The 110,494-nt window shown below is 43.2% G+C and overlaps 1 protein-coding gene across 1 annotated transcript; it reads left to right on the forward strand.

Moving 5' to 3' along the window:
* The first annotated feature begins 14,703 nt into the window (after positions 1-14,703).
* ABCA5 (ATP binding cassette subfamily A member 5) lies at positions 14,704-105,870 on the forward strand. Its single transcript, XM_038757097.1, has 39 exons — positions 14,704-14,760; positions 34,180-34,296; positions 35,982-36,186; positions 45,546-45,707; positions 46,342-46,430; positions 50,147-50,376; positions 51,561-51,702; positions 53,285-53,473; positions 55,691-55,838; positions 56,367-56,535; positions 59,194-59,252; positions 61,670-61,780; positions 64,296-64,471; positions 65,075-65,194; positions 66,322-66,460; positions 67,178-67,268; positions 67,415-67,554; positions 68,760-68,879; positions 70,349-70,550; positions 73,920-74,089; positions 76,058-76,185; positions 76,796-76,933; positions 77,594-77,707; positions 78,901-79,071; positions 79,890-80,003; positions 80,313-80,450; positions 82,010-82,084; positions 84,371-84,462; positions 84,571-84,697; positions 91,922-92,036; positions 92,391-92,482; positions 93,195-93,370; positions 93,678-93,753; positions 93,868-93,962; positions 95,509-95,628; positions 96,076-96,225; positions 96,745-96,824; positions 99,518-99,573; positions 100,857-105,870. The coding sequence occupies exons 2-39, from the start codon at positions 34,195-34,197 to the stop codon at positions 100,962-100,964; spliced, it is 4,929 nt and encodes a 1,642-aa protein (XP_038613025.1). The 5' UTR covers positions 14,704-14,760; positions 34,180-34,194; the 3' UTR covers positions 100,965-105,870.
* Positions 105,871-110,494: the final 4,624 nt, after the last annotated feature.

A 110,494-nucleotide genomic window follows, 5' to 3' on the forward strand; every position in this document is an offset into this window, starting at 1 on the left:
TGTCAGTGCCTTCAGGAATCCATTTTCAAGAGAGTCTTTAAAACAGGTTTGTGTATTGAGTTGTGTGAGACCCTAGGACTCTGGAAATATTCTGCCTTTTAACTTTGATGGGAAATAGGGAATAACTTTTTTGACTCCATTAACAGCCTTCCAAGAGGCTGACAGCCAGGTGATATTTCCTTTAACATCTGATTGGGGAAGTCTTGGTCTGAAATATTGCTTGATTTGAACGAGTAGCAAAGGAAAGGTTTCAGAAGCCTCTGGCGTGATTTTTGGATCAAAGATTTGTATTGTTTTGGGTACTGAGTCTTGAGAAAAGCAAAATGATGCAATAACCATAATGATATTTAATTTTCCCAAAAGGTCAAATAACTTGAATGAAATAACTAGTTACGGGCATATATTTGTTCTCTCTATGTATCTTTCCAGTCGCTTAGTATGACCGCCACATAATCTAGTAAAAGCAGAGGCCTGAGAGCCAGTTGACTTGGGTTCTAGTCCCATCTTTGCCACTTGGCTGCTGTGTGACCTTCAGTATATCGCAACTTCTCTGAGCTTCAGTTAGCTCAACTGAAAAATGGAGATAAAGTCCTTGGAAAGCAGTGTGGCCTACTGGATAGAACACAGGCCTGGGATTCAGAAGGACCTGGATTCTAACCCAGTCTCTGCCACTTGTCTGCTGTAGGATCTTGGGCAAGTCACTTCTCTGTGCTGCGGTTCCCTCATCTGGAAAATGGGTATTAAGGCTGTGAGCCTGATGTGGAACAGAGACTGTGTCCAACCTGATTATCTTGTATCTACCCCATCACTTAGAGTGTTGGCCAGCACCGAGTAAACACTTAACAAACACCATTATTATTATTATCATTATTATTGTTGTTTGTTCTCCAATACGATTGAATGAATGAATATATATGTTTGTACGTATTTATTACTCTACTTATTTTATTTGTACATATTTCTATTCATTTTATTTTGTTAATATGTTCTCTGTCTCCCCCTTCTAGACTGTGAGCCCACTGTTGGGTAGGGACCGTCTCTATATGTTGCCAACTTGTACTTCCCAAGCGCTCAGTACAGTGCTCTGCACACAGTAAGCGCTCAATAAATACGATTGAATGAATTGAATGAATGAATGAATCTTTGACTGAAGGACTGCCTGATCTGATTATTTTGCATCCATCTCAGTGCTTGACACGTAGCAACCATTTAATAAATGCCGTGGTTATGATTAGCAGAGACACGGAACCCAGAAGACGCTCAATCGATCTCATTGCCTCCTACATAGGAGAAGGGGAAGCTTAGGGGAAGCAGCGTGGCTCAGTGGAAAGAGCACGGGCTTTGGAGTCAGAGGTTGTGGGTTCAAATCCCGGCTCCGCCACTTGTCAGCTGTGTGACATTGGGCAAGTCACTTCACTTCTCTGGGCCTCAGTTCCCTCATCTGTAAAATGGGGATGAAGACTGTGAGCCCCTCATGGGACAACCTGATTACCTTGTACCTACCCCAGTGCTTAGAACAGTGCTTTGCACATAGTAAGCGCTTAACAAATACCAACATTATTACATGAAAATAAACGAATTGAACGAGTACCGCCTAAAATGCAACCAGAACGCCTTTGAAAAAGGCAGCCGGAAAGAAACAGCTTTGCCAAAATATAGGGACAGTCTGGTCATCATGATTGTCATAATGATTAATTTATTCATTCGAATCTATCGAGCACTTACCGTGCACAGAACACTGTGCAGAGCGCTTGGGAGAGCACGGTATACCAAAGTTGGTTGAGACTTACCCTGCTCACAGTGAGCTCATTTCAGTGGCTGCATGGACAAGTCCCTCAGTCAATCAATCATGATTTACTGAGCACTTACTGCACGCAGGGCAATCTACTAAGTGCTTGGGAGAGTACAACAGAGCCATATAATAGATTCCCAGTCCACAATGAGCTTGCAGTCTAGTGGGGGAGATGGACACGACTATAAATAAATTACAAGGGTTTATGACGTCTGCTCCAGAAGCAGCTGCTGCCCGTTCCTAGATGTGAGCCAACATTGTAAGCATTCCTGTTACCCATGATGTCCGAGAGCGGGAAAGTTGGGATAGGGTGTTCCTTGGCTCAAGTCACCATCCCATGTGGCTCCTTTGGCTAAGAGTTTCCTTGACCCGCTTTTGGATTGGCTGGCCGTTTACGTTCAAATTCGACGTCCCGTCCCCCGGCAGACCGTTTGAACAAGATTTTCTGAAACTCAGCCTAGCGCTGGGCGTTTCGTCAAGGCTGTTTATCACGGCAACGACGAAGAAAAGTCCACTGGCCGGCCAGGGAAGCCTCAGCAGGGAATTTAGTGGCCAACAACCCTTCTAATGTCCTTCAACTCTCCGGGTTTTCTTTGGGATGCCAGCTAGTCGCAGATCTTCCTCTAGAGCATTGATCGATCAATCAATCAGTGCTATTTATTGAGCACTTACTATGGGCAGAGCAACCGTACTAAGCACTGGGAGACCACCGCTAAGAAGTCCTTATCTAATAGGAGTAATAATGGAATTTATTAAGGCCCTACTAGGTGTTGAGCGCTGCTCTAAGTAAGCACTTAAGCAGATGCAATTTAGGCAGATTAGAAACAGCCCTTGTTTCACATATATGATGGCATTTGTTAAGCGCCTACTATGTGCAAAGCACCGTTCTAAGCGCTGGGCGGGATACAAGGAGATCAGGTTGTCCCACGTGGGGCTCACAGTCTTCATCCCCATTTTACAGATGAGGGAACTGAGGCTCAGAGAAGTTAAGTGACTCGCCCAAGGTCACACAGCTGACTTGTGGAGGAGTCGGGATTAGAACCCATGACCTCTGACTCCCAAGCCCGGGCTCTTTCCACTGAGCCACGCTGCTTCTCTGCTTGTGCTTCTAACATGGGGTTAGAACAGTGCTTGGCACATAGTAAGCGCTTAGCAAATACCATTATTATTATTATTATGGGGTTCATTGGCCAAGGGCTTGTTGTTAGTATCATTATGCTCAGCGCTTAGAACAGTGCTTGGTGCATAGTAAGCGCTTAGCAGATACTTGCTGCTTGAGAAGCAGAGTGGCTTAGCAGAAAGAGCACAGGCTTGGGAGTCACAGGTCATGGGTTCTAATCCAGGCTCCACCGCTTGTCAGCTGTGTGTCTTTGGGCAAGTCACTTAACTTCTCTGTGCCTCAGTGACCCCAACTGTACAATGGGGATTAAGACTGTGAGCCCCGCGTGGGACAACCTGATTACCTTGTATCTACCTGAGCACGTAGAACAGGGCTTGGCAGATAGTAAGCCCTTAACAAATACCATTGTTATTATTATTAACATTATTGCTAGTATTGAAAATAGTAATAATAATAATGACTGTAGTATTTAAGCGCTTACTCTGTGCCAGACACTGTACTAAACGCTGGGGGGAATATGAGTAAATCGGGTTGGTCACAGTCCCTGTCCCACGTGGGGCTCACAGTCTTAATCCCCATTTTACAGATGATGTAACTGAGGCCCAGAGAAGTGAGGTGACTTGCCCAAGGTCACACAGCAGACAAGTGGCGGAGCCGAGATTAGAACCCAGGTCCTTCTGATCCACTAGGCCATGCGGCTTCATTGTTTTATTGTTGAGCAGTGGGTCATAGTTCTCAAAATAACCAGGGATCCGACCAGTTAAGGGAGAGCACTAGGGCAGTATCAGAGGTGATTTCCACAGTCCCTTATCTCTTGTGACTTTATTGTCTCTGATCTCTGTATTGAGAGGAGGAGATTTGGGTTGCAGCCATGACAACTATCCCTAGTTACAAGGCTGAGGAAAAGAATGGTTTTTAGCACAGCGGCTGACTTACCAACAGGCGAGGCTAACTGGAAATGTAGGTCGAGCCGTGTCTGCTAAACTCTTAGCCTGCCCTAACGTTCAGAGAATCCACCCGGACGCATTGAAATCTGTTTGGAGAAACACTGGTTACCATGCTGCCTCTTCCGCTGCCTTCCACTGTGTTTTTAAAATCGCGCTGACCAACATTTCGTGAAGCTGAAATTGGAATCTCGCCTTTTCATCGCCAGGGCCTTCCTAGTTGAGTGGCGAGTTGTTGGAACGGGAAAAAAAAATAATTTATTGTTTCAACTGCATCTTATCACAAAGCAAATCCTCATTATTGAGTGAAATTTACCCTTTCCAATTTGTAAACGGTCGTGGTGCGGTCCGTGTGTATTCCCCTGCAAGGGCTCACAGATGTTGTTTTAGACATTTGCCTCGAGGAGTTGGGGTGGATCTTCGTTCATAGAATTCGTTACCCTTTAACCCTAAATTTATTTTAGTGTGTTTTTCAACTGCAGTGATTCATAGTCTGAGCATCTTATAAATCTGATATTAGTAGTATATCTTGGCCATAATGGGCACACCTTTCTAGGATTTTAAGGGAGAAAAGGTTAGCCACAGATAAATAGAAAAATGATGCGTTACCATCAGGCAGCATCAGTCGCAGTGCTTCTTGTGACCTTGGGCAAGTCACTTACCTTCTCTGAGCCTCAGTTACCTCATCTGTAAAATGGGGATTAAGACTGTGAGCCCCACGTGGGGCAACCTGATCACTTTGTATCCCCCCAAGCGCTTTGCACATAGTAAGCGCTTAACAAATGCCAACGTTATTATTATTATTATTATTCTTGAGCACTTACTGTGCAAGGAGCACTTCAGAAGGTGCTAGGGAGCATACAATGAAAATGGAAGACATAGTCCCTGCCCCGATTAATCATATTTGCATGTCTATGTGTGTGGTAGCACTTATTGCACCCTTAGGGGATTAAAATCGTTTTCAGACACCAGTTTGCAGATAGCTTCTTGTGTCCCTGAGCTTCGTGACATAAAATACATTGAATAAATCTGGACGTAGAATACAGCCCTGCGTGACCCTATTGGTAATGGAAAAAAGAATCAGTCAGAGCCCCATCATGTGGAATAGGGACTGTGTCTGACCTGATTTGCTTGTATAATAAGAACAATAATGATATTAATAACTGTGGTACTTGTTAAGCGCTTACTATGTACCAGACACCGTACTAAGCACTGGGGTAGATACAAGGTTACTGATTTGGCCACAGTCCTTGTCCCATGTGGGGCTCGCAGTCTCAATTCCCATTGTACAGATGAGGTAACTGAGGGACAGAGAAGTGAAGCAACTTGCCCAAGGGCACACAGCAGACAAGTGGCAGAGCTGGAATTAGAAACTAGGTCCTTCTGACTCTCAGACCTGTGTTCTATCCACTAGGCCCACCCCAGCAGTTCGAACAGTATGACACACAGGAAGTGCTTAACAAATACTATAATAGTATTTATTGCATGTCGGAGCATAGCCGTGGGTAACCTTAGGATCTTGATGAATTTCTCCGGGCAGCCAAACTTTTTTAGTAGTTCATTCATTCAGTCAATCATATTTATTGAGCACTTCCTGGCTGCAGAGCACTGTTCTAAGCGCTTGGAAAGTACAGTTCAGCAAGAGATAGAGACAGTCCCTCACGGGGCTCCCAATCATGTTGAAGCCTAGGGCGAGAGGTGATGCCATTTGCTTTTTAAGGCCCGTAAAGAAGAGAGACCTCTCCAGAAATAGGTGACTAGGTCTGTAAGCTGATTTGTATCCAATTATCTGATATAGACTGTGAGCCCACTGTTGGGTAGGGACTGTCTCTATATGTTGCCAACCTGTACTTCCCAAGTGCTTAGTACAGTGCTCTGCACACAGTAAGCGCTCAATAAATACGATTGATGATGATGATGATGATGATATTACTCAGTAGTTAAAGTTGTATCACTCAGTAGTTACAGTTCATGCGCTCTCTTGTGCCCGTGCTCTCTTACGCTTCAATCTCTCACTCATTTGGACTCTCATGCTCTCATGTAATAATAATAATAATAATTATGATATTTGTTAAGCGCTTACTATGTGCTAGGCACTGTTCTAAGCGCTGGGGTAGATACAAGGTAATCAGGTTGTCCCATGTAGGGCTCACAGTCTTAATCCCCATTTTACAGTTGAGGGAACTGAGGGACAAAGTGACTTGCCTAAAGTCACACAGCTGACAAGTGGCGGAGCCGGAATTTCATTCATTCATTCATTCATTCAATCGTATTTATTGAGCGCTTACTGTGTGCAAAGCGCCGTACTAAGCGCTTGGGAAGTACAAATCGGCAACATCTAGAGACGGTCCCTACCCAACAGTGGGCTCACAGTCTAGAAGGGGGAGACAGACAACAAAACAAAACAAGTAGACAAGCTGCAATACTACTAGAATAAATAGCTATATACGAGCTAGAATTAAATTAAATAGCTAGAATTATAGCTATATACACATCATTAATAAAATAAATATAGTAAGTATGTACAAATAAAATAGAGTAATAAATATGTAGAAATATATACAAGAGCTGTGGTGAGAGGAGGCTGTACAACCTGATCACCTTGTATCCTCCCCAGTGCTTAGAACAGTGCTTTCAACATAGTAAGCGCTTAACAAATGCCATTATTATTATTATTATTATTACTTCACTTCTCTGGGCCTCAGTTCCCTCATCTGTAAAATGGGGATGAAGACTGTGAGTCCCCCCGTGGGACAACCCGATCACCTTGTAACCTCCCCAGCGCTTAGAACGGTGCTCTGCACATAGTAGCATGGCTCAGTGGAAAGAGCCCGGGCTTTGGAGTCAGAGGCTGTACTCTACGGCCAGCTGTTGTAATAATCGGTCTGGATCCTATCTTCTAGACCAATTGATGTCTTCATATGAATACGTAATTTTTGCATTTCTAATAGGGCTAGAGAATCTCCTAGACAGATGAATTATTATTATCATTAAATGGGTTGGACACACTCCGGCCCCACGTGGGGCCCCCAGTCTTAATCGCCAATTTATAAATGAGTTAACTAGGGCACAGAGAATCAATCAATCAATCAATCATATTTATTGAGCGCTTACTGTGTGCAGAGCACTGTACTAAGCGCTTGGGAAGTACAAGTTGGCAACATATAGAGACAGTCCCTACCCAGCAGTGGGCTCACAGTCTAAAAGGGGGAGACGTGAAATGATTTGCCCAAGGTCCCACAGCAGACAAGTGGCAGAGCCACTTAATCTTGGTTGGCACACAGTGAGCTGAATCAAGTTATTTCTCCTGACTTATCCTGTTGAGTCATTTCCGACCTATAGCGATTTCAAGGACACATCTCTCCCGGAATACCACACTCTCCATCTGCGGTCGTTCTTAGACCTTTCTGCCTAGACTGCGAGCCTCATGCGGGACGGGGACTGTGTCCAGCCCGATGAAAGTATATCTACTCCAGCACTTGAGGTATATAACATTAAACTGGCTCCTCTATTTGGAATCCAATCTGCTTTTCAGTTTAAAGAGTCCCTCACTCCAAACACTAGATGCCTTACAAATGCTACTCGTGTCTTACACTTTTTATTGCCCCGACTCTGTAATTTATTTCAGTGTCAGGCTCCCCTGTTAAATGACAAGCTCTTGGGGTGAGCCAAGAGGAAAAACTGAATGTACAATTAAATATCTAGGTATGGAAGGCCTAGCGCTGAATGTGAGCCTAGGCCACTGGAAACTGAGACTGCATTGGTAATTAGCTTTTTCTAACAATCCAGGACAACCTACACAAATCGGTGCCAGCACTAACTGAACCAGAACATCTGTTTAGCCTCTTTTGGCAGAGCCAGATAGGCTGAGATGTGGTCAGTCAGTAAATTGTCTTAATTGAGTGCTTACTGTGTGCAGTTGGGAGAGTGTAGTCTGACAGTGTAACAGACACATTCCCTGCCCACAACAAGTTTACAATCTAAAGGGAGAGAGACATTAATATAAACAAATGACAGATATGGACATAAGTGCTGTGGGGCTGGAAGGCCGAATAAAGGGAGCAAGTCAGGGTGACACAGACAGGAGTAGGAGAAGCTTAATCAGGGAAGGCCTCTTGGAGGAGATGTAGCTTCAATAAAGCTTTGAAGAGGAGGTGAGTAATTGTTTGTCGGAAATGAGGAGGGAGGGCATTCCAGGCCAGAGGCGGGACGTGGGTGAGGGGTTGGACGGGAGATAGAGGAGATGGAGGTAAAGTGAGAAGGATAGCATAAGAGGAATGAAGTGTGTGGGCTGGGTTGTAGTAAGGGAGTAGTGAGGTGAGGTAGGATGAGGCCAGAAGATAGTGCTTTAAAGCTGAAACTAGTAAAACCCTTTTGTGGTGTGTTGTCGGTTTGGCTGCTGTGCACCATAGTATTGCTAAATTACCTTTTTTCTACATTCCAGATCATAATTATCCTTTGTAAATAAACTGGAGTTTCTGTACTGATCTCAGTTTTAAATGGTAGGACCAAGTCTTCATATTCTTGCAAATGATGATGATGATGATGGCATTTGTTAATCAATCAATCAGTCGTATTTATTGAGCACTTACTGTGTGCAGAGCACTGTACTAAGCGCTTGGGAAGTACAAGTTGGTAACATATAGAGACAGTCCCTACCCAACACTGTTCTAAGCGCTGGAACGCTGTTAAATCCTACCTAGTCTTCGTTAAGCCATGTAAAACAAACTCAAGCCGGAGGATTTTTTGGCTAAAAACAGGTGTGAAATACTACGCAGTTGAGTCCGTCTACCACAGGTACTTATTCCACAGATTCTGTTGCTGTTTTCACATTTAAATGAGCTGTTGGGGGGTTTTTTAAATTGTGGAATAATGTCTCGGCAGCAACCGGTTGGCTCACGCCCAAGCTTGAAGGGCATTCAGGGCTGGATGTCCCACCTTTTTTTAGCCAAAAAATCCTCAGGCTTGAGTTTGTTTTACATGGCTAACAAAGATTGGGCAGGATTTAACAGTGCTTCAGGGCTTAGAACAGTGCTTTGCACATAGTAAGCGCTTAACAAATGCCATCATTATTATTATTATTGCCTGAAGCAAGAGAGAAAGGGAGACGGGCGGCAGAAACAGACCAAGGGGCTCAGTACGAGCCAAGGACTGTGCCGAGTAAAGCATCAGGCGGTCCCTGGCCCACGCAGGCCTCACAACCTACATAGAAGGGAGTGCAAGTATTTAATCTTCCTTTTAATCAATCAATCAATCGTATTTATTGAGCGCTCACTGTATGCAGAGCACTGTACTAAGCGCTTGGGAAGTACAGGTTGGCAACATATAGAGACGGTCCCTATCCAACAGCGGGCTCACAGTCTAAAAGGGGGAGACAGAGAACAAAACCAAACATGCTAACAAAATAAAATAAATAGAATAGATATGTACAAGTAAAATAAATAAATCGAGTAATAAATACATACAAACATATATACATATATACAGGTGCTGTGGGGAAGGGAAGGAGGTAAGATTGGGGGGGATGGAGAGGGGGCCCTCCTCCTTTTAGTGATGAGGAAGTTGGGGCACAGTTGTTGCTTGCCCAGAGCCATCCAGCAGACGGGTGACAGAGGCAGGACTTGAACCCAGGCCCTCTGAGTGCTTTTTCCACTGTGCCTTGCTGCTTCCCTGCCAAAGGGGTCTGGGGGAGGGGGGGGAGTGTGGGCATGAGGGCAGTCCTAGTCTGGGGCTTATTAAGTGCCGAGCACTGTAGTTGTTAATGCAGGATAATTAGACAGACCCGGGAGTGAGGAGGACCTGCGTTCTAATCCTTCGCTGTCTGCTGTGTGACCTTGGGCAAGTCACTTCACTTCTCTGGGCCTCAGTTACCACATCTGTAAAAGGGGGATTGAGATTTCTAGCCCCACGTGGGGCAGGGCCTGTGCCCAACACGATTCGCTTGTATCCCCCCAGGGCTTAAAGTACAGTGCTTGACAAATATTATTGTTATTATTGTTATTGTTATTATTATTGTTAGTTTGGACCCAGGCCTTGCTTCCCAGGGGGCTCACAGTATGACAGGGAGGGAGTAGAGAAGCAGCGGGGCTTAGGGAAAGAGACCAAGTTTGGAAGTCAGAGGACATGGGTTTTAATCCCGCTTCCGCCACTTGTCTGCTGTGTGACCTTGGGCAAGTAAATTCACTTCTCTGGGCCTCAGTTACCTCATCTGTCAGAAGGGGATTGAGATTTATAGCCCCACGTGGGTGCCCAACACGATTTGCTTGTATTCCCCCCGCCCCCCCCCAGGGCTTGGTACAGTGCTTAACAAACATTATTATTATTATTAGTATTATTAGTATTAGTATTAGTTTGGACCCAGGCCTTGCTTCCCAGGAGGCTCACGGTGTGAGAGGGAGGGAGTAGAGAAGCCTCGTGGCTCAGTGAAAGAGCCCAGGCTTGGGAGTCAGAGGACATGGGTTCTAATTCCGCTTCCGCCACTTCATTCATTCATTCATTCAATCGTATTTATTGAGCGCTTACTGTGTGCAGAGCACTGTACTAAGCGCTTGGGAAGTACAAGTTGGCACCATATAGAGACGGTCCCTGCCCAACAGCGGGCTCACAGTCTGCTGTGTGACCCTGGGCAAGTCACTTCACTTCTCTGGGCCTCAGTTACCACATCTGTAAAATGGGGATTGAGATTTATGGCCCCACGCGGGGCAGGGCCTGCGCCCAACACGATTTGCTTGTATTCCCCCCACCCCCAGGGCTTGGTACAGTGCTTAACAAACATTACCATTATTATTATTATTATTATTATTATTATTATTATTATTATTATTATTATTATTATTATTATTATTATTGGTATTAGTTTGGACCCAGGCCTTGCTTTCCAGGAGGCTCACAATGTGAGAGGGAGGGAGTAGAGAAGCAGCGCGGCTTAGTGAAAGAGCCCAGGCTTGGGAGTCAGAGGACATGGGTTCTAATCCCGCTTCCGCCACTTGTCTGCTGTGTGACCTTGGGCCAGTCACTTCACTTCTCTGGACCTCAGCTACCTCATCTGTCAAATGGGGATGAAGACTGTAAGCCCCACGTGGGACAACCCGATTGCCTTGCATCTACCCCCACGCTTAGAACAATGCTTGGCACATAAGTGCTTAACAAATACCATCATTATTATTATTGTATATAGTAAGTGCTCAATAAATTGGACTGCCTTAGTTACCTCATCTGTAAAATGGGGAATAAGACTGTCAGCCCCACGTGGGACAACTCAATTACCCTGTATTTACCCCAGAGCTTAGAACAGTGAGTGGCACATAGTAAGCGCTTAACAAATATCATCATAATCACTATTATTATATATCTATAATAATTACCTGTATATATGTATATATGTTTGTACATATTTCTTACTCTATTTATTTATTTATTTTACTTGTACCTATCTATTCTATTTATTTTGTTTTGTTGGTATGTTTGGTTATGTTCTCTGTCTCCCCCTTTTAGACTGTTAGCCCACTGTTGGGTAGGGACTGTCTCTATGTGTTGCCAATTTGTATTTCCCAAGCGCTTAGTACAGTGCTCTGCACATAGTAAGCGCTCGATAAATACGATTGATGATGATGATGATCTATAATCCTATTAATTTAGATGGGTGCCTGTTGACTTGTACAGATGTCCGCCTCCCCCCCTTCTAGACGGTCAGTCCGTTGTGGGAGGGGAGGGTCTCTAGAGAAACGGCGTGGCTCAGTGGAAAGAGCCCGGGCTTTGGAGTCAGAGGTCATGGGTTCGAATTCCGGCTCTGCCAACGGTCGGCAGTGTGACCTTGGGCAAGTCACTTCACTTCTCTGAGCCTCAGTTACCTCATCTGTAAAACGGGGGATTGAGACTGTGAGCCCCCCATGGGACAACTTGATCACCTTGTAACCTCCCCAGTGCTTAGAACAGTGCTTTGCACATAGTAAGTGCTTAATAAATGCCATTATTATTATCGTTGTTGTATTGTCGTTTCCAAGTGCTTAGAAGCAGCGTGGCTCAGGGGAAAGAGCCCGGGCTCTGGAGTCAGAGGTCATGGGTTCAAATCCCAGCTCCGCCGCTTCTCAGATGCGTGACTTTGGGCAAGTCACTTAACTTCTCTGGGCCTCAGTTACCTCATCTGTAAAATGGGGATTAAGACCGTGAGCCCCAAGTGGGACAACTTGATCACCTTGTATCCCCCCCAGCGCTTAGAACAGTGCTCTGCACATAGTAAGCGCTTAACAAATGCCATCATTATTATTATTATTAAGTCACTTCACTTCTCTGGGCCTCAGTTACCTCATCTGTAAAATGGGGATTAAGACTGTGAGCCCCGAGTGGGACAACCTGATCACCTTCTATCCTCCCCAGCGCTTAGAGCAGTGCTTTCAGCATAGTAAGCGCTTAACAAATGCCATTATTATTATTATTATTATTATTATTATTATTATTATTACTACTTCACTTCTCTGGGCCTCAGTTCCCTCATCCGTAAAATGGGGATGAAGACCGTGAGCCCCCCGTGGGAAACCTGATCACCTTGTAACCTCCCCAGCGCTTAGAACGGTGCTCTGCACATAGTAGCGTGGCTCAGTGGAAAGAGCCTGGGCTTTGGAGTCAGAGGTCGTGGGTTCGAATCCAGCTCCGCCACCTGTCCGCTGTGTGACCTTGGCCAAGTCACTTCTCTTCTCTGGGCCTCAGTCACCTCATCAGTAAAATGGGGATTAAGACTGTGAGCCCCCCGTGGGACAATTTGATCACCTTCTATTCCCCCCCACAGCAGCGTTTAGAACAGTGCTCTGCACATAGTAAGCACTTAACAAATGCCATCATTATTTTATTATAGTAAGCGCTTAATAAATGCTATTATTATTGTTATTATTATTATTCTTAGGACAGTGCTCTGCGTCCAGGGGTCGGCCCCAGAAATGGGATGGATTGATTGATTGATTGATTGATTGATTGATTGATGGATGGATGAGCAGAGCGGGAGATGGACAGGGTGAGTCAGCCCCCTGCCCCCCCCCAGCCCCTCCGCCTTGGCCCCGCCCCCTCCTCGTCGGCCACGCCCCTCCACCCTTAGCCCCGCCCCTCCGATCGGGCTCCGCCCCCGTCTCGTTGGCCACGCCCCTCCACCCTAACCCCGCCCCTCCGCCTTGACCCCGCCCCGCCTCGTTGGCCACGCCCCTCCACCCTAACCCCGCCCATCCGCCTTGACCCCGCCCCCTCCTCGTTGGCCACGCCCCTCCACCGTAGCCCCGCCCCTCCGATCGGGGCCCGGCCCCTCTTCATTGGCCCCGCCCCCTCCACCCCAACCCCGCCCCCCGCCTTGGCCCCGCCCCCTCCTCGTTGGCCCCACCCCTCCAATCGGGCCCCGCCCCTCCCTATTGCCAACGCCCCTCCACCTTAGCCCCGCCCCTCCGATCGGGCCCCGCCCCCTCCTCGTTGGCCACGCCCCTTCACCCCGCCCCTCCGATCGGGGCCCGGCCCCTCTTCATTGGCCCCGCCCCCTCCACCCCAACCCCGCCCTCCGCCTTGGCCCCGCCCCCTCGTTGGCCCCGCCCCTCCCCATTGCCAACGCCCCTCCACCCTAGCCCCGCCCCTCCGATCGGGCCCCGCCCCCTCCTCGTTGGCCACGCCCCTTCACCCCGCCCCTCCGATCGGGTCCCTCCCCCTCCTCATTGGCCACGACCCCTCCGCCCCAGCCCCGCCCCTCCGATCGGGCCCCGCCCCCTCCTCATTGGCCCCGCCCCTCCTCCTTGGCCCCACCCCTCTTCGTTGGCCCCGCCCCTCCACCCTAGCCCCCGCCCCTCCGCTCTGGCCCCCGCCCACCATACTGGCCGCGCCCTCTTCTCCGGCCCCGCCCCCTCGCTCTGGCCCCGCCTCCCCCTCGCTGGCCCCGCCCCCTTTTCTGGCCCCCGCCCCCTCCGCTCGGCCCCCGCCCCCTCCGCTCTGGCCACGTGCCTCTCCTCTGCCCCCGCCTCCACCGTCCCCGCCCCGCCCACTTCTCTGGCCCCGGCCACGCCCCTCCGATCTGGCCCCGCCCACTTCTCTGACACCCCCCCCCCGCCCCCCGTGCTGCCCCCCCCCCGCCTCGCCGCTCTGGCCCCGCCCGCCGTCCTGGCCACTCCCCTCCGCTCTGGTCCCGCCCCTCCGCTCAGGCCCCGCCCCTTCGCTCTGGCCCCGCCCCTCCGCTCTGGCCCCGCCCACTCCTCTGGTCCCGCCCCATCGCTCTGGCCCCGCCTCCCCCTCGCTGGCCCCGCCCCCTTTTCTGGCCCCCGCCCCCTCCGCTCTGCCCCCGCCCCCTCCGCTCCGGCCACGTGCCTCTGCTCTGCCCCCGCCTCCACCGTCCCCGCCCCGCCCACTTCTCTGGCCCCGGCCACGCCCCTCCGATCTGGCCCCGCCCACTTCTCTGACCCCCCCCCCCCCCCCCCCCGTGCGGCCCCCCCCCCCGCCTCGCCGCTCTGGCCCCGCCCGCCGTCCTGGCCACTCCCCTCCGCTCTGGTCCCGCCCCTCCGCTCTGGCCCCGCCCCTCCGCTCAGGCCCCGCCCACTCCTCTGGTCCCGCCCCATCGCTCTGGCCCCGCCCCCACCGTTCTGGCCCCGCCCCCCCCTCCGCTCTGGCCCCGCCCCCGTTGCCCGGAGCCCGTTGCCCGGTGCCCGCTGTTGCCCGGTGACCGTTGCCCGGTGACCGTTGCCCGGTGACCGTTGCCCGGTGCCCGCCGTTGCCCGGTGCCCGCGGCCCGGCCGGATCCCGGGGCCACAGCGGCCCCGCCCTCCCTCCGTCCCTCCCTCCTCCCTCCTCCCTCCTCCCCGGGCCGAGCCGAGCCGAGCCGAGCCGAGCCGAGCCGCCGCAGCGGGGAGCGGAGCAGCCGCAGAGCGGAGCATCCGGCCCGGACGGTGAGGCCCCATCGGGGACGGGGGCATCGGGAGGGACCCGATCGGGGAAACTGAGGCAGCCGGGCGGGGGCCCAGGCCCCGGCGAAAAGCGCTCGGGGGAGCCCCCGCCCAACCACCTCACCCACTCATTCCAGCCTCTTCCTTTCGGGGGGGGCGGTTGGCAACCGCTCACTACGTGCCAACCACTGCTCTAAGCGCTGGGGGTACCCGCTGGGCTCCCCAACCGCCTAGCCCAGTGCCCTGCGCACAGTGGGCGCTCAATAAATACGACTGAATGGATGAGTGACAGTGCTCTGCACACAGTCAGCGCTCAATAAATGCGATCGGATGAATGAATGAATGAATCAGGCCGTCGTCCCCCCGTGGGCCTTCACCCCCGTTTGACAGATGAGGTCACTGAGGCCCAGAGAAGTTCACAGTAATAACGACGATGGTATTTGTGAAGCGTTTACTATGTGCCGAGCACTCAGCGCCGGGGGAGATACAAGGTCGTCAGATTATTATAATAATGGTATTTGTGAAGCGCTTACTATGTGCCGAGCACTAAGCGCCGGGGGAGATACCAGGTCGTCAGATTACTATAATGATGGTATTTGTTAAGCGCTTACTATGTGCCGAGCACTAAGCGCCGGGGGAGATGCAACGTCATCAGATTATTATAATAATGGTATTTGTTAAGCGCTTATTATGTGCCAAGCACTAAGTGCCAGGGGAGATACAAGGTCGTCAGATTATTATAAAAATGGTATTTGTTAAGCACTTACTATGTGCCGAGCACTAAGCACCAGCGGAGATACAAGGCCGTCAGATTATTATAATAATGGTATTTGTTAAGCGCTTACTATGTGCCGAGCACTAAGCGCCGGGGGAGATACAAGGTCGTCAGATTATTATAATAATGGTATTTGTGAAGCGCTTACTATGTGCCGAGCACTAAGCGCCGGGGGAGATACAAGGTCGTCAGATTATTATAATAATGGTATTTGTTAAGCACTTACTATGTGCCGAGCACTAAGCACCGGGGGAGATGCAACGTCATCAGATTATTATAATAATGGTATTTGTTAAGCGCTTATTATGTGCCAAGCACTAAGTGCCAGGGGAGATACAAGGTCGTCAGATTATTATAAAAATGGTATTTGTTAAGCACTTACTATGTGCCGAGCACTAAGCACCAGCGGAGATACAAGGCCGTCAGATTATTATAATAACGGTATTTGTTAAGCGCTTACTATGTGCCGAGCACTAAGCGCCGGGGGAGATACAAGGTTGTCAGATTATTATAATAATGGTATTTGTTAGGCACTTACTATGTGCCGAGCACTAAGGGCCAGGGGAGATACAAGGTCGTCAGATTATTATAAAAATGGTATTTGTTAAGCACTTACTATGTGCCGAGCACTAAGCACCAGCGGAGATACAAGGCCGTCAGATTATTATAATAACGGTATTTGTTAAGCGCTTACTATGTGCCGAGCACTAAGCACCGGGGGAGATACAAGGTCGTCAGATTATTATAATAATGGTATTTGTTAAGCGCTTACTATGTGCCGAGCACTAAGCGCCGGGGGAGATACAAGGTTGTCAGATTATTATAATAATGGTACTTATTAAGCGCTTACTATGTGCTGAGCACTAAGCACCGGGGGAGATACAACATCATCAGATTATTATAATAATGGTATATGTTAAGCGCTTACTATGTGCCGAGCACTAAGTGCCGGGGGAGATACAAGGCCGTCAGATTATTATAATAATGGTATTTGTTAAGCGCTTACTATGTGCCAAGCACTAAGCGCCTGGGGAGATACAAGGTCATCAGATTATTATAGTAATGGCATTTGTTAGGCGCTTACTATGTGCCGAGCACCGTTCTGAGCTCTGGGGGGGTTACAAAGGAATCAAGTTGGCCCACGTTGGGCACAGTCTTCATCCCCATTTGACAGATGAGGTCACTAAGACAGAGAGAAGTTAATAATAATGGTATTTGTTAAGCACTTACTATGTGCCTAGCCCTGTTCTAAGCGCTGGAGGGAGGATACAAGGTGATCAGGTTGTCCCCCGTGGGGCTCACGGTCTTCACCCTCATTTGACAGATGAGGTCACTGGGGCACAGAGAAGTTAATAATAATAATAATAATGGTATTTGTTAAGCGCTTACTATGTGCCAAGCACTGTCCTAAGTGCTGGAGGGAGGATACAAGATAATCAGGTTGTCCCACGTGGGGCTCACAGTCTTCACCCCCATTTGACAGATGAGGTCACTGAGGCCCAGAGAAGTTAATAATAATAATGACGATGGCATTTGTTAAGCATTTACTGTGTGCCAAGCACTGTTCTAAGCACTGGGGGAGATACAAGGTCATCAGGTTGTCCCACGTGGGGCTCACGGTCTTCATCCCCATTTGACAGATGAGGTCACTGAGGCAGAGAAAAGTTAATGATAATAATAATGGTATTTGTTAAGCGCTTACTATGTGCCAAGCACTGTCCTAAGCGCTGGAGGGAGGATACAAGATAATCAGGTTGTCCCACGTGGGGCTCACAGTCTTCACCCCCATTTGACAGATGAGGTCACTGAGGCTCAGAGAAGTTAATAATAATAATGATGATGGCATTTGTTAAGCATTTACTGTGTGCCAAGCACTGTTCTAAGCACTGGGGGAGATACAAGGTCATCAGGTTGTCCCACGTGGGGCTCACGGTCTTCATCCCCATTTGACAGATGAGGTCACTGAGGCACAGAGAAGTTAATAATAATAATAATGGTATTTGTTAAGCACTTACTATGTGCCAGGCACTGTTCTAAGCGCTGGAGGGAGGATACAAGGTAATCAGGTTATCCCCCGTGGGGCTCACGGTCTTCATCCCCATTTGACAGATGAGGTCACTGAGGCAGAAAAAAGTTAATGATAATAATAATGGTATTTGTTAAGCACTTACTATGTGCCAAGCACTGTTCTAAGCGCTGGAGAGGGGTGAGCCCATGTGGGGCTCACAGTCTTCACCCCCATTTGACAGATGAGGTCACTGAGGCAGAGAGAAGTCAATAATAATAATAATAATAATGGTATTTGTTAAGCGCTTAATATGTGCCAAGCACTGTCCTAAGTGCTGGAGGGAGGATACAAGGTAATCAGGTTGTCCCACGTGGGGCTCACAGTCTTCACCCCCATTTGACAGATGAGGTCACTGAGGCACAGAGAAGTTAAGAATAATAATAATAATAATAATGGTATTTGTTAAGCACTTACTATGTGCCAAGCACTGTTCTAAGCGCTGGAGGGAGGATACAAGGTAATCAGGTTATCCCATGTGGGGCTCACAGTCTTCACCCCCATTTGACAGATGACGTCACTGAGGCAGAGAGAAGTAAATAATAATAATAATAATAATAATAATAATAATAATAATAATGGTATTTGTTAAGCGCTTACTATGTGCCAAGCACTGTTCTAAGCGCTGGAGGGAGGATACAAGATAATCAGGTTGTCCCACGTGGGGCTCACAGTCTTCACCCCCATTTGACAGATGAGGTCACTGAGGCCCAGAGAAGTTAATAATAATAATGATGATGGCATTTGTTAAGCATTTACTGTGTGCCAAGCACTGTTCTAAGCGCTGGGGGAGATACAAAGTCATCAGGTTGTCCCACGTGGGGCTCACAGTCTTCACCCCCATTTGACAGATGAGGTCACTGAGGCACAGAGAAGTTAATAATAATAATAATAATAATAATGGTATTTGTTAAGCACTTACTATGTGCCAAGCACTGTCCTAAGTGCTGGAGGGAGGATACAAGATAATCAGGTTGTCCCACATGGGGCTCACAGTCTTCATCCCCATTTGACAGATGAGGTCACTGAGGCCCAGAGAAGTTAATAATAATAATGATGATGGCATTTGTTAAGCATTTACTGTGTGCCAAGCACTGTTCTAAGCGCTGGGGGAGATACAAAGTCATCAGGTTGTCCCACGTGGGGCTCACGGTCTTCACCCCCATTTGACAGATGAGGTCACTGAGGCAGAGAGAAGTTAATAATAATAATAATAATGGTATTTGCTAAGCGCTTACTATGTGCCAAGCACTGTTCTAAGTGCTGGAGGGAGGTTACAAGATAATCAGGTTGTCCCACGTGGGGCTCACAGTCTTCACCCCCATTTGACAGATGAGGTTACTGAGGCACAGAGAAGTTAATAATAATAATAATGGTGTTTGTTAAGCAGTTACTATGTGCCAAGCACTGTTCTGAGCTCTGGGGGGGTTACAAAGTAATCAAGTTGTCCCATGTTGAGCGCACAGTCTTCATCCCCATTTGACAGATGAGGTCACTGAGGCACAGCCAAGTTAATAATAATAATAATGGTATTTGTTAAGCGCTTACTATGTGCCAAGCACTGTTCTGAGCTCTGGGGGGTTGGTTACAAAGTAATCAAGTTGTCCCACATTGAGCACACAATCTTCTTCCCCATTTGACAGATGAGGGAACTGAGGCAGAGAGAAGGTAATAATAATAATAATAATAATAATAATAATAATAATAATAATAATAATAATGGTATTTGTTAAGTGCTTACTATGTGCCAAGTACTGTTCTAAACGCCGGGGGTGGGGGGATACAAGGTAATCAGATTGTCCCCCATGGGGCTCACAGTCTTCATTCCCATTTCATAGATGAGGTAGCTGAGGCACAGAGAAGTCAAGTGACTTGCCCAAAATCACACCGCTGACAAGTGGAGGAGCCGGGATTTGAACCCACGACCTCCGACTCCCAATCCCAGGCCCTTGCCACTGAGCCACACAGCGCTTACCGTGTGCAGAGCACTGGACTAAGTGCTTGGGGAGGACAATTCGGACTCGACTTCCCCCACCACGCCCCACGGTGCCCCCGCTTGTCTTCTATTTAGTGAGCGCCTTCGCTGTGCAATGCACTGTACTATGCGCCTGGGAGAGGGCAACCCAGCTGACTTGATTTCCCCCACCCCCAGGTTGATCATGGGCCTCTCCGGTGTCACTCGATCGTATTTAGTGAGCTCCCGCTGAGTGCACAGAGCTGTACTAAGCGCTTGGGAGACTACAGTATAAGCGTCCATACGAGAGTCCGGCTGATTCTGTTCTAAATGTGTTTTGGAGGTTTGTACGAATAGACCCATGGAGCAGATATTTTTAGCATTCTGGAAGGACCCTTATTTTGTCACACATCATAAAACCCTGTTTTTTGACTTCATTTCAGTGACTTCATTCATCCAGTCGTATTTATTGAGCGCTTACTGTGTGCAGAGCACTGTACTGTGCGCTTGGGAGAGGGCAACCTGGCTGACTTGATTTCCCCCACCCCCAGGTTGATCGTGGGCATCTCCAGTGTCATTTGATCGTATTTAGTGAGCTCCCACCGAGTGCACAGAGCTGTACTAAGCGCTTGGGAGACTACAGTATTCTCTGTCTTCCCCTTTTAGACTGTGAGCCCACTGTTGGGTAGGGACTGTCTCTATATGTTGCCAATTTGTACTTCCCAAGCGCTTAGTACAGTGCTCTGCACATAGTAAGCGCTCAATAAATACGATTGATGATGATACAGTATAAGCGTCCATACGAGAGTCCGGCTGATTTTGTTCTAAATGTGTTTTGGAGGTTTGTACAAATAGACCCATGAAGCATATATTTTTAGCATTCTGGAAGGACCCTTATTTTGTCACACATCATAAAACCCTGTTTTTTTACTTCATTTCAGTGACTTCATTCATCCAGTCGTATTTATTGAGCGCTTACTGTGTGCAGAGCACTGTACTGTGCACTTGGGAGAGGGCAACCCAGCTGACTTGATTTCCCCCACCCCCAGGTTGATCATGGGCCTCTCCGGTGTCACTCGATCGTATTTAGTGAGCTCCCGCCGAGTGCACAGAGCTGTACTAAGCGCTTGGGAGACTACAGTATAAGCGTCCATACGAGAGTCCGGATGATTCTGTTCTAAATGTGTTTTGGAGGTTTGTACGAATAGACCCATGGAGCAGATATTTTTAGCATTCTGGAAGGACCCTTATGTTGTCACCCATCATAAAACCCTGTTTTTTGACTTCATTTCAGTGACTTCATTCATCCAGTCGTATTTATTGAGCGCTTACTGTGTGCAGAGCACTGTACTGTGCGCTTGGGAGAGGGCAACCCGGCTGACTTGATTTCCCCCACCCCCAGGTTGATCGTGGGCATCTCCAGTGTCATTTGATCGTATTTAGTGAGCTCCCGCCGAGTGCACAGAGCTGTACTAAGCGCTTGGGAGACTACAGTATTCTCTGTCTTCCCCTTTTAGACTGTGAGCCCACTGTTGGGTAGGGACTGTCTCTATATGTTGCCAATTTGTACTTCCCAAGCGCTTAGTACAGTGCTCTGCATATAGTAAGCGCTCAATAAATACGACTGATGATGATACAATATAAGCATCCATACGAGAGTCCGGCTGATTCTGTTCTAAATGTGTTTTGGAGGTTTGTACAAATAGACCCGTGGAGCAGATATTTTTAGCATTCTGGAAGGACCCTTATGTTGTCACCCATCATAAAACCCTGTTTTTTGACTTCATTTCAGTGACTTCATTCATCCAGTCGTATTTATTGAGCGCTTACTGTGTGCAGAGCACTGTACTGTGCGCTTGGGAGAGGGCAACCCAGCTGACTTGATTTCCCCCACCCCCAGGTTGATCATGGGCCTCTCCAGTGTCACTCGATCGTATTTAGTGAGCTCCCACCATGTGCACAGAGCTGTACTAAGCGCTTGGGAGACTACAGTATAAGCGTCCATACGAGTGTCCGGCTGATTCTGTTCTAAATGTGTTTTGGAGGTTTGTACAAATAGACCCGTGGAGCATATATTTTTAGCATTCTGGAAGGACCCTTATTTTGTCACACAACATAAAACCCTGTTTTTTGACTTCATTCATTCAGTAGTATTTATTGAGCGCTCACTGTGTGCAGAGCACTGTACTAAGCGCTTGGAAAGTACAAATGGGCAACCTATAGAAGCAACGGGCTCACAGTCTAGTAAGGGGAGACAGAAAACAAAACAAGTAGACAGGTGAGATAGGGAGGGTATTTAATGATGGATATTCCCCCCTTCCCGATTGTGAGGTTTGAACGAACTCACGGCTCGAGGACTCAAAAGTAGCTTGAATGTTTACCTGAAAAATAAGGCCGGCCGTGTTTCCTGTTTTTGACAAGAGGCGGGTAACAAAAACTGCCACCTTGTTTTTTTGTTGGAGGGATTCCACTTCATCATCATCATCAATCGGATTTATTGAGCGCTTACTGTGTGCAGAGCACTGTACCAAGCGCTTGGGAAGTCCAAGTCGGCAACATATAGAGACCGGCCCTACCCAACAGTGGGCTCGCAGTCTAAAAGATTCCACTTGTTTATCAGCGCGGGTAAACATAGTTGAAAACCCACTTAAAAACAATAAGTAGCAGGGTTTATCCCAGAAAAGGGCGGTGATGCCAACTCTATTTTCTCGGAAAACAAGCGTTGGTCAAGTGAGTGACCAGGGAAGACACGTTCTGGACCGCGGTACGTAGTTTTGAGCGATTTTAAGCGAATGGCTTGGCAAGACAGGACCGAATGGCTCGTGCGTGTTTTTCGGAATGTGAAGTTAGGATTTTTAAAGGGTGCTGTCTGTTTATGTATTATATTCTGGAAGGAAGGGAAGAAGAAATCCCCGTGGAGTAATTGCTTATAAACAAGTCGGGCCTCTTGGGCACTATTGCTATTATCCTGAGGGCTCGTTAGTTAGCATCACGGACTGTTCAAATGCACTTTGTGCTAGTGTGGTGATTCGGGTTGGTTCTAGTGATTAATTGTGTATTAGGCAACTGGAAGTCGGTGGGGCATCCCTCCTATCTGCTTATATATATGTATATATGTTTGTACATATTTCTCTATTTATTTATTTTACTTGTACATATCTATTCTATTTATTTTATTTTGTTAGCGTGTTTGGTTTTGTTCTCTGTCTTCCCCTTTTAGACCGTGACTAACTGTATGTTGCCAACTTGTACTTCCCAAGCACTTAGTCCAGTGCTCCGCACACAGTAAGTGCTCAATAAATACGATTGATTGATTGTGAGCCCATTGTTGGGTAGGGACTGTCTCTATATGTTGCCAACTTGAACTTCCCAAGCGCTTAGTCCAGTGCTCCGCACACAGTAAGCGCTCAATAAATACGATTGATTGATTGTGAGCCCACTGTTGGGTAGGGACTGTCTCTATATGTTGCCAACTTGGACTTCCCAAGCGCTCAGTCCAGTGCTCCGCACACAGTAAGCGCTCAATAAATACGATTGATTGATTGTGAGCCCACTGTTGGGTAGGGACTGTCTCTATATGTTGCCAACTTGGACTTCCCAAGCGCTTAGTCCAGTGCTCTGCACACAGTAAGCGCTCAATAAATACGATTGATTGATTGATTGATTGTGAGCCCACTGTTGGGTAGGGACTGTCTCTATATGTTGCCAACTTGGACTTCCCAAGCGCTCAGTCCAGTGCTCTGCACACAGTAAGCGCTCAATAAATGCGATTGATTGATTGATTGGTTATACACAGATGGTTGTAGGAAGTCTTCAGCGCAGCAAAACATTCCCTCTCGGGGTGAAGCCCTGACAGTTCTGGGAAAAATCTTTGCTGGAGGATCGAGCCCTGCTGTGACTCCGTCCACGTACCAGACGGGGCCCAAAATAACTAAGAACATGAGCAAGACCAGAGGAAGAGTAAAATGGGGTTGCGGATAGTGGGAATGAGTCACGCTGTGGGTATATGATTAAGTTCCATGTAAATAGATAAATACATAGATGTATTTATGTATACATGGACGTATTCACATCTTTCTCCTTTGCTTCTGATGTGATGCTACTATACTTGCCTTTGGGTGTGACTCAGTTCATTCATTCAATCATATTTATTGAGCGCTTACTGTGTGGAGAGCACTGTACTAAGCACTTGGAAAGTACAATGCAGCAATAAAACCCTACACAACTCTAAAATCCTACGCAAGCCCCCAGGGCAATAATAATAATAATAATAATAATGACATTTATTAAGTGCTTACTATGTGCAAAGCACTGTTCTAAGCGCTGGGGAGTTGACAAGGTGATCAGGTTGTCCCACACGGGGCTCACAGTCTGAATCCCCATTTTACAGATGAGGTAACTGAGGCCCAGAGAAGTTAAGTGACTTGCCCAAAGTCACGCAGCCGACAAGAGCCCACTGTTGGGTAGGGACTGTCTCTGTATGTTGCCAATTTGTACTTCCCAAGCGCTTAGTACAGTGCTCTGCACACAGTAAGCGCTCAATAAATACGATTGATGATGATGATGATGAAGTGGCGGAGCCGGGATTTGAACCCATGACCTCTGACTCCAAAGCCCGGGCTCTTTCCACTGAGCCATGCTGCTTCCCTAATACCCAATACCCACTCTCCACCCAAGTGGCTACTTAGATGTTGTGGTATTTAAGTGCTTAATAACGATAAGCCTTTTAGACTGTGAGCCCACTGTTGGGTAGGGACTGTCTCTATATGTTGCCAATTTGTACTTCCCAAGCGCTTAGTACAGTGCTCTGCACATAGTAAGCGCTCAATAAATACGATTGATGATGATGATGATGATGATAATGATAATTACGGTATTTGTTAAGCACTTACTACGTGCCAAGCACTGTTCTAAGCCCTGGGGTGGATACAAGTTAATCAGTTTGGACCCAGTCCCCGTCCCTCATGGGGCTCACAGTCTCAATCCCCATTTTACAGATGAGGTAACTGGAGCCCAGAGGAGTGAAGTGACTTGCCCAAGGTCACACAGCGGACAAGTGGTTGAATGGTTAGAAGTTTGCGTTTTGTCATTTGCCGCATGGTCAGTTTTGCAAGGTGCAGCAAGTGGGACTTTTGCTAGTAATCCACCGGGATGTCGTCTAAATCCTCTACTGGGGGAGAAAAACCCCTCTCCTAAATTGCCTCTTGCCAAGGCAGCCCATCTCCCAGCGGCCTGCCTTTCCCCCTTTATTGCTTGAAATAATCCTTAACTAAGTCTTGAAAACGGTGCAGCAGCCTCAGTGCTGTTCAGATGCACTTGGTGCTAATCAATCAATCAATCAATCATATTTATTGAGCGCTTACTGTGTGCAGAGCACTGGACTCAGTGCTTGGGAAGTCCAAGTTGGCAACATATAGAGACAGTCCCTACCCAACAGTGGGCTCACAGTCTAAAAGGGGGAGGCAGAGAACAAAACCAAACATACTAACAAAATAAAATAAATCATCATCATCATCAATCGTATTTATTGAGCGCTTACTATGTGCAGAGCGCTGTACTAAGCTCTTGGGAAGTACAAATTGGCAACATATAGAGACAGTCCCTACCCAACAGTGGGGTCACAGTCTAAAAGGGGGAGGCAGAGAACAAAACCAAACATACTAACAAAATAAAATAAATCATCATCATCATCAATCGTATTTATTGAGCGCTTACTATGTGCAGAGCGCTGTACTAAGCGCTTGGGAAGTACAAATTGGCAACATATAGAGACAGTCCCTACCCAACAGTGGGCTCACAGTCTAAAAGGGGGAGACAGAGAACAAAACCAAACATGCTAACAAAATAAAATAAATATCATCTGGCCTCTTCCCCTACTGCCCTGGGTAATTGTGGAGCCCCAACCATCCAGCGATTATGAATACACTCCCAGCCCCATCACTTGCCCACTTGTTGTCAGTCCTACAGAATATTTTGCCCCTGGCTTTTAAAAGGTAAAATAACGAAGGCCCAGCCCTCTCGATTGATTTTTTTTTTTTTCCCTCAAGCCATGCTCTTAAGACCGGCTTCTGAGTGATCGCTGATACGCTCGACCCTGTCTGACCAGCCTCACGAGGTCGAGTTTCAATTTGAAACTGTGGGACAGAGGACGCGGTGCCTGTCTTTGGGTTTCTGCAGTTCAGGGGTCATTCGAGTTGGCTGTTGAAAGCTCGGGAAAAACAGGTCATTCAGGAGAGATCCGCTCTTTCCTCTCCATCCATACCACTACCCTGCTCATTCAAGCTCTCATCCTATCCCATCTGGACTACTGCATCAGCCTTCTCTCTGATCTCCCATCCTCCTGTCTCTCTCCACTTCAATCCATACTTCATGCTGCTGCCTGGATTGTCTTTGTCCAGAAACGCTCTGGGCATGTTACTCCCCTCCTCAAAAATCTCCAGTGGCTACCAATCAATCTGCGCATCAGGCAGAAACTCCTCACCCTGGGCTTCAAGGCTGTCCATCCCCTCGCCCCCTCCTACCTCACCTCCCTTCTCTCCTTCTCCAGCCCAGCCCGCACCCTCCGCTCCTCCGCCGCTAATCTCCTCACCGTACCTCGTTCTCGCCTGTCAGTCAATCAATCAATCAATCAATCAATCGTATTTATTGAGCGCTTACTGTGTGCAGAGCACTGTACTAAGCACTTGGGAAGTACAAGCTGGCAACATATAGAGACAGTCCCTACCCAAGAGTGGGCTCACAGTCTAGAAGGGGGAGACAGAGAACAAACCCAAACATACTAACAAAATAAAATAATGTCCCGCCATCAACCCCCGGCCCACGTCATCCCCCGGGCCTGGAATGCCCTCCCTCTGCCCATCCGCCAAGCTAGCTCTCTTCCTCCCTTCAAGGCCCTACTGAGAGCTCACCTCCTCCAGGAGGCCTTCCCAGACTGAGCCCCTTCCTTCCTCTCCCCCTCGTCCCCCTCTCCATCCCCCCCATCTTATCTCCTTCCCTTCCCCACAGCACCTGTATATAAATGGTTATCTACCTGAATACAGTACAGTGTTAGAAGGAAACAGGTGCCCAGTGTTGCCCGCTGTTGGGTAGGGACTGTCTCTATGTGTTGCCGACTTGTACTTCCCAAGCACTTAGTACAGTGCTCTGCACACAGTAAGCGCTCAATAAATACAATTGACTGATTGATTGACAGGGAGTGCTCCCATGTGAACTTTCTTTAACCTCTTGTCCTTCAAGAATGTAGGCTCGGTTTTGTTCTAAATATTCTTACACTCTTTCCCCTATCCTCAATGGCCTTTAATGTTTGTCTCTTCCTCTAGACCGTAAGCATCCCCCTCTCCCAGCTTCACATCACTTATGTCCATATCGGTACGGTATTGATTAGGGTCTCCCTCTCTAGACCCTAAGTTTGTGGGCAGGGATTATATCTGTTTATTGTTATATTGTGCTCTGCACCTATTAAGTGCTTAGTAAATGCGATTGGCTGACAGGGAAAATGTCTACTAGTGTGGCTCAGTGGAAAGAGCACGGGCTTTGGAGTCAGACATCATGGGTTCGAATCCCAGCTCCACCACACGTCTGCTGTGTGAACTTGGGCAAGTCACTTAACTTCTCTGAGCCTCAGTTCCCTCATCTGTAAAAATGGGGATTAAGACTGTGAGCCCCACGTGGGACAACTTGATCACATTGTATCCCCCCCAGCACTTAGAACAGTGCTTTGCACATAGTAAGCGCTTAACAAATGCCATCATTATTATTATTATTATTACTAAATCTCCAGTGTACTTTCCCGAATTCTTATGACAGGGCTCTGCACCCGGTAAGTGCTTAATAAATACCACTGATTGAAGGCATTTGGTAACTGAAAATTTTAGGTTTCAGTGCCCCGGCTATTGTTTTGGAGTCATTGTCATGTACTTATACTGATATACCTACATACTCATGTGTCCTGGGACAATATTTTGAGGAATTAGCAAATTTCAGCCGTAGTCACAGGTTAGCCAACACCTGAATCAATCGGTCAACTGTAATTATTGAGCACTTACTGTGTGCTGAGCACTGTACTAAGCCCTTGGGAGGGTACACTGTACCAGTATAACAGGCACATTCCCTGCCGTCAACGAGCTTACAGTCTAGGGGGGAAACACAAATCTCCGGTGCTACAGGGATTCCATATATAAGTGTGTATATGTGATGGAAAGGTGCATTCTTATTTAGTGTAGTAGCTTTTGTGTGGTTTTGAGAAATGAGTGGAAATGATGTCTCTTGCCCACTTAATGTTAAAGTTTTCTCAGTTGCTATTTTTTTTCAAGTCTACTGATTTCCTCTTACTAAGACAACTGATGCGCGGCTTGATTTTTCAAATGAATAAGGCATCAGCTTAAATATATAGCTGTATCCTTTCTATTCCACCAGGTAGTGAACATCACTCAAATAGGAAAAGTCAACTGAGAGCAAAGCCATTGTAGTAATTGGAAATAAATGCCTTTATTTTAGAATTAGCCAAATATTAGCTTTCTTATTCACGGATGCTACACTATCTATTTAGACTGTGAGCCCACTGTTGGGTAGGGACTGTCTGTATATGTTGCCAATTTGTACTTCCCAAGCACTTAGTACAGTGCTCTGCACACAGTAAGCGCTCAATAAATATGATTGATTGATTGATCTTCTCTCTCTTCTTTTCCTTTCTAGATTCACACATTTTTTTAGTGATCTGTCTTTTTTTTAATGTTATCTGTCAAGCGCTTACTATGTATCAAGCATTAATCTACGTTTTGGTGAAGATACAAAGTAACGATACAAAGTAACCAAGGTGGCACTCCCTGTCCTACCTGGAGCTCACAGTTTAAGTAGGAGGGAAAAGAGATATTGAATCCCCATTTTACAGATGAGGGAACTGAGGCACAAAGACGTTAAGTGATTTGTCCAAGATCCTTCAGTAGGAAAATGGTAGAATAATGATTAGAACCCAAGTCCTCCGGATCCTAGACCTGTGCTTTTTCCACTAGGCCTCACTGTTTTTCTCTTTGGTTAGACGTGTAGGAAAAATGATTAATCCAGGTGCTATAAAACTGTGGGCTTAAACCCTTTCTTGAGTTCCTGAGCACTGAAATTTAAATTAGAAATGGTATTTGATTTTCCCCAATGTTCCCCACAGTTCCTATTAAGGGAACTATTTTTAATCACCATTTCTAAACCCTATCATGTTGTACTGCAAAGATCATGAAGTTCTCTGTGAAATTCATTTCTGAAGTTTCTAAACATTTTGGCAATTGGAGAAGTAACGATGGGCTTGTTATTTTCAAGGAACTTGGAGAAGCGATGCAATTATTTTTGCAATCCTAAAACGCTGGTACAGCAGGCCTGGAGACAAAGACGTGGTTTAATTCAAGATGCCTTTTAAAGTGTCACTTTTCCTGTGTGAGATCCAGAAAGCCTCACAAGTACAGATTTTATTTTCCTTCTTAGGAAGGCATATATCATTCAGTCAGTGATGGAGTGCTTACTTTGTGCTGAGAACTGCACTAAGTGCTTGGGAGAGTAACAATAATAATGGCACTTAAGACTGTGAGCCCCCCGTGGGACAACCTGATCACCTTGTAACCTCCCCAGCGCTTAGAACAGTGCTTTGCACATAGTAAATGCTTAATAAATGCCATTATTATTATTATTATTATTATTATTATTTGTTAAGCGCTTACTATGTGCAAAGCACTGTTCTAAGTGCTAGGGGGATACAAGGTGATCAGGTTGTCATCATCATCATCAGTCATATTTATTGAGTGCTTACTATGTGCGGAGCACTGTACTAAGCACTTGGGAAGTACAAATTGGCAACATATAGAGACAGCCCCTACCCAACAGTGGGCTCACAGTCTAAAAGGGGGAGACAGAGAACAAAACCAAACATACTAACAAAATAAAATGTCCCACGCGGGGCTCACAGTCTTCATCCCCATTTTACAGATGAGGCAACTGAGGCTCAGAGAAGTGAAGTGACTCGCCCAAGGTCACACAGCAGACATGTGGCGGAGACAGGATTCGAACCCACGACCTCTGACTCCAAAGCCCGTGCTCTTTCCACGGAGCCACGCTGCTTCCAGTGCAGTAGGGTGGGTAGACACACCCCCTGCTCTCAAGGAGTTAAAAATCTAGTAGGGATGTTAGGTGGTATATTTTTAAAAAATAAAATTCTCTGTAGTAAAATCAGGCGTAGTTCAGAGACCAGTTAAACTCCTTTGCTAAACAGTTCTGAAACCCCAAAAATTTCAAGGAGGAAAAGAACCTTGTCCCTCACAAAATACCTTCTTTTCTTCCCCCATTTCCTGGGATCTTAACCTGGGAGAGCCTTGTTGCCTCCCTCACTCTATCATCTTTCCTACTTTAGATTTTTAGCCTATATGTCCTGCTCTTATAAACCTTTTCCTTTTGTGCTGCTCTTGTGTTCCCGCTGAACGAAAAGCATTCTTGAAAGAGATGCTATCAAGCAGCATGGCTTAGTGGAAATCCTAGACTGTGAGCCCGCTGTTGGGTAGGGACTGTCTCTGTGTGTTGCTGACTTGTACTTCCCAAGCGCTTAGTACAGTGCTCTGCACACAGTAAGCGCTCAATAAATACGATTGATTGATTGATTGATTGATTGGAAAGAGCACGGGCCTGAGAGACAGAGGACCGATTGCCAATCAATCCTATTTATCGAGGGCTTTCTCTGTGCACAGCCCTGTACTAAGCACTTAGGAGGGTACACTGCAACAACATATATAGTTGGTAGACACGATTCCTGCCCGCAGTGAACTTAAAATCTAGAGAGAGACATTAATATAAATACATACATTACGGATATGTATATTCTTTTAGACTGTAAGCCCACTCTTTTAGACTGTGAGCCCACTGTTGGGTAGGGACTGTCTCTAGATGTTGCCAGCTTGGACTTCCCAAGCGCTTAGTACAGTGCTGTGCACACAGTAAGCGCTCAATAAATACGATTGATTGATTGATGTATATGAGTGCTGTGGGGCTGACGGAGGGGAGAATGACGGGAGCAAATCCAAGACCTACTTCTAATCCTAGCTCTGCCAGTTGTCCGCTGTGTCACCTTGGGCAAGTCACCTACCTTCCCTGTTGCCTTAGTTTTTTCACCTGAAAAGTGACAATTAAATTAAATTAAATTACCCCCCCCCCCCCTTTTTTTAGAATAGTATTTGTTAAGCACTTCTTATATGTCAAGCACTGCTCTAAATGCCAGTTGGACACAGCCCCTGTCCCACATAGGGCTAGAGTCTCAACAGGAGGGAGTAAGATTTAATCCCCATTTTACAGTTGAGGAAACTGAAGTACAGGGAACTTTACAGGGAAGCAGCGTGGCTTAGTGAAAAGGGTGCGAGTTTGGGAGTCAGAGGTCATGGGTTCTAATCCCGCCTCCGCCACTTGTCAGCTGGGTGACTTTGGACAAGTCACTTAACTTCTCTGTGCCTCAGTTCCCTCGTAAAATGGGGATTAAGACTGTGAGCCCCACGTGGGACCACCTGATGATCTTGTACCTACCCCAGTGTTTAGAACAGTGCTTGGCACATAGTAAGCACTTAACAAGTGCCATTATTATTATTATTATTATTATTATTATTAAATGTCTTGCTCACACACCAAGTAATTGGCAGAGGTCGGATTAGAACCCAGATCCTCTGACTCAGAGACCCATGCTCCTTCTCCAGGGTCACTCAGCTTCCTTCCTACATAGACTGTGAGCTCCATATCAGTCAGGGACTGTGTTCATAAACTGATAACACAGTGCTCAGCAAATAGTAAGCACCTAACCATTACCATGATTACTACACTCTCCCACAGTTTTAAGTGTTGTAATATTCTCCTTCCCTTCCCTCCTCCTTCCCTTCTCCTTCCCTTCCCCACAGCACCTGTATATATGTGTATATGTTTGTACATATTTATTACTCTATTTATTTATTTTACTTGTACCTATCTATTCTATTTATTTTATTTTGTTAGTCTGCTTGGTTTTGTTCTCTGTCTCCCCCTTCTAGACTGTGAGCCCACTGTTGGGTAGGGACTGTCTCTATATGTTGCCAGCTTGTACTTCCCAAGCGCTTGGTACAGTGCTCTGCACACAGTAAGCGCTCAATAAATACGATTGATTGATTGATTGATTGTATCACCGTAGTGTTTTCAAGTCCTGACTAGATATATTATTGAAATTTAAAGCCATTTCAAACACAAATTAAGGTGACTTTTTTGTTGGCTCAAACAGGAAATTTTAATATTTTTGAAGGCAGTGACATTATGTGCTCTATGAATAACAATTTTAAGGTACTTTAGACTCTAATAGGAAAGTGCTGCCGCTGCTTTGAATGCACCAGGTATTTAGCCAACAAACATTCATTCGGCTACTCTTACAGTAATGTTTACCCTTGAGCAAGCAGTTTCCCGTGGATAAATAATTCAACCGTGTCATTAAAACTGCTCCCTAAAATCGATACTCGTATTTTGCCAAGTGAATTTGGGAGATGTTTATATGGTTGTGTTTAGACTTGTTTGGGGCCACAGAACATGCTGGTGTGAGTATGTTTTCCTGTTTAAAGAGGACGGCTTGGGCACCCAGGACTAGACTTCCCGTCTCGCTGCCAGTGGCATAGCCTTAGATGCCTGAGCTGGGCCCTGGCTAGATTTGTCAGCTTTGTTGCCCAGGCCAGAAACAAACTTTCTGTGGCTACCGGCCCAGGAGCCGATGACTTAGTACCGGGTGACGCTCCCGAGCATGTAAACCTCGCTTTTGTCTCATCCGACCCGGCCGGCTAGATCTGTGTTGCGCCTTTGAAGGAGCCCAAATGATGTGTCTTCCCTTTGTGACGTTTTTGTAAAGCCCTTGCATCGTGCGAAGCACTGCATTAGGACGAGGAAAAGGTAGAAGTCATTTATTTCTTTAATCTATTTCTATTAATGTCTCTCCCCGTCTAGACCGTGAGCTCGTTGTGGGAAGGAATGTTTGTTGTTATAGTGTATAGTTATCTGTTATAGTTGTCTGTTTGTTGTTATAGTGTACTCTCCTGAGTGCTTAGTATAGTGCTTTACACACAGTAAGTGATCAATAAATACGACTGAATGAATAGGTACAAAAAGTCAAATGAGGATCCTCTCATCCCCACCAGCCATGTTGCTTCTTAGGGAGGCAGGTCCATCCGGGGTCTCTATTTAAAAGGGGAAGTGGCAATATGGGGAAGCAGTGCGGCCCAGTGGATAGAGCACAGGCCTGAGAGGCCGAAGAATCTGGGTTCTAATCCCGGCTCTGCCGCTTGCCTGCAGCATGACCTTGGACGAGTCACTTAATTTCTCTGGGCCTCAGCCACATCATCTGTCAAAAGGGATTAAGACTCTGAGCCTTATGTGGGGCAGGGACTGCGCCCAACCTGATGAACTTGTTTCTACCCCAGGGCTTAGTACAGTGCTCGGCACATAGTAAGCACTTAAATACCATTAAAAAAAGTCGGGCTCCAACACCCAGGGAAATAATAATAATTGTGGCATCTGTTAAGCATTTACTATGTGTCAAGCACTGATTCAAGCGCCAGGGTCGAGCCCAATGGCTCTGAGTTCCTCCTGCCTCATCGGCTGGAGCGGGTGTCGAAGTCCTCAGTCTGATGGGCCCTGAGGTGCAGAGTCTCCGGTTTGTTATCGACATAAAGGGAGAACGTGTGGGTTCATTTAGTCGATGAAGAGACGGATGACTCCGAGAGAACGAGTCCTAGATCAGAGCAGTAGGAAAGCGGCGAGCAGCCCGTTCACCCCGATGGGGTACGAGCGACTGCAACGCCCCGAACCACCGGTGTAAATCGGCCGCAGGGTTCGAGAACCCAAGGTGGTGACGCAGATAGGGAAAATGACTCGGAGACATGAGTTCAGATAGAGCAGTAAAGGAGGAAGGTGGTTACCTGACCGTTCACCTCCCGAGAGAGGGACGAGCAGCCCCGATCCCATTCCCACTGTTTCTTTTGTTGAGTTACAGCAATACGGGAGCGAGCAATGGGAACTTTAGGGAACCAATTAGGACCAACAGAATGGTTGTAAATTCTCATTAGTCTCTGTTCTCACAGCCTTGTACAGACGGGAGTTACTTGTTATCTACCCTACGACCTTGCATAGACAGGTGTTACTTGTTACTGGCCTGAAGACATTCTGTTGTTGAGCCTTGCATAAAATACAAAAAAGGAGTTGTTCTCTCGGCCTGCACAAAATGGAGGGTTTACTGTCGGTATGCACAAAATGGAGTCAGTCATGCCAAGTCCGCTGGTGGGCAACAGGTTCCATCTTGAAAGCCCCATTTTGTTGAGGAGATGAGAGACCTTGGTGTCACCCCTGGGAGAAGTGGGTTCGAAGCCAAACGGCAACACTTGGTATCTGGGCTTTCTTCATTGAGAGCAAACAGGTCGCAATGATCGTAAAAACATTTGGTCTCTGGTTTATCTAATGAGAGATTATGGGGTCTGTGCCTGGTGGATTGGTAAAAATCGCCTGGTGCTGTGACTGTGTGTGTGTGTGTGTGTGTGTGAGTTACTGACTTGCAGGAGTGTAATATTGCTTATTATGCTATTTTAAGACTTGTTTGTTTGGAAATAGGTTCATCCTGGAAGCATGGCTACAGCAATAAGGGAAGTGGGAGTGTGGCGACAAACCAGAACACTCTTACTCAAGAATTACCTAATTAAATGTAGGACGAAAAAGAGCAGCGTTCAGGTAAGCCGGGAAGGTGGGAGCAGGTTTACGGTGAACCTTGAATGTAATTTTCCCCTGTCCTGTTTCCCTAAACCTTGCCAAAGTGTTCTGTTTGAGAAAAGTGATTGTCCATCTTTTGATCTGCCCGGATTCTAGGCAGTGAATTTTTGAGAGTACTAAATGGAAAAGTAGTGGGTCATTTAGAGAAACTCTGTAATAGTCGATCCGTAATAATTCTGTTCTTAATGATGTTTGTGAAGCAGTTACTATATGCCAAACACTGTATTAAGTGCTGGGGTAGATACAAGATAGGTTGGACCCAGTCCCTGTCCAATATGAGACTCCTATCAAAGTCAGGGGAAGACAGTGTGGACTACAAGTGTGGACGGAAGCAGCGTGGACTAATGGAAAGGGCACAAGGCTGGAAGTCCGAGGACCTGGGTTCTAATCCTGTTTCCACCGCTTGCTGTTTTGTGACCTTGGGCCAGTTACTTAACTTCTCTCTGCCTCAGTTCTCTCACCTGTAAAGTGGGAATTAAGACGGTGAGCCCCACAAGGGACATGGGCTGTGTCTGATAAGCTTGTATGTACCTTAGTGTTTAGTACGGTGCCTGGCCTATAGTAAGCACGTAACTAATTCCATTTTAAAAAGTAGAATTTGAATCTCCATTCTACAGATGAGGAAACTGAGGCACAGAGAAGTTAAAAGATATGCCCAAATTCACCCAGCAGGCAAGGGGGTGGAGTCAGGATAAGAACTCAGGTCCTTCTGACACTCAGTCTCGGGCTCTATCTACTTTGCCATACTGTTCCCCAAATGTGTGAAGCACTGTAGTAAATGCTGGGGAAAATGGATGAACTTTAATTCTGGTATTGTTCCGGCGTGGCTCAGTGGAAAGAGCACCAGCTTTGGAGTCAGAGGTCATGGGTTCAAATCCCGGCTCCGCCACTTGTCAGCTGTGTGACTTTGGGCCAGTCACTTCTCTTCTCTGTGCCTGTCACCTCATCTGTAAAATGGGGATTAAGACTGTGAGCCCCAAGTGGGACAACCTGATCACCTTGTAACCTCCCCAGCGCTTAGAACAGTGCTTTGCACGTAGTAAGCGCTTAATAAATGCCATTATAAGTAAAAACACATAGAGAGCTGATAATTCAAAGTCGGGAGGGCAGCCATGGGGAGAGAGATGGGTAGGAGGAGTGGGAGAGGGAGTGAAGGTTGGGGAAGAGGTAAAAATGAGCAAATGAATAAGGTGGTAGTTAAAGGTGAAACTTGATTCCTATTTAAATGAGTCAGTCTGACTCAAGGTCTCCCTAATCCCAAACTGCAGTAATAATAATAATAATAATGGCATTTATTAAGCACTTACTATGTGCAAAGCACTGTTCTAAGCACTGGGGGGATACAAGGTGATCAGGTTGTCCCACATGGGGCTCACAGTCTTAATCCCCATTTTCCAGATGAGGTAACTGAGGCACAGAGAAATTAAGTGACTTGCCCAAAGTCACACAGCGGACAAGTGGCGGAGCCGGGATTTGAACCAACGACCTCTGACTCCAAAGCCCGGGCTCTTTCCACTGAGCCACGCTGCTTCTCTCAAAGCTAGGAATCACGTATGGATCCGTGTAGCTTCTTTGTCTCTTTAGCACACCCTGGGTTCTTTTCCTATCCCCACTCCAGATTCTAAAAGCTTTTTCTTTTCCTGCAGGAGATTCTCTTTCCGCTATTTTTTTTATTTTGGCTGATATTAATAAGCATGATGCATCCAAACAAGAAATACGCAGAAATGCCCGATGCAGAACTTAACCCCATGGACAAATCCATCTTCTCCAAGTTCGAGCTTGGATACACTCCAGTGACTAACACCACAAGAGACATTATGCACCAAGTGGCTTCCGATTACCTCCCAGATGGTATGGTGAGCTTTTAGACGTATTCCTCCTATTACATGCAGCAGCCTCTTTAATTTTTGATCGGGAAGGTATCATTGTCTCGCACTCCCCTGGATGACTAACAAGAACTTTCAGCTTGATCTTCATCTGATCTCAATCGATGTAATATTTCCCCGACTAGCGTCGTCTCCCCCCGATTCTCCCGTCGAGTGTTCAGTCCACTCGATGGCCTGCGCTAACGGCTGGCGGTGAATTTCACAGGTCGGAAACGACGGCTGAGCCTTGGGGAGGACCCCGTGCCAAAGAATTGATGATAGTAATAATAATAATGATTATAGGATTTGTTAAGCTCTTACTATGTGCCAGGCACTGGGCTAAGCGCTCGACTGGATACAAGCTAATCGGGTTGGACACAGTTCCTGTCCCACACGGGGCTCTCAATCTCGATCCCCATTTTATAAATGAGGTAACTGAGGCACAGTGAAGTCATCATCAATCGTATTTATTGAGCGCTTACTGTGTGCAGAGCACTGTACTAAGCGCTTGGGAAGTACAAATTGGCAACATATTGGCACAGTGAAATGACGTGCCCGAGGTCACACAGCAGACAGGTGGTGGAGCCGGAATGAGACCCTTGACCCTCTGACTCCCAGCCCGTGTTTTATCCACAGTGAGAAGCAGCGTGGCTCAGTGGCAAGAGCCTGGGCTTGGGAGTCAGAGGTCATGGGTTCTAATCCCACTCCACCATTTGACAGCTGTGTGACTTTGGGCAAGTCACTTAGCTTCTCTGTGCCTCAGTTACCTCATCTGTAAATTGGGGATTAAAATTGTGAGCCCCACATGGGACAATCTGATCACCTTGTATTCGCCCAGTGCTTAGAACAGTGCTTTGCACATAGTAAGCGCTTAACAAATACCATCATCATTATTATTATTATTATTCTCCGCTACGCCATGCCGCATCTCCTAATAATGATGCTGTGTGTGGCTCCATTAGCATCCTGTCCTCCTTGCCCACCTTGTTTTCTGTGGGGCACCGAGTGCCCCAAATTTGTCGACAGCCTCAGCTGGGTGGAATTCCCTGGGTAGTCTGGGGGTCAAAATCTTCCCCACCAATGGCATAATTTAGACTGTGAGCCCACTCTTTTAGACTGTGAGCCCACTGTTGGGTAGGGACTGTCTCTATATGTTGCCAACTTGTACTTCCCAAGCGCTTAGTACAGTGCTCTGCACACAGTAAGTGCTCAATAAATACGATTGATTGATTAATTGATAATCCCAGCAGACACTCCCCTGCTTCTAACCTTCACTTCCCCTTCCCCTGCCATGGTGAGGTATGGATTGGACTTCTGATATCGGAGCTGATTGAGATCCACTTAGCAAGGGTGGAAATGTTTCATGTATTTTAATCAGTCGCCTCTCATTCTGTTCGAACGTCAGGGTCACAGAAAATGCATTAAATAATGAGGCATCCTTGTGTGGCCTGTAGAATGCCTGGGCCCGGCCAGTGAGTCTCTAAGCAGGGAGATGCATGCTTCGAGCAGCGAAGGCCTGACCTCGCCAACCTCACGCCACAACCCAGCCCTCACATTCGGCTCCCCTCTTGTTAACCTACTCTCTGTGCCCCAGTCTCATCCGTATCACCGCCAATCTTTTGCCACCTTCCCCTTTGATATCCAGCAGACCACCACTCTCCCCAACTTTAAAACCACACTATAATCACATCTCCAAGAGGCCTCCCATGACTCACCCCTCATTTCCTCACCTATTCGCCCTTATCACTGCATCATCTATGCTCTGGGGTTGGTCCCCCTTTAATACTCCGATGCTCCGCAGTACTTAGATACGTGTCCTTATTCGCTGCCATTTTCCGTATCCGCAATGTATTTTAACGTCTGTCTCCCCGTCTAGCCTGTAAGCTTCTTGTGGGCAAGAGATGGCATGTACCAACTCTCTCGTATGGTACTCTTCTAATGGCTGGCTTAGTATGGTGCTCTTGCCACAGGAAATGCTCAATAAATGCCATTTTAAAAAAATGTAACAGCATTTGTTAAGCGTTCACTATTTGCCCGGCACTATTCTAAGCACTGGGGTAGATACAAGGTTAATCAGGTCGGACACAGTCTATGTCTCATATGGGGCTCCCAGTCTTATCCCCATTTTACAGAGGAGGGAACTGAGGCCCAGGGAATAATGATAATAAAAATTATGGTACTTGTTAAGTGCTTACTATACGCCAGGCACTGTACTAAGGGCGGAGTTGAATACAAGCAAATCAGGTTGGACACAGTCCCTGTCACAGGTGGGGCTCACAATCTCAATCCCCATTTTTCAGATGAGGTAACTGAGGCACAGAGAAGTTAAGTAAGTGACTTGCCCAAAGCCACCCAGCAGAGCTGGCAATTAAAACCCGGGTTCTTCTGACTCTGAGGCCCGTGCTGTATCCACTCGGCCAAGCTGCTTCTCTGAACAGATTGAGAATAAGAGGGGCCTACAGCCTCCTGCGAGTGTATTTCATTTTGGGAAACTTCAGAAGAAGGAGCAATCAGTGAGAACAATAATGTTTTAAATTTGGTTAAAGCAAGGTGTGATGTTCCATGAGCCTCACAGGTTTTCTTTGGGGGTTCAAGATAGGTGTGATTGCCCTTAAAATCATTATGTATACATCGTAAAGGAAGCCTTAATTGATAGTAAATACCACTTAGGTTGCCGGTGGGAATCTTAAATGTGAAATAAGAGGCTTTACTACCTAAACTGGTAAGAATTACTCCGAGGCACAATGGTATTGCAGAGATTGGCCGTGAATAATTTAACCATTCCGTGCCAAGTTACTGAAATGATATATGTCCTATTATAAAATGGATATAAGGTGGATATAAAATGTACCGGAAAGGAGTTCTTGATTTGTGGAAGAATTGTGATAATAGATCAACAAATCCCAGCCCCTAGACTAAACATTTAACAAACAAAAGTTTGTTAAACTTTTGTTAAAGAAACCCAAAAAAACAGAAACAGTTGGTTTATTGATCCTGTCCCCTGAGCAGAAATATTTCAAGGATATGTGCAAAGAATGTAGAAGAGCTGAAGTGGAAAGAGCGTGGGCTTGGGAGTCAGAGGTTGTGGGTTCTAATCCCCGCTCCACCACTTAGGTGTATGACTTTGGGCAAGTCACTTAACTTCTCTGTGCTTCAGTTACCTCATCTGTAAAATTGGGATTAAGACTGTGAGCCCCACGTGGGACAACCTTATTACCTTGTATCTGCCCCAATGCTTAGAACAGTGCTTTGCAAATGCCATCGTCAGTATTATTATTATTTACACAAAGGTCAACCATTTATGAGCACAGGGATAGAAGTGACTTGTAACGGGCCAGAGAAACAGCAGAGAAAAAATGGTAGACATGATCTCTACCCTGGAGGAGTTTACAGTGTAGTCTTTAAATGAATGGGCCATAGGGCTGACCACTTAATGATGATGATGATGATCATCAATCGTATTTATTGAGCACTTACTGTGTGCAGAGCACTGTACTAAGCGCTTGGGAAGTACAAGTTGGCAACATATAGAGACAGTCCCTACCCAGTGATGGTCTGGCAAGCCTTCCTGGGTCATTCAGTAATGTGTTTCATATAGCTCTTTAGGATGGAGAGGAGAAGCAGGACTCCTCCATAATCCCGCTCCACTCATTGAGCACACCAGAACTTGCATGGTTTTTCAAATGAGCATAACTCTCTTCATGAGAAGCAACGTGGCCTAGTGGATAGCACACAGGCCTGTGAGTAAGAAGGACCCAAGTTCTAATTCTGGCCCCGCCACTTGTCTGCTGTGTGACCATGGGCAAGTCACTCCACTTGTCTCTGCCTCCATTACCTTCTCTATAAAATGGGGATTGACTGTGAGCCCCATCTAAGACAGAGACTGTGTCCAACCCATGTAGCTTGTATCGACCCCAGCCCTTAGTACTGTGCCTGGCACATAGTAAGTGCTTAACAAATACCATAAAAAATACAGCCTCCCACTATGCATCATTTTTTCTCTCTAATCTATGTATCCCCTCTCCTCCACCTTCTCAACTCCTTTCTGTCTCCATCCCAGCAAGACATAGTCTCTTCCGACACCATATGTTAAACTTTGTCTCGTTCTGTATTTGCCTCTTTCCTCCTCCTCCTTTCTCGGCTTTTGTCTTCCTCTCTCTCTGCCTGCTTTTCCCCATCCTCGATCCCTCCCCCCGCCCATCCCTGTGCTCATTTTTACCCGTGACCCTGCCCTTGGGCCTGTCCTCCGCTTGTGTGCTGTGTGGCCTTGGTCAAGTCACTTCACTTTTCTGTGCCTCAGTTACCTCATCTGTAAAATGAGCCCTTTGCGAGGCAGGGACTGTGCCCAACCCAATTTGCTTGTATCTACCCCAGCCCTTAGTACAGTGCCTGGCACAGAGTAAGTGCTTAACAGATACCGGAATTATGCATTATTATTCTGTCGGCAGTACTGCCATTAGCTGTTGGTAGAACTGCCTATCCCTTTCAGCTAATGGCTCTGGGCTGATACTGCCTCACACCCCTCTGAGGAATCTGCTCCAGCCAGACAGTGCATTAGGCCAACCAGATCTGGACACTTGTAAGGAAAGCCCAGGATGATTGAGCGTTCCTCCCGGGGTACACTTGAGTGCTTTGAGTAAGCTGGGGAAAGTGCACAGCCAAGGAGAGTGTGCTTTGAGCGAGATAAAGCAGACTCTTCAAGCCTGGAAACATAATAATAATAATAATAATGGCATTTATTAAGCACTTACTATGTGCAAAGCGCTGTTCTAAGCGCTGGGGAGGTTACAAAGTGATCAGGTTGTCCCACGGGGAGGTCATGGGTTCAAATCCCAGCTCCGCCAATTGTCAGCTGTGAGACTTTAACTTCTCTGTGCCTCAGTTACCTCATCTGTATGTGCCAAACACTGTATTAAGTCCTGGAGCAGATACAGAATAATAAAATTGGACACATTCCCTGCCCCACAAGGGGCTCACGGTCTAGAGGCGAGGGAGAACAGGTATTACATCCCCATTTTACAGATAAAATAAGGATAATAGTGATGGCATTTATTAAGCACTTAGTATGGGCAAAGCACTGTTCTAAGCGCCGGGGAGATTACAAGGTGATCAGGTTGTCCCACAGGGGCTCACAGCCTTCATCCCCATTTTACAAATGAGGTAACTGAGGCACAGAGAAGTTAAAGTCTCACAGCTGACAATTGGCGGAGCTGGGATTTGAACCCATGACCTCTGACTCCAAAGCCCGGGCTGTTTTCCACTGAGCCAGAGTGAGAAGCAGCGTCATACAGTGGATAGGGCCCGGGTCTGGGGAGGGAGAAAACCTAGGTCTCAGCTCTGCCACTTGTCTGCTGTGTGACCTTGGGCAAGTCACTTCACTTCTCTGGGCCTCAGTTGCCTCACTTGTAAAATGGAGTGTGAGCCCCATGTGGGACAGGGACTGTGCCTGACCTGAAGAATTTGTAATTACCCCAAACACATAAAACAGTGCCTGGCACATAAGTAAGCATTTAACAAATATCACTGGAAAAAAAATGTGTTGCACCCCGGATCTTCTGCATCCTTTGTGGTTTGCCTCAAAGGAGAAAATTTCAGCAACCTGCACAGTAAATTATTTCCTTGTCGAGAAATCACAGCTCCACTTAGTACTTCACTTCTGGAATATCGGGTAGGGATTACTTTCACAAGCTCAGAAATGATTAGTAGCTAAGAGAAGGAGCTTTTAGTAGGGATAAATCCTTGCTAACAAGCTTGGCAAGGGCAGTAGTGGGGAAAAGTAAACTGGGCTAGTACTACCAATACTAAGTGAGGAATGACTCACTCTACACAAGTTCAAGAGGACTCCACGAAACTGGAGTCATTTAAAGCTGCTAAAAAGGAAATGTGATCCTAGTGTACAAATATAGAATTCTGCCATGTAGAAACCATGTAGTAATCCTTTGCATAAGTATTATATATATCTTATGCAGTTATAGATGGAAGTTCATTCATTCATTCATTCAGTCGTATTTATTGAGCGCTTACTGTGTGCAGAGCACTGTACTAAGCGCTTGGGAAGTACAAGCTGGTGACATATAGAGATGGTCCCTACCCAACAGTGGGTTCACAGTCTAGAAGGATGCATGTCAGGATGCCTGTGATGTCTCCAGACTCTAAAGTCCTTGTTATATTGTACTAACTCTGTTATATTGCACGTTCCCAAGCACTCAGTACAGTGTTGCATAAACAGTACGTGCTCAATAAGATTGTTTGGTTAGGAAAATTTGAATTTCAGTAGTCGCACATCCAGTGCTGGGTCCTCATAATCGTAATTATGGTACTTATGAAGCACTTATTGTGTGCCCAGTATTTTACTAAGATCTGGGGTAGTTACAGCAGAATCAGATTGGAGACAGTCCTTGTCCCACCTGGGGTTTACAGTCTGAATAGGAGGGAGTATGATATAATCCCCATTTTACTGATGTGGAAACTGAGGCACAGAGAAGTTAAGTGATCCCAGCAGGCTAGTGTCTGGTTTCCAGAGTCATGCTCTTTTCTACAAGGCCACACTACTTCCCTGCACAAATGTATGGATGTGTCTTCCAACACCGTGCTGTGCTGTATCCAGACACCCGTTACTACGGTCCTGAATTCTGCAACCCTTCTATCCGAAATGCAAAGCCAAAAGATCTATGAGGACAGAACTGCTCAAATCGCCCCACCTCCCGCCTCCCCGATGAAGGGAGTGGATGACAGACCAATGCAAAGTTGATTGTTACCATACATAAATGGCCCGTGCTGCAGAGATGAACTTTCTGCTTGCAACCCCTGCTGTTTTGTAATCCATGTCTCGGTATCTGAATGTTTCCAAACCCTGTGCTCCGTGATTATCGCGTGCTTGTCGGCTGCTAGAATGCATCTTCCGAGTCTGTGCTTTTAGACTGTGAGCCCACTGTCGGGTAGGGACTTTCTCTATATGTTGCCAAATTGTACTTCCCAAGCGCTTAGTACAGTGCTCTGCACGCAGTAAGCACTCAATAAATATGATTGATGATGATGATGTGCTTTACCATGCCATTAAAATGTTGATTCCATCCTCCTTGCTGGTGTATGCTAGTTCAGTGGCAAGGTATTCTACTGTCTTCCATTCTTTTTCTTTTTTTGTGGCATTTCTTAAGCACTCGCTCTGTGCCCAGCATTGTACTGAGCGCTGGGTGCCTCCAAGTTAATCAGGTTGGAGTCTTAATCCCCATTTTACAGATGAGGAAACTGAGTCCTTCTGACTCCCAAACTCGTGCTCGAGCCACTAGGCCGTGCTGCTTCCCTTTTACATTTCTGCCCAGCAAAATCAATTGGAATACGCAGTGCCTTGATTATAGGAAACTTAGGACCCTGCTTGATGGTGATTCTGTCTTAATATTCAGTGATGAGTGGGATTTTTAGATGATGCTCGGAAGTGCTTTGGGTGTCAGGTCCACAGTTTGCAGCCATTTAGATGATTAGCCTTAAAAACTTGCACTGATGCCCTCTCATTGCCTTGTCAGTATTTCTGAAGATGCAGTGGCTTTCTTGATAAAATTGTCTGCTCTGTTTTTACAGTGTTGGGAAGTGTATTGCCTAGGTAGCAGAATTTGATAAAAAGCATTCTGGTCTGCATTGCTGTGTAAATACTGGGTTGTGTGTAGGATTCCCTCTGTTTTGGCTGGTACTTAATATATTATTTATAGTAACGTCTGTCTCCCGCCCCACACTGTTAGCTCATTGTGGGTCGGGAGCACGTCTACCAACTCTGTTCTGTTGTACCCTTCCAATGTCTTAGTACAGTGCACTGCACAAGGTAAGCATGCAATAAAAAATAATCGATGGATTATGCCTTTTCCGGGCATATTGTAAGTCTGTAGCACTCTGGTTAATAGTTTTATTGTTTATGGATCTCCAGAGCAGTCACCAGTTAGTCAGTCAGTGTTGATGATGGTGATGGTATTTAAGGGCTTACTTTGTGCCAAGCATTGTACCAAGCACTGGGGTAGATATAAGATAACCAGGTCCCAAGTGGAGCTCATTAAGTAGGAGAGAGAACAAATGTTGAATCCCTGTTTCGCAGATGAGGGAAATGAGACCCAGAGAAGAGAAGGAACTTGCCCAAGGTCACACAGCAAGCAAGTGGCAGAGCCAGGATTAGAGCCCAGGGCCTCCGGTCCATGCTCTTTCTACTAGATCATGCCACTCCTGGATCCCTTGGATTCCGAAATATCTAAAATATGTTGATGGGAGATGGGAGGGGGAAAGCAACTTTATTCTACTCACTTACTCCTACTGCAAGTTAATTTTTGCCCATTTATTCAGGGACAAATGACTTGATCCAAAGGCCGGCATTGCAGAAGGGGCCGGGGGCCTGTTCTCCAAAGAGCGCACAGTTCGATTTCACCTGTGGCCCCTTTCTGGCTCCGCGAGGGCAAGACGGGTGGGATGAAGCAGCATGGCATAGTCGATAGAGCACAGACCTGGGAGTTGGAAGGTCGTGGGTTTGGTCACTTCTCTGCTGCGTGACTTCGGGCAAGTCAGTTCACTTCTCTCGGCCTCAGTTACCTCATCTGTGGGGTGGGGATTGAGACTGTGAGTGAGCCCACACAGGACAGGGACTGTGTCCACCCCAATTTGTTTTCATCCACTTCAGTGCTTAGAACAGTGCCTGGCACACAGTAACTGCCTAACAAATGCCATTATTATTATTATTTTTCTTGCTGCTGAGAGCCCCCCTCCCTCTCCTTCCCCTGTTGTTCAGCTCTGTGTCTCCAAATCTGAGGGTGGAAATAGTTGGATTCCTTCTTGGCCCCCGTGGAAGGCCGTACCTCCCCAGTTATTTTCTCCCCCCTTACTCTGAAGGGTGAGGATTGGCTTCACGGTAGAAACTACCCAGATAATAATAATAATGATGGCATTTATTAAGCGCTTACTATGTGCAAATCACTGGTCTAAGTGCTGTAGCCCAGATTTTTGGGAGCAAGATGCTACCAAAAAAAAAAATCAAATAATTGTTTTGTGCTTTAACCACCACAGTTTGTCATGCCATCATACCTCTGTTTTTAGATTTTTTTTTCTGAATACCTTTTAGATTCAAGGCACAAGTTATTTGAGCAGCCAGTGGCTGAAGAGTACCTAAAAACCTCATTTCTCACGATGAGGGAATGGTCCTTGCCTTTTCGTATTCATTTTCTAGAAAGAATGCTCTAGTGTTTTGTTTTGTTTTCAAACAGCAGTGAAAGAAAACATTTTTGAAGGGTGGAATTCGTTTTCAGATGGTGCAGTTTTACTGAATTGTTCCAATACTTGAATGACAACTCTGGAAATTGTTATGTTTTGCAGTTGGAAATATGGAGGAATATGAAACCGAGAAGGCATTACAAGAGGCCAGCCTTTCTAAACCCACCAATTTTGTAGGTGTGGTCTTTAAAGACTCCGTGACCTATGAACTCCGTTTTTTCCCTGATTTGATCCCTGTAACGTCCGTCTACATGGATTCGAGAGGTAAAAGAAGTTACCAGGCTTATGAGATGGGATCTGAAAAATCTGACTTGCTTTTGACATATCGATGTCTTCAGTGAGGCATTTAAGCCCTCATCACCCTTGTGAACATAACTTTGAACTCTAGTACATCTTCCTTATCTGCAGCTTGGTGTCTTTCTTCCCTGCCAGATCATAAGCATCTGTCATAAACTCCTTGAAGGCTGGGATTACATGTCTGCTATTTGTAGTACACGCTCCCGGTTACTTATCAGTTCTTTACTCACTGTAGGTGATCAATAAATACTATTGATTGATGCCTTGTGACATGCATCTATAATCACAACATCTCTGTCCAACTTTGCAGCCTATAAGACAGAGGCAGACCTGTGTAACGTGCCGATTTGTTCCCTTTATTCATCCCCCCTCCCAGCCTTGCCGCACTTATGTACCTGTCTGTAATTTATTTATAGTAATATCCATCTCTCCCTCTAGCCTGTAAGCTCATTGTGGGCAGGGAGCTGTAGTCTCCCAAGCCCTTAGTACAGTGCTTTGCGTACTGTAAGCACTCGATAATTATGATTTGAATGAATGAATGGTTCTGCAAGCAGTGGCTATAAAATAGCTGATGCGTATACACTTTGGTTTATTTCTGTAGCTGGCTGTTCAAAGTCTTGCGAGGCTGCAGTGTACTGGCATTCGGGATTCACCGTTCTTCAAGCGTCTATTGATGCCGCCATTATTCAGGTAAATGTGAAAAACCATCACAAGTTTGGTTTCTGATGATTTAAAATGGCCCATTTTGAATTTTCTCCACTTTCCAAACTGTCCAGAATAGGGTTGGCCCAGTGATCAATCAGAAGCAGTGAATTGCATCCCCCAGAAAATTTTATCCTCTGTGCGAGAAGAGAAGCCCCTCAAGGGGCCTGGATCCTGGTTGTGCCACGGGGCAGGTGGGCAGAAGTAGCATGGGCAAACCCAGGTTTTTTTGTTTTATTTTTGAACCCGGCTAACTGGTTTGGGGTCGAGACGCCATACCTGGACTGGGGTAGCCAAGTCTTTGCCTCTTCCCCAGCGACCATACCCACCAACAAGGTGGGGGGCTTAGGACAGTGTTCTGCACACAGTAAGTGCTCAAGAAATACCCCGATTGATTGATCGATTCCCCACCCTGTAGCATAGAAGTCTCTGCCTCATTTCACCGCTTTCTCCACCACAATAATAATAATAATGGCATTTGTTAAGCACTTACTATGTGCAAAGCACTGTTCTAAGTACTGGGGGGGCTCAGGTTGTCCCACGTGGGGCTCACAGTCAATCCCCATTTTACAGATGAGAGAACTGAGGCTCAGAGAAGTTAAGTGATTTGCCCAAGGTCACACAGCAGATGTGGTGGATCTGGGATTCGAACCCATGACCTCTGACTCCAAAGCCCGTGCTCTTTCCACTGAGCCACACACCACAACACAGACCCATTCAGAAGACACACCCTCGGGAAGTCCCAAACACACACAAAGTTTCCCCAAATGCTGACACAAAAATGCCTGCATTTCCACAGACAGATGGAACACAACAATAATAATAATAATTATGGTATTTATTAAGCACTTGCTATGTGCCTGGCACTATACTAAGCGCTGGGGTGGATACAAGGTAATCGGGTTGGACAAAGTCCCTGTCCCACTTGGGGCTCACAGTCTCAATCCCCATTTTAAAGACGAGGTAACGGAGACCCAGAGACCCAGAGAAGTGAAGTGACTTTTCCAGTGTCACACAGCAGGCAAGTGTCTGCTCCCCCTGCTCCCCCTTCTCCCCCTTCTAGACTGTGAGCCCACTGTTGGGTAGGGACTGTCTCTATATGTTGCCGACTTGTACTTCCCAAGCGCTTAGTACAGTGCTCTGCACACAGTAAGCGCTCAATAAATATGATTGATTGATTACTCTATTTTACTTGTACATATCTATTCTATTTATTTTATTTTGTTAGTATGTTTGGTTTTGTTCTCTGTCTCCCCCTTTTAGACTGTGAGCCCACTGTTGGGTAAGGACTGTCTCTATATGTTGCCAATTTGTACTTCCCAAGCGCTTAGTACAGTGCTGTGCACATAGTAAGTGCTCAATAAATACGATTGATGATGATGATGATGATTGATTGATTGATTGAAGTGGCGGACCTGGGACGAGAACCCATAATAATAAGAGAATTAGAATAATTAGAGAAGCAGCGTGGCTCAGTGGAAAGAGCACGGGCTTGGGACTCAGAGGTCATGGGTTCGAATCCCGACTCTGCCACATGTCTGCTGTATGATCTTGGGCAAGTCACTTCACTTCTCTGAGCCTAAGTGACCTCATCTGTAAAATGGGGATTAAGACTGTGAGCCCCACGTGGGACAACCTGATCACCTTGTATCCCCCCCACCAGTGCTTAGAACAGTGCTCTGCACATAGTAAGTGCTTAATAAATGCCATCATTATTATTATTATTATTAACCCATGATCTTCTAACTCCTAGGCCTGTGTTCCCTCTCCCCCTCTATACAGTAAACTTGTTATGGACAGGGAATGTGCCTGTGATATTGTTATATTGTATTCTCCCAAGCACTTGGTAAGGTGCTCTGCACACAGTCTTATATTGTCTTAAGCTGTAGAGTCGTCTCTGACCCATAGCAACTCCACGGACGCATCATCATCATCATCAATCGTATTTATTGAGCGCTTACTATGTGCAGAGCACTGTACTAAGCGCTTGGGAAGTACAAATTGGCAACGTATAGAGACAGTCCCTACCCAACTGTGGGCTCACAGTCTAGACGCATCTCTCGCAGAACACGCCACTTCCATCCGCAAACGTTCTGGTAGTGTATCCATGGAGTTTTCTCGGTAAAAAAAATATGGAAGTGATTTACCGTGACCTTCTTCCACGCAGTAAACTTGAGTCTCCCCCTTCGACTCTCTCCCATGCCCCTGCCGCCCAGCACAGATGAGTTTTGACTTGTAGCCGATTGCCTTCCGATCGCTAGCCACTGCCCGAGCTAGGATTGGAATGGTTATATCTCTGCTTGCCTCTCCCTCCCATAGTCAGGAATGGTAGAGGACTGTACTGAACGTTAGGCGCTCAATAACTATGATCAACTGACTGACAAGGCAAAGACACAGAGCAGAGAGCACACTAGGAACCATACAGGGAGAGAGGAAGGGAAACCTAATAAAGAATTAGTTTTTCTGTTCTTTTCTGCAGTTGAATATTGTGGAGGCCCAAGTATTCAGCTTTTAGTCAATTTTTGAATGATAACTCCTCCAAGATTCACTGGCTCCATGGTAATAATAATGATGGCATTTATTAAGCGCTTACTATGTGCAAAGCACTGCTCTAAGCGCTGGGGAGGTTACAAGGTGATCAGGTTGTCCCACGGGGGGCTCACAGTCTCAATCCCCATTTTACAGATGAGGTAACTGAGGCACAGAGAAGTTAAGTGACTTGCCCAAAGTCACACAGCTGACAATTGGCGGAGCCGGGGTTTGAACCCATGACCTCTGACTCCAAAGCCCGGGCTCTTCTCCACTGAGCCACGCTGCTTCTCTAATGGTAGTCATCATTGTTGATTTTTCTTTGAATGGGTTGAATGATTTTTTATGTGTGCATGAGAGAAGATTCAATTGGAAAATATGTTTCAAATTGGTAAAGAGGCACTTTTTTTATCCCAGTCTTAATTTTTTTAGCCATAATTTCAAGGCAACAGTGATAAGTGTATCATTGCACAGTCCTCAGATTCCCAAAATTCCTGTCTATTGTTCTGTACTTTTCCATCCCCAGTTTTTCCTATCCTTCCACTTATAGCTGATCCATCCTACCTAGGAGGAAGTGGGCCAAAGCAAATCTAGGTCTTGAAGTCTGAGCACTATTCCATTTGATTGAGAAAAGGCCAGAGGCAAAATTATTATTCTTTGAGAGCTCCTTACTGTATTCTCCAGCCCTGATCCAGACTTAGGTGTTATCAAAGTTGTCCATAAATGATTTTCATATTTATTCAATCTTCTCTTGATCCTTTCTTTATGTACTTAATTAAACTGATGCTGCGATTCACTCTAGGGTGCGTCACCCAGTTAACAAGTACTTAAATTTAGTCGGTGAAATGAAAATATTGCGTCTCCCTTTGCGAAACATCGAGTTAAGTAATTTCCTTTGCTGTAAAGATTTTCTAAGGAAAACGTGTGTGACACAATACTTGATAAAGTCCCCAAGATTGTGCTTATAGAAATGGATGGAGAAAGCCCTCCATTTAGAACTTCAGATCAGCGCCGTAAATTTTGTTCTTTTCTTAGTGTGGTTTTCAAAGAGTATCCAAGTGCTCGATTGGAAGGTTTATCTCTATCTCATCACTTTGATGCCTTCAACCTGTATCTGTAGCATAAGAAAACTTCAAAATCAAAATGATTGAAAGCTATTTTCTTTTCTTTTGTAGTTGAAGACCAATCATTCAGTCTGGGAAGAGCTAGAGCTGACAAAAGCCGTGATAATGGGAGAATCTGCTGTTGTAGAAATAGATAACTTTCCCCGAGGAGTAATTCTAATTTACTTGGTAATAGCCTTTTCACCTTTTGGCTACTATTTGGCAATTCATATTGTGGCAGAAAAAGAGAAGAAATTAAAGGAATTTTTGAGGATAATGGGACTTCACGACACTGCCTTTTGGTATGTGAGTAAAAGAGAATACTTGTACATCACTGCTCAGCATATTAAATTATGTGTAAATTTGTTGAATCAGTGTGTTTTTTTAATTTATTCCATAGCTTCAAAATGCTGGCATCGGGCTAATGTTATTATGTTCCTGTAATGGATTTAATTTGGGTCCATTTGGAAAGTAAAGTGTGCCTCTGTTGATAATTTTAATATGAGGGTTAGCACCCTTTTCCTTCTTCATACATGGATTGTGACCAACCTGATTATCTTCTATCTATGCCAGTTCTTTTTACAGTGCCTGGCACATAGTAGACACTTAAATACAAAAAAAGAACAAAAAAGATAAGCCATTTGTGCATCCCAGGAGTCCTGGGGTCTACCTAGACATCAGAAACCCTCCGGATCGGGACATGGTAGGGGTAGGTGTTGGAAGGATAAAGCCATGTCCAACCCCAGCACTTAGAACAGTGCTTGACACATAGCAATTAATAAATACTATCATAAGAATAAAAGATGAAACTGTACAATATAACTTTGACAACCTACTTTATTATTAAGCAGAGACTTAATAATAGCATTGGGGTAAGTAAAACAGGTTTCAATTTATTGCTATGATGATGAGGAAGACTTATCTTTAAAGAACATCCAGACCTTTCAGATTTTGTAGATGAATGTCTGTAATAATTGTGGTATTTATTCAGTGTTTACTGTGTGCTAAGTATTGTACTGAATGCTGGGTTAGATATAAGATGGTCAGGTCAGACATAGGCCCTGGCCTATATGGGGCTCACAGTTTTTAAGTCTATAGCTTTATCTGAAGTATCTCTTTTACATCTAAAGTAGCTCTTCTAAAGTTTAAGAAAATCTAAAGCAGATCACAACTCTGGTGTCAGTTTATTTTAGTTAACCATCAAGTGCTGTTAACTTTAAAGTGGTCCAGTGACAACCATCCTAATTACCCCTTTCATTTGAATTACGGCTTTAATTATAAAGATGGCATTTTGGGTATAAATGAGCAATTCTTTTTCTACCACTTGTGAACTGAATTCTGGTTCTCTCTAACTGGCTTTTCTGAAGTTGCTCTGTGAATTGATAATCTAGATTTTTTAAGGAAGCTTATAACCTAATGACTAAATTTTACATTGTATGGACTGTACAAGTGGCCCTTGTTTCTAAATTTGTATTTTCTTTTGTAGGCTTTCTTGGGTGCTACTGTATACGAGTTTGATTTTTATCATGTCTCTTCTCATGGCAGTCATTGCAACAGCCTCATCACTGTTCCCCCAAAGTAGTTGCTTTGTGATATTCCTCCTTTTTTTCCTGTATGGCTTATCTTCGGTAAGTATTTAGTCTTGACGGTCAGGTGGAAAGTGGTTAGAAGGGGCTGAGAAATGTAGGTAGTGTCATTTTTCTCTGGTTAGAGGGGGCTGAGAAATGTAGATGGTGTCATTTTTCTCTGGTTGGCTTTTTTATTTTTATGGTATTTAAGTGCTTACTGTGTTTTAGGCACTATGCTAAGCACTGGGATAGATACAAGCTAATCAGGTTGGACACAGTCCATGTCCCACTTGGGGCTCACAGTCTTAATCTCCATTTACAGCTGAGGTAACTGAGGCACAGAGAAGTTGAGTGAGTGGCTCAAGGTCACACAGCAGACAAGTGGTAGAGCCGGAATTAGAACCCCGGTCCTTCCGACTCCCAGTCCTATGCTCTTTCCACTTTGTCATCCTGCTTCTTGGCTTAGAAATTAAACTATCATCAGGTGACTGATATGACTGTGTCCTCAAGTCTTCACAAATGGCAAGGTAAAATCTTAGCTTCAACTTTAGCCAGTGCTTTACTAAAGCTCCCCTAACACCAACTTGGCAGATGATACATAATCAGTGGCATTTATTGAGCGCATACTTTGTGCAGAGCACTGTACTGAGCTCTTGGGAGAAGACAAAAGAATTGGTAGACATGTGCCCTGCCCACAAGGAGCTCTCACGTCTGTTTGAGAAGACCGGCTGAGATTATTGCTGTCTTCATGGCCCTGGGTTCTTGCCATTCCCCTCCTCCTCAACCAGTCAGTAACAATAATAATAGTCATGGTATGTGTTAAGCATTTTCCATGTGCTAAGCACTAGGGTGCAAAAGGTATAATCAGATCAGAAAGTCCCTGCTCCCATAGATTTCGTTATCTAAGGGGTAAGGAGAATGGATATCTCTATCCCATTTTTACAGCTGAGGAAACTGAGGCCCAGAGAAGTCAAGAGACCCACCAAAGGTGTTAGAGCAGGCAAATGGTGATACTGGGGTTATACCCCGGTCCATGCTTAGTACTGATTGAATTTAGTACTGGTTCAATATAGGATAATCTGATAGCCCTTTCTCACTGTCATTGTTTGGCTTCTAAGATCGGCAGGGAATGACTACGTTCATCATCATCATCATCATCAATCGTATTTATTGAGCACTTACTGTGTGCAGAGCACTGTACTAAGCGCTTGGGAAGTACAAATTGGCAACATATAGAGACAGTCCCTACCCAACAGTGAGCTCACAGTCTAAAAGGGGGGAGACAGAGAACAAAACCAAACATACTAACAAAATAAAATAAATAGAATGGATATGTACAAATAAAATAAATAAATAAATAAATAAATAGAGTAATAAATATGTACAAACATATATACATATATACAGGTGCTGTGGGGAAGGGAAGGAGGCTTCACGTTATACATGAAGCCTCGTTTGATAAGGCTTCTGGGCAGTGGGTCTGAGACTAGGGTCAGGCTGACAAAGATTCCTCAGCGATAGTGGGTTCAAAGGCCAGAACTGGGAGCTATAATTGGACATTTTCGTCTACGTTTGAAATTAAATATCATTCTTACATTTCAAGAATGAGCCCTGTTCTAACGTTACTGTTCTGTCCTTTTAGGTGTTATTTGCTTTAATGCTGACGCCCCTTTTTAAAAAATCGAAGCATGTTGGAATAGTTGAATTTTTGGCCACAGTGGCCTTGGGATTTGTGGGTCTTTTGATTGTCTTGATGGAGGATTTCCCCAAATCTTTAGTATGGCTTTTAAGCCCATTCTGTCAATGCACATTTTTGATTGGCATCGCACAGGTGAGTAAAATATTTCTTGTAATTCCACCATGTCCTTTGTGGTTCCCTAAACTCTCCTGAATGTCTTAATTTTGTGTTTAAAAAAGATATAATATCTTTGAAAAAATACATTATATGCCATTTATATACTGTACATTTTTTAAAAAATGATCTTCTCCCATCTCCTCTGCTTTAGGTATAGTGTTTTCAGGTAGTAGGTAGCATTATCAATAGCTACTACTTCAAGCAAGTGCTACCACTTGAAGAATGGACTCTGTTTAATAACAGCTCTGTGCATACATCTCTGTAATATGTAGATCTAAGTAACTGGGGACTGTTCCCTCTCATGTAAACATATAAATAACTTTCACCGGTGTTGTTAAATGCTTGGTTCCTTTTGAAAAAAAATATAAATCAGATGAAGATTTTCCCTATTTCATTCTTCATAAAATGCTTTATTTGAGATGGTTAGTAATTTTATGGAAGTTTCCTATCGTGTGAAAGTCTTATAAATTTTGGGGTTGGTTATAATCAAAATCTGAAAGTAATTAGGTGATGAAGTTAGACCATATAAACCGTTGTATCATGTCTTATGTGTTTTGTTTGGCAAAGTATTAAATGTACATTTTAGGGTGTTGTATTATCCTAAATTGAGTTTATAATATAGGGTTTTCCAAAATTTTCAAGGAAAAATATTGGATTTATTTGTTGAATGATTATTATGATGGTATTTGTTGAGTGCTTACTATGTGCCAAGCACCATTCTAAGCACTGGGATAGATATAAGGTTATCAGATTGGACATAGTCCCTGTTCTGGCTGAGGCTCACAGTCTAGGTGGGAGGGACTAGGATTTAATCCCCAATTTACAGATGAGGAAACTGAGGCAGAGAGAAGTTAAATGACTTGCCTAAGGTCACACAACAGACCAGTAGCAGAGCCGGTCTTAGAACTCAGATCCTTTGATTTTCAGGCCCATGCTCTTTGCTCTAGGCCATGTTGCTTCTCAGTGAGATTAAGACTTCTACAGGTTCCACTAAAAACCCACTCAGTCATTCATTCAATCATAATTTTTGAGCACATACTATGTGCATAGCACTGTGCTAAGCATTTGGGACAGTACAGTATAACAACAAACAACACTCCTATTATGAGGTATACACTGAGTGTTAGGTGGGACCAAATCCTTAGTGTCAGATGACATTTTTATAGAATGATACTGGTTCTTTTCTTCTTCTATTTTTTAATTGTGTTTTTTAAGCGCTTACTATGTGCCACGTACTGGGGAAGGAACCAGCTGATCAGGTTGGATACGGTTCCTGTCCCACATGGGGCTCACAGTTTAAATAGAAGAGAGTAGGATTTAGTCCCATTTTACGTTTGAAGTATCAGGCACAGAGAAGTTAGGGGTCTTATCCACGGTCACACAGCAGAAAAGTAGCAGAGCCAGGATTAGAACCCAGGTCCTCTGGCTCCCAGACCTGAGCTCTTTCCAACTAGACCGTCGTGCTTCCTGCCCCTTTGATTTAATGGTCATTTTTTCAGTAGTTGAGCAGACATCTTTTTCTTTAGAATTGCAGAATTTGAATTCTCAGAGTTGGCAGTAGTTGATATTGGTAAGCGTATTTAGCAATACTTGCCTGCATTTATTTTTATGGTTTTCTGCCTATACACTTGATCTTAAATTAAGACCTTTCTCAAAGAACAGAGAAGCAGAGAAGCTGCATGGCCTAATGGATAGAGCATGGGTGTGGGAATCAGAAAGACCTGGGTTCTAATCCTGACTTTGCCACTTGTCAGCTGTGTGACCTTGGGCAGCTCACTTAATAATAATAAGCGCTGGGGAGAATACAAGGTGATCAGGTTGTCCCCCCGGGGGGCTCACAGTCTTAATCCCCATTTCACAGAAGAGGTAACTGAGGCACAGAGAAGGTAAGTGACTTGCCCAAAGTCACACAGGTGACAGTCAGCGGAGCTGGGATTTGAACCCATGACCTCTGACTCCAAAGCCCGTGCTTTTTCCACTGAGCCACACTGCTTCTTCACACTTCTCTGTGCCTCAGTTCTCACATCTGTGAAATGGGGATTAATGCTGTGGGCCCTATGTGCAACAGGGACTGAATTCCAACCTGATTAAATTGTAAATACCCCAGCACTTTAATACAGTGCCTGGCGTGTAAAAAAAAGAAAAGTGTTCTATGAATATGTTCCTACATCTTGAATTTTTTTTTTTTTTTAGGTAATGCACCTGGAAGACTTCGATGAAGGTGCCCTTTTTTCAAACCTAATTGAAGGCCCATATCCTCTACTCATTGCCATTATCATGCTGGCACTTAATAGCGTAATTTATGTCCTTTTAGCTGTTTATCTTGATCAGGTCATACCAGGTGTGTATATCTAGGGAGATAAGCGACAAGATTAATTCTGAGAATGTAGAAAGTTCTGAATCCAGGAATAAGTTGTTTTTGCAGTTGCCCTTGTCGATTCTCAAGTATAAAACATCAACATCAGAAAAAATGTTTGGACCTAGAGAACCTTAGTGGTGGCCATCAGTAGGGAAATGATTTTCAAAAGTCCCTCTGCATGAGTCATTTAAGAATTTGAGAGTCCAAGTGAGGCATTAATTCTGCTTTGTGACTTAAAGTTTATTTTTAAAGTGCGTTTTAGGTACTGTGTAACTAAGAAAATAACAAGCACCGTGTGCACGGAAATGCAATATAAAATATTCTTCTTAGCTCTTGGGGATCAGATGAATTTTGCCATGACACTGAATAAATAGCTCATCTGTTTGAGTTTGAGGGTACTGTGAATTATTGGATTTCCTATGCTATATTTTTCTTAAACTAGTTCCCATTTACAAGTTTTGAATGCTGCATGTGTTCACACGGGAAGACTTATCTTCTTCTTTGCTTCAGGCGAATTTGGGCTTCGACGTTCATCACTCTACTTTATGCAACCTTCATACTGGTCAAAGAACAAAAGAAATTATAAAGAGCTATCAGAGGGTAATATTAATGGCAGTATTAGTTTCAGTGAAATTATTGAACCAGTTTCTTCAGAATTTCAAGGAAAAGAAGCCGTCAGGTATGACATACTAACATTTACGGAAATATAGTTCTTTTTTTTGTGAAGCTCTAAAAGAAATATGCAATTCCGAATTCACTAATGCAAATAAATTATAGCATGCATTAAATCTCAAGGAGTGACTTAGCCATAAGAAACGCCGCATGGCCTTGAGGATAGAGCACGGGCCTTGAGTCAGAAGGGTCTGTTATAATCCCAGCTCCACCACTTGTCTGTTGTGTGACCTTGGGTAAGTCACTTTTCTTCTCTTAGCCTCAGTTGCTTCATCTGTAAAATGGAATTAAGACTGTGAACCCCGCGTAATGGACAGACCGCCCGTCTTGATTAACTTGTATCTTCCCCAGTGCTTAGTACAGTATCTGGCACATAGTTCATGCTTAACAAATACCATAAAAGACTCTTATTAAATATAGTTACCAAAGCTTTTAATTATCTGTTTCTTTTAAAACTATATCCCCAGTTGGCTTGATCCTTCCAAGCCAGCCAAGAATATTTGCAGGGAGAAAGATGCCTCCCAAAAGCTGGATTTATACAGTCTGGTTGCCTAACTGCAAACTCAAAATGGAATGAAATGCATGTCTCTTGCCCATAACTTCATTCATATTTGTGTTTTGGGCAAATCCTTCATTGTACATTCCCAAATTATAAGTTGAAAAGAGACATTTTTGAAATAATAAATTGTATTTACTTTCTCTGGTATGTCAGCCCCCCCCCCCCCCCCCCCCCACACACACACAGAAGGTTTTGTTTTAATATAAGAACAAGGTGTAGGATATTGAAGCACCTACTATGTGTTATTCACTGGGTAGATAACAAGGTTACGAGATAGTATAGAGGCCTGTCTCACACGGGATGGATAGTCTATTGGATGTCTATTTTCCTGCTGAGGAAACTGAATTTCAGAGAGGTCAAGTGGCTTGCCTTAGGTCACTCTGTCAGCTTGTGTGGGATGGGGACTCAAATTCAGGACTCCTGTCCCTCAGTTCCAGGCTCTTTCCACCAGGCCTCACTGCTTCTTTTGTGTAATGGTCTTAAAGTTCAGTAACTTGGAACTAAGATGAAAATTCCAACTATTTAAATCTTTTAAAAAAGAAAAGAAAATTGTCTTTCTCTTTCAGAAAGTGCAATATCTTGAAACGTATCATTATCTTTGCTGAAGGGATTGCTACAGGGCTTGGGAGACCAAAGTTGGCAGTGTACATTTGTTGAATAATGTGGCTTCATTCTCCCCAACAAAATGCAGAGCAGAAATTAAGTATTTGTACATTGTGTGAACTTTTTTGTATCATGATTTATTCTCCATGTATACCCCCTCCTTTGGAGAACTTGTTTGCTCCCGTGGCTTCAGCTATCTTCTCCTACGGATGATTCCCCAGTCTACATCTCTATCCCCGATCTCTCTGCCTCTCTACAATCCCGCATTTCCTCCGGCCTTTAAGACATCTCTATTTGGATGTCCCACTGATACCTCAAACTTAGCATGTCAAAAACGAAACTCCTCATCTTCCCAAACCTTGTCTTCCCCCTGATTTTCCCATCACTGTAGACAGCACCACCAGGTTTCCTCTCGCAAGCCATTATCGTTGATTCATCTTTCTCTTTCAAGCCACATATTAAATCTGTCACTAAATGCTGACAGTTAACCTTCGCAGCATCACTAAAGTCCACCCTTCCTTTCTCTTCAGACCGCTACCATGTTAATCCAAGCACTTATCCTATCTCGCTTCCATTACTGTATCAGCCTCCTTGCTGACCTCCCTGCCTCTTCTCTCTCCCCACTGAAGTCCGTACTTCACTGCCTGGATGATTTTTCTTCAGAAATGTTCAGCCCGTGTTTCCCCGCTCCTCGAGAACCTCCAGTGATTGCCCATTCACCTCCGCAGCAAATAGAAATGCCATACCATCAGCTTTGAAGCCCACAATCACCTTGTCCTCTCCTACTTCACCTCACTACACCTACTACAATCCAGCCCACACACTTTGCTCCTCTGTTGCCAACCTACTCAATGTACTTGGATCTCATCTATCACACCACTGACCACTTACCCATGTCCTGCCTCTGGCCTGGAATACCCTCCCTCTTCCCTTATTTTACAGATAATTATTCTCCCCACCTTCTAAGCCTCATCAAAGGCAAATCTCCTCTAATAGACCTTCCCTAACTAAGCCCTTGTTTCCTTTTCTCCCCCTCCCTTCTGGGTCACCCTGATTTGCTCCCTTTCATCCTGTCTTCAGTCCCACAGCACTGATGTACATAGCCATAATTTATATTTAATTATATTAATGTCAGTCTCCTCCTCTTTACTCTGAGCTCGTTGTGAGTAGGGGATGTGTCTGTTACACTGTATTCTCCCAAGGGCTTAGTACCGTGCTTTGCCCAAGGTAAGCACTCAGTAAATACAATTGATTGATTTGGAAGTGTCCTGTAGTTTTCAAATAGAATATTAGAGGAAGCCTTGAGAATGTGTGAAAAATGGCATTTCCCAAAATAGTTTTGCAACAGGTTCAAAAACTTGGTCACTTGTTTATCTCAATTTCCAATCATTTCAGCAATAAATTGTTGAAGCAAGTTTTCTGTAAATATTGCCAAGTGGCATGCGTTTGTTGCTACAAACCACTTTAAGATGAGCTTTAAAAGGGAAAATTGTCTTATTTCAGAATTAGTGGCGTTCAGAAAATATTCAGAAAAAAAGATGAAACTGTGGAGGCTCTGAGAAGTAAGTGATTTGGGGGGATTTGATCCATATATAACAGATGTGCATGAAAAAGTACCTTATCTTAATGAATTAAAGCTCTGGAATAAATGGAAGAAATTTTGTCTTCTATCTGAAATAACAGAGCTGTGTGTCTGGGACCTAATCTCTTTTAATAATAATAATGGCATTTTATTAAACGCTTACTATGTGCAAAGCACTGTTCTAAGTGCTGGGGAGGTTATAAGGTGATCAGGTTGTCCCACGGGGGGCTCACAGTCTTAATCCCCATTTTACAGATGAGGGAACTGAGGCCCAGAGAAGTTAAGTGACTTACCCAAAGTCACACAGCTGACAATTGGCGGAGCCGGGATTTGAACCCATGACCTCTGACTCCAGAGCCCCTGCTCTTTCTACTGAGCCATGCTGCTTCTCTTAATTTTAAGTAATTTGGGCTTCATTAATAGAGAATGTCCTGGCAATCAAATGAGCAGAATCGTCTCGCTTTACCAAGGGTTAGTGAAACGGAACCAGGAACAACGTGCTTCCTTTCCCCAGCCCCATATGCCCCAGGAGACATCTTCCTAGGATCATTCGGAGGGCATGGCCACTTGGGGAAATTGCCTCAAATCCAGGGGCCTTAGAGGACCTGGAACCGTATGGGAAAGGGAGTGGGCAATTAATCTTCCGCTCGAAGAAAGGTAAGAGCCATCTGGGATGGGCAGGAATAAGATTATTTCTGGTCCTGCCCAATCCACCCTGTACCGTCCACCCACAGGTCTGTGGAGGCATGGAGTGTGGGACAGCCCAGGATCCACCATGACAGGTGTCAGTCAAGGCCCCGGGGCAGATTTAACAGCCCAATTTCTGAATTTTAAACCACGTTCTGTAGGTGAATTGACCTGGGCCTTCTCAAGTCCCCTCTGGACCTTTCTGCTTTCACCACCACCCAGGATATTTAATACCCTCACATCCACAAAAACACAAGTAGACCCCCTCCGTGGACGGGAAAGAGTGTTGAGAGGCGATGTCCACAGCAGCAACTGGGAAAGAGCTGGCCAAGTGGTGGAGAGAGATGTGTTTGTGCTGCTGAACTCGGGGGAGAGGGACCTAAGATGGGGGTTGCTGAGGGAGGTGGGGATGGTCCAGGGAGAGAGACGCCCAGGCAGTGTGTGCAAAGGTTCAGGCATGCCAGGAACAAGGGATAGGAAGAGGAGTGGGATGCTCATTAAACCACATTAAGTACTAACCCTGGACTCCACTCTTTTGGATACTCCTACACTAGTAAATTCGCAACAAGAAAGAGAACAAAATAAAAAAAGATTTTAGACATTGTCTGCACAATCATGAATTTTGCCATAGCTCTTCATTGACTGCATTTCGGTAGACTACCAGTGCTTTAAATATGTACTATTTCCTAGTCCTTGTATTAGGACTATGTTGCAAAAAGGGAAGTGAGGAAAAAAAAGAACTCGGTGAACATTACGTTTGGAGGAAGAGTCAAAGCTTCAGGATATAGGTTATGTTCGGTCATATGGCATTAACCCCAAGTGGAATCTTAATTATTGATTGCTGGTGGATAGGCTATAACAAACAACTGCGGTTATTAAATATCCTAGGTGCCAAAATAGTATATTACTGCAAATGTTCTGGAATTTTGATTCCAATAACAAAGATTGAGAACATTTGAGAATATAATTACACTTTATGCCATTCAAATCAATTTTTACTTTCCTCCATTTATTCAAATGGCCAGCTGGCACTGTCAGCCAATGATTCATTCAAACAGAATCCCATCTACCGTTGACTGCACTCATGTGTGATTCTCCATTGTGAGCACCAGATATTTTCCTCCAGCTTCCCTTCTTTTGGAACTATCACTATAATTTCCCTCTTTCTATTTCCTCTTTCTCTCCATCTCTCTGTTGTAAACATATTATTATTATTATTATTGATAAAGAGTTGTTGAGTCATTTTCGATTCATAGCAAATTCATGTTCTCTGTTCTCTGCCATAATCCAAAACCTTTCTAATGTTTCTGCCATTATCATTGTTATGGTCTCTCTCCATCTTGCTCCTGGTCTGCCTCTTACTGATTTGTCTGCACATTTCCTGATTTGTGAACATTCATGCATTATCTTTAAATGGCCTTTTTTCCCTAATGCCGCCGGTTTAAGCCTGTAGTTGCTTTTGGTGAAGGTTCTCACACTTCTTCACCTGACAGATGGTGAAATCATTCTGTCTTCATTCATTGTTCAGTTGTTTGACAATAAGCATCTCAACCTGCAGCAGGACCTAATTTCAACTGAATATATGTATTTGAATTCACCCAAAATGCAAGTTTCCCCAAGTAACAGGAATCTAAAAATATTTAACATTTGACTTTGAGTTTCCACCCACCAAACTGGTGACATTGTCTGGTTTTCTGTTTTATGGATTAGATTTGTCTTTTGACATATATGAGGGTCAGATTACAGCCCTTCTTGGCCACAGTGGAACAGGAAAAAGCACCTTGATGAATATTCTTTGTGGTCTCTGCCCGCCTTCAGATGGTAAGTATCTTATGCTTTCTGAAGCAGAAGGCATTTGATTGGAAACATTGTGTCCTTGTGAGCTGTTCAAAGGATGTTCTCACTGTGATGCTTTATCACTTTTGTTCTGACAGTACTTAGACTGTGAGCCCCATGTGGGACAGGGACTGTATCCAACCTGATTAACTTGTATCTACCCCAACATGTAGAACAATGCTTAACCCATACTGTAAAAAAAAATACACCACACTGAATACTGACCTCCTACTTCTCTCCTTTGAAAATGCAGTGTTAGTATTTTCTTCATTTTTTTATATTATGGGCATTTTGGAACTAGCATCTGTTTCCAAAAAGACGTATTTCCCTCCCTCGCTTATCCATGCTGTTTTTTTGTTAATGCTAAACCAAGGAATTGTTGGGGGTTTTCGACGGGAAACACAGCTTTCTTAAATGTGCTTTAAAATTGGATGAACTTTGAAAATTAGTGCACAGTAATTTAACACCAGTGGTCTGAGCTAGCTGTCAGACTTACATTGCATTCTTGCCCATATACTGCATACATTACTTCTGTCTTTATTTTTGAAAGGAGTAGGTAGAAAAAAGTTGCTCATCTGTACCTTAGAAGAATAAAGGGTGAAGGAGCAATGTTGGAAGCGTCATGAAGCACTTCCCAATTATCTGCAAGTAGAATTTTCACAGAATATAACAGTACTCTTGGATCCTGGAGCTAAGCTAGTCCTTTTTTTCCAACCTATCCTATTTATTGAATGCCTCCTGAGGGCAGAACACTGTTCTAAGCACTTGGGCAAGTATGATGCCTGTGGGTTGGTAGATAGGTTCCCTGCCCACAAGTAGTTCACTGTCTAGAGTTGGAGATAGACATTAATATAAGTTACTGCTATCTGTGTATGGGTTGTGGTGCTGAGGAGCCCTTTGTAGCCACCCTATTGATTTTTATGATTAAGTTTCTTCTCCCCTATGCTCCATTTCCTTCTTAATCACTCTTTGCGGGAGCAACCCTTTGGAGCAGTTGACTTACTTTACCCTCACTTGATCATCTCAAAGTTTGGAGATGACCTCTGGCCCTAGTGGCCATAGCTCTGGGATGGAGATTCCGCAAAGTGGGACTTGCTTTCAGATCCAGGGAACTCTGTTTAGTTCAGGAAAAAAACAACCCAAGCCACCAAGGTAATTTAGTTGACAGCAGTTTAAACAGTTACTCCTACAAAAATTCCAAAGTATGATTTCCATGATGACTCTCTCCTATCTGTAAAATGGCAATTCTATATTTGCACAATATCTAGAGTAGTAATAGTAGCATTTATTGAGCCTCCCCTTGGTGCAGTGAACTACACTAGGCACTTGTGAAGTTCAGAATAATGAAATGGCCCGTTCCCTGCCCACAAAAGGAGGGAAGTGCCAAAGAGCCACAAAGAGCCAAAATTAGCTGTAGTGTTGATAAGGCTCAAGGTTCTGGGAAATTATTTGGGGAAAGCTTGTTAAGAGGAGGCATTTTAGGAGAGATTTGAACTTGCCGTATTTTATTTTATGTCTGTCTCCCCACACTAAACTTCTTGAGGGCAAGATTATGTTTACCAACTCTACTGTATTACAGTCTCCCAAGCACTTAGTACAATGCTCTGCCTACTGTAAGTGCTCAGTGAATTCCGTCGATTGGTCTCTGGTGGGAGGCAGGAGGGAGTCCCAGGCTGGGAGAAAAGTATGAATGATTCAGGGGGTGGGAACAAGGGAATCAAGAGCAGAATACAGCTAGAAGCTTGGCTTGGGAAGAATGAAGACAGCGAGTTGGGAGACAGCGTGGCGATAGAGTAGATGGGTAAGGTAGGGCCAGATGGCGGAGAGCCTTGAAACCGATTGTGAGGAGTTTGATCTGATTCAAAGAAACACAGGGAGTCATCAGATGCTTGAGAGGAGAGGTGTCACCTGAGCAGTGCTTCATGAAGATGATCCAAGAAGTGGTGGGTAGTGTCACTTGGAATGAGGAGAGGTTGTAGTCTGGCAGACAGGTGAGGAGGCTAATGCAAGTCTGGCTTTGGGAAGACCAGAAATTGTAACAGCAGGGTAGAAGTTAGGATAGAGGGGAAGAGGCCGACCTTGGAATTGTGCTGGAAAAAGTGGCAGGATATGGCAGGGAAAAGGATATGAGAGATGAAAGCACAGAGTCAAATTACTGTGCAGTACTTTACTTTTCGAATAAAGAATCTCTACTAGAATTAAATAGAACTGTAGCATGTTTTTCAAAATACTTTCTTTGCATTTCTCAGTCTTTGCTTTTGATTCTCTTTTTCTAAAAAAAAAAAAGTGTTTCTGGGTGCAGGGAGAGATCACTAGTTGTGAAGAATAAACCTTGAAGCAGAGAATGAATTCTAAGGAGTGTGTGCTTTCCGGTTCTTCCCATTTCCCAACTCTTTTAATAAGAGGTCCTATTTTCCCAGGGCAGTATTATAAAAGAAAAACTGGTTCATGACTAAATGTCTAGAGATTTAAACATTTTTATTTTACATTTCTTACATAGGGTTTGCATCAATCTATGGTCATAGAGTTTCAGAAATTGATGAAATGTTGGAAGCAAGAAAAATGACTGGTGTTTGTCCACAGTTAGACATACATTTTGATGTACTAACAGTGGAAGAGAATTTATCGATACTGGCTTCAATCAAAGGGATTCCAGCCAACAACGTAATACAAGAAGTAGGTTATTGAGAAGCATTCAGTTTCGCATCTTTTATATTTGGTATTAAAACTGAGGCAATGTCCAGTGCATTTCCTTCAAACAAACCAAGAATTAGGTTGAACTTTCTAGGGTAAGGTTTTATTTTACATAAATAAGTAGCATGGCCTAGTGGAAAGAGCCTGGGCCTCGGAATCAGAAGACCTGAATTCTAATCCTGCCTTGCCTGCTGTGTGACCTTGGGCAAGGTACTTAACATTTCTGGGCCTCAGTTTCCTCAGCTGTAAAATAGGCATTGAATATGGGTTCTCCTTCCTACTTACACTGTGAGCTTCATATAGGACAGGGACTCTGTACCGCCTGGTTGTCTTGTATCTGCTTTAGTGCTTAGTACAGCATTTGGCACATAGTAAGTGCTTAAATGTCATTATCATTAATAGTACTAGTTTCCTTTGTCTTGCATTACTTGTACAGTGCTTTACAGCTCCTTTTGTGTGCCAAAATTTTTCTGCAATTGGAAAAGTATTTAAAAAGAATCTTATGAAAAGAAAATGTTAAATTTGTGTCCGTAATCATGTTATCTGGCTCATTTTAATAACATTTGGCCCGTTTTTCTTTCAAAGGTGCAAAAGGTTTTACTTGATTTGGACATGCAATCCATCAAAGATAACCAAGCTAAAAAATTAAGTGGTGGTCAAAAAAGGAAGTTGTCATTAGGAATTGCTGTTCTTGGGAATCCCAAGGTAAATGAATATTCACACCTTTTTTACTACCTGAAATTATAGACACTCAGGTCTTGAAAGATTCCTTCCCTTATGCTATCAAATACAGTAGTCTTCCCTATCCACAGAAAGTCTTTTTTAGATCCTACTGCTCCCTCCAGACCCATCTGCCTTCTCTCATTCCTTCACATTGAAATGCTGCCTTCCTCTCTGGCGACTCTCTTCGTGTACCACTACAGTCAGGTTTTGACCCCTCCACTTCTGACCCAGCACGGTCTAAGGTCATCGGTGACCTCCTCGTAGCCAAATCCTATGGGCCGAACTCTCTCCGTTCTCCTTGACCTCTCTGCCACCCTAGGCATTTTTGACTTCTCCCTCCTAGAAACACTACCTGACTTGGGTTTGCACTGACATGATGTGTTCCTACACTTCTCCTCCTTCCTCTCTGACTACTCTTCTTCAGTCTGATCTGGTGGCTCTTTGACCCCTGAGACCTTGTTCTGGGTTTCCTTATTCTTTTTGCCCTACCCTCCCTCCCTTAAGGAGGTTCTCTACTCTCACGGTTTCATATGCTGTACATGGATGTCTCTCAAATTTACCTCTCCAGTTCCAAATTATCACATACTATGCAATTGTGCATTTCCTCTTGGCTCCAGGACATAGCCAGGTGAATGACTTCCCAGCTCGCTGTGGGCAGGGAATTTGTCTGTTTATTGTTGCATTGTACTCTCCCAAGTGTTGACTACAATGCTCTGTGCACAGTAAGCTCTCAATTGAATTAAATTAAATGCAACTGAATGAACAAATCCTAGAATTGAACATTTCTAAAATTGAACTTCCGTCTCTCCCCCTAAATCCATTTCTCCTAATGTTCCCAACTCTGTGGATAACCTCCCCACCCTTTCCAGAAGCCCACAACCTTGATGTCTTCGACTCCTCAGTGTCTTTAAGTTCTCAAATTTGATAAACTGCTAAATCATCAAGGGCAGATTTATTTCTCTAAGAAACTATACTTATTTCCTCATTTGAAATAGCTGAAATAGAAAATGCAACATTCCTGTTGAATGCCAATTTTATAATCAGTTTCTAGTTGGATTTTAAAGTATTTTTTGTTTGTTTTTTGTTATGACCCATTCATTTCCACTTAGGTTCTACTACTAGATGAACCAACTGCTGGAATGGACCCATGTTCACGTCATATTGTCTGGAATCTTCTGAAATACCACAAAGCCAATCGAGTGATAGTATTCAGTACTCATTTTATGGATGAAGCAGACATTCTTGCTGGTGAGTTCTGTGATTGATAAGGTGGATAGGAGTGTGGAATAGTAAAAAGAGCAGAGACACGGTGTTGGAGCTACGCTACATCTTTTCTGGTCTCTAAGAGCTGAAATGGCTCAAGGTGCCTAGAAACCAAGTAGTTTTTGAATGACACCACTTGCTTCAGTTAAGGAAACATCTCCAAACTAGGTATAAGGTATTTAGAGTTTTAAAACGAACCTGAAGTTGGAAAGTCTCCATCTTCTTAATGTTTTTCTACCAGTTTGCCCAGTTGTACTTATATTAGCATCTTTCTTTGTCCCCCCTCCCTGCTTTTTATGCTATTTGTTAAGCACTTACTATATGTCAGGCACTGTTCTAAGCGCTGGAGTAGATACAAGGTCATCAGCTTGGAAGCAGCTCCTATCCCACATGGGGCTCACAGTCTTAATTCGCATTTTACAGATGGGGTAACCCCTGTGAGCAAAGAACATGCCTACCAACTCTGCTGTGTTCTGTTCTCCCAAGCGCTTAGTACAGTGCTCCGCATACAGCAAGTGCTCAGTAATTACCACTGATTTGATCGTTTTGGGCCGGTCCCTTTCATCTGGGAATCGATTTCCTTGAATCTAGTGGAGCGGAACATTTATACTGTTTGACATGAAAAATTTATGTATTAGTACAAGGATTGTTTGGAAGGAATATGATGTCTCTCAAATTAAAGTACCAGGTTTTTGGTTCCAGATCGGAAAGCTGTGATATCACAAGGGACGCTGAAATGTGTTGGCTCTTCTCTCTTTCTCAAGAGTAAATGGGGAATTGGCTACCGCCTAAGGTATTATTTTAAGTATTAGCCTATTTAATAATCTTTTGATGTTTGACTTTACTTTTATCTATATTGTGTGATATTCATTTGCATCCAAAACAAATGTTTTAAAAAATTGTTTTTGATATGGAGTGCTGATCTGGATTTTTTTTTAGCATGCACATAGACCGGTATTGTATCGTGGAATCGCTGTCATCCTTGGTTAATCAACATATTCCTGGTGCCAGTTTATTACAACAAACGGAACAGCAGCTTGTTTACAGTTTGCCATTTAAAGACATGGACAAGTTTTCAGGTAACAGAAATATCACAGAACAAGGAAAATATGGGAAGCAATGTTTTGTATGAAAGAAATTCAGAATGCTGAGAAAGCTCAATAAATATGTTCTGTTTGAACAGCATATTTCAAGGGTCCAAGTCTTGGCAGTCGAATGACGTGAATATGAAAAATGGTATTTTTAATTTATCACTAGGGCTATAAGTCTGTCAGAAGTGGGATTTTCTTTTCCTCAAGATCTCGTGACTTTTAATGGAAAACCTATGCTCAAAGGAAGATGAACAAAAGAAAAATGCTGATCTATGGGATTCTTAGGCCCTCAAGTTTAAATTTATCCCTGATTAAGATAGTTCATGATGGAATTGCTATTTGAGAGCCATGGATGAGTCTTGGTGCTGTCTTGAACACTTAGAACCAAAAATCTGTGTGGAGGAATTGATCTTAGTCATAATGGCTTGGAGGAACCATCAGTCTTCCCTCAATCTGTGGCTCTGTTAGACCTGCCGAGGATAAGGCTGGAGATCAAAATCAGGATTGACCTTTTGCAGGATCCCATTCCTCTTCCCAGTTCCTAATAACTCCCAATCCTGTCCTTTGTTCCCCTGATCCCTGGCAGTGTTGGGGAGGAGGATGAAGGGTCAGGGGGATGAGGGTCTAGCAGTACAAGATTGGTGGGTTTCAGGAAAGCCCATCAGAACCTTCTCCTGCCTTCAACACGCAATGTTTCCGATCCACATGGATTTAGACTCGCTAACCCAACCTTCTTGGCTCCTTGGAAGTGAGTCCAGGTTTTTGGTAGTCCCAAGGCTACTGAGGTCCCAAGTCCCAAGGTTAGGAAATGGGCTCTGGCTTGCTACCTTGTAGCCTTGACATTGCCAGATTCTAGATCACTTTGTGATCTCTGATACTTCTGACCGCTCTTCCCAGTTGCTTAAAAAAAATATATGTAAAGAGGTCTTAAAAGATTTATTTTTTTTTGGACTGTAGATAAATGCCATCTCTCATGCCAGACTATAACTGACTAGCTATTGAATGTGACTTAACTTTTTGAGTCCCGTTGCCCTTCCACTCCCAAGTTTTGTGGAAGTTATCTTGTTGCCCAAAAGCATATGTGTTAAAGTGTCACTAGGGAAATGTGTTTGATCGTGAACACCTTCTGAAAAATATTGGGTGACAAAGCATGATTGTGTTAAAAAATTTACAGCATGCATTTCCATTTTTAGGTTTGTTTTCTGATCTGGACACTCATTCCAATTTGGGTGTTATTTCTTATGGGGTTTCCATGACAACTTTGGAAGATGTGTTCCTGAAGCTGGAAGTTGAAGCAGAAATTGATCAAGCAGGTAAAAAACAAATACTGTTGCTTTCAAAGTGGGAATTCAAAGAAATAAAATTGTATTTAAATATGTTAAAAAAATACCTGGTCTGTTTTCAAAATGAACACTGAGAGTGATATGAAAACACAGATTGCTCCATAGAGAACTTGTCTCATTTGGTTAGAAGAGAGAGGTCAAACTTCATGCTCCCTTTCCACTACTTTAACCTGTCCACATTACTTGCTATATGAATAAGGAATTGAATTTACTGTGTACCATTGTTTTTGTTTTGGTTTTTATTGTATTTGTTTAATCACTCAAGAAGCCACAACTCAATTAAAAATAAATGCAAAAAACCCAATAATTTCAAAAGTCAGACTTTTAGGTAGCAAGTTAAAAGAATAAGGTGACTCGGATACAGTTGGACCTCAGTTGACACAGTGATTTTAGAAACCTGTAAAATGAATGGTCTAGAGTTTAATTTCCAGATTTATAAGATGACTTTACTAATGTATCCTATGCAGGTATTATTTTTTAAAAAAATTTTAATTAAATTTAAAATAGTTCCCAGCTTTAACTGATGTTGAGTGTGAACAAGATCTGAGTCCTTGGCTACATTACAGAGATCTTGTTCTAAGAGATAGGGCTAGCTTTAGCTTTTTATCTTATCGTTGGCTCGACCAATAGAACCATTTTTTTCCTCTCATCCTGTAGTCTTTTGCCCAGATGTTCACTGCTCTTTTTTTTCTGTGATAGCATTTTAAACTCTAGTTGTACTCGCATTCATTGCTGCTTCCTTTTTCTTCACTGCGTGCACATTTAGTACAGTGCTCTGCACAAAGTCAGTGCCCAATAAATACCATTGATTAATTTGGTTCAAGCCATAAACTGTACCCACAGAGGTACATTTTCACTTTCTACATGAAAGGAAAGTCTGTTTTCTTCTGTTTCACTTTTCTTCTGTTTCACCTGTCAGTCAGCCAGTCATATTTATTGAGTGCTGATTATGTGCAGAGGAGTGTACTAAGCTGTTGGGAGAGTACAATATAACAGACATATTCCCTGCCCACAGCAAGCTTACAGTCTAGGGCTGGGTATCACTGTTGTCGTGTCTCTTAGAGCTAATGATAAAGGACTCAAATTTTTCAAGGCGAAAAAGTAGGGTCAAGGTAGGAGGGCCAGAGTGGTGCAAGTGGGGAGGAAAGTGACAAACTGCCCCATGCCCAAGTGAGTCTCTAGGGTGAACCGAAGTAGGCTCAGTTAATTTTGTGTAACTGAAACTATGACTGAAATACCATAGAAGTCAAGGTGAATCTCTTTTGTATTTTGGACCATTAGTCAGTAGGAATCATAGCAAAATTTTCTTGTCCTTTGAGCATCGAGGTATTCATAGGTGTGGACTTGGTCCTACCTCTGCAGTTTTTCCCAGATGAAAGCAGTGTGCCATTTGAGATGGTTCAGTGTCCCAATTCCCTGCCTCTCTTTTTCACCCTTAGATTATAGTGTGTTCAATCAGCAGCAACCCGAAGAAGAAATGGATTCCAAATCCTTTGATGATATGGAACAAAGTCTTCTTATACTCTCTGAAACGAAAGCATCTGCAGTGAGCACTATGGCTCTTTGGAAACAGCAAGTGTCCACCATAGCCAAGTTTCATTTCCTCAACTTAAAACGGGAAAGCAAATCCATAAGATCTGTGTAAGTATGATGATTTCTTCCTTCCTGACTTAATTATGAGAAACTGATTCATCAATCGGTGGCATTTATTGTGCGCTTAATGGGTGCAGAGCACTGTACTAAGGATTTGGGAGAGTGTAATACTCAGATTTGGTAGACACATTTCCCCCCAAACAACTAGCTCATAGTCTAGAGGGGGATATGGGCATTAATATAGACGCAGTAATTTATAGACATGTATGGGGCTTAGAGTGGGGTGAATACCAAATAGCCCAAGGGCCCAGATCTAAGAGTAGAGGATGCAGAAGGGAAAGGGAGCTGGGGAAAAAAGGGCTCAATTGGTCATTCTTCAATGCAAATTAGATTACTGTATTTAAATATTGTGTACATCAACATGTATAAAGGCTATTTGACACGTGTCAAGGTCTAAAATAGCTGTTATTGTAAAGAATGAAAAATAAGCAACCGCAGTAGATCCGTGCCAAGGATATTTCATAAAACTTAGATTAGGAGCTTTACCTTCGTCACCAAACAAATATTGAGTATACTTGGCCCTGTTTCAAATAGATGTCATCCTCTCCAGTTTGTATTCCAAACTTTATCATTCTTCTTTTTCAAGGCCTGATTTCATGCATGGTTCTTATCCAAAATTTTAATAGGAGATTTCACTATGCGCCGATGAGTTGTTTTTTTTTAATGGTACTTGTTAAATACTCACTATATATGCCAGGCTCTGTACTAAGCGCTGGGGTGGATCCAAGATAATTGGGTTGGACACGGTACTGGTCCCAGAAAGCACTCTAATTATTAATCTCCATTTTACAAGTGAAGTAACTGAGGCACAGAGAAGTTAAGTGACTTGCCCAAGGTCACACAGCAGACAAGTGGCAGAGTTGGAATTTAGAACCCAGGCCCTCTGACTCCCAAGCCACAGTAGTTTAGCATAGGGAAGTATATTTAAGAATGCCTTAAGAATTATGTTCCTTAGCCTTGGGGAAGGGCTAAATTTAAAAGAAATGCCCAGACGTTGTCTGTCAGAGGATATAATTTATTTTTTATTGTTCATTAATTCAAGGTGGAATACCTACTATCAGAGCTTATCTTAAAAGTGTCCAGATTGATTTGCTAAAAGTTTTGCCGTCATCATCATTGCGAAATGATCTACTTCATTAACGCAGCGTCACAATCATTTTCATTGAATAACCTACTTGATTAACATGGCAAAATGTTTGTCAGCCATTATACTTCTACACAGGGTTCAGCAGTTTACAACCCATTCGTACTAATCATTAAGCTGCTTAGAAAGAAATTCCAGAAGGATCAGATAGCCCAGCTCCTTTAGCTTCCCATCAGATAAACTTCCTATAGCCGGGTCTTTCCCTTTACCTCCTACCTCTCCTTCCCTAGGCCAGCTTAGCATTGGAAATCCACTGTGAAGATGGTGAGAAGGAAAGGTTCAATAATATACTGAAGGTTGACTTCAAAGTGTGCTCCTTAGACACTGTGCTTGGGAACTAAGCAGGACTAAAATAGCATCAGCTCTGCCATTTGGCTTTTCAGCCTTTTAAGGACAAAGAAAATAATAATAATGATGGCATTTGTTAAGCGCTTACTATGTGCAAAGCACTGTTCTAAGTGCTGGGGAGGATATAAGGTGATCGGTTTGTCCCACGTGGGGCTCACAGTTTTTTAATCCCCATTTTACAGATGAGGTAACTGAGGCACAGAGAAGTTAAGTGACTTGCCCAAAGTCACTTAGCAGACATGTGGCAGAGCCGGGATTTGAACCCATAACTTCTGACTCCCAAGCTCGTGCTAAGCAGCGTGGCTTAGTGGGAAGAGCCCGGGCTTGGGAGTCAGAGGTCATGGGTTCTAATCCTGTCTCTGCCACCGATCAGCTGTGTGACTTTGAGCAAGTCACTTGACTGCTCTGTACCTCCGTTCCCTCATCTGTAAAATGGGGATGAAGACTGTGGACAACCTGATTACATTGTATCTACCCCGGCGCTTAGAACAGTACTTGGCACATAGTAAGCACTTAACAAATGCCACCATTATTATTATTAAAGAGTTACTGCAGCCAAGTAGAAACATGCCAATCGAGAAGCGGCTTTTAGGCAGTGCAGCACAACCAGTATTTGCCGATTTAACCTAACGTGGGTAAACCTCTGAAATTATGTCCAATCAGTACAATCTCGTCCAAAACAAAAGGAAAGAAAACGTCCATTTAGGTGTATTGGCAAAGAGGGAGAAAGTACACTGTAGAGATTTGTTTTAAAGTTTCAGATGTGTATTTTGTTTTCATTCCTAGGCATGCTTACAAATTTAAGAAGATCGTAATATTCTGACTAAAGCTAACCTTTCAGACCTAGTAATGAGTCTTCTCTTTTCTTTCTGTTGGGTGAGATACTGAGGATACTAAAGCTATTAACTTTCATAATAATAATGTTGGTATTTAAGTTCTTATTAAGTGTCAAGCACTGTTCTAAACCCCGGGGTAGGTACAGGATCATCCAGTTGGACTCATTCCCTGACCCAAATGGGGCTCACACTCAAAGTAAAAAAGTATGCGCGACTTGGCAATACAGGATTTCTTCTAGCTTTGTCTGTAATTCGCTGTTAGTCTTTCAGAGTTCATTTTATGTATTTTGGAGAGAACAGCAATGTTGAAAGTACAGGACTGGGTAAACCTTCATTGGCTAAAGCTACTTCTGAATATTAACATCTCCATCTTTGAGAATGTCGAGAAGCAGTGTGGCCTAATGGATAGAGCATGGACCTGGGAACCAGAAGGACCTGGGTTCTAATCCCAGCTCTGCCACTTGTCTGCTCTGGGACCTTGGGCAACTCACTTAACTTCTCTGAGCCTCAGCTACCTCATCTGTAGAATGGGAATTAAGACTGTGAGATCTATGTGGGACAGAGACTGTGTCCAACCTGATTAACTTGGATCTATCCCAGTGTTAACACATAGGAAGTGTTTAACAAATGTCATAAAAAAAAAAAACACGAGATGTAGGTTGGAGTGTAGAAGATGGAGATACTCAGTAAATGCTGTGCTATATAGTAGAACCTAAAACAAAAATATCTTTATGTTCATTCACTCATTTATTCATTCCATTGTATTGAGTGCTTCCTGTGTGCAGAGCAGTGTACTAAGTGCTTGGGAGAGCACAAGATAACAATAAACAGACATGGCCCTTGCCCACAGTGTTTGACACATAGTAAGCGCTTAACAAAAACCACAATTAGGAAGGGTGCTTGAGGCTTTATCTTTTTTTCCCCCTCCATTGTGAATTTTAAAGTTCCTTCTCCAGCATTGTCTCCACAGAACTGCTGCCCTGGGGAAATTGAGCTAACAAGACACTTGATCTATTTTTCTCCTTTCAGACTGCTCCTGCTTTTAATTTTTCTTGCAGTTCAAGTTTTCATGTGTTTGGTACATCGTTACTTTAAGAATTCTGCTGCCCCAGTCAGACTTAGCCCCGATTTGTATTTTCTGAAGCCGGGAGAGAGAGCTCATAAGTACAAAACCAGCCTCCTTCTTCAAAACTCCACTGGTGAGAGCATTGCATTAAGAGGACACATTTTCTGGGGTGGTTTTAGAAATACTCGTGGGTGAAATCTTGATGTAAATATAAACAGCTTTAGTGTTGGATCAGTTTTCTTCCCGGGGTGAAGAAAATACATTCAGCGATGTAGCTTTGGCTGAGTAGCCAGTGACACTTGTGTACTCCCAGTTGCAATCAATCAAGACTATTTATTGAGCATGTTGTGTGTGCACAGCGCTGTCCTAAGCATTTGGAAGAGGACAACAAATTAGCAGACATGATCCTTGCCCCAGGGAGCTTTACAATCTAGCAGGGGAAACTGACAATATAAATAAATTACAGATAGGATCAAATATGTACATGATGCTATGGATTGTTAATGATAGCAATAATTATGGTGCTTGTTAAGCACTTACTCCGTGCCAAGCGCTGTTCTAAGCACCGCGATGGATGCAAGTTAACCAGGTTGGATACAATCCCTGTCTCACATGGGGGTCACACTCTTAAATCCCCATTTTCCATATGAGGTAACTGAGGCCCAGAGAAGTGCCCAGGCCTGTGCTTTATCCACTAAGCAATGTTGGTTGTGTGTACTTAAGTGCTTCTATTACTAGTATTCTGGAAACTTTCTCACTTTAGCTGATGTATATCTTTTTAATTATGTCTATGAGTAGGGATGCGGTGTAACCTAGTGGAAAGAGCATGGTACCTGGGGGTTGAGATCCATATTCTAGTTCCAGCTCTGCCACTGGCTTGCTGTGTGACCTTGGGCAAGTCATTTAACTTCCCTGTGCCTCGGTTTCCTCCTAGGTTAAATGGAGATAAAATACCTTTTCTCCCTCCTTCCTGGACTGTGAGGCCCATGAGGAACAGAGACCATCAGATCTGGTTATCATGCATCTGCCCCAGTGGTTTGAAGAGTACTTGACACATATTAACTGCTTATCAAATGCCAGATTATTTACCGATGCTTAAAATATGCTTGCAGAGAGTGAATATCGCTGCTATTGTTATTATTATGTTGATATTTGCTAAGCACTTACTATCAGTCAAGCAGTATTCTAAGCACTCGGACATGGGCTGGGTGTCAGAAGGGACCTGGGTTCTAATCTCTGCTCTGCCTTGTCAGCTTTGTGAACTTGAGCAAGTCACTTAACTTCTCTGTGCCTTAGTTACCTCATCTGTAAGTTGGGCATTAAGACTGAGCCCCATGTGGGACAGGGACTGTGTCCAATCTGATTTGCTTTTCTCTACCCCTATGCTTAGTACAGTGCCTGGCACATAGAAAGTGCTTAACAAATACCACAATTATTATTCTTGCAAGTTAATCACATTGGACACAGTCCCTGTCCCACATGGGGTTTATAGACTAAGTAGTAGGATGGGTGTTGAATGCCCAAGTCTTGCCAGATTCCATAAAGACTATCCTAGTAAAAAATTCCCAAGATATATTGCAGTTTTCGGAGCTTCTCTTACCCTGAAGTGATAGCTGAACATTCCTCAAACATTTTCCACATTGCTTCCTCTTTTCCCTTATGTTTCTTGTGCCTCATATTAAAAACTATTTCTGGTTCTTATGCAAACTCTTTCTTGTTTGACATTGAATTCTTGAATTTTAATAAGCACTTAAGTTTTGGGCAGTAGCAGAAATAAAATTATAATATCAGTGGTATTGATTGTGGGCTTATCTTGTGCAGTGCAGCAGAATTGCAGACACATACCCTGCCCACAAGGAGCTTATAGTGTAGAGGGGGAGATCATCGCTGAAATAAATTTTGGGTGTTACGTATGTAAGTGCTGTGGGGTGACTATCAAGTGCTTAAAGGGTACAGGTCTGAGTGCTTAGGTGCCACAGAAGGAAGAGGGAGTAAGGGAAATTGGGCTTACTCGGGGAATGTAAAGGTTTTCTGTGAGGTTTTTTAAATGTGTTAAGGAAGCTTTTTTTAACTTAAATTGATTCCTTTTCTTAATAACCAGATTCAGACATTGATGACCTTATTAGCTTCTTCACGAGCCAGAACATATCCATCAAGATGTTTAATGACAGTGACTATGTATCAGCTGCTCCTCATAGTGCTGCTTTAAATATAATGCATTCAGGAAAGGTAAGAACGATTTGTCCTTATTTTCAGTTAATTGTTAACCTAGTATCACAGTTTTGACCCATGAGCATTTTCCCGTAGAAACATCTAGTAATGCGAAATGACTTCCTCGAGAGAGTCAGCTTCTAGAGCCCTCGTCTGTGGGGTCCCAAGGCAGTATGGAACGAGGCCTGCAGAAGATGGAGAGAGAAATAAGTGGGAAGGGAAATGGAGAAAATTGGAATGAAAATACTGAATTTGTGTCCCGTTTAACTCCTCTCATTTCCTTCCATTTTTCTTCCAAATCTCCCTCTGCTTCGCTTCTCAGAAGAGAAAAGAGAGGAGTGGGAGTGAGGGGAAAATAAGGAAAAGTAGGAGCACGGAGAAGGAAATCCCATGAGCAGCTGGGGAGGTGGATTGCAGGGGAGTGAAAAGCTGGGGTGCAAGGGGAGAGAATGGCATTCACGGGAAGGAAGGAGAGGGGTTGATAACAGTTTTCATGGTGACTATTGAACATGTGGTTTTTTTGAACATTCCAATTGTTCAGCTACTCCAACGAAGGAATTCAAAATCTAAAAGTCACTGAACGGTACATAGCATGTCTTGAGTGCAGTGCTTTTTTTGTCTTGTATAGGACTACATCTTTACCACTATCGTCAATGGCACTATGATTTATTCTTTACCTGTTTTGATGAATATCATTAGCAATTCCATGCTCTATCATTTAAATGTGACTGAAGAAATTCATATCTGGAGCACCCCATTTTTTCAAGTAAGTAAATTCTCATCCCCAAAAGCAGATGTATTCTGCTTGGGAACAAATTTTAAATCAAAATTCAAAATGACTTCAAATTTGTTAAGGATAGAAGAAATGTAAATTGGAAAAGAGAAAGCTTTTATGCTGAGGGCTTTTTAATTATGTTCCTTGAGGTACTTGATTTAATTTCTGATACTATATCACCTCTTAAATAGGAATTTTCTTAGGCATTTGTCCTTATGAATGTATACCAATCATCTGGCAGAGAAATGATAGTTTTGTAGAAGGCTGATTTCTTTTTTTACAGGATATATATGAAAAAATGAAAGATGAGTAGAAATTGAATGTGTTTTCATTTTCAAATCTGGATTCTTGAGGTTAAGGGCATCCCTCACAAACCACTAAGTTTATTACCATCCTTTACAGTCATAAAACAATTTTTAAAATCCCCAGAAAAAGAAATTTCATGAACTCCTTTGATAAATTATTCTAGGGTCTCACAACACTGAGACTTTTCTTAATAAGTTAGTAGCCCCTACATGTCGTGATATGCTTCCGAAACAAAGTTACACTAATTTATTCTGGGTTTTGGGGCACTATTTTTATTATATTCAGGGCTAGTGTGGTCTCATGCAGTCCTTGGGTTTCATTCCTTTATTCTTGGTTATTTTTCAGGAAATTACTGACACAGTTTTCAAAATCGAGCTATATTTTGAAGCCGCTTTGCTCGGAATTATCGTCACTGCTATGCCACCGTATTTTGCCATGGAAAATGCTGAAAACCATAAGGTAACTCATAGATTAAGAAACAAGACCAATTTGTTTTGGCCTTTTCAAGATGGAAGTATTACTACTCGGTCTTTGCCTTTGGTAGATGAGATTATTGAGACTATCAGTGTCACAGTAGTGAAACTCCAATCCATGATACTTAATGAGTTTTTACTCTGTGCAAAACACTGTACTAAGTACCTGGGAAACAATGCAGCAACAGTTTGAAGGATTACCAAGGAGATGGTTAGTGTAAAAGCAGAGAAAATGTAAAAGCTATCAGCTCCTGGTGATGGTAAAGAAACGATTGTGTGGTAAGTAGTTTTCAGACAAAGTGGTATAACAGATTGGATGGGATTAAATTGATTGGATAATTTAGACCAACAAGCAGATGGATCAACCGAATGTAACACATCTGTGTCAGATAAAAGAGCTGGTTCTGGTTTGTTAGTGGAATTTGTCTCTGTTTCTGCTCAAGTCAGTTGTGAATAACATCCAGTAGGTAGAACTGTCACTACAGCTAGGAACTCTTGGTGTAGGAGAACTTCAAGAATCCCAAGAAAGATCATATCAGTAAATTGCACTGTGTGCAGAGCATGGTACTAAGCATTTGGGAGAGTGCAACAGAATTAGTCAACACATTGGTTGCCCGTGGCAAGATTACAGTTTAGAGGTGTGTCTACAATGTAGAGAACAGTCTATTAAGGAGTGTAACGCTGATGTTCTGTACCCATTTTACATCTCTTCCTTAAGGGCTCCTGCAAACATTTTAGCCCTCATTTTTACAGATGAGTTTTTAAATGTATGTACCTTACTCATGCATCTGGACAAGGCCCTCAGATTTTTTTTAATGAAGGCCTGTGTAAACTGCTTTTGGCGGACAAAACCAATTTTTTATACAAGTTGAGATTGTTCTAAACGTAGTTAATTATAGGTCAGGCGGTTTGATTTAGCTTTGACTTTTCTTGCTGTGAACTTAGAGCACCTCCGTACTTTGGCTCTTGTTGGAATTCTTCATGTTCACAGATACTGACTCTAAAAATCACTCTTCTGCACAGAGAAAAAGAGGCTCACATGATTTTCCTGGGGAAAAATTGTGTCCCAAAGTTGTTTGCTGATTCCAAGGACACGATGCGACCCATTTGTGTTTTATTATTGCAATAACGTATAAAATGTGTTTCACTAATTAAGGCTTTCTTTTTGTTTTTTCATAGATCAAATCATTTACACAGCTTAAGATTTCAGGTCTTTTTCCATCGGCTTATTGGACCGGACAAGCCGTTATTGACTTTCCTTTATTTTTTTTGGTTCTTGTTTTGATGATCGGAAGTCTGTTTGCGTTTCACTATGGGGTTTATTTTTATGCTCTAAAGTTCCTTTCTGTGGTAAGTTGATACTATGTTACCTCTCACCATTGTGTTTAATCACATTTTTAAAAATATATAATTTTAAGCTAACATAAGACTAGAGAATGCTTTTGCCTGAAGCATGTCTTGAGTAATTGAGCTTTTTTGTGATGCAATATTCATGATGAAATTGTCATTTTCTGGCAAGAAATATAGTGCTATAATTACTGGGGAATTGAGAAGTTGATACAGAGAAACTGTGTTCTGTAGTGGATAGAGCATGGGCTTGGAAGTCAGAAGGACCTGGGTTCTAATCCTCGCTCCACCATTTGCCCGCTGTGTGGTCTTGGGCAAGGCACTTAATTTCTCTGTGCCTCAGGTACCTCAGCAGTAAAATGGGGATTGAGAAGGTGAGCCCTTTGTGAGACATGGACTGTGTCCTGCCTGCTTAGTTTGTATTTACCCCAGTGTTTAGTACAGTGCCTGACACAGTAATAAACACTGAACAAATGCCATTAAAAAAATAATAATTTTACCCATTTTGTACATGTGCAGAGAACTATACCAAGGGCTTGGGAGAGCACAAGTGAGAGATAGGGTTATTAGAGCAAAATATTTTGTTAGATGCTGGCTAGTGTTTTATCAAGTAAATATTTTTGAGAATATTCACCAACACCAGCTTTATTCAGCCAAAGGCATTCTTCACAAAGCTGCACTCCAGTTTTGGAGTGGAGAATTAGAATGTGAGCTGTAGTTTATACGGCTGATTTTTAACTTGTGCCATTGTGCCTAAACTGTCACCCTTTTTTGGCATTGATATACGTGTCATGATTCGTCCATCTTGCCTTCTTTGGCAGGTTTTTTCCCTCATTGGCTATGTACCGTCAGTTATTCTGTTTACCTATGTGGCATCTTTCACCTTCAGAAAAGTTCATAATGCAAAGGAATTTTGGTCTTTCATCTACTCTATGGTAAGTCATACTTTGTTTTATTTTGAAAGCTGTATTTAAAGTAGCTTTTAGTGAAGCTGTTGCCGCCTTTGTGCTCCTTGAAAACTGTTTCATATTTTCCGCTTGTCTGATTGCAAAACCTCGAAGTGAATTGCCTTTTCCTTCATCATCCGTGAACATTTTCAATGAATGTATCTTGGATAACGTGAGAGCGTGACTCCCAGGGGGCATTCGATAAATAGGATTGCTACTACTTCTCGTTCAGCGTAATGTACAATTACGTTTATATTAATTGTTTAAATAGCCGTATATTTTCTCATTTTGTTTCAGACAGCTTTGGTTTGCATTGCTGTAACTGAAATAACCTTCTTCTTGGGATACCTCACTTTGACTACTGTACTTCATTATACCTTCTGCATAATTATCCCAATCTACCCGCTGTTAGGATGTCTGATTTGTTTCATAAAGGTATGTTTATCATGGGTTTGTAGTGAATGATCCTTGAAAGCTTTGTCTTCAGACAAAAATCCTCATTCAACCTCACTCTTACGTGTTTCAGAAACATGCAATTTGATAGAACAGGCAGCATGGCTCAGTGGAAAGAGCCTGGGCTTTGGAGTCAGATGTCAGGGAGTCAAATCCCGGCTCCGCCAATTGTCAGCTGTGTGACTTTGGGCAAGTCACTTAACTTCTCTGTGCCTCAGTTCCCTCATCTGGAAAATGGGGATTAAGACTGTGAGCCCCACGTGGGACAACCTGATCACCTTGTATCCCCCCAGCGCTTAGAACAGTGCTTTGCACATAGTAAGCGCTTAACAAATACCATCATTATTAGAGAAGCAGCATGGCTCAGTGGAAAGAACACGGGCTTTGGAGTCAGACGTCATGGGTTCAAATCCCGGCTCCGCCAATTGTCAGCTGGGTGACTTTGGGCAAGTCATTTCACTTCTCTGTGCCTCAGTTACCTCATCTGGAAAATGGTGGTGAAGACTGTGAGCCCCCCGTGGGACAACCTCATCACCTTGTAACCTCCCCAGTGCTAAGAACAGTGCTTTGCACATAGTAAGTGCTTAATAAATGCTATCATTATTATTATTATATGTGTGCTCAGCTCCTCAAGAGCATAGACATTCTCTGAGATACATCACTGTGTCCATTGGGAATACTTGGTATGGTAAAGATTTATCAAGGAAGATGGAGCAATTGGAGAAACAGTGTTGCCTAGTCAAAAGAGCATGGGCCCAGGAGTTAGAGGACCTGGGTTCAGATTCCCAGCTATGCCAATTGCTTGCTGTGTGACCTTGGGCAAGTCACCTAACCTCCCTGTGCCTTAGTATTCTCAACTGTAAAATGGGGATTAAATTCTGCTCCCTCCTGCTTGGACTGAGATTCATTCAATCATATTTATTGAGCTCTTACTGTGTGCAGAGCACTATACTAAGCGCTTGGGAAGTACAAGTCGGCAACATATAGAGACAGTCCCTACCCAACAACGGGCTCCCCATGTGGGACAGGGACTGTGTCCAACATCAGTGCATTGCATCTACCACAATGCGTAGCACACGGGTTGGCCCAGAGTAAACTCTAAACAAATAAAAAAAAATGACTCCATTGCTCCCCGAACTGAATATTCCAGTGACTGTAATTTTGTGTCAATGAGGTGCAAAAGAAGGATTGGTCTGTGAAATTTGATTAGATCTGAAGTTTCAAATGTTGGAAAAATGTAGAGCTGGAAGATTCATTTTCAGCTGGACCCCTATGATCTTTGGATAGGAACAAAGTGCTTCTTCAGTTCCCTGTGAAATGAAAAATGGGACACTTCCTTTCTTCTGCTACGACAAGATTTTGATAATTTAGTTAAAGTTTCAGAAGGATACTTAATTGCCAATCAGTATATTTTTAAGTATGAGCTTATCCTATTAACAGATTGTGATATGTTGCTGAAAAAAGGAAAGAAAAAATACTTCATTTACTATAGAAAGACATGTGATTTCTCAATAATATGTCCCATTTAAAATTTATATCAGATTTCCTGGAAAAATATACCAAGAAATGAAGGAAACTATGATCCGTGGGACAGGCTTTTAGTGGCAGTCATTTCGGTAAGTAACAACTAGGTTATTTTTCCCCGTCATTAACTAAAGAACATTTGTATTACAGAACATTGAGCATTTTCCTTTAGATTGAGGAAAAAAGTACTGGATTTGAGAGGGAGAGAATGAAAGAGATAGAGACAGCCAGCTGCGGTACGACTGCTGTCTCTAAAAGAAAGAAGGGACACTATAGGGGTAAACCAGTTCTATATTTAACCACTCCTGTCAACACCTGATGTTGTCTGACCTTCTTATCTGTTCATTTTTGATTGCAGAAGAGACAAATGGGGCTTGACAAACTAGGTTTAGCTGTTCATACTTTTCCGGATTTTGATTCTCTCTATCCGGCCACTCATTCTCAATCTCTTTTGATGGCTTCTCCTCTGCCTCCCACCCCCCAATTCTGATGGCCCTCAGAGTTCTGTTCTGGGTCCCCTTCTATTCTTCATCTCCGTCCCATCCCTTGGAAAACTCATTTTCTCCCATAGCTTCAACTACCTTCTCTATGCAGGTGATTCCCAAATCTCCATTTCCAGCCCTGGTTTTTCTCCTTCTCTGCAGTTTCATATTTCCTTGTCTCTTCAGAACATCTCTGCACAGATATCCAACTGACACCTCCAATTTAATCTATCCCAATCTAAACTCCTTAGCTTCCTGACCAAACCCTGCACTTCCCTTGACTTTCCCCCCACTGTAGATAGCAACAGCATCCTCCGTGTGTCACAAACCTGCCATCGCGGCATTATGTTCAACTCATCTCTCTAATCCAACCCACGTATTCAGCCTCTCCCCAAATCCTGTCGGTTCTCCTTTCATAACATCTCTAAAATCTTCCCTTTCCTCTCCATCCAAATTGCTACCACGATGATCCAAGCACTTATCCTATCCCTCCTGGACTATGGCATCAGCCTTTTAGCTGCCCTCCCTGTTTCTTGTCTCCAGTCCCAGTCCAAACTTGACTCTTACTCTCAGATCATTTTTCTTCAGAACTGTTCAGTCTACGTTTCTCCACTCCTTAAGAACCTCCAGTGTTTGCCCAATCAAATCTGTTTCAAACATAAATTCCTTATGTACAGATCTGTAATTTACTTATATTTATATTAATGTCTGTGTCCCCCTCTAGGCTGTAAGCTTGCTGTGGGCAGGGAACGTATCGATTATATTTTTAGGTTGCATGGCCTGGTGGATAGAGCATGAGTCTGGGAGTCAGAAGGACCTGAGTTCAAATCCCAGCTCTGCCACTTGTCTGCTGGGTGACCTTTGGCAGATCACTTCTCTGTGCCTCTGTTCCCTCATCTGTAGATGGGGATTAAGACTGTGAGCCCCCATGGGACATGGACTATGTCCAACCTGCTTAGCTGGTATCTACCCCAGCACTTAGAACAGTGCATAACACATAGTAAGTGCTTAACAGATAACCATCATTTATTGTACTCTCCCAAGCACTTACTACAGTGCACACAGTACGCTCTCAGAAGTATGAATGATTGATTTGTAGCACTCAGTCACCTCGCCCCCAATGTCTTAGCTCACTGACTTCCTTCTGTGATTAAGCACACTCACTTTGCCCCTTAAATGAAATCTACTCATTGTGCCTCAATTTCGTCTTATCTCTCTCCCCTCACTCAGGTCCTGCCTCTGGCTGGGCACTCCCCCTTCATATCCAATGGACCATCACTTTCCCTACTTATAACATCATCTCAAAATTACATTTCCTCTAAAAGGTCTTCCCCGACTAAGCCCCCATTTCCCTTATTCCCTCTGCATCGCCCAGGCACTTGGATTTGTGTCCTTTAAGCACTTGATAGTGACTCCACTCTGAGACTCTCTGCACTCTTGTACATATACTGAATTTATTTTAAAGTCGATCTCCCCGTCTAGAGAGTAAGCAGGGCAGGGAATATTGTCTACCAGCTCCGTTATGTTGGGCTCTCCTGAGCACTTAGTTCGGTGTTCTCCACATATTAGTTGCTTAATAAGTACAAGTGATTGTTTCATTTCTGTCTGGATTCCAAGGGACTTTGGTTCCTTGTAAAATACTGTATGGTCAAAAATCATCCCCAACTTTTCTAGCTGCTGTTGGTATGAACATTTCAGATGGGATAAAAACATATAAATATAGATACTGAATATACTTCAGATTGTTGATAGTCTCTTTGGAGAACATTTGATATAATCAGCAATGTTTTCAAATGCAACATCATGAACATTAATGAAAAATTTAATCGAAGTCTGTTTCATAGAATCAAAAACACGTGTCGAAACAAATGACTAGAACTTTTATTTTTGTTTTAGCCTTATTTGCAGTGTGTATTTTGGCTTTTCCTCCTGCAATACTTTGAGAAGAAATACGGAGGCAGAGCAGTAAGAAAAGACCCATTTTTCAGGTCCGTTTATTTTTTAACAAAAGGCATATCATTAGATGGTAACTTCGGGGAGTAAATTGGAGTGATTATAAAGAAAGCAGACTCAAACGTCCATATTTTCTCCTTTAGGACTTTTTCAACTAAGATCAGAAATCGGAAGCTTCCAGAAGTGCCCAACAATGAGGATGAAGATGATGACGTCCGAGCAGAAAGGCTGAAGGTCAAAGAGCTGATGACGTGTCAAAGCTGCGAAGAGGTAATTTAGCCTTTTCTTAATGAAACCCACCAAGTGACTAAAAATGATGCAGTTTCAGTGCAATAAATAGTACAAGAATGTGTTGAGAAGATTTATGGATAGCCATGAAGGTGATTGATATAGGCTTTGCTTTATAAAATGGCTATTTATTAGCAGCTTACAGTACCGTTAATTTACAAATGGTTCCTCTCAAAAATATGCATTTGCAGTGTTTGGAAATATCTCTTTTTCTCCCTTTCTTTTTAGCATGCTGCTAATCCTTGGTATTGTTTTTTAAATGCACTTAGAAAATCTAGATTCCCTTGCCTTGGAATAATTTGGTTTTCAACATTAACAAAAATAGCATGGCTATTTCATGGTGATTTATTAGGGTTGTGCTTTTTTACCCTGCAGTTGACATTGGAAGAGAAAATGCATATAAAATTACCTTAGCGATACTAAAAATGATTAACCCAAGGTTAAACAAAACCCCCAAAATGCCCCCAAACAGTTACCATGGCAAACTAAGAGTCAGAGCTAGGGTGAAAGCAAGCAACCAGGGACGCAGTAACTCAAATCATAAGTTCATTCATTCATTCAATCGTATTCATTGAGCGCTTACTGTGTGCAGAGCATTATACTAAGCGCTTGAAAAGTACAATTCGGCAACAGAGAGAGACAATCCCTACCTTACAACAGCTCACAGTCTAGAAGTTGGGGGGAGACAGACAACAAAACAACAGCCCCAAGGCTATTTGTTCTCTCATTTGTATTTGTTGAGACCTTACTCTGTGCTTCTCCTGTTCTGCCACTTGATGCTGGGTGACCTTGGACGAGTCACTCAACCTCTCTGGGCCCCAATTCCCTCCTATGTAAAATGGAGATAAAGTACCTCTTTTTCCTCTACCTCAGATTGTAAACCCTGTGGGAGGTCCCCCTCTCCATCCCCCACATCTTACCTCCTTCCCTTCCCCACAGCACCTGTATATATGTATATATGTTTGTACATATTTATTACTCTATTTATTTTACTTGTACATATCTATTCTACTTATTTTATTTTGTTAGTATGTTTGCTTTTGTTCTCTGTCTCCCCCTTTTAGACTGTGAGCCCACTGTTGGGTAGGGACTGTCTCTATATGTTGCCAACTTGTACTTCCCAAGCGCTTAGTACAGTGCTCTGCACACAGTAAGCGCTCAGTAAATACGATTGATTGATTGATTGATTTCCTCATGACTTGAAAGGCTCTACCTAGCACTTGGTGCACTGCATAAAATGTTTATTATTATTATTAATTATAATAATAATGGCATTTATTAAGCACTTACTGTGTGCAAAGCACTGTTCTAAGTGCTGGGGAGGTTACAGGGTTGTCCCATGGGGGGCTCACAGTCTTAATCCCCATTTTACAGATGAGGAAACTGAGGCACAGAGAGGTTAAGTGATTTGCCCAAAGTCACACAGCTGACAAGTGGCGGAGCCGAGATTTGAACCCCTGACCTCTGACTCCAAAGCCCGTGCTGTTTCCACTGAGCCACGCTGCTTCTCAGTATAATTCATTCAGTCGTATTTATTGAGCGCTTACTGTGTGCAGAGCACTGTACTAAGCGCTTGGGAAGTACAAGTCCGTAGCATATAGAGACGGTCCCTACCCAACAACGGGCTCACAGTCTAGAAGGGGGAGACAGACAGCAAAACAAAACATGTAGACAGGTGTCAAAATCGTCAGAACAAATAGAATTAAAGCTATATGCGCATTATTAGCAAAATAGAATAGTAAATATGTACAAGTAAAATAAATAGAGTAATAAATCTGTCCAAATATATACAAGTGCTGTGGGGAGGGGAAGGAGGTAGGACGGTGGGGCTGGGGAGGAGGAGAGGAAAAAGGGGGCTCAGTCTGGGAAGGCCTCCTGGAGGAGGTGAGCTCTCAGTAAGGCGTTGAAGGGAAGAAGAGAGCTAGCTTGGCGGATGTGTGGAGGGAGGGCATTCCAGGCCAGGGGAAGGATGTGGGCTGGGGGTCGATGGCGGGACAGACGAGAAAGAGGCACAGTGAGGAGGTTTAATCTAGACCAATATTATTGTTCTGGTGGGTGGGATTTGCAGAAAAGAATGTTTACCTGCAAAAACCTCAAACCAGCTCCTGCTGATGAAATTAAAGGCAGCAGCGTGGCCCAGTGGAAAGAGCACGGGCTTGGGAGTCAGAGGTCAATCAATCAATCAATCAATCGTATTTATTGAGCGCTTACTGTGTGCAGAGCATTGTACTAAGTGCTTGGGAAGTACAAGTTGGCAACATATAGAGACGGTCCCTACCCAGCAGTGGGCTCACAGTCTAAAAGGGGGAGACAGAGAACAAAACCAAACATACTAACAAAATAAAATAGAATAGATAGGTACAAGTAAAATAAATAAATAAATAAATAAATAAGAGTAATAAATAGGTACAAACATATACATATATACAGGTGGTGTGGGGAAGGGAAGGAGGTAAGATGGTGGGATGGAGAGGGGGACGAGGGGGAGAGGAAGGAAGGGGCTCAGTCTGGGAAGGTCGTGGGTTCCAATCCTGCCACCGCCGCCTGTCAGCCGTATGACCTTGGGCAAGTCACTCCACTTCTCCGTGCCTCAGCTACCTCCTCTGTAAAATGGGGATTAAGACTGTGAGCCCCAGGTGGGACAACCTGATTTCCCTGTATCCCCCCCCCCAGCGCTTAGAACAGTGCTTGGCACACAGTAAGCGCTTAACAAATACCATTATTATTATTATTATTATTATTATTCAACACAAGCTGAGAGGCAGTAATAAAATACTTCAGATGCAACACAGAATCTAATACTGTAAAAACTGTAGCTGTGGGTTTTGTGAGGCCACATGATCAGACAGATGGGTCAGTTGAGGAGCCACTGGAAGAGAAGTCCCTCTCCTTGAACAAAGGTTTGCCAAGGTTTGTGATACTAGGAGATAAGGTAAGCAGCAGACTAAAGCCCTTGACCACACCAAAGGATCAGCACTGTAAGGATATATTTCTATCAGCAAACAATGCCAAAGTGAGTGGTAGTCAGGGCAATAAATTAACAAATTAACAAACAAATAGATAAACAAATTATGGTATTTGTTAAGTGCTTAATGTTAAGTGCTAAGTACTGTACTGAGTTGCAGTAGATGGAAGATAATCAGGTCAGACACAATTGGGCTCCCCACCTAAGTAGGCAAGAAAACAGAGTTGAAGGCACTCTCAGGCATGGATAGGCTCTCACCATTCATTCATTCATTCAGTTGTATTTATTGAGCAATTACTGCATGCAGAGCACTGCACTAAGTGCTTGGGAAGTACCATCAATAGCCTCATCTTTGAAAAAGAAGAGCACCTTCATTTATGCTTCACTATACCTGAGTGATGCAGTGCACATTTATATAACAGGAAATAAGACTGGCAAGGCAGCCCCTTTGCCACTAGAAGGTTTTGTCTTTAGAGAAGCAGCATGGCTCAGTGGAAAGAGCACGGGCTTGAGAGTCAGAGGTCATGGTTTCTAATTCCGCCTCCGCCACTTGTCAGCTGTGTGACTTTGGGCAAGTCACTTAACTTCTCTGTGCCTCCATTTCCTCATCTGTAAAATGGGGATGAAGACCGTGAGCCCCACATGGGACAACCTTGATTACCTTGTATCCCCCCCACCCCCCCAGCGCTTAGAACAGTGCTTGGCCCATAGTAAGCTCTTAACAAATACCAACATTATTATTATTATTTTCCTTCCTGAAATTCATGAGCCAGCTTTCAAACACGTTTGCATAATGGTAAATCAAAATGCTTTAAATGGGATCAATAAACAGATTTTTTCAATACAGATGAGAGGCAGTTATCAAGTACAGAGCACTGTACTAAGAATTTGGGAGAGTACAATATTATGTAGACAAGAGGATTTGTGTCTGATCTGATAATAAATTATCTTTGTTGAAATTCAATTATCCTATTCCAAATATTATGTCTCTAGACTAGAAGCTTGTTGTGGGCAGGGAACGTGCCTACCAACTCAGTTATATTGCACTATGCCAAGCAGTTATTACAGTGCTGTGCACACAGTTCTTGCTCAGTAAATACGATTGACTGATTGATAGAGAACCTGCATAAAGCAAATACATATTTATTACTCCATTTTTTTATTTTACTTGTTCCTGTCTATTCTATTTATTTTATTTTGTTAGTATGTTTGGTTTTGTTCTCTGTCTCCCCCTTCTAGACTGTGAGCCCACTGTTGGGTAGGGACCGTCTCTATATGTTGCCAACTTGTACTTCCCAAGCGCTTAGTACAGTGCTCTGCACACAGTAAGCGCTCAATAAATACGATTGATTGATTGATTGATTGATTAAATAGGGCTAGTGGTTTGCATTCCACCACTCACACACTTTCATTCCGGCCAGTGGTTTTCCTGTTGTGGCTAGGAGGGCAACAGCTGGATAGGTGGCCAATCCCCAACAAACGCACTTACAAATGACGGCAGCACAGTGCCATGCTCCCTGAACCCTTTGGTACTCATGACAACCCCCCTCACACACATCCCATTTTGTATACAAATCTTTAAATTCTGTTGCTTCCTCCTACTTGTAACTTGATAATAATAAGAATAAGAACTGTGGTATTTGCCAAGTGCTTACTACAGACCAGCACTATACTAAGCACTGGGGTATTTAAAAGACAATCAGGTCCTACATGAAGCTCACAGAGTAAGGAGAAGGAATAATGGGTATTGAATCCCCATTTTGCAAATGAGGGAACTGAAGCACAAAGTTGTGACGTATCCAAGATATCACATTAGACAAATGGCCGAGCAAGGATTAGAACCCGGGTCTCCTGACCCCTAGACCTGTGCTCTATCCATTGAGCATGATGCCTGTGTTCCCAATAAATTGTATGCTCTTTGATGGTAGGGATCATGTCTGCTAATTCTACAGTAGAGAAGCAGCATGGCTCAGTGGAAAGAGCACAGGCTTTGGAGTCAGAGGTCATGGGTTCAAATCCTGGCTCTGCCAACTGTCAGCTGTGTGACTTTGAGTAAGTCACTTCACTTCTCTGGGCCTCAGTTACCTCAGCTGTAAAATAGGGATTAAAACTGTGACCGCCCCCCCGTGGGACAACCTGATCACCTTGTAACCTCCCCAGCACTTAGAACAGTGCTTGGTACATAGTAAGCGCTTAACAAATACCATTATTATTATTATTATAGTATTCTCCTAAGTGGTTAGTACAGTGCTCTGCGCACAGGAAGTGCTCAAATACAAGTGATTGATTTCACTTGAAAGTGATGTTGGATTTAAGGATTAAAATACATTTGGAGGGTGTTTTGCAGAAAATCTTTTCAAGTAAGACATGAGCATTTCCCTTTCTCTATCCCCTCTCCCTCGTCAAAAAATAATCGAGGCCTAGTGGTTAGAGGAAGGGCCTGTAAATTACAAGGATCTGGGTTCTAATCCAGCCTCTGCCCCTTGTCTGCTGTGTGTCCCTGGGCAAGTCACTGAAGTTCTCTTTACCTCTGTTTTCTCATCTGTGAACTGGGGATTAAGGCTGTCAGGCCCATGTGGGACACGGACTGTGCATAGAGCAGTATACGTGCTTAACAGATACCATAATAAAAATAATAAACTAACACCCCATCTGCATTTTCCCAGTTTAATGCTGCAGTGCAGTAGTTAACTCTTCTAACAACAGAAGTGGACAGCAATTACTGTATATCTCAGTCAAAGGGATATATGTTCTTTTAATTTTCCAATTGTGTGCACTCTAATAATAACAAAATTTCACAATTTATTATTTGCTGAAGAAATTTTAATAGATTTGTTTTTACTACTTTCTTAAAGGTGACTTGAGATGTCGAATCGTTGTTTTTCTCTTTCATTTCCCCTTGAAATAGAATATTCCAGTACTTAAAGAATATTACAGAAATAACATTCCTGATTACCTAAAGGAGTAACTTCCAAGTAAATCATTAAGCAGTGTTCAGTATGAAATTTCTAGAATTCTTAACTCATTCTGTGCCATGTGAAAGTGGTATTATGGCATTTCTGCAGGAGCAGTAACAGTTCCTACTTCTGTAATCAATGTCCAAAAATAGGCTATCTGGTAGCAGGAATATTTCCTTTAAATAGATCCTTTCTCCCCATTTAGTCTTCAGTCTCTATATGAAATATAGAGGACTCATTAACCTACAACTACACAAATTCTTCCTCAGATCACTGCTGATCCATGTTTATTGCTCTCATCCTGAGTACAAAAATTACCACCTGCTTTGGAATTATATTAATTTTGCACATATAAGCCTAGGCAGAAGTTAAACCAGTCCAGCGTTAAGGGGCATAAGAAAATTTAAAAACAAAACAAAATTTTGCCGTAAACCACTGCATTAATCAGAATTGAAGGTTTCCAGACAAAAACCTATCATTATTAGCTATCGATGAGACATAAATGATTCAAACCTGAGAGTTCGATACCAGGAACAGCAGAGTTTAAAAGAAGAGACCTCACCTCCACTCCATGTCTTTTCACAAACATTTTGGACAGGAAATGATAGCAAAAGTTCTTCTGACCGTGCGCACCTGTGTGGCTACAGAGCAGTACAGAGTTGGAAGAGATTCGTTTGCACATATTGTTGGATATGGGGCTAAATATTACCCATAAGTTTCCCAAAATTCAGTGTTCTGCAAGTACTTAACCCTAATCCTAACCATAAAGAAGTCGATCAGATCACAAATAACTATTTGTGCCAGCTCACTCTCTGTGTCCCCAATCTCGGCTCTCTCACCACCGACCCCTTTCCCACTTCCTTCCACTAGTCTGGAATTCCCTCCTGCTCCATATATTCCAGACCACCACTCTCCCCACCTTCAAAGCATAATTAAGAATCCTTCCCTAATTAAGCCCTCTTTTCCCTGGCCTGCTCTCCCTTCTGCAACATCTGTGCACTTGGATCTGTGACCTTTGGACTTTGGATGTTTGCCCTAAGGCCACAACACTTAGGTACATAATCTTTAAATAATATATTAGAAATAGCTTATATTAATACTTGTCATCCTCTCCAGACTCTAAACTTGTTACTGGTAGGGATTGTGTCCCTAATTCTGTTTTATCATATCCCAAGTGCCTGGAGTAGTGCTCTGTGCATAGTAAGTGTTCATTAAATGCCATTGACTGATTGATTCATTTATATATTATTGAATATTAAGGTCTAAATATCCTGTATTTATTAGAAACCGGCCATCTTGGTCAGCAATTTGCATAAAGAATATGATGAGAAGAAAGATTTCCTTGCAAGAAAAATAAAGAAAGTGGCAACTAAGCATGTCTCTTTCTGCGTGAAAAAAGGTAGGCATGAACATGTTCCCCATTCCATACTCTCCTCTCTCTCTCTCTTACCTATATTAGTGTCTGTCATTCATTCATTCATTCAGTTGTATTTATCGAGGGCTACTTTCTGCAAAGCACTGAGCACTTGGGAGAGTACAATACAACCACAAACAACACCCCACCCCCACCCCCCCGTAGACTGGAAGCTCCTTGTGGGCAGGGATCTCATATACAATCTCTGTTGTATTGTGCTCTCTGAAGCACTTCGTACGTTGTTCTGCACACAGCCCTCGGTAATTACCATTAATTGATTTTTTTTTTCCCCCTGGTAAAGTTCTTTCCTGTGCACTCATTTGATTCTTTCCTTCTTAGGAGAAATATTGGGATTGTTGGGACCAAATGGTGCAGGGAAAAGCACACTCATTAATATGCTCATTGGTGATGTCGAACCAACTTCAGGCCAGGTAGAGTGCCTATCATATATGCACAAGAGATTACCATTTAACCTTGATCAAAAACCCTCTTTTGCCTAACATAATCTAATAGAATGGGAACTTGGGGATCAGGCTTGTTTTCATTTCAAATCATAGTTCTAGTCCTCAAGAGCAGGGGACAAATCTCTGGTCATCTGTTTACTCCGGTTTAAAAAAAAAATTGAGGTCAAAGGCAATTTATTTGTAAGTCCCTTGAATTATGAATAATTCATCTACAAAACCAGAAAAGTGACTGGATGTTTATTACATAGTGACAAAAAAAACTGACTGCTCAACTCAGTTGGGAATTTGGGGTGATTTGCAATTAATCTCACCACTGTATCTTAATTTTCCATTGAGTTTAGAGAAAATAAAACTTGTTCATTGCTCACTAATTGGTCTGTTGGGAGACTAAACATGATGAGGTCTATGAAATAAAGGAGCTCATGAAAATAAAGCTGAATCTTCTGATTGTAGAGTTTCCTTCTCCTCCTGTCCAAAAAGTTAATGCTCTGTTAAACCTGTCCAAAAAGTTAATGCTCTGTTAAACCATGCCTGAAGGTATGAATTAGGTGACCTTGAACTCGCAACCAAACTTATAATTTTAATTCATTTTTTTGGTTTCCCATTAAAGGACAAAATTACGCTTATGTCTAAAATACACTACAGCAACCAATGTTGACTTACGGATTTGTTTCAATAGGTGCAGTTGGGTGAATTTTCTTCAGAAATGAATAAGGACGACGACTCTGATAAATGTGTGGGCTACTGTCCCCAGATCAATCCCCTTTGGCCAGATATTACATTGCAGGAGCATTTTGAAATTTATGGGGCTGTTAAAGGGATGAGTGCAAGTGACATGAAAGAAGTCATTAAACGGTAAAATCTTGATTTTGAGAATCTTTCGCTGTTGAGTGTGATGTAGTTTGTTCATTTCATGCTTTGATATCTATAGTAAGAAGTGGTGATTGTCTTGATTAAATTCAGTGCAGGCCAACAGACCCTTTTAGAATCAAGAGGAAAGTAAACTTTCATTGGGGACGGTACAGTAATCACTTTAGATTTTTAGTCTGCTTAAGCTTTCCAAATTAAATGGGTAGTGAATAAGTGAAGGGAATCTAGTAATCAAATGAAATGAATAGAATTTAATATAGATACTTATGGTAAAAATGTGCCCCCTTTGCAGAATCACAAATGCACTCGATTTAAAAGAACATCTTCAGAAAACAACAAAGAAATTGCCTACCGGAATAAAACGGAAGGTATTTTCATTCACCAAACCCTTTTTCTTGTTGTTGTTGTTCCTTAATTCCTATTTGTACCTTGTCACTGAATGAATGAAACCTTGGTGGTGGATCTTTTTTTGTTTTTTGTAGTTGTGTTTTGCATTGAGCATGCTGGGTAATCCTCAGATAACACTACTTGATGAACCATCTACGGGTATGGACCCTAAAGCCAAACAACATATGTGGTGAGCATAACATTTTATAACCTGTTCAATTCTGAATGCCCATCGATCCGTGGAAAAAAGTCCTTCTTATGGTATTTCTGAAGGGTTTACAATGTACCAGGTATTGTTTTAAGCACCAGAGTGGGTACAAGATAATTGGTTGGATACAGTCCCCATCCCACATAGGGCTCACATTTTACAGCTGAGATAACTGAGGCACAGAGAAGTTAAATGACTCTACTCCTTGAAACTAAGGAAATTTAGTGTTAATGTATGTATCGGGGAATCACGTAGATGTTTTAGTCATAAAATTTGTAAATTATACAGCTGCCAAATTAATGATTAAGTAATTACTAGAAAGATTAGACTCATAACTTAGAGAATCTTTCAGTTTCTAAAGCCCTCCAAGGCTCTATATCCTCTGAGGGGGAAAAGTTGCAGGAAAATTACAAAATTGCAAGTAAATTCCTGGGATCGGGCAATGGAGAGGGTTGGCATCAATCCACAAAAGATGCTTCTGTAATACAGTCTGATCAAACTCCCTTAAAATGTTTTTGCAGACCAAGTGGGGATGGGCCATGACTCTTGAGCCCCGTGCCAAGTCTGTTGTCATTTGCAGGCCACAGTTGTCAACCCCATAACACGTGACGTGGAAGAAGAAACATGACCCTCTCTGTCTGATCGAAGGCCCTGTCAGTGAATAGAGTCAGAGAGGGTTCATCCCTAAGCCCGCCTGCCTTTCCAGATAGGCTCATGTTTTCAGAGGAATAGTCCATAAACCTAACTTTATGTCCTAGCCAAAATACATAGTGAAGCCACACATTGTGGTAGAGCTGAATTTAGGGGGTACTTGACTCAAATGCTTACTAATAAAAATTCAGTTTTCTGAACTGAAATAAACTTCTTGCAGATGAGCTTTCTAGGGAAACATAAATTTGTTGGGTTTTTTTGATATTTGGCTCAGGGAATCTGTGTTCAAAAGGCAGTTTAGTGTAATAGTAATAATTATTATAGTATCTGTTAACATTTCCTCTGTGTTAACCACTGTTCTAAGCTCTGGGGATGATGCAAGTTAATTAAGTCGGGCACAGTCCCAGTCCCATGGGGGGCTCACGGTGTAAGTAGGAGGGAGAACAAGTACTGACTCCCCATTATACAGTTGATGACACCGAGGCCTGGAGAAGTTGTATCTTACCCAAGATCAAACAGCAGACAAGTGGTGAAGCCAGAATTAGAACCCAGTTCCTCTGATTCTCAGGCCCGTGCTCTTCCCACTCCATGGGGCACCGGTCCTTCCCAGAGCTTGAAATTTAATGACCTGTTTATTAAAGGAAAATGTTCTATCTATAATCCAAGGTTTGACCACTTTCCCTCTATTCTGTAAGCTTGAGAATAAAAAGGATCGGAGTCTGAAAGAGGGTAGTCAGAGGTGAGGAAAAATTGAATAGTTTGCGACGTGGAATTTGAGCCAAAACAAATGATCAGTCCATATTGTTGGAACCCAAAAAACTGAACTGGGAATCTGGATCATTGGAACCGTTTTTCTTTATACTGATTCATTTTGTAGGAGAGCAATTCGTGCTGCATTTAAAAATAAGAAGCGGGCAGCTATCCTGACAACCCATTACATGGAGGAGGCAGACGCCGTGTGTGATCGAGTAGCTATCCTCGTGTCTGGGCAGTTAAGGTAGGTTTCTTTAACCTTCGGGGCAAATGAGGGTGACTTTGGTAAATGAAGAAACATACCTCCATTTAAAGGCATTTTATAACACTTACACAAACACGTGCATGTATTTGCTCACATGTAAATCTGGGTTTCTTTTTATGTTTTAATCCATCAGTGGCATTTATCAAATGCTTGCAGTGTACAGAGCTCTGTACTAAGCACTTGGGAGAGTGCATTGCAACAGTCAATAGACACGTGTCACGCTTGCAAAGCAAACCTGCATATGCACAAAAATGAGTTAGCCTAATCTTATTGTCATGGTTAATTTATGTTTAAAATTGTGTAGCCTCTTTTTACACAAGGATTTGGTAATAGTTTTTGTTAGGTTAATTTTAAAGCGTGGAATATTTGAAGTCAGCCATTCTGTGTTTGCATAATTTGGCTCTACCTATTTCCTAACTACAATAGGTGTATTGGCACTGTACAGCATCTAAAGAGCAAATTTGGAAGAGGCTACTTCTTAGAAATTAAGTTGAAGGACTGCATAGAAAATCTGGAGGTGGATCATCTACAGAGAGAAATTCAATACATCTTCCCAAATGCAAGCCGTCAAGAAAGGTAAATATTAGGAAGTTCAGCAAGCCGACTCTTAACTATAAGTAGTCTTGGAAAATCTGTTCTGTATGCTTATCATAGGAAAGAGGTCATTTTCGTTCATATATATATATATATATATATATTTATATACCTATCTGTTAATAAATATCAGTATTATCAGAGCTGACGGCTTAAGCTAATTGGAGTTCAGTGATGTGAACTTTATCTCTGCTCTGTCACTGATTTACTATCTGCTCATGCTTGAGTTTAGAGGTCTGAGCTAATGTCTCTTTCCCCCTTAGGTCTTCTCCACTTCCCTTTAAAGCCTTTTTTGAAGACTTTGGAGGATAAGTGCATAGAAGTATTGGACATCTTACTAGATTTCCAGAACTTAAATTTCATCAAAAAAATCTTTAAAATTGTGGTTACTTAGAGTCTTAATGATTAAACACGATGAGCACACAGGAAACCTAGGAATAAAATTTCTCTAGGATCAATATATTGGGCCTCTGTAAAACTCTGCTAATTTATGCTTTGCAGTTTTTCTTCCATTTTGGCTTTTAAAATTCCCAAAGAAGATGTACACTCCCTTGCACAGTCTTTTTTGAAGATGGAAGAAGGTAAGAAATGTCTGCTCAGCAGTCAATCCATTCACAAATCAATCAATTGATGGTATTTATGGGGTGCTGATTGTGAGCAGAGCCCTGCACTAAGCACTTAAAGTGCTACTTGTCAGATACTGTTATTTCCCAAAGAGAAATTTTGAACCCTGCAGAATGGAGATATAGTTTACATAGGGTAAGTCGACCATCTGCCCATCCACATCCTGGAAGGAATCTCAGAAGATAGACCTTAGGGTTCTGATTACTCTGTTTTTGGACAAAATTAAATGGGTGGAATGGGGCGCAGTTTGTGAAATCTGGTTTGGGGCTAGGATGGAGAACAACAAATTCAAGGAAATACTTGAAGTATAGTGGCTGACGTGATATATTGTCAATTTTTTTTAACAAAAATTGAAATCGACAACTATAATCACGGAAAAGCTTTGTGAGAGCCACTGTTGACTAGCAAAGGCGGAAAGGCGGGGTCCATGGAGCTCTGAGAGAAGGTTTCTATGGCTTGTGGCTTCCCATGGGAGAAACCCCTACCCTCAGTGGGGGCAAAGAAAAGTCCCAGGTGGCCCTGGGACCTGGTAGGAGAGAGCAAAGGTGCTGAGGCAGGCCTCAAGCCAGGTAGAGTGCCAAAATCTCCAGTTGTCTCTGGAACCTGATGAGTGGCACTAAGAGTTTTCACATGGGTTCTGGAGAGGCACAAAGAGGTCACATCCCATCCTTTGTTGCCCAGATGCCAGGGCTATAGGACAGTCACTGAAGATGACCTTCCCCCACCCCACATATAATAATAAGATGGTATTTGTTAAGTGCTTACTATGTGCTAAGCACTGTTCCAAGTGCAAGGGGAAGATACAAGGTAATCAGGTTGTCCCACGTGAGGCTCACAGTCTGAATCCCATTTTACAGATGAGGTAACCGAGGCACAGAGAAGTTAAGTGACTTGCTCTAGGTCACATGGCTGACGAGTGGCAGAGGTGGAATTAGAACCCACGACCTCTGACTCCCAAGCCCGGGCTCTTTCCACTAAGCCACACTGCTCATTGGCAAACTCCCTGGTTGAGGAGCCTCTGTCTTATTCCCAGAGCCAGTCAGGGGAAGAAGAGGTCTTAGATTGTCCCTGAAGCTTGACCAAGCCTGACAGGCCCTGGAGACAAGAGGAGGCGGTCAGTCGTATTTATTGAGCGCTTACCGAGTGCCGGGCACTGAACTAAAACTTGGTAGAGTACAATATAACAATAAACAGACACATTCCCTGCCCACAATGAGCTTACAGTCTAGAGGAGGAGACGGACATTAATCTAGATAAATTACAGATAGGTGCATTAGTGCTGTGGGGCTGGGAGGGGTGATGAAGAAAGGGAACAAGTGAAAGCAACTCAGAAGGGAGTGGAAGAAGAGCCCATAGCCCAGCCCTCGATCTCACTGGGGAAAAGAGGAACTCCACTGGCTTCTTGGCTAGACTTTGGAATCACAAGCATGGCCAGGGAGGGGGGGTATGAGAAGCAGAGCGACTTATCACATCTCTGCCGATGTCCTTGCAGCTCTAGAGAGCAGGATGTCTGTCCAAGAAGAAGCTGCTATCCGCTTGTCCAAAGGACCTGTTCTAAGGAGGTTAGGGTCCCTGCTTGCATGGCTCACAGGGCTGATTATATATGTATATATGGTTGTACATATTTATTACTCTATTTATTTATTTATTTATTTTACTTGTACATATCTATCCTATTTATTTTATTTTGTTGGTATGTTTGGTTTTGTTCTCTGTCTCCCCCTTTTAGACTGTGAGCCCACTGTTGGGTAGGGACTGTCTCTATGTGTTGCCAATTTGTACTTCCCAAGCGCTTAGTACAGTGCTCTGCACCTAGTAAGCGCTCGATAAATACGATTGATGATGATGATGATGATGATGATGATTTGATTTTCCTCATTGTAACTTTTTAGCATAAAGGGAAGCACCGTGGTCTCTGAAAAGACCAATGGGCTTGGAAGTCAGTCAATTTGGTCCCTAGTGTGAACTCTGCCACTGGCGAGTTGGGTGACCTAAGTCCATTAAACTTCTTTGAGCCTCAGTTTCCTTATCTGTAAATTGGAGAAGCAGCATGGGTCAGTGGAAAGAGCACAGGCTTTGGAGTCAGAGGTCGTGGGTTCAAATCCCAGTTCCGCCAACTGTCAGCTGTGTGACTTTGGGCAAGTCACTTCTTTGGGCCTCAGTTACCTCATCTGTAAAATGGGGATTAAAACTGTGAGCCCCCTGTGGGACAACCTGATCGCCTTGTAACCTCCCCAGCACTGAGAACAGTGCTTCGCACATAGTAATCGCTTAACAAATAGCATCATTATTATTATTATTATTATTATTAAATGGGTGATGAGAGATGAGCCCCAAATAAGACTGGGATTGTGTCTGATCTGATAACTATGTACCTTAGAACAATGCTTTGCACATAGTAAGCGCTTAACCAATACCAAAATTATTATTATTATTATTATTACCTACCCCAGTCCTTACCATGTAATAAGCCCTTAACAAATGCCTGTATTAGTAGAACTTTTTACACTTTAAAGTTTATTTTTTATTAAAAATAATTAATATCTGCTTTTATAAACCTAATTTTAATATAGATTCTACGTTGGTAGCATTTTCATCTCTTTACAAGAAATTACAACTTGTAGTAAACTTTCTTTTTGCATTTTTACAGCAAAACACAGTTTTAAAATAGAGGAATACAGCTTTTCTCAGGCAACCCTGGAGCAGGTAAAGTCCAACTAAAATAATTTTATTCAATTATGTCATGGATCCCAAGGGTGGGGCTTTTTGTATTGATGAAAAGTTGTAAATAAAATCTCTAATAAGGAAAACAAAATTCTATTTCAGATGATAACCGAAAGAATCTGAGTTTTTATTTTTTTTTAAGGATTCAATGCTTGGCATGGGGATTCAACACCTGGCCTTCCCTCTAGTTAAACTGTACCTCATGGGGGACAGGGGCTGTGTCCTATCTAATTAGCTTATATCTAAAGCTGCATGGATTAATGGGTAGAGCATCACCTTAGGAGTCAGAAGGACCTGGGTTCTAATCCTGGTTCTGCCACATGTCTGCTGTGTGACCTTAGGCTAGTCACTTCACTTCTCTGGGCCTCAGTTCCCTCATCTGTAAAATGCAGATTAAGGCTATGAGCCCCATGTGGGACAGAGACTGTGTTCAACCTGATAAGTTTGTATCTCCTCCAGTGCTTAGAACAGTGCCTGGCACTTAGTAAATGCTTAAGAAGGGCCATAGTTTATTTTTATTTTTTTACCCCAGTGTTAGTGCAATGCTTGACAGACCACAAACCCTTAACAAATTTCATTAGGACATGTCATTGTGCTACTGTCACTATCTCAACTCGAATAAATGGCAACAGAAGGCTGAGTTTTGCATGGGTTCTAATTTGGCCCATAGTGATCCAGATTTGAAACCATGCTTAGAAGCACCCTTTTACAACAGTTTCATAGTCTGTGTTCATAGGAGTGGGCAGAATCGGCCCGTGGCTTGATTCAGGCTCGCCATGTGATGAACTCGTAGGCGAGAAGGGAGTCAGTCAGTTGACTAGCAGATGCTATTCTGCTTCATCCCATGGTGGCCACTAATTGCCCCAACCACTTCTGCCGGGCAGAGCCCAAGGACCATGCTGGTTCCAGTTAGGAGCTGCCATGGGCAGAAGCACTGGCTCCCCGCTCGAATCCCTCCTCGAAACCCGCTCTCCTGTACATGGAGAAGGCCGAATCTCTCAACCATCTAGGAAAATCAGTAAGTCATCCTGAGACTGAATTCAGTGCCCACCTCCATCTACGGTCCTGCTTAGTTTTGAAAACCTGGTCTAAATACATGACGACGGTCCGTCCTATGGCATGGGATTCATAATCAGCTCAGATCTGGCACATGGAGATGACTCTCCCTTCTGTTTCTCTCAGTGCTTGAAGAATTGTTACAGATAAGTCAAGCAGAACCTCCTAGTTTTGACCTGGCATTTATTTCGCTTTTCATTCTGTTGTAGGTTTTTGTAGAACTTACTAAAGAGCAAGAAGAGGAAGATAACAGTTTTGGAACTTTAAACAGCACCCTTTGGTGGGAAAGAACGCAGGAAGACAGAGTGGTGTTTTGAACACTTTCTTCCACAACCCTCTCACTCAGTAGTTTTCTTTTCTGCCTCACTTATTTTTTTTTTTTTTTTGTAGAAGACTGTTATAACCTTTTAAAGTGACCTAACAGTCATGAAAGTGTTTGGAGTATAGGCGGTGTCCGTTGACTTCCATTTACAAAGTTATTTAATTGCAATGCTCTGTTGTCGTGTTGACAGTGCTGTGAGTATCTAAAGTTTGTTTGGCTTGGACCTGGTTTCTGGGCTGGGGGAGGGGCTTATTTCCTTTACATTCATCTTTTAGTCTTAATGTTGGTTATCATTTTACTACTGATAGTTTCCGTGGGTGGAATTTTGCTCCATTCTTTTGGATAGCCCATCTTTCTCTAATGCTAAACTTTAACGAGCCAAGTTCCTCCAGCAGGGTGAAATTAATATGTGACGTCGAATTGAAATGGCACTTGCGACTCTGGTTTTTGCATTTTTAATTGACATTGTATTTTCCCCAAAGGAATTTGGCACTTTCAAAGCTAAGTTACTTGGAAAGAACCTTCAAAACCAAAATTTTCATGGGGGCATATTCCTTTAGGGACTAAGCCTATCTGGTGACTCTCAATCCAGTGTGGGGCTGAGAGTCTAAATACAGTCTTTGATCAGCCAGATCTCAGCTTCCAGCAGGTGTGTGGAAGGAGGGATGCTTTCGCCACGATGGTTTCAAGCTTATTCCCAGGCTGCTGTGGAAACCTTGGACCACTCTGGCATGTAGCTGCTTCAGGGATGACATTCTGCAGTGGGTCACCCACCCTGTCTGTAAATGGCTAGGGATCACTGCTAATGGACGCATGGATGTTGGCAGTTTCCCCAAACCCTTCCCTTCTGTCTGCCTCAGCACTGTCTTCTCCATGACGAATTTGTGTGTCTAGCTGTCAATAGCAGTGTAAAACCTGGCAAATGTTCCCCAGGCCCAAGTAATTGCCCATCCCCACCCTACGGCAAGACTTTGAACCGTTTAAAACCGTATTTGCCCTTTTGAATAGAGTAGCCCTTAATGCTGTTGAGGAATAATTTATGACTGCAGCTTAATAATTTCCCTGGGGAATTGCTAACTTGATCTGCCTGTATTACCCATCATTTAGTATTAAAGGCTAACATCTCGACCTTCCTCACCTGAACATCCAATTTTAAGTAGATTTAATGTAGGAACAATTTACACATTACAGCCACGATTTGAATCCTCTGAGAAGCAAAATAAATGACTTACCATTTCTCAGCTTTAAGGCCTTTTCATGCTTAATTCCTTATGTCAAAACCCCAAGGCATGCTACATTGGTCCAGCTGGCTGTATCTATTTGATGCTTTAAAACAACTTGCATTAGGCAGGTCATTGCCTGGGTTTACCAGATAACATTGTGCTTGTTGCAACTATAGGCAGAAGTAAATGAAACTCGCATTTCATTGCCTTTCCATTTTAAATTCTTTACACCGTTATATTGCATAGGCTATCTGAAAGGCAGCTCTCTCCTATAGTGGCTTCAACTTTAGAAGTAGTGGTTTCTATCTTCAAGATCATCTTTCTGAGCTCCTGTCATCCAAAAGGACATGCAAAAACAATCCCTTTGTTAAAGACCTGCAGGCTGCAGGTCTTCTTGGGTTGCATTACCCTCCCTGTTAAGTATTCATTTAGTAGGCATCTTCAGTCTCTGTTCATCGTACTGTAGTCTTACTGTAACATCCCAAAATATGTAACACATTTCTTCAACCAGGATCCTGGCTCTCCACTCCTTTCCTCTTTGTCTTCATTGACTCTCATCTAGTGTCATATGCCGTTATGCAGAAATCATATGTAATGCAAAGTTGACTTGACCTCAGCATGAAAACACATTGGAAAGAAACCCCTTGCATTTCTCACTAGTTTAATGATGGTGCTTTGTGTTTTTCCATGCAATCATTGATGAAGAGAGTTCAGAATAACATACCTGAGTGACCAGTACTCAATGACATACTTTGCCCTAGGGGTTATGAATAACTTTAGACCAAAAATCAGGAGCCAGAAGCAAGTGCTGATGAAAGATACAGTGTCTGTAAATATATCAAGAGAGTTAAGGGAAATGGTTTTCTGAGGGATGAAGTTGTGGTAATTTCTCAATGGCAAAAACTCATTATTTGCATTGTAATTCATTGGTGTTTTTATTCTTGAATTTTTGGACTCTAGTCTAGAGTCTATATTGGCTCTTTGTAGGGGCTGTGGTAATTTTCAGAGTAAGAGTCCCAAACTCTTTGTTATCTAGCATTTTTCCAACAGATTAAATCTATTAATGGAAATGGTTCTATTACCCTTTCGTAGCAAAAAAAAAATTAAAACCCAAAACCCTATTTTCCTATTTTGACAGAATGAGTCAGTACTGAATTGAACACACAAAAAAAACAAATTTTATGTTTGACTCAATATACTTTTTAACTGAAGTTGAAGTTTTTGAAACATTGTTTAGGCATTTTAAAATGTCCTGGATTGCAGGACCAGAAATAGTGTCAAATACATAATGGAACATTGTCTAAACCACAAAGGGGACTTTGTTTTTATAAAGGATAACAAGAAACACTATCACTGGGTCTTGCTTTCAATGTGCATGTTAAGTCCGAAAACTGCTGAATAATGTTACCACTTTTTCTGCAGCCACAGTGAACAAACATACATTTACTATAATGCTTACTGCTTATATTATGGTGCATGAAAACCTCTGCCAATATATATGCCTTTTAAGAAAAAAATGAGGGCCTTAGCTTTTAAATCTGGGAGCCTCCTTAATTTAATCTTTCCATTTTAATGAAGTGGTAGGAGAGATTTCCAGCATCAGAGAGGAAATACCAGTTGATACTTTTTTTGGTATCTTTAGTACAAAACGCTTTTCTGTTCACAAAATTAAATATTTTAGGAACTCTGGGACTAGAATCACCTTTACTACATCTTCAGTTTGAATGAATTGAAATCTTTATCCTTGTGTCTTTTAAACCTCTTATCTTTCCATCTCTTTTTAATTTTCCCCTTATATGTCGAAGTAAACTTGATCTACAAAATAAGAACCTTTATTTTTATATGAACATTTTATTACTTTTTTAAATTAGCTGTCCTGCTGGTTAACAGGTGAAGTTCTTCTCTTATATGGTATAAATTTAAAACCATCAGAGTATGACCTGTTTATCATAGTGTGTTTTGAGGTTCTTTTGGAGTGTAAAGGTGTCTTTGCCGAGAGCGGGCTCTGAGGGCTTAGTTTTCAGGCTGTGGCTAAGTTCGATTAGGTCAGTCCTCCCTCTTGCACTCAGAAAATGACTGAGACAAACAGAGCAAACTTAACATCGGCTGAAAAATAAAATACCTCACAGAATACACAGGTTTCTCAGTAACCCAATTGAAGTTTTCCTTGTTAGCCAGCTAGCAATAGTACCACTACTGATTTTGTTGCTATTCTACAAAGAAGAGTGGAATAGCAATATGAAGAAGTTATTCAGTCAGTGTTTTTTGTTGTTCTTTTTTCCCTCCGGCAGAGTTTATGGTCTCCATAATTTCTCCAGAGAGACCTCGAGCCTTCCTGTTTAATGATTCTTTTTCTTGTTGCGTTGTGAACCTCCAGTTTTGGGGGCTGGGGAATGTAGCTGGAGCCCGGAAAAACCCAAATGTCCATGGTTAATCGAGCGGACAGACTGATGTCAGGATTTCCGGGGCAGGCTCGCCAGCAGGAAACTAGTGGGTCTTAGTTCCAAGGCCAATAGTTCTGTCTGCCCAAGTCCATCCTTCTTGACCTTTGAAATAATGATTGGCCCTTGCAGATGCAGTGCAGATGAGGAATTTTCTACCCAAAAAATTCCTTTCAAAGAATACGCCTTGATCCCGTGTAGACAGGGCTAATGTGTGATTGATCATTTTGGTTTGTGGTATCGACGCTTGCACTGTTAACAACCATTTTAAGAATGATAGGTTACTTCTTGAGCATTAGCACACACAAAAAATCAATTTTCTTTATTGTTTTCGTTTTATTTTTGCACATCGGTAATTAAGTGTGTATTAGTTCAGGATTATGCCCTTCCCTTCAAAATAACGGTGGGGAGAATGTGGGTAAAGTACAGTTATTTTATGGTTGCTGTGTGACCCATACTGATCACCCTCTTGTTTTATGGATCTTTCCATCTTATGCAGATAATGTTATTGTTCCCTTATGTAACTTTGTCATCTCTCCTTGTGGTTATATTTGAATGTTTCATATTCTCTGTATTTGACCCATGAATTCTATTGCAAAATTGCAGGTCAGGATACTGCATAGTTTTCTAAGACTTAAGGTGAGTTTTGAGCTACTAAAGGAATTTCTACTTTTAAATATGATCAGCTAACCTCAAAAGCCCCCGGGTGCTTCATTTGAAAACCCAATTTGAGAAAGAGCTCTTAGAAGTCCACTGAAAACAACCAGAAAAAAATGAGATTTGGTGTCCAAATAGAAAATGAACATCTTCATTTGACATTTGTATTTTGTAAAAAGACTCACTCTTCTGAGGTGCATGAGATGAAGGTGTGTGTTTCTGTAAGTGAGAAGGTTCTGCGTCTTCAAGTTTATCTCCAGAAGCCTCATCTGAAACTATAGCTTGCTTTACTATTTGAAAGTTGGTAGGTGGTTATTCTTAAATATGACTTTATTTCTAGACAGATCAACATGCTATGTTCCTTTGTAATGTGTTGGCAGCAATCAATTTCACCTATTTTTGGTTTTATTTTGTTCTACTGTTTAGCCATATGTTACGATATTATTTGTGAGATATTTATGGTCCTGGAAGACTGATTTTGTAACACGGCAATGTGTTCTTTATCACTTGGTTGCTGTAATGGTAAATTGTTTTTATTTTTGTCAGAGTGCTACATAAATAAATATGGAATGGATTAGTCTATGGTCTCAATCTCATATGCATTTTTAGCTGCTCCCCATTCAAGCAGTAATGAAATAGATGTAAAGATTGTAGGGTGAACAGTAGGAAATTTGCATCGTAAGTGTGGCTTTTAGTCACGTCTGACTGGAATTATAAAATAATGTAGAAATGTTCTTATAGGTGGCTCAAAATACTGACTCTTGAGCTGCATAGAAGTGTGCCCCAGCGTGGCCTAGTGGATAGAACACCGGCTTGGGAGTCAGAAGGTCATGGATTCTAATTCCGGCTCCGTTACTTGTCTGCTGTGTGACCTTAGGCAAGTCACTTAACTTCTCTGTGCCTCAGTTCCCTCATGTGTAAAATGGGGGTTATGTGTGGGACAGGGACTGTGTCCAACATGATTACCTTGTATCTACCCTAGCGCTTAGCCCAGTGCCTGGCACATAGTAAGCACTTAACAAATACTATGATTAATATTAGTGTTTAAATCATCAGAGCCCCAAAAATTTAACTAAGTCAAAGAGCAAATAAGGACAGAGGTATTGGGATTATATTGAAGTTTGCCATAATTTGAATAGGCTTTTCCATGGCCACATGATGGCAGCAGATGAGAAACAAGGAAAAGCTCTTCCGACAGACTGTATTTGTTTCCTGGAATTAGAGTCCTCATTTCATGGATCCTCAAACTTACTGAGGTCAGTCAGCAGCTTTTCCCAAGATTGAGTGGCAAGAGGGTATAATAGCAGAATCCCTTTCAGCCCTTCCAAATGACTTCGTTGTCTGCAAAAGAAAGCGTAGCTTACCATAATTCCATCCCTTAACATCCATTCTTTCAAACTACCAATATGAGTAGCTGTTTTATTCTTAATAAAATAACTCATTTCAGTACTGGCCACTAAAAAGCCAATCTTTAACCTTTTGGTAAGTAATACATTTTCTTACAGTGAATAATAATAATAATAATGGTGGCATTTGTTAAGTGCTTACTATGTGCAAAGCACTGTTCTAAGCACTGGGGAGGGTACAAGATGATCATGTTGCCCCAGGTGGGGCTCACAGTCTTAATCCCCATTTTACAGATGAGGTAACGGAGGCCCAGAGAAGTGAAGTAATAAGTATGGTATTTATTAAGAGCTTACTATGTGCAAGGCACTGTTCTAAGCGCTGGGGAGGGTACAAGGTGATCAGATTGTCCCACGACAGGCTCACAGTCTTCATCCCCATTTTACAGATGAGGGAACTGAGGCCCAGAGAAGTGAAGTGACTTGCCCAAAGTCACACAGCTGACAAGTGGCGGAGCCGGGATTAGAACCCATGACCTCTGACTCCCAAGCCTGGGCTCTTTCCACTGAGCCACGCTGCTTCCCACTGAATCCCTAGTGATAACGGGTTTTTAATTTGGGTTGATTTCCATTAGATGAGCCTGGAGTACTTAAAGTTCTAGTCTTATGATTATTGTTAAAAAACTATATTGCCTGGCTGTTCCGGGCAATCAAGAAATATTATATCAAATTTATCTTAAAGATTACCTTGTACTCTGAGGACACTTAGACTCAAATACATCCGTCTTTGCAGGCATGAGTTTTAATGGGCACAGAATGCAAGTATTCTTGAGACAGTGCATCTTAGAAATACTTAAAATGCAAAAATCTTTGCCATCTCTGTCTTCCTCTTCCCCCACCTCCCTCCCCAATTAATAATAATATCAGCAGTGTGTGTTCAGCTCTTCAGCTCCTTGTGGGCAGGGAGCGTGCCCGCTAACTCTGTTGTATCATATTCTCCCAAGCTCTTAGTACAGTGCTGCACACACAGTAAGCACTCAAATCCTATCGAATGATTGGTAAGCACTGTATTAAGCCCTCGGGTAGATACAAGATAATTAGGTCAGACACAGCCGCTGTCCCACATGGTGCTCACAGTCTAAGTAGGAGGGGGCGCAGGTATTGAATCGTCATTTTACAGAGGAAAATGCTGAGGCACAGAGAAGGAAAATGACTTGTCAAAGGTCACGCATTATTATTTAACTCCCAGGCCTGTAGTCTTTCCACTGACTATGCTGCTTCTCCTATGTTGTCGTGCATTGTAGCGCCTGGTGCTGTTTTCTCTTTTGCCTCCTTCTCGCATTCCAGGTGAAGAAAGTTTTTGCTCCAGAGAGCGTCTCCCTTGTTGAGAACTGAGCACCAAGTTGACCTGAAGCTCTGCTGCACTGACATATCGGTAACGTACAGATCCTGGTTCTCCTTTCAAACCCTCCTCTTGCGGTCCCCCTCCGGATTGCTGACACTGGTCTGCGGTGGTAGCCATCCAAAAACAATAATAATAGTAATTAATAATAATAATGATGGTGCTTGTTAAGTACTATGTACCAGGCATTGTTCTAAGTGCTGGGGTAGATCAAAGCTAATCTAGTTGGACACAATCCCTGTCATTGATTAATTCATTCAGTCATATTTATTGAGTGCTATTGTGTGCAGAACACTGTACTAAGTGCTTGGGAGTGTAGAATACAACAATAAACAGACACATTCCCTGACCTCAACGAGCTTACAGACTAGATTGTACAATAATAGTAATAATAATCCCTGACCACAACGAGCTTACAGACTAGATCGTACAATAATAGTAATAATAATCGTGGTAGTTGTCGAACGCCTGCTATATGCCAGGCACTGTACTAAGCGCTGGGGTAGATACAAGGTAATTGGGTTGGACAAAGTCCCTGGCCCACAAGGGGCTCACAGTCTTAATCCCCATAATACAGATAAAGGAACTGAGGCCAGAGAAGTTAAATGACTTTCCCGGGGTCACACAGCAGACAAGTGGCAGAGCCGGGATTAGAACCCAGGTCTCGGACATCCTGCTATCGACCGTGGTTCTTTTGAGTCCCAACCCACAAAGCAGTAGTCCTCTGGGCACTGCCTCAGTGCTGTTGAGCTGGCTGCATTACAAAACCTCCTTGTTGATAATTTTATCCCTGTCACCCCATTGTGGTCAGGGATCATGCCTGCTAACTTGTACTTTCCCAAGCACTGAATACATTACTCCCACAGCTTTTAAGTGCATATCCAAAATTTCTTTTAATGTCTGTCTCCCCGGCTAGACTATAAGCTCCTTGTGACAGAGAATGTGAATCCCAACTCTGTTATAGCGTAGTGTCCCCATCTCGTCTACCTAGCCACCAACCTCTTGCCCACGTCCTGCCTCTGGCCTGGAACGCCTTCCCTCCTCATATCTAGCAGACAATGACTCTCTCACCCTTCAAAGCTTATTGAGGGCACATCTCCTCGAAGAGGCCTCCCCTGACTAAATCCTCCTTTTCTCTTTTCCCACTCCCTGTTGACTTGCTCCCTTTAATCATCCCCGCTCCCAGCCCCACAGCACTATGAACGTATCTGTAGCTTATTTATATTATTGTCTGTCTTCCCTGTAGACTGTAAGCTCATTGTGGGCAAGCAATATGACCGTTATATTGTTTTATTGTACTCTCCCGAGTGCTTAGTTCAGTGCTCTCCACACAACAAGTACTCAGTAAATATGATTGCCTGACTGACTGGCTTAGTACAGTGCTCCACACGTAGTAAGCACTCGATAAATGCAGTTGACTGATTATGTAGAGTAAGTTCTCAAAAAATACCATTGATTGACTGATAGGAGATGTGGTTCTAGAAATGGAGTCCCTCATTGTATGTTTATCTAGAGTAGGTCGAGGAAACTGCATCTATCACACGGCCCCAGTTTATTCTGAGTGGTAGAGAAAGAGGCCAGCACAGCACCTTTGACTAAAAGTGCCACCTTGACACTAGTCTCAAGGTCTTGGTTAGCTTATCAGGAAAATCGAATTATTTTAGCAGTTCAGTCAGTCATTCAAATGTATTTATTGAGTGCTTACTCAATAAATACGATTGATTGATTGATAGAGCCACGCTGGCCCCCGTGGGACAGCCTGATCATCTTGTGGCCTCCCCAGCACTTGGAACGGTGCTTTGCACATGGTGGGCGCTTGATAAGTACCATTATTATTATTATTATTATTATTATTACCTTGTAACCTCCCCAGTGCTTAGAACAGTGCTTTGCACATAGTAAGCGCTTAATAAATGCCATTTTTATTATTATTATCACCTCGTAACCTCCCCAGCACATAGAACAGTGCTTTGCACATAGTAAGTGCTTAATAAATGTCATTATTATTATTATTATTACTAGGTGCTCAGGAGAGCTCAATATAACAGAATCGGCAGACACTGTTATAAGCTTACTGTTTAGAGGGGGATACGGTCATTAAATAAATGCATTACAGATTCATACATAGTGCTGTGGAGCTGAGGGAGGGATGAATATAAGGTGCAAATCCAATGCAAAGATGACACAGAAGGGAAGTGGAGAAGAGGAAATGAGGGCTTAGTTGGAGAAGGCCTCTTTGAAGAGGTGTGCTTTTAATAAGGCTTTGAAGGTGGGAGAGTCTGTCTGTTTAATATGAAGAGGGAGGGCCTTCCAGGCCAAAAGCAGGATGTGGGCGAGAGGTTGGTGACTAGGTAGATGAGGTTGAGGTACAGTGCATAGGTTGGCATTAGAGAAGCAAAAAGTTGCAGGCTATTTTCTGGAATTAAGTAAATCAGCAAGACAGGAGGGGACAAGGTGAT

Source organism: Tachyglossus aculeatus, chromosome 15, assembly GCF_015852505.1.
Source record: "Tachyglossus aculeatus isolate mTacAcu1 chromosome 15, mTacAcu1.pri, whole genome shotgun sequence".
Taxonomy (NCBI): domain Eukaryota; kingdom Metazoa; phylum Chordata; class Mammalia; order Monotremata; family Tachyglossidae; genus Tachyglossus; species Tachyglossus aculeatus.

Coding starts and splice junctions, on each gene's coding strand:
- ABCA5 (XM_038757097.1), top strand. CDS start 34,195: ATGGCTACAGCAATAAGGGAAGTGGGAGTGTGGCGACAAACCAGAACA. Junction 67,269..67,414: donor GGAATTGGCTACCGCCTAAG/GTATTATTTTAA, acceptor ATTTTTTTTTAG/CATGCACATAGACCGGTATT. Junction 92,483..93,194: donor TCGAACCAACTTCAGGCCAG/GTAGAGTGCCTA, acceptor TTGTTTCAATAG/GTGCAGTTGGGTGAATTTTC.